Source organism: Myotis daubentonii, chromosome 2, assembly GCF_963259705.1.
Source record: "Myotis daubentonii chromosome 2, mMyoDau2.1, whole genome shotgun sequence".
NCBI lineage: Eukaryota > Metazoa > Chordata > Mammalia > Chiroptera > Vespertilionidae > Myotis > Myotis daubentonii.
In genome coordinates this window covers 102763803-102907634 of record NC_081841.1, presented here as the reverse complement: position 1 = coordinate 102907634, position 143832 = coordinate 102763803, and the positions used below count along the sequence as shown (strand labels likewise).

Below are 143832 nucleotides of genomic sequence, written 5' to 3'. Positions count from 1 at the left end.
TACTTTGAACCTTCCACGAGGCACTAGTACCAGTGCACCCAGAGGACAGCTTCAGACGATAGCAGATTACAACTCTCCACGTCCATAAGAGACACACTCAAGGGGCAGACTCAATGATCACCAAAGCCCCACTGAAGAAAGTCTTGCTCCATAGGGGTATTTCCTGTACAGAAGCTCTCCCACTGTAGTCACAGCTGGTCCTCACAGCCAATTAGCCTGGAGGTCAATTCCTTCCAGTGATGCCAACAGCAATCAAGGCTCAACTACAAGACTGTGCACACAACCCACACAGTGTGCCTAGAGTGCCCAGCTTAGGGGGCTGGGGAGGCTGAGCCACTGGGCCCTACAGGACATCTACTACTCAAGGCCACTCTACCAATTCCAGAAGACATAGAAGCTCTACCTAATACATAGAAATAAACACAGAGAAGCAGCCAAAATGTGGAGACAAAGAAACATGTCACAAATGAAAGAAATTGAAGTAAGCAAATTACTGGATACAGAGTTCAAGACCATAGTTAAAAGGTTACTCAAGGATCTTCATGAGACTTTAAAGCAGCAGTTCTCAACCTGTGGGTCGCGACCCTTTTGGCAGTCGAACGACCCTTTCACAGGGTTCACCTAAGACCATCCTGCATATCAGGTATTTACATTACGATTCATAACAGTAGCAACATTACAGTTATGAAGTAACAACGAAAATAATTTTATGGTTGGGTCACAACATGAGGAACTATATTTAAAGAGCCAGAAGGTTGAGAACCACTGCTTTAAAAGATCTTAGTGAGAATGTCAAAGACATGAAAAAGGACCAGTCAGAGATTAAGCACACACTAACTGAAACAAAGAATAATTTACAAGGATTCAATAGTAAAGTAGAGGATTCCAAGAATCAAATCAGTGATTTGAAATACGAAGAAGCAAAAAACACCCCATCAGAAGAACAAAAAGAAGAAAGATTCCAAAAATATGATGATTGTGTAGGGAGCCTCTGGGACAACTTCAAGTGTACCAACATTCGCATTATGGGGGTGCCAGAGGAGAAGAGAGAGAGCAAGATATTGAAAACCTATTTGAAGAAATAATGACAGGAAACTTTCCCTGCCTGGTGAAAGAAATAGACTTACACATCCAGGAAGCACAGAGAGTCTCAAACAAGAGGAACCCAAAGAGGCCCACACCAAGATACACCACAAGTAAAATGCCAAAGGTAAAGACAAAGACAGAATCTTAAAAGAGAAAAGCAGTTAGTTACCTACAAAGGAGCATACATATGACTGTCTGATTTCTCAACAGAAACTTTTCAGGCCAGAGGGGAATGGAAAGAAATATTCAGTGATAAATAGTAAGGACCTACAACCAAGATTACTCTACCCAGCAAAGCTCTCATTTGGAATTGAAGGTCAGATAAAGAGCTTCACAAACAAGAAAAAGCTAAAGGAGTTCATCACCACCAAACCAGTATCACATGAAATGTTGAAAGGTATTCTTTAATAAGAGAAAGAAGAAGGGGAAGAAGAAGGAGAAGGAGAAGGAGAAGGAGGAGGAGGAGGAGGAGGAGGAGGAGGAGGAGGAGGAGGAGGAGGAGGAGGAGGAGAAGGAGAAGAAGAAGAGATAAAAATAAGAACAATAAATACATACCTATCAAGAAGTGAATCTAAAGATCAAAATAAATGAACAAGAAATCTAATAAACAAAATGAACTGGTGAATAAAATAGAATCAGAAGCATGGAATCATAGAACAGACTGATGAACCTCAGAGGGAAGGGAAGGGGGACTGAAAGAGATTAACCAAAGATCTTACCTATGGACATAGACAGTAGGGTGGTGAAGGTCTGAACCGGTTGGAGGGGGAGAGTGGGGAGGGAGAAGGAGGACACCTGTAATACTCTCAACAATAAAGATTAAAAATAAAAGACTTGAATGTCAACTTGAAACCATAAAACTCCTAGAAGAAAATATAAGCAGTAAAATTTCATACATTTCGTGTAGTAATATTTTTTTTCCTGACATATAGCCTTGGGTAAGGGAAACAAAAGAAAAAATAAACAAATGGGACTACATAAAGTTAAAATTTTGTGCACAGCAAAGGAAACCATCAACAAAATGAAAAGGCAACCTACTGAATGGAGAATATATTCATCAATGAAATATCTGCTAAGGGGTTAATACCCAAAATTTATAAAGACCTCAGACAATTTAATACCAGAAAAACAACCCAATTAAAAAGTGGGCAGAAGACCTAAATAAACACTTCTCCGAGGAAGACAGATAGATGGGCAATAGACATATGAAAAGTTGTTCAACATCAGTAAACATCAGAGAAATGCACTTTAAGACCACAATAAGATACCACCTTACACCTGTCAGAATAGCTATCACCAATAAATCAACAAACAAGTGTTGGTGAAGATGTGGAGAAAAGGGAACCCTTTTGGTGGGATGCAGATTGGTGCAACTACTGTAGAGAACAGTGCACATGTTTCTCAAAAAATTAAAAATGGAATTGAGTCAGCAATTCCACTTCTGGGAATATATCCTAAGAAACCTGAAACAGTAATTTGAAAGAATATATGCACCCCTGTGTTCATTGCAGCATTATTTACAATAGGCAAGATATGGAAGCAGCTCAAGTATCCATCAATAGATGAGTAGATAAAAAAAAACTGTTGTACATTTACACAATGGAATACTACTCTGCCATTAAAAAAAAGAAAATTTTACTTTTTGTGTGATAGCATGGATGGACCTGGAGAGTATTATGTTAAGTGAAATAAGTCACTCAGAAAAAGATAAATAACATATGATTTCATTTATATGTGGAATCTAATGAACAAAATAAACTGATGAACAAAATAGAACCAGAGGCATGGATACAGAGAATAGACTGACAGTTGTCAGAGGGGAGAGGGATTAAGGATCTGGGAAAAAAGGGTGAAGGGATTAAGCAAAAGTAAAAGAAAAAAGTCACAGATACAGCAGTATGGTGATTACCAGAGGGAAGGGGGGAAAGATGGGAGGAGGTAGAAGATAAAGGGGGTATAAATGGTAATGGAAGGAGACTTGACTTTGGCAGGTGAACACACAATACAATATACAGATGATGTATTATAGAACTGTATACTTGAAACCTATATAATTTAATTAACTGATCTCACCCCAATAAATTCAATAAAAATTTAAAAATAAATAAATGAAAATAAAAACAAACAAACAAAAAGGAATTGCCTTATGATCCAGTAATTCCAATTCTGGCGATATATCTGAAGAAACCTAAAACACTAAATTGAAAGATTATATTCACCCCTATGTTCATTGCAGCACTATTTACAATAGCCAAGATATGGAAGCTAGATAAGATATGGAAACAACACAAGTGCCCATCAGTAGATGAGTGGTTAAAAAAAGCTGTGGTACATTTATACATGGATTACTACTCAGGTGTTAAAAAAAATGAATGAAATCTTACCTTTTGTGGCAGCATGGATGGACCTAGAGGAGGGTATTATGCTAAGTTAAATAAGTCAAAAAGAGAAAGACAAATACTATATGATTTCACTTACACGTGACATCTAATGAACAAAATAAAAAGTAGAAACAGACTCATAGATACAGAGAACAGACTGACAGCAGTCAGAGGGGAGGGGGGCTGGATAAAAAGGTGAAGGGATTAAGCAGTATGAATTGGTAGTTACAGAATAGTCGCAAAGATATAGATTGCAGCATTGGGAATGTAGTCAATAATGTGAAGATAAATATGTATGGGGCTGGGTGGGTAACTTGAAGCAGTGGAGGTGGGGGGGGGTCACTCTATAAAAGTACATAATTCTCTAACCATTTTGCTGTGTATCTGAAACTAATACAGAATAATATTGAATATAAACTGTAATAGAAAAAACATAAATAAAAAATAAAAAAGAGACTAAAAAAAAAGAAAAGAAAAGAAAAACTGGTTATTCAGACCTTAGTATGTTGCAAATTTTTTCTAATGAATTAAGTAGTCCATCACTGCAAGGAAAACAATTGACAGTATTTTTTTTTTTTTTTTTGCCAAAGATAAAATTCAAGCTTTCAAGCAAAAATTGGAATTTTAGAAAAGTTGTATTCACTATCATGAACGTGACAACTTTTAAAGACTTCTGATAAGATCAATGGTAATTTTAATTAATATGATGTTTTATAAAATGAAATGTGTTAATATTTAGAATATCTGTATAATTCAATAAATCAATATTTTTCACATTAAAAAATTAAAGCTTTAATCTGTTGGTAATAGTCTCTTATCAGAATAATATATTTATGGGAAATTAAATATCTGTTAAACATTTTTAAAAAGCAAAATTAATTGGCTAATTTGTCTTAAATTTTTTCACTTTTAAGAGCCCAGCTTTTCTGAATCACTTTCTGTCTCAGAGTTGTGGATGTCTGTGTCTTTTCCACATAGCAATTTTAAAAAATTCTGGGAACTTATGTTTAGATTTTTTAAAGGAATTTTTTTCTCTGTCTTTTTAACAAATCAACAATTTTTTTTTCCAAAAAGTATATAAATTACCTGCTAAAAACTAAGAAAATGTATCTGTCTAAACAAAATTTAAAAGTAAAAAACGAAAACTGCATAATTATCAGTGGGAGGATAGGGAGTTTCTATCATTGAGGGAAAAGTGTTTGGTGCTAGTAATGATACCATGACATTTATATATCCTCAACTCTCAGGGCCAGCTTAGCTTTAAATGTTTGTTTTTAAAATTTATAGATAGGAAGAAAAGAAGAAATACGAAGAAAGATAAAAGAAAGAAATGAAGAAAGAAAAAAGGGGAAGAAAGATCCACTACTTCTTTTATCTGACTCCTCCACTGAACTCTCACTATAGGGCTATCACATAGAAGTCATCTTGATTAATAATAGAACCTTTATGTTTCTATCAATCCATATTTGACCTCCTCCTTCCTATAAAAGTCTGCTGAGGTTCAGCTTCCAGACTAACCAGCACATTGTTAACCACACAAATCTAATTAGACTTGAATTAAGGTGCAGACCCAAGGAAAGGTTGAAATTTGCTGTTAGGTTGGTGTATGAAATTTAAGATTTCATAGGTAAAAGATTTTCAAGATGTAACCATAGAAATGAACTGATAAACTGTGTAAAAAGTTGGGCAGTGGCTAAGAGGAATACATAATGTACTGGATTTTAATTTTTGTTAATCCTTGCCTGAGGATATTTTTTCCACTGATTTTTAGAGAGAGTGGAAGGGAAGGGGAGAGACACAGAGAAGGAAATATCAATGTGAGAGAGACACGCTGACTGGCTGCCTCCCGCACATACCCCTATCAGGGATTGAGTCTGCAACCAAGGTACGAGCCCTTGACCAGAATCAAACCTGGGACCCTTTGGTCCAAGGGCCAATACTCTATCCACTGAGCCAAACCAGCTAGGGACTGGATTTTAATTTTTTTTTTTTAATGGTTTGAAAAACTGGTTGGCCTGTGTGAGTTATTCTGGGACATGTACCAGATTCTCATCTCCTGATGCCAAAATTATAATCTATGATCTTAAATACATATCACAGCCAGTTTGAGCTCTCCTTAGATAAGTAAACTTGCAAATCTGGGAAGGTGCAAAAATAAGTTGTTAGATGATAAAACATTGATGTCGGATGTGAGGGCGATCTGCCTGCGACATCTGTCACTCCAGGGTTGATTCTGCTGATCTGGCTGGCTAGGCGGGTGTCCCCCTCCTCCCTCACCGATCCATGTGCGTCCCTCCCGAAGCTGCGCGCTCGGTCGAAGAGGACGACCTACCCCCCCCCAACCCCCCCAGGAGAGGACCGGTCTTCGGTCAAGGGTATACGAGTAGCTGCGCTCCCCTGCTAGAACCTCCAAACAAACATTGATGTCAAATTACAATGTTAATGTTTTTACACAGGTTTTGTGTACATTTTGTAATCATTATTACAGTTTTATGTTTTATTCATGATTTGAAATATTTTATGTGTAAGAGAATCTTACATATTAAACGTATATTTTTAAATAAATACTTAATCATATTTAACTAATAAAATTTATTAGTTATTTATAAATTTAGTTGTTTTTTATTTTTTTTTTACTTTTTAAAAAAATTAATAAATCTTTATTGTTCAGATTATTACAAATGTTCCTCTTTTTTCCCTCCCATAGCTCCCCTCCACCTGGTTCCCAGCCCACCCCATGCCCTTACCCCTGCCACTGTCCTCATCCATAGGTGTATGATTTTTGTTCAATCTTTTCCCACACCCCCCACACCTCCTTCCCCCCAAGAATTGTCAGTCCACTCCCTTTCTATGCCCCTGCTTCTATTATATTCACCAGTTTATTCTGACTTAATTTTTAGGTTCACTTGTTGATAGATATTTATTTGTTGTCACTTTGTTGTTCATAATTTTTATCTTTACCTTTTTCTTCTTCTTCCTCTTCTTAAAGAATATCCTTCAGCATTTCATATAATCCTGGATGGGTGGTGATGAACTCCTTTAGCTTTTTCTTGTCTGGGAAGCTCTTTATCTGACCTTCAATTCTACATGATAGCTTTGCTGGGTAGAGTAATCTTGGTTGTAGGTTCTAGCTATTCATCACTTTGAATATTTCTTGCCACTCCCTTCTGGCCTGCATGGTTTCTGTTGAGAAATCAGCTGATAGTCGTATGGGTACTCCCTTGTAGGTAACTGATTTTCTTTCTCTTGCTGCTTTTAAGATTCTCTCTTTGTCTTTAGCCCTTGGCATTTTTTTATTTATTTTTTTACTGTTCATCAGATTATTTATTCCCTTGATTTTTAGATTCACTTGTTAATAGATGTGTATTTGTTGTTCATAATTTGTATCTTTACCTTTTTCTTCTTCCTCTTCTTAAAGGATACCTTTCAGCATTTCATATAATACTGGTTTGGTGGTGATGAACTCCTTTAGCTTTTTCTTATCTGTGAAGCTCTTTATCTGGCCTTCACTTCTGAATGACAGTTTTGCTGGATAAAGTAGTCTTGGTTGTAGGTTCTTGGTATTCATCACTTTGAATATTTCTTGCCACTCCCTTCTGGCCTGCAAAGTTTCTGTTGAGAAATCAGCTGACAGTCGTATGGGTATTCCCTTGTAGGTAACTGATTTTCTTTCTCTTGCTGCTTTTAGGATTCTCTCTTTGTCTTTTGCTCTTGGCATTTTAATTATGATGTGTCTTGGTGTGGTCCTCTTTGGATTCCTTTTGTTTGGGGTTCTCTGCGCTTCCTGAACTTGTAAGTCTATTTCTTTGACCAGGTAGGGGAAGTTTTCTGTCATTATTTCTTCAAATAGGTTTTCAATATCTTGCTCTCTCTCTTCTTCTGGCACCCCTATAATTCTGATGTTGGTACGCTTGAAGCTGTCCCAGAGGCTCCTTACACTATCTTCGTATTTTTGGATTCTTTTTTCATTTTGCTTTTCCGGTTGGGTGTTTTTTGTTTCTTCGTATTTCAAATCTTTGACTTGATTCTTGCGATCCTCTGGTCTGTTGTTGGGAGTCTGTATAATGTTCTTTATTTCAGTCAGTGTATGCTTAATTTCTAGTTGGTCCTTTATCACAACATCAAGGGTCTCATTAGATTTCTTGAGGATCTCACTACATTTATCGGCGGTCTCACCAGTCTTTTTGAGGGCCTTATTAAGTTTATCGGCGGCTTCTAGACAGTTCTTTAAAGACCTTAAAAGTGTGGTTTTGAACTCTATATCCAGCAGTTTGCTTTCCTCCAATTCTGTCGTTTGTGTCCTGTTTCTTTGTCTCGGCATTTTTTATGCTTTGCTGTGTCGATAGAGTTCCTTTCTGTGCTAAGTGTCCCAATTACCTGAGGTAGACACTCTTGGTGCACCCCCTTGTGGGCTTTGTGCACAGTCTTGTTGTAATTAAGCCTTGATTGTTGTAGTTATCACTGTGAGGAATTGACCTCCAGGCCAATTGGCTGTGAGAATCAGCTGTGTCTGCAGTGGGAGAACTTCTGTGCTGGAGACACCCCTCTGGGGCTAGACTTGCTTCAATGGGGCTTTGGTGCTCACTGAGTCTTCCCCCTGAGTGTGTCTTTTATGGTTCCACAGAGCTGCAAGCTGGATGGTCCCACTCTGACCTCTGGGCTTCCTGGCTCCTGGATTTCTAGGGAGGTGCTAATCTAGCCTTTGCCTGAGGCTATCCAGCAAAAGTCTCCCTGCAGGGCTTAGGCAGAGCAGGTCCCACGAGATCAACAGGGCGGGGTTAGCAATTATGGCTACTCTCAGTCTTGCCCTCAGAGGCTCTGCTTCTCAGTGTCCCAGTAATTGCTGCAAGCCCCACGGAGAGAAAGCTGCCCTAGGTTTCTGAGCGATGCCAGACAGTCCCGCTTCTCCCTTATGAGTCTGGGTCCCTAGAGACTCGCCCGGAGCTGGAGCTCAGAGTCTGAGACTCCCTCCCGATTGAAAACAACAACCACGCCCTCAGCCGCCAGCCCACTCCACATGCACTCCGCACCTTAGTATTTTACTTCAGCACTGCGCCTCCTCGGAGTCTCGGTATGTTTTACTCTTTCCTCCTAGTTGTAGAACTTCCACTCAGCCAGCCTTCCTGTGGTTCTGGATGATGTCCGTTCCGTCTTTTAGTTGTATTTTTGAAGTGGTTGTTCAAGGCAGCAAACTCCAGTGTTTACCTATGCCGCCATCTTGGTTTCTCTCAAAATGCTCTTGAAAGGCGCCACGGGAACTTGAAAATCGCTCGGCCAGGCAAATGTACTTCTTCAAAAGCCTAGCCCTTGGCATTTTAATTAGATGTGTCTTGGTGTGGTCCTCTTTGGATTCCTTTTGTTTGGGGTTCTCTGAGCTTCCTGAACTTGTAAGTCTATTTCTTTGACCAGGTAGGGGAAGTTTTCTGTCATTATTTCTTCAAATAGGTTTTCAATATCTTGCTCTCTCTCTTCTTCTGGCACCCCTATAATTCTGATGTTGGTACGCTTGAAGCTGTCCCAGAGGCTCCTTACACTATCTTCGTATTTTTGGATTCTTTTTTCGTTTTGCTTTTCCAGATGGGTATTTTTTGCTTCTTTGTATTTCAAATCTTTGACTTGATTCTTGGGATCCTCTAGTCTGTTGTTGGATCTCTGTATATTATTTTTAATTTCAGTCAGTGTATGTTTAATTTCTGACTGGTCCTTTTCCATTTTTTTGGCATTCTCATTAAGATCCTTGAAGGTCTCACTAAGTTCCTCAGAGGTTCATAGAAGATTCTTGAGTAACCTTATAACTGTGGTTTTGAACTCTATGTCCTCCATTAGTTTGCTTTCCTCCATTTCTTTCATTTGTGACATGTTTCTTTGTCTCCGCATTTTTGGCTGACTGCAAGGACCCGCTGTGTCTACAGTGAAAGAACTGCTGCTGTGCTGGAGACACCCTTATGGGGTAGGACTTGCTTCAGTGGGGATTTGGTGCTCACTGAGTCTGCTTCTTGAGTGCATCCCTTATGGATGTGAGGAGTTGAAATCTGGTAGCTGACCTGGCGTACCCTGGCTCCTGGATCTCCAAGTCAACCACTGTGTGAGTCCACCCAGCAGGAGCTACAGCGATATCAGCAGATTTCTCCTCTTTGTTTGGGGTTTGGAAGTTTTGGAGCTCTCTGACCCAGCTGCAGTTTGTTAGGTTAGGCTGCAAAAGCTCAGGTGATTCCTTTGTGCCGCTGCGCACATCTTGGATGGGGATGTAAATTCAGTGGGGTGGGGTCTCAGAGAATCACTAGGGCGAGCAAACAGCAATGGCTGTCGTCAGCCGTCTCCACGACTCTCCATGTCTGCGTCCCTGAGTCCCTCTGCTTCCCTGAGTCCCTGAGTCCCGCGCCCCCACAGCAACAATGATACCTGTGAGCAGCTCTGTGAGAAAGCCACCCTCCCTTTCCGACCCGCTGCAAGACAGTCCAGTTTCTCCCCGTAGGAGTCTGGGACCCCAGAGTCTTGCCGTAAATGAGTTCAGTGCATTTGAGAACTTGTATCACCTTCCGATTGAAAAAAACTGCGCACCCAGGTGCAGCTGCCTCGCATGCGCCTTTGTACCTCTGTTCTTGGCGCCTCTGCACCTCCTACCCGGTCTCAATGTGCTTTTTTCTTTCCTTCTAGTTGTAGAACTTCCACTTGGCCAGCTTTCCTGTGGTTCTGGATGATAGCTGTTTTGTCTTATAGTTGTAGTTTTAATGTTGTTGTGGGGGGCAGCATGTACAGGTTTATACCTTATGCCGCTATCTTGGTTCTCCCTAGTTGTTTTTTTTTTTAAGGGAATCTGATCATTAAATCTACATGTTTTGCCTTATTATGCATGCAAATACTCCTTAAATGCTGAGGAAGTTTGATTACACTTTACTAGGTATTTGAAGTGCTATAGAGTAATACATTTATTAAATGTGTGACTTATAGTTTGAAATGTCTAAGAGAATTTGGTAAAATTTAGTTTAGTGAGATTTAATAATAAATTTTAAATTAATAATTTAAACTTATAAGATGATTGAATATTAATCAAGCACAAGTAAAAATGAGTCTTAAATTTCAGGACAAACTATATTAGTTTTATAAATAAAATAAGATTTGTAAATTGAGCTCAAAAACTTCAAAAAAAACTAAATTCTAATATATAGCAGCTATGTCCCTGATGGAAGGGTGTCTCAACAGTTGTGGGTTTTACTCCAATCCCTGGACTCTTTTATAATTAAAGTTTGATTACTCTGTAGTTATTTGAACACCATGAGTCTCAACTCAGTTTGTCAACATTATTAAATTGCAATGGATAGGTATGTTTTATGATCTCAATACATTGCTTCACACGGGGGGAGGGGGGGAACCATCTCAGGAAGATCTAGTCTGTTCCAAATATATGAGGAAGTTGAATATTTATTTTTGGTACTTTCTCACCTCCACTACCAACATCCCCCTCTCTACCAAATACCATTCCTTCTTTGCCCTATCTTCACATCTCCTACCCTATTAAAAATAGGCAATTCTCAGCCTGTTTTCCATTAGTCCTTGCTAAAACAAGGGCTGATAATGGTTTAAGTTAAGGTATCAGTTCTCATGAGGTTATTTGCATTTTAATAAAAATCCTTGAAGATCAAATATTCAAGTACTGAATCTCTAGGGTTAAATTTAAGCAGTGGGGAGAATATTTCAGATGGAGATGAAGGGGGTTGGGTAATTACACAGGACACGGGATGAGCAGGACTTTCAGTGGTTCAGGTCATGGGTGTGGAGTCAGGTCTGATGTAATGTAGAGCTGGCATTTCTGTGCTGGCATGGGGAAAATGAACGAGGCACCTGGTCAGGACATTGTTTGGCCTAGGCAGAAAGAAGTTCCATTACTTTGGTAATTTATTTATTTCAGGTTTGTGGCGGGGAAGGTTAGAGGAGCAAGTTGGGGAGCTCATACTAAGTGCAAGTGGAAAATTAGATACAAGGAATCAGGCCTCTACTTTCAAGGTTTGTACTCTGTGTTTGGGGAAATCAGACAAATTCCTTAATAGACTAGCCCGAACATAGAATATGAAAAGAGGCAAAAAAAATCAAGCAAAATATTAAATTTAACAATGTGTAACCATAACTGAATACTAACTAAAATAAAAAGACCAATAAAATGACCAACAACATGGATTGGTTACATAAATTGTAATTTATCCATATGATAAATTTTTTTAAAAGTTTTTATTGATTTTTAGAGAGAGGAAGGAAGAGGGAAAGAGAGATAGAAACATTCATGAGAGAGAAACATCATCATCATCGATTGATTAGCTGCCTCCTGCACAACCTCTACTGGGGAGTGAGCCCGCAACCCGGACATGTGCCCTGCCTGGGAGTTGAACCAGTGACCTCTTAGTTCATGGGTTGATGTTCAACCATTAAGCAATACCAGCCTGACCCATATGATGAAATTTTTTAACTATCCTATCTAATAAAAGACAAAAAGGCTAATTAACCATACCTCTGCTATGCTCTCCATTGGCTAATCAGCAAGATATGCAAATTAACTGCCAACCAAGATGGCGGCCAGCAGCCATGCAGCTGAAGCAAGCAGGAGGCTTGCTTGCTCCAGTAATGGAGGAAGCCAAGGTTTCCCGCCTGCCGCGGCCCGGCTCTGAGCTCCGAAAGCAACAGCTCCAAAAGCAACAAAGTTTCAATTATAGAAGCCAAACAAATCCCAGCTACCTGCTTTCAGCCAGCCGCGGCCTCAGAGCTGGGAGCGCCAGTGAAGGCAACAGAGTTTCAATTATAGAAGGTAAATAAATCCCAGAATTAAAAAAAGAAAAAAGAAAGAAAAAAAGGAGAGGCTGGGAGCTTCAGTCGCAGGCCAGACTGAAAATGGCCCTCAGCCCCTCACCCAGACTGGCCAGGCACCCCAATGGGGACCCCCACCCTGAAAGGGGTGTGGCCAGCCTGAAAACAGCCATCAGCCCCTCATCCAGGCTGGCCAGGCACCCCAGTGGGGACCCCGACCCTGAAGGGGGTGCGACCAGCCTGAAAACAGCCATCAGCCCCTCGCCCAGGCTGGCCAGGCACCCAAGCGGAACCCCCACCCTGATCTGGGACATCCTTCAGGGCAAACCAGCAAGCCCCCACCCGTGCACCAGACCTCTATCCTATATAGTAAAAGGGTAATATGCAAACTGACCCTAACAGCAGAAAGACTGGGAATGACTGGTCACTATGACACACACTGACCACCAGGGGGCAGATGCTCAATGCAGGAGCTGCCCTCTGGTGGTCAGTGCGCTCCCACATGGGGGAGCTCTGCTCAGCCACAAGCCAGGCTGATGGCTGCCAGTACAGCAGTGGTGGTGGGAGCCTCTCCTGCCTCCTCAGCAGCGCTAAGGATATCCAACTGCAGCTTAGGACTGCTCCCCGTTGGCAAGTGGACATCCCCCGAGGGCTCCCGGGCTGCCAGAGTGATGTCTGGCTACCAGCTTAGGCCCAATTCCCCAAGGAGCGGGACTAAACCAGCAGGTGGTCATCCCCCGAGGGGTCTCAGACTGCAAGAGGGCACAGGCCAGGCTGAGGGATGCCCCCCCCCCCGCAAGTGCACAAATTTTTGTGCACTGGGCCTCTAGTCCTATATAATAAAGAGGGAATATGCAAATTGACTGTCACTTTGCCACAAAGATAGAGCTGCCCACAGCGGAGGCGGTGTTTCCATAACACAAGATGGCTGTACCCACAGCAGAGGCCGAGTTCCAGTAATGAGCCTTAATGAGCAATCAGCAGGGACCTGAGGCTGCGCTCCCCCCTGCTCCCATGGGGCTTGACAGGGTACCTCAGGCCGCACCCTCCACCAGGCAAGGCTTGACGGGAGACCTCAGACCATGCCCCCCACCCTGGCACCAGGCCGGGTGCCAGGCTGGGGGACCTCAGGCTGCACCTCCTGCCCAGCAGGGCTTGACAGGGGACCTGAGGCCATGCTTCTTGCCCTGGCGGCAGGCCGGGGGACCTGAGGCTGTGTCCCCCACCCGGCAGGGCTTGATGGGGGATCTCAGGCCATGCCTTCCGCCCCAGCACCCGGCCGGGGGACCTCCTGCCCAGCAGGGCTTGACAAAAGGACCTGAGGCTGCGCCCCCCTGCCCGGCAGGGCTTGACGGGAGACCTCATGCAATGCCCCTTGCCCGGTGGGGCTTGACAGGGGATCTCAGGCTGCATCCTCCACCTGGCAGGGCTTGACAGAGGACCTCAAGACACTCCCCAGCCCATGCCCGGGCTGGGGGTCCTGAGGTTGCATCCCCCACCCAGTGGGGCTTGACAAGGGTGGGACCAGCTGGGTCTGGATCCAGCCCAATGGGGGGGGGGGCAGCCAGGTCTGGGTCTCATGCAATTTTGAGGCACTCGTGGGTGGGTGGGGACTTGACTCTGGGTCCTGTGATGTGCCCCAGAATCTGACAGGTGGAAGATTTTCATATACATTTTACTAATTTTCTTTCATCTCTGACACTTCTATCATAGAGAAAGGGCAAATAGAAATATTAAAATATTTCCTCTAATTAATCCCCTTTTAATGTGCATGAATTTCATGCACCAGGCCACTAGTTAAGAATAACTTTGTAGAAAAGTCAATATGGACATTTGATTTTTCTTGAAAAGCAAGCTATAAGAGAGCATGTATTGCCCTGGCCAGTTTAGGTCAGTGGTTAGAGCATTGGCCTGCACACTGAACCATCAGTTTGATTCCAGGTCAAGGATGCATACTTCGGTTGCAGGCTCCATCCCTGGCTCCCATCAGACATGTACAAGGAGGCAACCAGTCTATGTGTCCTTCTGACATCAATGTTTCTCTCTCTCTTCCTCCCTCCCTTATGCTCTATCTAAAAGCAATGGAAAAAATATCCTTGGGTGAGGATTTTAAAAATATATATGTCGGGAGCCATGGCACAAGCAACTCCATCTTAGAAACTAGAAGTCTCTAGTTCCCAGTTGCTAGAAACTAAACGTTAGAAGTCTCTAGTTCCCAGTTGCTAGAAACTAAAAGTTCCAGTTCCCAGTTGCTAGAAGCCACGCGTGTCCTGTAGCTAACAATAAAGAATAACTGTCACACACCATTTGTCACATCACAAGCAAATAGCTGCCACTTGCTGATAGGCTATTACTATAAGCTTTGCTACCCACCCCTGCTACCCACCCCCGTCCCTGGAACAATATATATTCTGCCGCTGTAAAATTAAAATTTTGAGGCTTGATCAGATTCTTGTCTTGCCTCCATTCTCTCGTGTCCCTTGTTTGTCTCATTCTCCTAGGGTGTCTCTTCATTCCCACGTTGTTGTCCCGCGGGTCGGGACATATATATTTTAAAGAACATGTATAATATAGACCTATTTTTAATACTGTCTTAAATTTTTTTGAATATATGTGTACATACATATATAAAGAAAAATCTGAATGGACTAACATGGAATTGGTAACAATTACTAGTTGGTACTTATAGGTATTTGTATATGACTGTGTACTTCCCATTTTTTTTGTATTAAACATGTGGACTTCTTTTTTTAAAAGCAGAAAAAGGAGGTAATGGTGTATAAGTAGCAATGAAGAGCTAAGAGGATGGCCACAGTCCAGACTCCACCATATATGGAATTGGAAGAAATAAAGTAGAATTTGAGATGGGTTCAGAGTGGTAAAGCCAGGGCTCTAAAGGCCCAGGATAGAGAGAATGTTTTGTAGAGACTTGACTATGCTGTCCATCAGTACCTGGCACATGTTTCCATCTAAGTTTTTATAACACTTTGGTGTAAGTATTTGTTACGTTACTGTCAAACCATATTCCACTGCATACCTCTTTGAATATAGGAATTATCTTTCTCATCTATGTAATGACAGTGTCTAGGATAGGGGTGGGCAACCTTTTTGTGAGTGCGTGCCAAAACCAGCAAAATCTCTGACTCAAAATTCTTCTGCGTGCCAACCCTAATTTTTTGAGAACATGTCACGCCTACTTGATATCTCTTAAGGTGTACGTATGTGAAGAACCTTGAAGAAATAATAAAATTCATTCGAGAGACAAAAACACAGTATATGATGAAAAATACATTTATATTTTAATGTATACATGTACACTGATAGTCCGACAGAAAACTTTATGACTCCGTTTGATATTATCAGTGGGACTTTTGTTGCTGCATCACTGATGACAGAGATTTTACATCAGGTTTATATTTCGTGACCTTCAGAGATATGCACAAGCTACTACTTTCATCCGTCAGGCTACTCCTATTACAAGACTTAACAAAATTTATCACTGAGAACAAAGATTCACAAGCATATGTGGATGAAACCAAAACACTGGTCGGATCTAGGAAGGCAGGGAGAGTTAAGGCAGAGGCATAGAAATTGCACTTCCCCTCTCTCGTCAATCCATGTCTATGGTCTTTTAGATAACTTGTTATGTAAAATTATTTATTTAAGATGCACCTACACTGAATTTATCTGAAAAATAAAGAAGTCGATATTAAGAAAAAAGTTGTAAATGGAAGATTATAAGAGAGGGTTTCGCGTGCCTGCAAAAGTTACTGGGGTGCCATGTTTGGCACGCGTGCCAGGGGTTGCCCACCCATGGTCTAGGACATAGGAGGCATTTAATATGTGTTGGTTGAAAAAGGGAATGAAGAATGTAAATTTGAAAACTGTATTTCTTTTATTGACTCTCCATTTGAAAATGCCTGCTCTGATTTGAAGACCACCTCCCAAAAAACCCCAACTTGTTCCAAAGTATCTCCTAACCAAATTGCCACAGTGATTGAAATTCTCCTCATTGAAGCAAGCTTTTTTAATTATAATCACTATTTCCAAACACTCTGCTCTTGAATTCTGTCCATCCCTCTGAATGGCAAAATGATCATGAGTGATAGAAACAGGTGTCATTGTATTGTTCCCTCTATTTTTGTGTATGTTTGAAATTTTCTGTATTATTAATAAGAGTTTTAGAAACCTGTCAAAAAAAATCCAGTAAGTCATGCAACAAATATTTAATGACTTATGAGAGTATACCTTGTGCTATTCATTGTGTTAAGGTCTAGGAATACAAATGTGAGTAAAAGTTATATGTGTGGGTGGGGTGTGGGTCAGAGTGGGGCAAGCATACAAGTACAATATATAGACATGGGAAATAAGAGGACTGTTTCTGGTTAAGATGGCAGTATAGGTAAACGTGGTACTCAAATCCTCCCACAACCACATCAAAATTACAACTAGCCTTGGTTAGGTGGTTCAGTTGGTTGGAGTGTTGTCCCATACACCAAAAGGTTGCAGATTTGATTTCTGCAGGGCACATACCTCGGTTTCGAGTTCGACTCCTCCACCCTCCCACTCCAGGTCAGGGTATGTAGGGGTGGCAACCAATCGATGTTTCTCTCTCACATCAATGTTTTTCTCTCTACTTTCCTCTCTCTCTAAAAATCAATAAAAACATATCCTTGGGTGAGGATTTTAAAAAATGATTGGTTTGAGAGCTCTGATATAAAAATTCCTATGGAATAAAATACTGATTTATTTTAACCACACACTTACCGAAGCAAGGAAAGGTTTCTGACCTTTGAATCATTATGATGAACCATTTAGGTGTATTTGATAACTTAGGGGCAGGAATTAAAAAAAAAAAAGATTCAAAACAAAACAAAAAAATACCACAGGTTAGTGAGTGTAAGTGACAACTATTAGTCAGTTTCACATCTTTGGAAATGTTTTTCCTTTCTAAGTCTGTGCTATTGGCACTTAACATTAGTGCCTGTATACTTTAGGAGGGAATTCTAGTCTCAGCTTAAATATTGTCTGAATACATACATACATACCCTTTTTTTGGTTTGTTAGTCTCAAACTGTGAAGTGACATATCAAAACAGTCTCTGCTGGTAAGGACATTAATGGCTTCACTTGAATTTAAACCAGCTCTAGATAGAAAAAAAATCTAAGTTCCCTCATTTGCTTTTTCAGTAGGGTAGCACATCTCATATTTTAGAACAAGTAGGGGTGCCTTGTTTAAATAAAAATAGCATTTAATTTATAATTGTGTGAAGGGTTTATGGATAAAGCTGTACTTATATTACATTGTGGCAGTATCTTCTATTTTAATAGTAAACAGCTTATTTAAATATTAAATCAAAATGGCTGACTTCAAAATATAGTCATTGATAAACTAATTTTATGTGCACCTATGTAGGAGAATCCAAGTCGTGTATATTTTCTTTGCCTTGTTCCTCTTCTCAGGGTGATGACTGCTATATAGGAGATGCAATTCTAGATTTTAAATTGAATTAGCTCAGATTTCTGAGAGATGATATCTGGAAGAGAGATTTTATCTGTCTTCTCTCACTCAATACATAACCATTTTGATTATCAGCTAAGATACAAAATCACTGTACTGTAAGTAGTCAATAAGTGAGGGATTGGTTAAAAAAAAGAAAAGCCACATGGAGACTGATAGGAGGGGCTGAGAAGCAGAAGAGGCTCATCCCACACCATGTGTGGTGGATAAAATTGGGAGAGATTTCTTGGCTATGATGGTTCCCCTCCCCCAGGAGTGAGGACCCAGCTCCACATCAAGCCCCGCAGTCCAGGGTTCCAGCGCCAGGAAAAGAATTCCTCAAAACTTCTGACTGTAAAAACCTGTGGGGATTGTGGCTGAGTGAGACAGAGGACTGCTGGAATCCCAGGTGTTTCTCTTAAAGGGCTCATGCAGGGACTACTCGGACTCCCTCACTCTGAGCTCCAGCACAGGAACAGCAGTTCAAAAGGTACCAGGGACATACAGGGAGAAACTGAATTGTCTGGCATCAGGGCGAGAGCTGGAGGGGCAGCTTTCTTCCAGACAGAAGTGCTGGCAGAGGCCACTGTTACTTTCATGGATTCTTCTCCCTCTTCCCCCCCAGAGCTGTCAGGCGGGTGCTATATATGAGCCTCCATCAACCAGGCTCAAACTGTTCACCTAGCCTTCGTGACTCCCTAAGATATCACCCACTCAATTTGTGGGCCCACCAAGCTGTTTCCAGTGGCTTTTCCATACAAATGGCCTACATTGGCTGATGCTTCAGACTTTCCTAAAATCTCTAAAACAAGCAGCATCTGCCCTTAGTGTGTCCTGTACCTCTTGCTAAGTGGCCCCAGGCCTGGCACTAGTGACAACTGGCCTTGGTTCACAGCTTAGCCTCTTACAGGCATCCCCAAGCCCAGCACAAGTAGCAGCCATCTGCAGATTGCTTTGTAGTTCATGCTGGGTGGCCCCAGGTAGGCACAGGTGGTGGCTGACCTCAGTCTGCACCTTCCGGGAGGCCCCAGAGCCAGTGCACCTGGTGTACAGCTTCAGACCCAACATCGAAGCACCACCCAACCATCATACACAAGTGACACATTCAATGGGAGACTCATGGGTCACCAGAATCCTGCTGAAGTAAGCCCTGCTCCATAGAGTAGGCCCCTGCACAGCTGATCCTCCATGGTAGTCACAGCCAGTCCTTTCAGCCAATTGGCCTGGGGGTAAACCCCTCCCATTTATGTGTCAACAGCAATCAAGGCTCAACTACAACAGGAGGTGTACACTGCCCACATGAGGAAGGTGGGTGAGGGAGAAGGGCGTAGCCCACTGCTGTGCCCAGCTTGGGTGATTGGGGGGATATGTCTTAGGACCCTATAGAACACCTACTTACATAAAGCCACTCTACCAAATCCAAGAGATGTAGTAGCTCTACCTAGTACATAGAAGCAAACACAGGGAGGCAGCCAAAATGAGGAGACAAAGAAACATGTCACAAATGAAAGAACAGAACAAAACTCCAGAAAAATAACCAAACAAAATGGAGATAAGCAATCTACTAGATGTACAGTTCAAAACACTGGTAATAAGGATGCTCAGTGAAGTTAGGGTAAGAGTAGATGAACTTAGTGAGCACTTCAACAAAGAGATAGGAAACATAAAAACAGAACTAGATGGCATAAAAAAGAACCAGTCAGAAATGAAGAATATAATAACTAAAATGAAAAATACATTATAGGGAATCAATAGTGGAGTAGATGAAACAGAGGATCAAATCAGAGATTTGGAAAATTAAGAAGCAGAAAACACCCAGTCAGAACAGCAAAAAGAAAAAAGAACACCCCCCCCCCCAAAAAAAAAAAACACCCCAAAAAAGAATAGCATAAGAAGCCTCTGGAACAACTTAAAGTGTACCAACATTCCCATCATGGGGATGTCAGAAGGAGAAGAAAGATAGCAAGACATCGAAAGCTTATTTGAAAAAATAATGACAGAAAACTTCTCAAACCTGGTGAAGGAAACAGACATACAAATCCAGGAACCATAGAGAGTCCCAAACAAGCTGAACCCAAAGAGGCCCACACCAAGACACATCATAATCAAAATACCAAGGGTTTAAAGACCAAGAAAGAATCTTAAAAGCAGCAAGAGAGAAGCAGTTAGTTACCTACAAGGGAGTTCCCAAAAAACTGTCAGCTGATTTCTCAACAGAAACTTTACAGGCCATAGGGATTGGCAAGAAATATTCAAAATAATGAAAAGCAAGGATCTACAACCAAGATTATTCTACCCAGCAAAACTATCATTTAGAATCAAAGGACATAAAAAGAGCTTCCCAGACAATAAAAAGCTAAAGGAGCCCATCACCACTAAACCAGCATTACATAAAATTTTAAAGAGTCTTCTTTAAGAAGAATAAGAAGAAAAAAAAAAAGGATAAAAGATATGAACAAGCCCTAGCTGGTTTGGCTCAGTGGATAGAGCATTGGCCTTAGGACTGAAAGGTCCCAGGTTTGACTTCAGTCAAGGGCACATGCCTGGGTTGCAGGCTCGATCCCCAGTGTGGGGCGTGCAGGAGGCAGCCAATCAATAATTCTCTTTCATCATTGATGTTTCTATCTCTCTCTCTCTCCCTTCCTCTCTGAAATCAATAAAAATATATTTTAAAAAAATGAACAATAAAATGGCAATAAATACATATCTATCAACAATTGAATCTAAAAAACAAAATGAACAAGCAGAACAGAAACAGACTGATAGACACAGAGTACATTTTTTTGGTTGCCAGATGGGAGGGGGATTATGGGGATTGGTGAAAAAGGCAAAGGGAATAAGAAGCACAAATTAGTTGTTACAGAATAGTCATGGGGATGTAAAGTACAGCTTAGGGAATATAGTCAATAATACTAGTATTGTAATAATTATATATAGTGTCTGATGGGTACTAGATTTTTGGGGATGACCACTTAGTAAATTATATAATAACTGGATTGGACACCTGAAACTAATATAATATTGGATGTCAACTGTAATTAAAAAATAAAAATTATTTTAAAAAAAGAAATGAGATGCCCTGGCTCATGTGCTCAGTGGTTAGAGTGCTAGCCTGTGAACCAAAGGGTCACAGGTTTGATTACCAGTCAAAGGCACATGCCTGGGTTGCAGGTTTGTTCCCCAGACCTGGTCCAGGTGTGTGAAGGAGGCAACTAATCAAAGTGTCTCTCACATCAATGTTTCTCTCTCTCTCCCACTCCTCTCTCTCCCTTCCACTCTCTTTCAATGGAAAAAATATCCTCATGTGAAGATTAACAAAACAAAAAAAAAGAAAAGAAAAGAAAGAAGGAAAGAAAGGAAGGAAGGAAGGAAGGAAGGAAGGAAGGAAGGAAGGAAGGAAGGAAGGAAGAAATGAGATGATCTACCTAACTCACAGTTGAGGTGGCGTGGGGACATAGAGTAATCCTGAATGAATCTAAGGTGAATACAAGTTAGATAGACTGAAAGGAGCAAGGGAAATGGTGAAAAGGCAGAATGGGTCATTCTAAACAGAAATGACATGGAGTATCAAGACATGGGAACCAGGTAGAACATAATGAGTTTGGAGTTCTAGTTCACTATAATTCTAACTTCAGGATATATATGGAAGAATTGTGGAAATAAAAATAGGGTACAGGCTAAGCTGTTGCTACAAAGAGACCTTAAGATCCAGTGGGTAGAATCCAGTCAAAGTTTATTTCTCTCAAAGTATTTCTCTCATTCACACATGGTCCATTTTGATTCCTCCACTCAAGCTCCCAAAATCAAATTATTTTGAAGAAAATCTCAGGCTTTAAATCATTTTTAACAGAATCTAATTGACATACCATGTAGTGCACCTATGTAGTGTACAACTCAATGTTTTTAGTATATTTACAGGGTTATGCAACCATCATCATAATCTAATTTTAAACCATTTTCATCAACCCCCAAAAAAGCCTTGTATCCATTAGTTACCTTTCCCTATTCTCCCCCCTCAACCTTCTCATTTCTTATCATTATATTTGTAAAAATTTCATATGCTCTTCTAGAAAGATAGAAACTACTTTAAAATACATAACAATAGCATCATTGTCACACATAAAAATGATGAAACAATTTAATGTCAAAGATAAAATCAGTGGTCTCACACACAAAAAATCAGTGGTCACGTTTTTATAATTATATATTTTTTCCAGTCTGCTTAAATCAGAATCCACGTAAAATCCTTTTGCACATTGCAATTGCTTGATATATCTGTTATGTTTCTTTTGATCTATAGGCTATCCCTCCATTGCTTTCTTTATTTCTTACAAAAAAATTGTTAAAGAAATTAGATTATTTATTATATGAAGTTTCCTGGGGTCTGGAATTTCTGATTCTATTATTGTGTCATTGTTGACAATGCTCCACTGCTTCATATGTTTCCTATAAATCAGTAGTTGGGTCTGAGATCTTAATCAGATTCAAATATTGTTTGTTTAGATAAGACTACCTCAGAAGTAGAAGTATTATGTCAAACTTCTGCTTAAGTTTTCTCTTATTGTAAAATATATCATACTCACAGAAGTATAGAAAACTAATTATATAGTTTAAAGACTAATAATAAAATGAACATCCAGTCCCCATCACAGAAGTTAAAAAACAATGGAGTATTGCTAGTGCTTTAGAAATCCCTTTTGACTTCTCTAACTAAATCTCCTTCTGTTCCTAACCCATTCTAGAGGTAAAAACTATACTCAGTCTTGTGACAATTATTCCTTCACTTTCTTTATGTCTCTTATGAATAGCTTCCTAAAGCAGCGGTTCTCAACCTGTGGGTTTCAACCCCTTTGGGGGTCGAACGACCCTTTCACATGGGTCTCCTAAGACCATCGGAAAACACATATATAATTACATATTGTTTTTGTGATTAATCACTATGCTTTAATTATGTTCAATTTGTAACAATGAAATTGGGGGTCACCACAACATAAGGAACTGTATTAAAGGGTCGCGGCATTAGGAAGGTTGAGAACCACTGCCCTAAAGAGAATATTGTTTGGTTTTGCCTTTACCTCTATTATTCTATGATTTGCCTTTTTCCCCCTCTACATTATGTTTTTGATATTCACCCATGTTGTTTCAGTTAACTGTAGCCTATTCATTTTCATGGTTATATAGGATTTCATTATCTATAATAATAAAAGTGTAATATGCTAATTAGACCGGATGTCCTTCCAGATGACCTTCTGGTTGAAGCTGGGGCTGCGAGAGAAGCCCAGGTTCTGGGTGCCGGAGGGAAGCCGGTGCTGGCAGCCAGGGGAAGGAAGGCCTACTCTTGCACGAATTTCATGCATCAGGCCTCTAGTATGAATATACTACAGTTCATGCTAGTGGACATTTATTATCCTCTATTTTTTTAAAAAAAATATTTTTGAGAAGGGAGAGGGAGAGAAACATCAATGATGAAAGAATCATTGAATCAGCTGCCTCCTACACGCCCTCTACTGGGGATCAAGCCAGCAACCCAGGCATGTGCCCTGACCTGGAATTGAACCATGACCTCCTGGTTCATAGCTTGACACTCAACCACTAGCCACACTGGTCAGGCTTTCCTTGATTTTTTGATATTATAAATAATAATGCTATGAACTTTCTGGTGCATGTCTCCTCATGCATAGGAATTTCAGGTGCATACACACACACACACACACACACATACACACACATGTATATATACTAGAGGTCTGGTGCATGAAATTCATGCACAAGGAGGGGGTGTCCCTCAGCCCAGCCTGCACCCTCTCCAATCTGGGATCACTCTTGCAATCTGGGACCGCTGGCTCCTAACTGCTTGCCTGCCTGATCACCCCTAGTTGCTTCTGCCTTGGAACCTGCCACTGTGGCTTTGTCTGGAAGGATGTCTAGATACGGCTGGTCTACTTAGCATATTACCCTTTTATTAGTATACTAGAGGCCTGGTGCACAAAATTCATGCACTGGAGGGTGGGGTTCCCTCAGCCCAGCCTGCCCCTCTCACAGTTGGGGAGCCCTCAGTGAATGTCCTACTGATGGCCACAGTCTGGCAGCAGAGACTCGGAGCAGGCGTCCCGTGTGTGTTTGTGTGAGTGTGTGTCTGTCTGCTAGGGCCTGTCCCCAGCTGTGCCACATAGGCTCCGAGCAGTTGCCGTGTGTGTGTGTGTGTGTGTGTGTGTGTGTCTGCTGGGGGCCTGTCCCCAGCCACACCATGGAGGCTTGGAGCAGGAGCCCCTCTGTGTTGATCTCTCAGGCTCCTGGCCTCCACTGCATGTTGTACTCTCCCTTGAGCTATGGCCAGGATGGGGGTGCTGCTTGCAAGCCGGGCTTTCCCGCTCCCAGGTCTCCATGGCAACCGGGGAGCAGGCCCAGCTTGGAGCTGCCCACAGGCTGGGCTTTCCTGCTCCCATTTCAGGCCCAGCTTGGGGCTGCCCGCAGGCCAGGCTTGCTTTCCTGCTCCCGGATCAGGCGCAGCTGGGGGTTGCCTACAGTCCACACTTTTCTACTTACCGCTGGCCGGATCACCACAGCGACCCAGGGCCCAGCAGCACTTTCCTGCTCTCCAATAATCATAGGGCCCCGGCTGGGGGTGGGGCTTAGCTGTGCGGGGCTTAGGTGGCACACAGGGGTCCCGACTGGGGGGCGGGGCTTATGCCCCGCTGCCCAAGGCTGCACATGGGGCCCAGATGGCAGCTTGCGCTGTCCCGCCCTGCCTGTAGTATAGGATAGAGGCCTGGTGCATGGGTGGGGGCTGGCTGGTTTGCCCTGAAGGGTGTCCTGGATCAGGGTGGGGTCCCGCTTGGGTGCCTGGCCAGCCTGGATGAGGGGATGATGGCTGTTTGCAGCTGGTCACACCCCCTTCAGGGTGGGGGTCCCCACTGGGGTGCCTGGCCAGTCTGGGTGAGGGGCTGAGAGCCGTTTTCAGGCTGGCGGGCGACTGAAGTTCCCAACCTCTCCTTTTTTTCTTTATTCTGGGATTTATTTACCTTCTATGGCTGTCACTGGAGCTGAGAGCCGGCTTTAGCTCTGAGGCTCGGCTCCAGCTCTGAGACCTTGGCTGCTGAAAGCAGAGATCTGGTTTGTTTGGGTTCTATAATTGAAACTCTGTTGCAACTCCAGCTCGGCCGGCTGGCTGAAAGCATGGGGATTGTTTAGCTTCTATATTTGCAACATTGTTTCTTAGAGAGCAGCTCAGAGGCCGGCAGCGGCAGGCGGGGAACCTTGGCTTCCTCCGTCACTGGAGCAAGCAAGCCTCCTGTTCACTTCAGCTGCCTGGCTGCCGGCCGCCATCTTGGTTGGCAGTTAATTTGCATATCTCGCTGATTATCCAATGGGAAGGGTAGCAAAGTTATGGTTAATTACCATATTTCTCTTTTATTATATAGGAGGATATATATAAAACTTCTGGGTGTAAAGTATGCACATGTTTCAATTTTTTAAAATATGTTTTTATTGAGGCTGCCTCCTGTACCACCCCTACTTGGGATTGAGTCCACAACCTGGGCATGTGCCCAGACCCCCAACTGGGAATCAAACCATGACTCATAGGTCGACACTCAACCACTAAACCAAACTGGGTGGGCACATGTTTAATTTTGAAGTAAGGTCAAATTATTTGTCATCGTGCTCATACCAATTTAGAGCTCCACTAGCAGTGAATGAAAGTTACCCATTGCTCTGAATCCTTGCTAACACTTGGTATTGTCAGATCTTACCAATTGGTGGGTTCAAACTATTAGTAAAAGATGTGTGAAACTGTACTATATAGTTGATATTTCAACTGAATTCACAGAACTCTTATTCAAATATTACTTTTCCTTGCCCCTTATTATAAGAAAAATATAAAGCTTTGTATTTTAAAAAATGACATGAAGACATTTCACCTATGGATTGCCATTGAAAATGTCACAATTTTTGAAGGGAGAAAGGAGATATTTGTGTAATTTAAAGCCTAGAAAGATGTTCATAAGATGAATGGCCATGTTACTCATGGCTATGTAGCCCCTAAACTTCATGTAAGAATTTAGATAAAATGTGCCATTTGTAAGGCTAACGCAAGACATTCCAATCCAGAAACAAACTTACTCTACTCTCTTCTGATTTCTTCTTTCATCTTATTCCTTCTGGTTGCTTCTTGCCCCTGTAGCAGCTTTTACAATAGTCTTCATCCATATCATGAGCTCTGGAAACAAAATTTTATACTTGGGTGTTCATAGCTACCTATGCAATCTAGGGCTCTAGATAATGTAAAGCTACCTTCCTCAGAGTGTTATCAAGGGGAATCAATTAGGTACCATAATAGGCATGACTCTTGGCACACTTCAAAGAATGATGGGCACTATTTCACCTTCTAAATTGTAGCCTATACCTCATACTCCAAAACTTTTCAATCCATAAAATGTTTTTTCTAAAATTATTTCCCCCCACCAATTTCCAGAGAAAATCAGGTGTGCTTAGAAACCATTCCTAATTTCTCCACTCTTACTATCGCTTCTCAGAGACTTCTGCCTTGGATCTAAGATTCTTTGAAAAAGCAGCAATAGCTTCATGATTTTGTGACCTTGAATAGTGCCTCATCCAAACTGCTATTTTGCAAACTTGACATCATCAGACTTACTTTTTTTAAGCGTGCAGTAGTCAAGCTCTGAATGAAAGGTAATACCTTAGATCTGGACAATTGGAAGGCTCACTAGCTCACTTTTCTACCTATCACCAGCCTGCTTCCTGTCTCACTTAACTCAGGTCTCTTCCTCTAGTTCTGACTTAAGATAGACTCTTAAAATCTTTTTTCTTGTTGTAAAATACGAATAGAATTTACCATCTTAACCATTTTTAAGTATACAGTTCAGTAGTGTTAAGTACATGCACCTTGTTGTGTAGCCATCACACCATCCTCTCCAGAACACTTTTCGTCTTGCAAAACTGAAACTCTGTACCCATTAAACAACTCTCTAGCCTCTGAAAATCAGTATTCTACTTTCTATCTCTACAAATTTGACTACCCTAGGCGACTCATAGAAGTAGAATCATATGGTTTTTGTGATTGCCTCACTTCATTAGCAAAATGTCCTCAAGGTTCATCCATGTTGTAGCATGTGTCAGGATTTCCTTTCTTTTTAAAAATAGTTTATTGATTTGAGATGTGAGAAACATTTTTGGTTGCCTCCTGTATGCACCCTAAGAATCAAACCCACAACCTGGGTAGTGCCTGAGTGGGAATCCAACCAGTGACCTTTCAATGCACAGCATGATACTCAATCAACTGAGCCACAAATCTCAGGGCAGAATTTCCTCATCTTTAAGGCTGAATACTCTCTCTCTCTCTCTCTCTCTCTCTCTCTCTCTCTCTCTCTATATATATATATATATATATATATATATATATATATATATACATTTTGTTTATCCATTCATTCAATTTTCTTTATCCATTTATCTGTGGGTGGACATTTGGATTGCTTGCACCTTTTGGCTATTGTGAATAATGTTGCTATGAATATGGGTGCACAAATATCTCTTCATGACCTTGCTTTTAATTCTTTTGGGTATATTCCTGGAAGTGTAACTGCTGGATCATAGGCAGTTTTAGTTTTAATTTTTTGAGAAACTGCCATGCTGTTTTCCATAGTGGCTGCACCATAGTAGACACTTTTAAAGTTTCTGTCATGCCCTGCGAGGGGGGATTATTTTACTATCAACTACAGCCAAGGAAAAGGATTGTATGTCCAAGAATGAACATTGTCAATGATCATGTTTTATTAGCAAATTATTAAAAGCATGGAATTCCTAGACTTTGGAAGCATTTCGGCCCACTCCCCTCATTTGAAGGTAAGTAAAATAAGACTTGGAAAAGAAAAATGCCTTGTGAAGGTCAATGGCTTGTGAAGGTCAAAGGGCTAGTTAACTGAGGAGTCATAACTGGCACCCAGGGCTTACCAACCTTCAACTTACTGCACATAAAATAATTTTCAACTTGAAATATTATGCAGTGAATAACAAGAATTATGGAGTGGATAATTCAAGACATCCTCTAGGATGCACTGTCTGTGTTTTGCTTTTGTATCTTTGGCTGGTTCTCAGCCTCCTGAATTGCCTGGGTTGACATTGAAACCGAGCCTGTTTTTCTTGCTGCCACTGCTGACTGGGTTCTGGGCATCCTACCTAGAAGATGGAGGGGAAGACCGAAGACCAGTGGTCAGTCAGGATCCACCGAGCGTGGACCGCGGCCCTCTGCTGGCCTGAGCGCTGGCCAGGGCCGCAGGTGCAGCGCGGATTTACTAGTAGCACCCATTCTGGGGCCTCAAAGACCCCGCGCGCGGAGGGCGCTTCTGGCTCTCGGATGTCCCCACGCTCTGACATCCAAACGAAGGTGTTCAGGGACTCCCGGGAACAAGGCAGCTCTTGCCGTGCCTTCTCCCCAGCCAGAGCCGCCGAACCCAAGCGACTGCTCCAGCGGCGCGGCAACCAATCCCCCCGCCCCCGCCGGGGAGCCCCGGCGCCGCAGAGTGCAGGCTGCGGACACGGCAGGCACGTGGGCTCGCCCGCTGCGCTGCGCCAGGAACCGCTCCCGGCTCGGCCCAGCCTCTGCGCGCCCGCCGCGGCCCCAGCCGGTGCGGAGAGAGATCCTCCCCCTATCACTTTGCACCAGTCGGAGGGAATTTGCGGTCGGTGACGCCAATCCTTAAGCGAGCCACCTGCAGCGCGGGGCTCGCCGCTCCGGGAGGTACCGCAGGGCTGGGCCGGCGCGGCATGGGGACCTGGGCTCCGGAGGCCATGCAGGCGTTGGCGCGCGTCGGCGGCCGGCTGCCGCTGCTCGGTAAGGCCCCGCTCGCCCGCCCGCAGACCCCGGCGCGGCCTCAGCCCCCAGCCCGCACTGTGGTCGGCGCGCGCCTCCCCGTCCCCGCCGCCGCGCTCCTGCCCGCGCCTTCCCTGGCTCCCGCGCCCCTCCCCTCTGTCGCGCCCTCCGGACTCGCCCCTGACTGGCCCGGGGACCCCGCCCTGCCCACCCCGCGTTCTCCTGCCTCTTCTCTAAATTCACTGCCCGGCTCGGGCCGCGATCCGACCGGCGGCCCGGACTCCCGCGGGCGGGCTCGCCGAGGCTCTGCCGGGGGCCGGGCCGCCCCGCCGCTGGCGCTCCCTCTCGCCGCCCGCTGGGCCCGCGCGCCCGGTGCTGGGCCTCTGCCCGCGTCTGCTGCCCCGAGGGTAGTGCCAGGTGGCTCCGGACCTACTCGGGACCGACCCTGGATACTGTAGGCTCCTGGGTGGCGTCTTCCACTCTTTTGGGGTTTTATGTATGGAGTGAACTCTGGCAAGTGCGCCCGCGTTCTCCCCCAAAGCGAGTCATTGCGAATAATGACCCGCAACCCCGCCGAGTTTCGGTTGGATTAACGAAAAAATTACTTTGGGAATATTATGCAAATAGGATTTACACATTAAAACACTAGCTACCCTTTCCTTCTCTACTGTTTTTATCCCGACATTAAACCCTAACGGAGTTTTCAAGGTGTCACGCACGGTTCCCAAATAATCTCCTGGGTAGCATAGTTGTTAATTCAAAAAATTATATATATATATATATGAATTTTTAAAAATCCCCCTTTAATACACTTTATCTGTTTGGAAAGATGAGAGGGTTGACTCAAATTTCTGGTGAAGGAGACAGAATTCTGGGAGCCCAGGAGCCTCAGGTCCCAGTCCTGGTTCTGCAATCTTGGAACAGCACTCACTGCTCCCAAATTCTAGGATTCCAACATGAAGTCTCTGTGGTATATAGAGAAAAGATTTCCAATACAGAGGTGCAGGAATTATGTCCAAGAGTTTTTGTTACAAGTCATTCAGAATGACAGAGTAAGAAATGTAACACAAGGGAGAAAAGCTTGGGAAAACAAAGACAATTGCAAACATTTTTACTAGTTGGTAACTATCGATACTGCAGATATACAGTACAATATGTTTTTCGGTCTATGAATACAAAAAGTTCACTTTCTCTTAAGCATGACACTGGTGAGTGTTTCAGTGGCATATAAAGGCTTTCAAAAAGTATAAAAACAGTATTTGCAGCTTATTTAAGCTGTATTGAGTTCTTTAAGAAAGAGCCCCCAGATTTCTATAACTCTGCAGATTGTTGTAAATGAGATATAATTTGCACATAGCAAATATGCACAAGTCTTAAGAGTGCAACTCCATTAACTTTTGTATATGGATGTACCCATATAATCATTATTGGGTCAAGATATAGACCAAGTCTACCTCAGCCCTGTTTCAGTCACTACCCCACAAAAGTAGCCACTATTTTGATTTCTAATATCATTGGTTCACTTATTTTTAACTTCATGTAAACCAGACCATCATTATGTGTTCTTTTATGTCCAGCTTCTTTCACTCAACATTGTGATTATGGAATTCAACCTTGTTCTCAGGTTGAATAGCAGTGGTCATTTTTCTTAAATTGTTGGGTGCTATTTCTTAGTATGAATATACAGTAATTTGTTTATTCTATCGTTGAAGAACATGGAGGTTGTTTTCAATCTTGTGTAATATGAATAAAACTGCTGTGAACATTTTTTTTACATGATTTTGGTGTACACAACACCCATTTTTCCTAGGAGTAGAATTTCTGGATTATAGAGAAAGACATTCAGTTTTGCTAGATACGATCCAACAGTTTTCCTCAGTGGTCATACCAATTTACATTCCTACTACCAGCATATGGGAGTTCCAGTTCCTTACATCTTTGCCAACACTCTGTGTTACAGGTTTTCTTGAATAAAAAGGCACAAAGTGAGAAGCTGAAAAATGAGGGCTTTAAAATATTTAAAACCTTTAAATTCCTTGGATTATAAATTGCAATCCCCATTTCCCTTATATTCTAAACTCTACTTTTTATGAATAATGATGACTTTTTAAAGTAATGTGTAAAGAATGGGACCATACTCACCATGGCCTCAACTGTTTTGTGTTCTGATACTGGATAAGAAGGGGAGAAATTCAATATTTTAATAACTATGATGTGATTTCTTTCACTAGTGTCAGAAAATTCATATGCAGAGCATTGAATTACACATTTTAGTTGCCATCCTTTGTTCTTATTGCTTATCTTTCTTCATTTGCCTTCTTGTGAACTGCTAGCCTAAGAGAGGTTTAAAGTCATTAGGAGGGAGACTGGGTAGAGGGAAGAGGTGCTAGTCAAAGATTGGTTTGGATTGGATGAGATCCCAGACCTGGTGACCTGATACAAAAGCCCCTTCAATTCTAAAAGTCTAGTTTGAATTTTTGCCATCATACAAGTTCATATGGCTATGCATTTCTTCCTAGTTACTTTACATCTGTCTATAGTAAATTATCCTCTTACATTTAATTGTGAACTCTTGCCTTCCATTAGGGAATGACTTTAATTTTTACAACTAAAACTTACTTCCAGTAACTGTTAGGTATCAGTAAAGATTTTGTTATTGTTCTCAAATTTTCCAGTTGTTTAACTGAAAAACAGCGAGGTAATGAGATATTAATAAATGTGAAGAAGGACCACCTACTTATATTCCAGGGAAGACTTCAGATAAGACAGGAGAGAGCTTGCATAAGAAAGAATTTTTTTCTTTGACAAGTTTTCATTGAATACCTATTTCTGTGCTTGGCACAAAGGGGTACAGAGATGAAAGGGATAGGGGTGGGGCAACTTACATAGAAATAACAAAATCCATTCTATTTAAGTAAATTCATGGAGGTTGCTTCTCCCTAGGAAAAGCATTGGAGCCCAAAGCTTGCTTTTAGTGAGTTCAACCTTCCAACACAGACTTTGTGATCATTCCGTACCTATGGATGAAAAATGTCATGCTTCGGTGAAGGAAGCTTCAACCAGGTCAGATTAGGGATCCAGGTGTTTTGTGCCCTAAAACCACACATAACCATACCCTGTTTCAGTGGAGACTGTATTTGATGGTTGCAGGAAAGAAGCTGCTCTTCCACTCTTAATGAAACAAAGGGACTATTCCAGAGTTAAGAATGACCATGTTTTTAGGTTTTGGGAAGAAGTTTCTGAGTGGTTCTTTGAACAAATTTGTTGACTACATTTTACTCCCAGAGGCATGTCTGCTCATTGAGAAGCCCACAGGATGGCTTGGTCTTATCATTTTCTGCACAGTTCTTCTTGCTCCTCTTATCTTCCCATTCGCTAATGAAACACAGAAGGCATGCGACAAAAGCCCTTACAGTCAGTGTTGAAGATTACAATCTTGCTGACTGACTCCTCAAATACCCACCAGATATTGTCCTAACCTTTGGGTCAAGATTCTGATTTGACAAAAAGCAAATAACCTCAAAAGTATTGTAATTTATCATTTTTCTTGATGTTGAAAGGGAACATGCAGAGAATTGAAGTAAGAGGAGTAAGAAATTGGAGAAGGGAAATTGAAGAAGGGAAATTGAAGGGTTTAAAATTAGCCTTGCCTGTTTTATCATTTGGTTTTGCCTCTATGCTGTATTTTTCATTCACTCTGAAATAGCAAACTCTTGTGAATCTCACAGTGGGTGGTTTGTTTGAGGAGAGCTTTTGGTTTTATCAGGTGACTTTGTGATCTTCAGATTTTTACCCTGACTTCCAAAGAAGCTTTCACCACTTCTCAGTTAGGTAGCCACAGTGTGTGGCTGAAGGTCTTTCTGGCTTTTGGGGGGTTTATGAGCTTTACACATAGGTGATTTCATTACCTTTGGTTGATACCTTCTAAAACTATATCATTAGTGGTCCTCAAGGGATGAAAATGTTGGTTGCACTTGCTGATGGTTGTTAATTTGAATCATGGAGTTCTGTTCTATGGGTACCAACACATGTGGAGGAAATTTAAAAATAATATAAAGTACACACACACTGTTCTTTTGTGGCTAGAGGAATTGCATAAGACCCCAAAAGAGGAACTATTGTTATTTTTTTTAGGTTAAACAGTAAAAATATTTTTTCACTGCTGTCATTATGTCAATTGGTAGCCAAGAATCCTCCATAAAATTATTTACAGCCTCCACTAAAATAGGATACTGTTATTATTTTTTTAACTATTGTGTTTTGCTTATAAGATATCCACTAAATTCAATTTGTCAAATGCCTTGCCATTTGAGTTCAGAAATTCCCAATGTGAGGGATTCTGTTTTTGGAGGGCTGCAGGCAGGACTAACAACATGGGAAACGTGTTCTTTCCTCTGGCAGGGGATTTCTCTGCACCCAGTTTCCTCATTTGTAAAGAGGAGATAAGCAGTACCTTAGTCCTTCATCAGATAATATCTATAAGGTATAGCTTCATTCCTCATCAGATAGGTGCTTTGCAGAAAGAGAAATGCACGAAGTCTGGAGAAATCATTAGGATTGAGAGCCACAGGATTTTCCTCCTTCCCTTCTTAGACACTTTTTGAGCACCAACTATGTCCAGAACTTGTGTTAAGTGCCACATAGGACTGGTTCCTTCCCTCCAAGAACTCACAGCCTAATGGGGGTGTCAGCGGGAAAGGGTCAGGACTATAAAAAGAGAATGGCAGTGCACTTTTAAATGCATACACAAAAGTGGAATCTCTGACCCAGACTAGGAAAATAAGGCAAGGCTTCCAAGAGGAGGGTGATGCCAGAACCAGCACTAGAAAGGTAAGTAAGAGTTGGCAGGGGAAAGGAAGGAAGAGGACATTCCAGGAAAATAGGACAGAAAATAGGAAAAGAAGGAAGAGGACATTCCAGGAAAATAGGAGCCAGGTGGGGTCAGACCAGACCTGGGTTCAGCAACCTCGGTACTTGAGTTCTGGCTAGGAAAGAATTCAGAGCCAGGACTCAAATGATAATTCTAGGAAAATCAGCCGAGAGACGGCTCATATCTTGAAAAACTCGTTAGTCGGGACACTTGTAAGTCAAGGCCCCACTGTAATTATATACACCATAGGTATGAATCAGAAACTCATGAGCAAGTAGACAGTAGTTAACAAGGAATAGGACAGCAGTAACAAGGAAGCGTGGAGTAGAAAGAAAACTGTAATTCCCTTCTGGTTGCTGGGACACAATGTATAAGGCCTCCAGAATAGAGTAACTATAATTTACAAACTTGTAACACAGAAATCTCTGAAGTTGTTCAGTGGTTAGTTTTTTAAAGAGGTCCGGGTTGCCGGAGAGTTTCAATGTGTCATGTGTAAGAATTGTAGGGATGTAATAAGGGACTTGGCCTTTATCATGTAGACCTAGAGTCTCTGGATGGAATTCAGGGTCCATTGTATCCCTCAGGGTGTGTGTGTGTGTGTGTGTGTGTGTGTGGGTGTGTGTGTGTGTACATGGTATTTTTTTGGAAAGAGAGTTAATTGCTTTCATCAGATTTTCAAAGAGGTCTGTGACTCAAGAAAGGGTAAGGATCATTGCTGTAGGTTGTGGAGTGGTTTTAAGCAGAGGAGTGACACTCCCTGATGTATTTTAGAAAGACAGTTCTGGCATCTGCATGGAGGATGGATGCCAGGCAGACTGAGGAGTTGTTGGCAGTATCCAGGCCAGAGAAGACGAGGGCAGAATTGAGGCCATGTGACAGTGAGGCAGGGCTGCATATAGATTTGGGAATCAGCAAGAGGTTCAATGTCCAGGTTGGCAGCTGACTGGATAATGAAAAGTGAGGAAGAGGGAGGAGTCAAAATGACATGGGTTTCTGGCTTTGGTGACAGTGGATGTGTTGCCACTGAGAGGAAGAGTAGATGGAGGAGGGAGGAAAAAGGAAAGTTTAATCCAAGTTTCTGAGGGCCACTCAGATATGTACAGTGGGGCCTTGACTTATGAGTTTAATTCGTTCCGTGATGGAGCTCGTAACTCACATTACTCGTATGTCAAATGAAAAAGTGAACGAGTGAGACATGTGATGCTGGGCTGATGTTGTGGCGTTCACTGTGACGTTTGCTGCGCCAAGTAGCGGTGGGGTATCTGAAACTGGCTCGTAACCCGCATTTTAGCTCGCAACTCAAAGCAACAAATCGGCCAAGAGACAGCTCGTACCTCGAAAAACTCGTTAGTCGGGACACTTGTAAGTCAAGGCCCCACTGTAATTATATACACCACAGGTATGAATCAGAAACTCATGAGCAAGTAGACAGTAGTTAACATCATGAGAATATATAGGGAATGAGACCTTAGGGCTACCCAGTTCTAAGGCAAAACACTCGTGTGTCTCCTCTCTACACACATCACTACTAACACTGAATACTCCTAGCACTCTGGCCACCAATGCATGTGGGGGGTGATTTCCCCACACCAAGCAATTCTGCAACACCAGCTGAGTATTCTGTGATTTAACTCTATTCAGAAACTATCCAACTGGAGATAGTGTCAGATCCCACATGTTAAGGATTCAGGGACGCCCCTCCCCTTCTGATGCCAATGGCAAGTCCAGGTGTCACCTGCGCCATGACTGTTGCAGGCTGTGGGAAGGCACCAGGTGTTAGCCAGGTGGGGTCAGACCAGACCTGGGTTCAGCAACCTCGGTACTTGAGTTCTGGCTAGGAAAGAATTCAGAGCCAGGACTCAAATGATAAGGAAACATTTATTTAGAAAATCATAGGGTAGAAAAAGTAATTTGTAGAAAAATGGGCTTAGAGAACAAATCATAGAGGCCAAGGAAGGGCCCTTGGAGCTTGGGAGTGACAAAGGTAATGGTAATGCGCCTGGGGGCAGGAGGAGGAGGACCTCATGCTCCCAGGTCCTTGGTCCCAAAGGTTTTAAGGGTGGAGATTTTAGGGGAGGTCCCAGGGAAAGATCTCAATAGAATATTCAGCAGCTTTCCAGTTGTGTCCTTTCAGGGTTGTGGTCTCCACTGATTGATTGGCCAGTGCCAGGGCAGGGGGTCATTATTCGATGCAGCTGATCCTAGATCAGCCAGTGGGGCCACTTGTCTGGTTTTGCTGCTTTTCTGGGCCTGGAGCTGAAATTCAACTGAGGCCTAGATGTCATCTCTAGGGAGGAAAGGTCAGGGCGCACAAACCACATGACCAGCGATATGCTAGGGGAGGGAAGGTCATCCTGGGGATGAAGTCCCACCCTATAATTGTCCGTTGCTAGGCACCCAGGGCTTTCTGCCCTGGTGACCTTCTGCACCTGGCCCGTCATCCTTGCTCTGCTCACGTCTGCCTAACTGCTTACGACATCACGACAGGCTGTAACCAGAGGTTCCCTTGACCTACTCCTAAGATTTGATTAATTTGCTAGAGCAGCTCACAGAACGCAGGGAAACATTTTATTTACTAAATTAGCAGTTTATTATAAAAGGACATACCTCAGGAACGACCGGATGGAAGAGATGCGTGAGGCGAGGTTTGTGGGACGGGGCGTGGAGTCTCCCTGCCCTCAAGGCAGCCACTCTCTCAGCACCTCTACATGTTCACCAACCCAGAAACTCATCACCCCTTTCAGTTGAAGAATTCTTGTAGAGCTTAATCTGCAGCACCCTGCTCCTTTCCCGTGGTCAGTGGTTGGGGCTGAAAACTCCCACTTTCTAATCACCTGGTCTTTCTGGTGACCAGCCCCATCTTAAGGCTTTCTAGGGGCTCCACCCTATGTCACTTCATTAGCATAAACTCCATTGTGTTAAAAGGAGCCTCTTATGAATAACAAAAGATACTCCTGTCACTCAGGAAGTTCCAAGGGTTTCTGAGCTTTGTGCCAGGAACCAGGACTAAGACCAAATGTACCAAACCAGTGTACTGCTCTCTTTTACCAGAAGAGGAAAATGGGTCCCAAAGAGGTGAAATGACTTGCTGAAATTCAAAGTTATCAAAACAGGTAACCCTCAGCGAGAGGACTGAGACACAGGTCTTCACATCGTCTGCAGTTATTTCTGCCTCAGGGAAGACTGGGCTGGGAGGATTTGTAAAGGAGGTGCTGTGACTTTCTGTGATTTGCTTTGTACTGTCTAAATCCATCACTCTTTTTAGTGGAGTAGATTTTACTTTTACCCGAAATTTTATTTTAAGTTCATGCCAAGTATTTTTCTCCATCTACTATCCCCCAACCTCAATCCTGTCCCTTCAAAGTAGACAACTTGGGGAGTTCTTTTCCAGTTCTACCATTGTCCTCTTGTTCAGAATGGGTTTAGAACTGGACTCTGGGAAGTGTCATTAGGGGTTGGGATTGAATTCTCGGAACTTTACTATCAATGGTGGCAAATTCTTCCTTGGCTTTTTTAAAAGGCAGGTTTATTGAGGTGCAATTTTCACATAGCAAGTCTTGCATAGCAAGTGTATGGTTACATGTGTTTAACTAACACATCCACCACTAACAAGGTACAGAACATTTCCATTCTCCCCCAAACTTCCCTCATGCCCCTTTCTAGTCAACCCCAATGCTCACCCCCAACCTGTGGCTTGTCTTTTCAATTTTTAAGCAGTATTTTTTGAAGAGCATAAATTATTAACTTTGATAAAGCCCACTAGAGGGAAAACATTAGCTTTACATACTGCTCTGGTCCCACCTAACCAAGCTTAAAAGCAAGGAATAAAGTATTTACAATGAACTTAACTTGTAGGGTGGCTCAGGAGGCGGCGTAGGAAACAAAGAGAGTCGAGTCAACCAGAAAGAAAGAAAGTAAAGGTTTAATCTGTGTCCCCGGGCAACCCACGAACCCCAAAGGCAGGGCCAGTGGATTCATGCCAACTGGGAAGGGGGGTTTCTTTTTATACAGGTGTTTAATGAGGGGTGGGGGCATGAGCTGAGGAAGTTCCACCGCAGGGTTCGGCATAGTATTCAGGAAGGAGTCAGTATCTGTGTGGAGGTTGTTATGGATTCCAGGCAGGAGCTGGTATCTATGTGGCCATTTGTCTGGCACGCTGACCTGTTAGGCATTCCAGGGAGGGTCCATTATCTCCTCACATATCTGCATGCATCTGATCCTGGGCTCCCTCCGACCTAACATAACTGAATCTCAGAAAAAAGGTTCAAGAATATTTAACAATACAAAAATGCCTTTACACCAGGTAAACTCACAATGTGATGTACAACATGCTGACTATAATTATGAATACTCTATTATATATTTGAAAGTTGCTAAGAGTAGTTCTTAAAAGTTCTCATAAGAAAAAAATGTAATTATGTGAGGTGATAGATATTAATTAAACTTATTGTATAACCATGTTGCAAATAAACATATCAAGTCATTATGTTTTACATGTTGATAATATCTCAGTAAAACGGGGACGGGGGCGGGGGGGGGACTATCAAAACTCAATAATAAGAAAATAAACAACAGAATTTAAAAGGACTTGATTTGGGCAAAACATGTGAACAGGCACACTACCAAAGGATACATAGGATGTCATGTAAGCATCTGAAAGGATGCTTAACATCATTAGTAGAAAAATGCAAATTAAAACCACAAGGAGAAATAATACACAGATTAGAATTGCTAAAATTAAAAATTCTCATAGTACCAAGTGTTGGTGAGGATGTGGCACCCCTGGAATTCTAAGAAGTTGCCAAGAGAAATAGAAAATCATACAACTTCATTGGAGGACTGTTTGGTACTTTCTTAGAAAGTTACAGACACCTTACATATGATTTACATATTTTACTCCTTAGTATTTACTCAAAAAAATGAAAGCATATGTCCATACCAAGCAGCTTTATTTGTAAAAGCCCCCAAATAGAAACAATCCAAATTCTACCCACAGGTTAATGAATTAAAATATTGTGTTAGGGCGGTATAATAATAGACTACTATTCAGCAATTGAAAGAATGAACTACAGACCCAAGCCATTATGCTCAATTAATATTTGACAAAGCTATAAGCATAACCAATGGACATAAGACACTGGGGGGTAAGGGAGGTCAGGGGAATGTCAAGGGGGGGGGAAGGAGACATATGTAATACTCTTTGTAATACTTTAAGCAATAAAACAAAATTTAAAAAAAAGAAAAAAATATTTGACAAAGGAGGCAAGAGCACACAATGGAGTCAAGACAGTTTCTTCAATAAAGGGTATTGGGGAAATTGGACAGATACATGTAAAAAAATGAAACTAGACCACCGACTTACACCATACACAAAAATAAACTCAAAATGAATAAGGACTTAAATTTAAGACAGGAAACCATAAAAATCTTAGAAGAGTCTATAGGCAGCAAAATATCAGACATATGTCATAGCAATATCTTTACCAATACAGCTCCTAGGGCAATGGAAACTAAGGAGAAAATAAACAAATTCAACTACATCAAAATAAAAAGTTTCTGCACAGCAAAAGAAACCATCAACAAGATAACAAGAAAGCCCACTGCATGGGAGAACATATTTGCCAATGTTATATCCAGTCAAGGCCTAATCTCCAAAATTTATTGGGAACTCATACAACTGAACAAAAGGAAGATAAACAATCCAATCAAAAAATGGGCAAAGGACTTAAATAGACACTTTTTGAAAGTGGACATACAGAAGGCCAAGAGACATATGAAAACATGCTTAAAGTCACTAATCATCTGAGAGATGCAAATCAAAACAACAATGAGGTACCATCTCATACCTGTCAGAATGGCTATCATCAACAAATCGACAAATGACAAGTGCTATAGGTTTGTCATATAAGGCTTTCATTATGTTGAGATATGATCTATTCCTTTTGCTGAGAGTTTTTATCAAGAAAGGGTGTTGGATTATGTCAAACGCTTGTTCTGCATCAATTGATATGATTATGTGATTTTTGTCTCTCACTTTATGTTATGCATTATGTTTATTGATTTGCAGATATTGTACCAGCCTTGCATCTCTGGAATAAATCCCATTTGGTCTTGGTGTATGATCTTTCGAATGTAATGCTGGATCCGATTTGCTAGAATTTTGTTGAGGATTTTAGCATCTATGTTCATCAGGGATAATGGTCTGTAATTCTCATTCTTTGTAGTGTCTTTGTCTGGTTTTGGGATTAGGGTAATGCTGGCTTCATAGAAAGAGCTTGGAAGTGTTCCTTCCTCTTGAATTTTTTTTTGAATAGTGTGAGGAGGATATGTTTTAGTTCTTATCTGAATGTTTGGTAAAACTCCCCTGTAAAGCCATCTGGTCCAGGGCTTTTGTTTGCTGGCAGTTTTTTGATTGCTGCTTCAGTTTCATTGGTAGTTATCAGCCTATTCAGGTTTTTTTATTCTTCCTGATTGAGTTTTGGAAAATTTTATTTTTCTAGGAATAGTTCCATTTCATCTAAGTTGTCCAGTTTGTTGGAGTTGAGTTGTTCGTAGTATTTTTTTTTCAATCCTTTGTATGTCTGTGGGGTCGGTTGTTACTTCATCTTTTTCGTTTCTGATTTTGTTTATTTGGGTCCTCTCTCTTTGCTTCTTGGTGAGCCTGGTGAGGTTCATCAATCTTGTTTATCCTTTCAAAGAACCAGCTCTTGGTTTTATTTATCTTTTGTATTATTTTTTTGGTCTCTGTGTTGTTTATTTCTGCTCTAATCTTTATGATTTCCTTCCTTGTGATTACTCTGGGTTTTTCTTGTTGCTCTCTTTCTAATTCTTTAAGTTACAGGGTTGGATAATTAATTACCATTTTTTGTTTTTGTTTTTTGAGGTAGGCCTGTAGAGCTATGAACTTCCCTCTCAGGACTGCTTTCACTGTGTCCCATAGATTTTGGATTGTTGTATTTTCATTGTCATTTGTTGCCATGATGCTTTTTATTTCTTCTTTGATCTCTTTAACCCAATCATTGTTTAATAGCATGCTATTTAGCCTCCAAGTGCTTGATTTTTTTTCCCCATTGTTTTTCTTGCAGTCGATTTCTAGTTTTATGCCATTGTGATCTGAGAAGATGCTTGATATGATTTCTCTCTTCTTGAATTTGAGGAGACTTTGCCTGTGTCCCAATATGTGGTCTATCTTTGAAAATGACGCCTGTGCACTTGAAAAGAATGTATATTCTGTGTCTTTGGGGTGAAATGTTCTGAAAGTATCAATTAATTCCATCTGATCTAGTGAGTCATTTAGGATTGATGTTTCTTTGCTGATTTTTTGTTTAGAGGATTTGTCCAGTGCTGTTAGTGGGGTATTACAGTTCCCTACCATGACTATATTGCTGTCAATTTCTCCCTTGATATCCTACAGAAGTTTTTTTGTTTTTTTTTTATGTATTTGGGTACTCCTGTATTGGGTGCATATATGTTTACCAGAGTTATATCTTCTTGTTGAATTGCCCCTTTTAGTATTATGAAGTGGCCTTCCTTATCTCTTGTTATGGCCTTCACTTTAAGGTCTAAGTTGTTAGATATAAGTATTGCTACCCCAGCTTTTTTTTTTTCATTTCCATTTACCTGAAAAACCTTTTTCCATCCCTTCACCATCAGTCTGTGTGAATCCTTTGTTCTGAGGTGGGTCTCCTGTAGATAGCATATATATGGGTTATGTTTTCTTATCCACTCAGCTACCTTATGTCTTTTTATTGAGGCATTTAATCCATCTACATGTAAAGTTATTATTGATAGGTACTTGTTTGTCACCATTTTTATTCTTTATGCCTTTGTTTTTTCTTCCCTTCCTATTTCTTTTTATTATTTTTTAAATAAATCTTTATTGTTCAGATTATTACAGTTGTTCCTCTTTTTCCCCCCATAGCTCCCCTCTACCCAGTACCCACCCCACGCCCTGCCCTTACCCCCCCACTGTCTTCATCCATAGGTGTATGATTTTTGTCCAGTCTCTTCCTGCACCCGCCTCACCCCATTCCCCCCGAGAATTGTCAGTCCACTCCCTTTCTATGCCCCTGATTCAATTTTCTTCACCAGTTTGTATTCTTTTTTTCTTTTGCTTTTCCAGTTGGGTGTTTTTTGCTTCTTCGTATTTCAAGTCTTTGACTTGATTCTTGGGATCCTCTAGTCCGCTGTTGGATCTCTGTATATTATTCTTTATTTCAGTCAGTGTATGCTTAATTTCTAATTGGTCCTTTTTCATATCCTTGAGGGTCTCACTATATTTCTCAGAGGTTTCTAGAAGATTCTTGAGTAACCTTATTACCGTGGTTTTGAACTCTATATCCAGTAGTTTGCTTTACTCCATTTCTTTCATTTGTGACCTGTTTCTTTGTCTCCGCATTTTGGCTGCTTCCCTGTGTTGATAGAGTGGCTTTGTGTGCTAGGTGTCCTATAGGGCCCAGTGGCTCAGCTTCCCTAATTACCTGAGGTGGACACTCTTGGTGCACCCCTTTGTGGGCTGTGTGCACAGTCTTGTTGTAGGTAAGCCGTGATTGCTGTTGGTATCACTGAGTGGAATGGACCTCCAGGCCAATTGGCTGTGACTACCAGTTGTGTCTGCAATGGGAGAACTTCTGTGCTGGAGACACCCTTCTGGGGCAGGACTTGCTTCAGTGGGGGCTTTGGCGCTCACTGAGTCTGCCCAAGTTTTTAGGCAGAGAAAGGCCAGGCCATTCATATGCAAAAGCCTCTGCACACAGCTTGGGTGGGGTTGTAAATTGGGTGGGGCGGGGTCTCAGGGAATCACCAGGGTGGAGCAAACTGCAATGGCTGCCAGTCTGCTCTGCCTCAGAGAGGTCCTGGGGTTTGTGTCCTGCGGCCCCATGCAGGAACAATGACTGCTGCAAGCATCTCTGCGAGAAAGCCGCCCTCACATTCCAGCCTGATGCCAGACAGTCCAGTTTCTCTCTGTATGAGTCTAGGTCCCCAAATTCCCACCTGGAACTGGAGTTCAGAGCAGTCAGAAGCTTGTATCTGAAAAAGACAACCTCATACCCAGCTGGCAGCCCCTTTCGCGCGCTCCTTTGTACCTCCGCACTTCCACCCTCTGCACTCAATGCGCTTTTCTCTTTCCTTCTAGTGGTAGAATTTCCACTCAGCCAGCCTTCCCATTGTTCTGGATGATATTTGTTATGTCTTTTAGTTGTAGTTTTAATGTGGTTGTGCACGGCAGCAAGTTCAGGTGTTTACCTCTGCCGCCATCTTGGTTATCCCCTATTTCTTCTTTTTACAGCAGACCCTTTAGCATTTCTTGCATTGCTGGTTTAGTGGTAATAAACTCCCTTCGTCCTTTTTTGTCTGTGAAGCTCCTGATTTCACCCTCAATTTTGATTGATAGCCTTGCTGGGTACAGTATTCTTGAATTCAGACCCTTCCTTTGCATGACTTTGTATATTTCATTTCATTTCCTCCTGGCATGATGTGTTTCTGATGAGAAATCAGTCATTACTCTGATGGGGGGATCCTTTGTAGGTAACTTTCTGCTCCCTCTGGCAGCTTTTAAGATTCTTACTTTGTTGTTGGTGTTTGCCAATTTAATTATAATGTGTCTTGGTGTTGGTCTTTTGGGGTTCATCTTGTTTGGGACTCTGTGAGCTTCTTGGACTTGTGTGAGTTTTTTTTTCCCTATATCAGGGAAGTTTTCTGTCATTTTTTCAAACAGGCTTTCTATTCCTTGTTCAGTTTCCTCTCCTCTGGGACCCCTATTATGGGGATGTTGTTTCCTTTCATGTTGTCCCAAAGTTCCCTTAGGCCAGGGGTGAGCAAACTTTTTGACTTGAGGGCCACAATGGGTTCTTAAACTGGACCGGAGGGCCGGAACAAAAGCATGGGTGGAGTGTTTGTGTGAACTAATATAAATTCAAAGTAAACATCATTACATAAAAGGATACAGTCTTTTTGTTTTTTAGTTTTATTCATTTCAAACGGGCCAGATCCTGCCCACGGACCGTAGTTTGCCCACGGCTGCCTTAGGCTCTCCTCCTGTTTTTTAAGTTTTTTTTCTACATGCTGCTCTACTTGGGTATTTTTTCCTACCTTGTCTTCTAGCTCACTGATGCACTTCTCTGCTTCTTCTAGTCTACTGTTGATGCTTTCTATTGTATTCTTTATTACAGCAATGTCATTTTTCATTTCTTCTTGGTTCTTCTTCATTTCCTCTTGGTTCTTACACATATTGTTGAATTTGTATTCTATTCTTTTTTTAAAAAAAATATATCTTATTGATTTTTTTACAGAGAGGAAGGGAAATTGATAGAGAGTTAGAAACATCAATCAGCTGCCTGCTGCACGCCCCTCCATTGGGGATGTGCCCACAACCAAGGTACATGCCCTTGACCGGAATCGAACTTGGGTCTCTTCAGTCCGCAGGCCGACGCTCTATCCACTGAGCCAAACCGGTTAGGGCTGTCTTCCATTCTTTTCAGTGACCTTATGACCATTGTGCTGAAAATTTTCTCTGACATATTGCTTGCCTCCATTTCATTTACTTCCTTTTCTGGTGAGTCCTCGTTTTCTTTCGTATGTGGGCTGTTTCTTTTTCTCCCCATGATCTCTCCTCTCAGGGTGTCTGGTTATGTAGCTCTCTCCCTCCTGTGTTGACTTAAAGGCACAAAATACAACACAACAAGACACAATGCACAGGGCACCAAACACAAATGTATTCACGATACTAATAACTCCAAATAAAGATGACCACCAGAGAAAAGAGAATTAGGGGATAGAAAAGAGTGCAAAAATTATGTTGAGAAAAGGAAAAAATGTAAGAGAGAAAAGCAAGCGAAGAAAAAAGAAAAAGGAAATATATATATATATATATATATATATATATATATATATATATATACACACACACACACTAATAAAAGAGAAAAATGGTAATTGGCGTACGACGCTACCCTTTTCATTGGCTAATCAGGGCTATATGCAAATTAACTGCCAACTAAGATGGCATATGTAGGCACAATGCAGGGAGGTGAAAGGGAAAGCAGGAAGAACCCCCCTGCCACTGACAGTGATCGGAAACCCAGGGGGGAGCTAAGAGCTGGGGGGCAGGGCAAAGGCGGCGCTGGGGCCGCCTTTGCCCTGCCCCCCAGCCATGATCGGAGAATCAGGCGCCTTTGACGCCCTGGCCAGTGATAGCAGGAAGTAGGGGTGGAGCCAGCGATGGGAGCTGGGCACGGTCGAAGCTGGCAGTCCTGGGAGCTAGGGGTCCCTTGCCTGGGCCTAAAGCGGAGCCCACGATCGCGGGGCCGCTGCAGCTGCGGGTCCCCGCTGCCCAGGCTGGACGCCTCAGCCAGAGGCGTCCTGCAGGGGCAGGGGCGGAGCCTGCGCGATCGCGGTGCCCCCCGCTGCCACTGCGGGTCCCCGCTGCCTGGGCCGGACGCCTAGGCCAGAGGCGTTAGGCCTGGGCAGGGGCGGAGCCTGCAACCGCGGGGAGCTGGGGGTCCCCTGCCCAGGCCTGACACCTCTGCCGGAGGCCTCAGGCCTGGTCAAGGGGCTGATCTGGTGAGTGGTGATTGGAGGGTGATGAGGGTCAACTCCTCTGGCCGAGGCATCAGGCCTGGGCGGGGGGCTGGGGGTCCCCTGCCCAGGCCTGATGCCTGGGCCAGAGGCATCAGGCCTGGGTGGGGGGCGGAGCCAGGGATTGGGGGGATATGATGGTCCCCTTGCCCAGGCCTGAAGCCTGGGTCAGAGGCGTCAGGCTTGGGCGGGGGGTGGAGCAAGTGATCAGAGGGAGATGGGGGTCCCCTGCCCAGGCATGATTCCTGGGCCAGAGGCCTCAGGCCTGGGCAGGGGTCAGAGCCAGTGATCGGGGAAAGATGGGGGTCCCCTGTCCAAGCCTGACACCTCTGGTGGAGGCGTCAGTCCAGGGCAAGGGGTTGATCAGGCAATCAGAGGGTGATGGGGGGTCTACGCCTCTGGCCGAGGCATCAGGCCTGGGCAAGGGGCAGAGCCAGCAATCGGAGGGGTCTGGGGGTCCCCTGCCCAGGACTGACGCCTGGGCCAGAGGCATCAGGCCTGGGCTGGGGGCAGAACCAGTGATGGGGGGAAATGAGGGTCCCCTGCCCAGGCCTGACGCCTCTGTCAGAGGCGTCAGGCCTGGGCAAGGGGCCTATCCTGTGATTGGAGGGTGATGGGGGTCAACGCCTGAGGGCTCCCAGTATGTGAGAGGGGGCAGGCTGGGCTGAGGGACACTCCCCCCCTCCACACACACACACACACACCCAGTGCACGAATTTCGTGCACTGGGCCCCTAGTGTGTATGCATATATATATATATATATATATATATATATATATATATATGGAGAATACTCCAATAAAACAACAACTAATTCAAAATAGGCAGACAACAAACACCCAAAGATGAATGCAAATTACAAAAAACAACTAGTCCAAAATATGTAAACTACCAACACCCAAACAACAAACACCCAGATGAATCTGAGGAAGCAAAGCTTTCTCGAGGCCAGTGGTTGTCAACCTTGGCTGCACATTAGAATCACCTGGAAATCTTTTTTAAATCCTGATTTCTGGGCCTCATCCTCTGGAAATTCTGTTTCTTTGTTATGGGGTGGGGCCACAACATTAGTAACAAAGAAACAGAATTTCCGGAGGATGAGGCTCAGAAATCAGGATTTAAAAAAGATTCCCAGGTGATTCTAATGTGCAGCCAAGGTTGAGAACCACTGCTCTGGGCGATATCTGACCTTGCCATCCACAGATTGCCTCACCAGCTGTGTTTAATTTTCCAATTCTGGGTGGGTGTTATTCGATTCAGCTGTTCCCTCTATCTGCTCTGTGAGAAGGTGCAGGGTTTTTTCTCCCCCTGGACAGACCCTTTAGGTGCCCACGGTCGAGAAGGCTGTAGTCCTAGTGTTCTTGGGTTCGCAGCTGAGGCAGTTGGTCTCTGGGCATGTGGTTGTAGGGTCCTGGGAGGTGTCTGAGGTCTCCCCGGTTGAAGGTAAGGCTAGGCTTCCCTTTCAAGATGGCATGGTCTCTGCGGCAGAGCCGGCTGCTCCAGGAGAGATTTCAGTAGCAGTAGATGCTGCCCGGCCAGGGGAGCCTGTCAGCCAGTCCTCAGCAGGCCTTCACGCTCTCCATGATAAGCCTTCTGGCATTTACTGCACGCCTCCACAGAAATCAACCTTCCATTGTGTTCTTTATTGAAGCTATGTCATTCTTCATTTCCTTTTGATTCCTTATCATGCTGGTCAAATTCTCATTCAGCTCCTTATAATTCTCATTGATTTGTATGCATTTGTCATCCAGACATATGAGCATCCTTATAACTATTACTCTGAATTCTTTCTCTGACAAATTATTTGCCTTCATTTCATTTAATTCCTTTTCTGGTGATTCCTATTTTTCTTTCCTTTGGGGATTGTTTCTTTGTCTCCCCACTTTTCTGTAATGTTTTAATTATTTCTATGTCTTAGATCCAACTGCTTTGTTAGCCAGGTTCTTTTGGGGGTTGGCCTATGTAGTTGGTGATTTTTGGGACCCAGTGGTATAGTCTCTCAGATCTCCTGAGCTTGGTGTTCTAGTGGAGCCCACTACTTGAGTTATTTGGGTTCTCCTGATGTAGTTGGGTCTTGAATGTTATTTTCTCATTTGTGGTTGAAGTCTGATCATAGGCTGTCTGACAATGTGACTCACCCCGGGCCTTGTCGTGCAAGCTGTTGTAGATGTGCTTGTGGTTCCAGCTCTTGTGGAAAGGGTTGCCTGAGGTCTCACTGGAGTGCGCTCACTGTGAGATCCTGGAGTTCATAGCCTGGGAGAAAGTGGTCTCAGGGCCTGAGGCTCAGGTAGTGCGACTCTGGCTAGTGTTGGGTGACTTTTGCTGGGGTAGCATCACTCTGCAAATCACTGTGAAGGTCCTGGAGCCCATGACAGTAGGAGGCAGCTATCCTGTAGTCTGCGGATGAGGCAGTGGGTTTCTGGCCAGGGTGACTTCACTCTGCCAATCATGAGGGGGTCCAGGAGCCAACAGCTGGGGATGCAAGAATCTCAGAGTCTGTGGCTAAAATAGCGTGACCTTGTCCGGATATGTGAACCCTTAGTAGCTCACTGCAGTGTCTAGACGCCAGCCACCAGGGAGTGGGAAGTCGTAGTTTCTGTTGGGGGAGTTGTGTGCCCTTGGTTGGAGAGACACACGCCCACTGGCGGCTCACAGAGTCCCAGGAGCTGCCTGCTGGGGAGGTGGGCTCGTGGGGCCGCGCCGAAGCTGCGCAACTGCGGTGTCCAGAAGCTGGCTGCCGGGGAGTGGGGAGTTGTGGTTTCTGCTGAGGGAGCCATGAGCCCTTGGAGGTGGACGTCCTGGGGTCTGCAGGTCTGTGGGCGAGGCTGTATGACTGGCTGGAGTGGCTTCAGGGTCCCGGGCAGTGTCGAAGGCCAGTCTTGGTGGAGGCAAGGCTGGGTTCCTTGTGGAGGCCACTCTCCCCTTCAAGATGGCGTGGGCTCCGTGCCAAGCCCTGCAGCCCGGGGAGTGCCCGCAGCAGTGGCAGGGGCTCCTCATCCAGGAGAGCCTGGTCTGCCAGCCCCTGACACTCCCGCAGGATCTAACTGTCCCTCACTTACACAGGCACACACACACCCCTTTCACTCCCTCCGCCCCTCACAACCTCTGCCTCACTGCTGTCCTGCCAGCCGCCATCTTGCGAATCTCTTAGTGAAGTATTTTAAAAGACAAGGGGAAATGGTGAAATGTGTAATAAGTAAGGGAATGGCTGGATCATTTTACTAGTATATCCACTAAAAGAATGCAAATCAATTCTATGTAGCATCCTAAGAAATGCTTATATTGTGTTCAAATGGTTATATAAAATGATTTCTACCTATCAATACAATTAATTGAAGGCTATATATATATATACAGATGGCAAAAGTTCTAGAGAAATGAAAATGGTTTATTTGTTAGAATATAGGGATTTAGAGTGAATTTTCACTTCTAGTTCCATTAGCATTGGTATAATGTGACTTCTTTAGCAAATAATGAAATAATAAAGACAGAATAAAACAAACCAGTGAATGTGTCTTAATATGTACTTCCCATAGCTGCAATACTGACATTTTAAAGCAGATCACTAGGCATGAAGGTGGCTGAACACATACATTTGCCTCCTGTCTACCAATGGTCCGCTAAATGACAGTAAACAAAATTAAGACATAACGTATAAGGACAAAGATAATAGGGAAGCAGAAAATAAAATTTTGAGAGCTTTAACGCACGTGAAGAAAGCTGAGTCTAAGGTGGGGAGGAGAAAGCTGAGAAGCAACCTGATTTCCACTTCAGGACCCCTGATGTGGGCACCAGCTCCAGTCCCACAATATGAGCAGCAGACAAGAGAGAGAAAAGTCTCTCTGGGGAATCTGACCAGCCCATGGGAAAACCTAAAGATAACCATACAGAGGAAATCAGGCAGCAGGTCAAACCATGTGCACAGAGCTTACACGATCATTTTGTGCTTCATTCTTATATTATATGTGAGCAAACTATCAAGGATTATCACTCATTTGGGAAAAACATCTCAATAATAGGAGAATAGAATGTGAAAGAGAGAGAGAAGGAATCAAAGAAATAATTCAAGAAAACTCCTCCAGAGAAAACTATGAATTTCTAGATTGAAAAGGCTCACTGAGTATCTAACACCATGGATGGAAATAGATGATCAAAAAAATCACCTAATTTTGAAAGTCTTGATGCACAAAGAGAAGATTCTACAACCATCCATATAGAAGAAGAAATGGCTTGTATACCAATAATCACCTCTGTAGTTGCATTAGCCTCATTTCAAATGCTTAATAGTCACATGTAGCTAATGACTACCATGTGGAACAGCACAGGGAAGAATATCTCCATCACTGCAGAGCATTCTGGTGAACAGCACTGCTCTAAGTAACACTGCTCCTGATTTCTAGTAAGACTCACCCTTTATGAAGTTATGCTTCCTGCTGGCCACTTTTCCATGATGACATTGGTTTTGTAGTTTTGTTGCAAGATGAATATGTGCTTTCTTTTAAAGATGTGCATGTATCAATATCACTGTTTTTATTTTGTTTTACAGTTGTTTTTTCAGCAATGATATTTGAGGCTATTACAAATCAAGATTTGCCTGTGATCAAGTGTGTTTTAATCCATCATAAGAGCAATGATTCATCAGTGGGGATACCTTCATCATATCCCACGGTAAAGTAATATTAATAGTATACGTTTAGCTATATTTTCTATTGAGACCTACCATGGCTATATGGGCCTTTCTTTTTATGTTTTTACGTATATTATGTACTCATAGATGGTGCATATGAGCATCTACACTCATTGCTACCTGGCACTCCGCTCCATTAAGAGTCGTGTTCTCTTTGAGTTCAGTTTCAAGGAAGAAGTAAGGGAATCTCACTTTCTTCTTAGAGAGCAACCAGACTTCTCCCTCAAGCCTGAGTCCCCAATTTCTAACTACCTTTTGGATATAGATAGATGTTTTCCATTTTCTCATTAATATTTTATCCACAATTAATTCCAGTTCTGTTTCCTCAAACCTGTTCCCATTCTTGTATTAATTGATTTCTGTTTATGGCCCTGTCTTGTTCCCAGGCTTGAAAGCTCAGTGTCACTTTGGAGTACTTACTCTCCTTTGCCTTCACATGTGCTCAGTGCCAAGTCTCATCAATTTCCTTTCTTAACTAGTTCTCATATAATCACTTCAGATTCTCTATTCTCACTCTCACTTCCCTAATTCAAGCCCTCATTAACTCCATCAAAATCAACAATAATATCTTATGTAGCTTCTTCCTTCTGCAGTTCATCTCACATGGGCTGTCAGACTATTCTTCCAGAAGCACAGCTCTAGCCTTTACTGCCTGCCTTGAGACCTTCAGTGACCTTAGTTAAGCTGACATGCAAACTGCTCCATAATCTAGCTCTGACTCCTTCAGGTTTCAACCTTGGTTTTCATTACTCTTCTCCTTCTTGCTGTTTATCTGACATAGCCTGGGTATTTACATAAACAAAGGAAGCTTAAACAATAGTGAACTGAGAATATTGGAAGTTTGTGTACAATAAAGAGCAAACCTAAATTAGCCAACTTCATGGACATTTTTAGTTAGGATTTATACCAATATATAGTCACTATTTTCTTTGCATAGGTATAACACATAAACACATGACATGATAACCTATGTGTCCCCCCAAATCAAAGATATTAGAAATATTCTCAAATCTTAAAATCAGTATGAAATAAGTTTTAATGACAACATTCTACATGAATGATAACACCTAACTTAATGCATAATTTTTTAATGCCAGAAGCATGTTTGGTTTGAATTTGTTAATCGCTATTGGTATAGTAACAAATTGGCTTATTAATAATATATTTGCATACATAGTATTTCAGTGAAGATGAAAAACTATTATTTCTATAATGTTTTGAACTTTTAGTGTCTTTAAATTTTTAAAAATTGATTTTAGAGAAAGAGAAGGTGGGGAGAGAGAAAGAGAGAGAGAGAGAAAGAGAGAGAGAAACATTGGTTTGTTGTTCCACTTAATTATGCATTCATTGATTGATTCCCATATGTGACCTGACCAGGGATTGACCCCATAACCTTGGCATATTGGGACAATGCTCTAACCCAGTGGTCGGAAAACTGCGGCTCGCGAACCACATGCGGCTCTTTGGCCCCTTGAGTGTGGCTCTTCCACAAAATACCACGTGTAAGCGCGCACGTACAGTGCGATTGAAACTTCGTGGCCCATGGGCAGAAGTCGGTATTTTGTGGAAGACCCACACTCAAGGGGCCAAAGGGCCGCATGTGGCTCGCGAGCCGCAGTTTGCAGACCACTGCTCTAACCAACTGAGCTACCCAGGCAGGGCTTAGTGTCTTTTCAACGTAAGAAAATAATTGTACACATTTAAGTGTTTTCTTATAAAACACAATCTTTAAAAAATTGATGATTAGTCCTAACCGGTTTGGCTCAGTGGATAGAGCGTCAGCCTGCAGACTGAAGGGTCCCAGGTTCAATTCCAGTCAAGGGCATGTACCCTGGTTGCGGGCACATCCCCAGTAGGAGGTGTGCAGGAGGCAGCTGATCGATGTTTCTCTCTCATTGATGTTTCTAACTTTCTATCCCTCTCCCTTCCTCTCTGTAAAAAATCAATGAAATATATTTTTTAAAAAATTGATGATTAGTTTTGTTTCCTAGTATTAAGTCCTGCATTATTATTTTTTCATGTAGTATAAATTGTATTTTTAATTAATAATCAGGATTATATTAAGATCCAGTAGTTCTTAAAAAGCATTAAATTAATAACCATAGGACTTCTAATTGTGGCAAAGGTGAGCATTCCTCATCATGCATTTTCATCTCCTTGAAGTTGAAGCTGCTGCATTTGGGTATTTTCCCACTTCAATGAGAAGTGGATTATCAAGGTGTCTGTGGCTTTTTTTTTAAGTTTAAAAAAAAATATATTTTTATTGATTTCAGAGGAGAGAGAGCTAGAAACATCAGTGATGAGAATCATTGATTGGCTGCCTCCTGTACAGCCCACACTGGGGATCAAGCCTGCAACCTGGGCATGTGCCCTAACCAGGAATCAAACCGTGACCTCCTGGTTCATAGGTTGATGCTCAAACACTGAGCTACACCAGCCAGGCTAAAAAAGGTTTTGAAAAAGATTTTTTAAATTTCTTCCACAGTTCACAGTTTTCAGATGAGATATCTTTCTGGAAATTTTATACTCAGGGGTGTTTTGAATAACCATGCATTCATTAGTAAAGAAAATTTGTCCATGAAAACCTAATAAATAAGCTTCTACAGCCCTTACCTATATTAACAGTGTATCCTGGACCAAAATAAGATGATTTTACTGTGCCCACAGTCTACTTAATTGTTGTTTAAAATCAGAATATTTTCATCATTCTTCTTTCTGTTTGAAGATTAAGTTGCTGTGTGCTGGCTTATCCACTGCAAGTTACTATTTTTTCCTTTGTAATTAACAGATATTTTGGAGGAGATGCAAATATCCCTTTTCTCCTCCAATTCTCACCTGCTGATTTTAGCTTCCATTAGCGGACTTTGTCTACAACAGTTATTACTGTGATGTTTGCCTAATGGTGATTGTTCCTTTTCCCTCACTCCCTCTACATTTATTTATTGGCATTCTTCTGTGAGGAAGAGCTGGCCCTTCTCTCTGTTTTATTTATTCAATTATTTATCAGTATGGCCTCATCTCATAGACATTTATTTGATTCTATGGGTTATAACCCAGAACTATCATTTTTATTTTGTTGTACAAATGGTTCCAGCATTGGGAGCTACTTCACATTGGCTCCTGTGTCCCTTCAACATGTCCCTATCTTTTTTCAAACACTTACTTTTTGGTATTATAATGTAGTTCATGCTCATCTTGTATTTTTCTCACCTCAGCCCTGGAATTAATCACTTCTCCAATGCGCACTGATTTCTTGGAGAATAGTATTTAGAAACCAAGATCTGAGAGCTGGATGTGCTCATTGCTACTGGATGTCATTGCTTCTAGGCCCTCTCAGCAGGCAAAGCTATGAAATGTATGCATGTATATTAACCACCCCCCCAACACACACACACACACACACACACACACACACACACACACACACACACACACTATATTTATTGCTCTCTATCATCTCTGCATCTGTCTGTCATCTATCTATCTATCTATCTATCTATCTATCTATCTATCTATCTATCATCTATTTGTCTATCTATCTATCATCTCCATCCATCACAGTAAGTTCAATATGATAACTCTGATTTTAATTTGGCACCAAAGATTTCATTCTAACTTTCCCTCTTATTAGTATTTCTCTCTCTGACAGTAAGAAACCTGGCTCTCATTATCTATAACAATTTACTTATGTATTCCATTCTAGCACATACTTAAAGTAGTTTCAGAATTGTTAGCCCACATCCCAGTGAGAAATAGGACAAATAAGTAGAATGCTGTTGTTGTGTTATAATTATTTTTGTCTTTAACCTTATTGTATCCAAAGTATTATTTTTCTGAATCCTTTACTTTCCTACCACCTTCACTATGGTTATGTTATTATTAGACATTAAGTTCATTTGGTTTGCATTCCATTTTGAGTTTCTCCCATATCCCAGTTGGTTTTAATTATTTATTTTTGAGTATATGAAACATGATATGGTCCTAAAAGCCAAAGCAATATAAAAAGGTATACTCAGTCCTGGCTAGGTAGCTTGGTGGTTAGAGCATCGTTCCAATACACCAAGGTTGTGGGTTCAATCCCCAGTTAGGGTACATATAAGAAATACCAATGAATGCATAAAAAGTGGAACAACAAATCAATGTTTCTCTCCTTCCCTCTCTCTCTCTCTCTCTCTCTCCCTCTCCCCCTTCCTCTCTCTCTAAAGTCAATCAATAAAATTTTTTAAAAAGTATTCTCAGAGAAGTATCACTTCCTTCTCATCAATATTACCAAGTTTCCATCCTTTTCCTACTTACCTCCTGAACTTAACCAATTCATTTAGATTTTGGATACTATTCCTATATTTCTTGTGTACAAATGAGCAGATACATGTGCATTTTCTTTTTTGTTGTTGTTGTTAATCCTCACCCAAGGATATTTTTCCATTGATTTTTAGAGAGAGTGGAAGGGAGGGGAGAGACAGAGAGAGAAATATCAATATGAGAGAGACGCATCAATTGGTTGCCTCCTGCATGCATTCTGACCAGGGCTGAGGATCAAGCCTGCAACCAAGGTACATGCCCTTGACCAGAATTGAATCTGGGACCCTTTAGTCTGTGGGCCAATGCTCTATCCACTGAGCAAAAATATAGTTGTTGTTAATATATATGTTGCTGCTGTTGTTAATCCTCACCTGAGGATATATTTTAAAAAATATATTTTTATTGATTTCAGAGAGGAAGGGAGAGGGAGAGAGAGATAGGAACACCAATGATGAGAGAAACATTGATTGGCTGCCTCCATACCCTACACTGGGCATGGAACCTACAACCCAGGCATGTACCCTGACTGGTAATTGAACTGTTACCTCCTGGTTCATAGGTTGACACTCAGCCAGTGAGCCACTCCTGCCAGGCCTATGCCCATCTTTTCAGATCCAACTCCACTGACTCAGTGAGGCATGCCCACCACCCCAGCTTGGAAGTCGCCTGTTTCTCCTCTGAATTTCCAGAGCACTTAAATTTTCCTGTCAAAGTAATTGGTGCCTTTTTATGGGTCACATTTTATTTCAGTTTTACTTACTTCTTAATACTAGACTAAAAACTTTAAGGATACGATCAGTTGAATCTTTCTAGATTCAACGTGCCTAGCAGATGGTCTAGCACTTATCAGATACTGATTAAATGAACTTATCTGATACTAACTGAATAAGTGAACAAATAAAATCAGAAATATGACTTATGATCAATAACAGAAGAGCTACCTTGCTTCTCACCTTAAGAAGCTTTTGTGTGTGTGTTTGCACACGTGTGTGTGCACTAACTATATACTACATGTTAGGAGATAGGAGGTGAAGGTTCTTACCTTAGAATTTGCTACCACACCCTCCTCTCAATATATTTCCATTTTTTGAAGCAGGCCAGGTATGTGGTGGTGGCAATGAGCCTATGGGGAATATCTGCCCAGAAAATATTTTGGTTTTTAAATTCCCTCTAACACAAATACCAATTTACTATGTAGATTTGTATCTGCATACCAAGTCACAAAAACATTTACCTATATATTGCAAATTTTGTGATTATTGTCTGTATATTAATTTGCTAGAGCTGTCATAAGTATCACAGGCTGGGTGACTTAAACAACAGAAATTTATTGTTTCATAGTTCTGGAGGCTAGAAGTCTGAAATCTAAATGTCAGTGGGTTGGTTCTTTCTGAGGCTATGAGGGAAGAACTGTTCCAGGCCTCTCTCCCTGGCCTGTAGGTGACCCTCTTCCTGTTAGCATGGCATTCTCCCTGTATGTATGTCTTCTCCAAATTTCCTCTTCTTATCAGGATACCAATCATATTGGATTAGAGACCACCTAATGGCTTCATTTTAACTTGATCACTTCTGTAAAGACTATTAAAAATAAAGTCACATTCGGAGGTACTGGGGGTTAGGACTTCATTATATGAATTCAGGGGTCAGGGGATGGCACAATTCAACCCATAACAGCTTGTAAAATATTTTAGAAATGCAGTCTAAAGTTATCTACCTTTTTAAAAGAGAATTATAATTAATGTGATTTTTCAGTCAGTGATACGTTCTCAATGGGTGCAGTACATTAACATGTATGTATTTGGAAAATGTTTCAACTAAGAGGCAGCATTACATATACACTTGTAGAAAGTTCACATTGTTTTGTATGTTTCACAGGCATCAGAATCCCCAGAGGACCTTGGCTGTGCCTTGAGGCCTGAGAGTGCAGAGGCCGTCTACGAGGCGGCCAGGGTCGAAGTTGACGTATCTGCATCCATCACACTGCAAGTGCTACTCACAACCCCGGGGAACATTTCCTGTCTCTGGGTCTTTAAACACAGCGCCCTGAATTGCCAGCCACACTTTGATTTACAAAACAGGTAAGGGAGGGAGGTGGACGTGCAACCATGAGGACATTTGGAGGAATGCGTTTTTTTTTTTCTATAAAAATATATTTTGCTTCATTTAGAGTTTATTTTCAATTTCTGTACATGTCCATTGTAACTCTTATCTCCAGTGAAAAAGTGAACTAAAAATCTACTTAGGGCATAGATACATGACATTATATATTTGCCAAAACTCATAGGATGTACAACACAAAAAGTGAAGCCTAATGTAGACTATAAACTTTAGTTAATATAAATACTGGTTCATCAGTTGTAGCAAACTGTGGTTGGGAGGAAGGATGTATGCAGAATTTCTCTTTACTTCTCAGTTTTTCTGTAAACATAACATTGGTCTAAAAAGTCTGTTATTTTAAAAAATTATAAATAGATATATAAGTATAGTTAGGGCCTAAGAAAGCAGTGAGTAGCTGGTAAAATATAAAACATGCTAGAGGCCCGGTGCATGAAATTTGTGCATGGGTAGGGTCCCTAGGCCTGGACAGTGATCAGGGCCAATCGGGGCCTTCCTGCTGCTGGCCAGGGCCTTCCTTTGTTCCATACCACCCCCTGGTTGTTAGTGCATGTCATAGCGAGCGTTCGAACTCCTGTTCTCCTGGTCGAACTCCCGAGGGGACACTTTGCATATTAGCCTTTTATATAATATATAGATATCAAAAAGACTATTTGTCTTGTTCCTTAACTGTCTTAAAGATAAAAAGTTACAAAGTTTTAATTACATTCTAGTTACAGTGTCAAGAAGCTTACTAGTTAAAGTAGTAAGAAGCTTCTTTCTGAGAAACACTTGGGGAAAGTGCCGGGGTCCAGCCCCAGCGGGTCCAGGGGTCCCCAAAGGTGTGGACGGAGTCGGCGAAGAAGGAAAGACTCAGTAACAGCATTCAGTTGATCAGCAGCCTAGCCAGGATCTCCAGCCAAGTTCTGGTCTGGATCTCCAGAGAGGTTCTGCTTCGGATCTCCAGAGAGGTTCTGTCCAGGTTCGCCAGTCAGGTTCAGTCACCAGGTTCTAGTCAGGCTCTCCTGCCAATCTCCGCAGTCAGGTTCAGTCCAGGATCCCCTGCCATGCTCTCTCGCCAGGCTCCGCCTCCAGGCTCCGAGGCCAGTCCCTGTCCAGGATCCTCCGGCATGCTCTCGCCAGCGAAGTTCTTCTGTCTCTAGAGAACGTTCTGTGTAGGTTCTGTGCCTAGGCTCTGTCTCTCTTGGTCCTGTCTTCCAAGCCCTGTGTCTTGCTGTCTAGTTACATCTGTATTTATACCAGTTGATTCAATCCTATCAATCTCTATTACAAAGGTTAGGGTGTTTCTTATCTCCATTCCAGGGAGTAAAGATTATGTAGCTTAAGCATGATTGTTTGTAGTTAAATTGATTAACTACCCGCCTGGCACTTAGTTAAGGAGTTTCATCCCCTCCCTAACTTCAGGGGAAAATCCCTACCTGGGGAAACAACCTTTCTCGGAGAGGTGACCTTGGTTAAAACACAGCGCCAAGAAGGTGAGCAAACATATTAAGAACCGTATGCCATATATGCCAGGTCCCTTGAAACAGCAAGGATGGACCGGCTCCCGGCAAATTCCCCCTTTTTTATTTTTTAAAAGCAGGCATTAAAAAGAAAAACCTGAAATGCTCTCTTATATCCATTTTAAGAGTAGGATTGGCGCTTTCCGCTATTACCTGAGTCCTGATCTATCATCCCAGGGAGAGCTTGCCAATCCTGCACTTTCCCAGGGTAGAAAGGCTGCAGTGGGGTTAAGGATAAGGCTCCTTGGGCCTACCTTCTCCCATGCCATTACATTTACCTTTCCGGCACCTTTCCTTCCTCAGAAAAGCATGGACATACTTCTTGTATAAAACGTTCTGTCTGACTGGGAGTAACCTTAATTCCTCTGCTAGCAAGCATATGTGTTAAAAGATCAATACAGAGTCTTATTTCTTTAGACTCAGTATGGCACATCTTCTTAATCTAAAGATCAATACAGAGTCTTTTTTCTTTGGACTCAGTATGGCACATCTTCTCAATCTAAGGATCAATACAGAGTCTTCTTTCTTTGGACTCAGTATGGCACATCTTCTCAATCTAAGTTCTGTACTATCCACCTTCTTACCCTAATTATCCTCTATAGGGGGGTCTGTAGCACCCTGGTGGAGTCCTATCCGTCCCGAGTGTGGGGGTTCTCAATGGGGGGAGGGCTTACCTAGGGGAATCCTGTTCCAGGGGTTCCCAAAGGTGTGGACGGAGTCGGCGAAGACTATCCACCCTCTTCCTACGGTGGAGTCCTATCCGTCCCGAGTGCGGGGCCCTTACCTAGGGGTCCCTGTTCGGGCGCCATATGCCGGGGTCCGACCCCAACAGGTCCAGGGGTCCCCAAAGGCGTGGACGGAGTCGGCGAAGAAGGAATGACACGGAGACAGCGTTCAGTTGATCAGCAGCCTAGCCAGGATCTCCAGCCAAGTTCTGGTCTGGATCTCCAGAGAGGTTCTGCTGTTTATTGTCTTGTTACATCCGTATTTATACCAGTTGATTTTAATCCTGTCAATTTCTATTACAAAGGTTAGGGCGTTTCTTATCTCCATTCCAGGGAGTAAAGTTTATGTAGTTTAAGCATGATTGTTTGTAGTGATTAACTACCCGCCTGGCACTTAGTTAAGGAGTTTCATCCCCTCCCTGACTTCAGGGAAAAATTCCTACCTGGGGAAACAACCTTTCTAGGAGAGGCATCCCCTCCCTGACTTCAGGGAAAAATTCCTACCTGGGGAAACAACCTTTCTCGGAGAGGTGACCTTGGTTAAAACACACAGCGCTAAGGGGAGCAAACATATTAAGAACAGTATGCTATATACGCCAGGTCCCTTGAAACATATGCTGTGCAGATGTTTCTTTCCTGCAGCGACTGTGTCAAGCAGCAAGGATGGACCGGCTTCTGGCAGGAAAGAACATTTGGTTTTATCTATTTTGTTTTACAGTATAAGCATAATTGAAATGTGATATCCATAAAATATTTTAGTAAGAAATTGATCTGTGTGTGAGGAACACTGGTCTCATGATACAGAAAAATACCTTAGCCAATATTTGTGGATTGACATCCAAGCCTGTATCTAACTCTGTCCTGATTGCTGTCACCTGTTGTCCCTGTCCTCTTGTTGAGACCTGATGGGGTCAGGAAGCAAGGGGTACAGGCCATTTAAATGCCCACTTAATAATTCCAAGGCTGCCTTTCTCTCTAATTCTTGGGGGTGTTCTGGAGCCCAAGAGCTGTAGAAGAGGTATTATCTTTCCAGAACAGAAAGACAGCAAATGGCACCCAAATGACCTAACGGCAGGGGTGGGGGTGGGGGGGTGGGGGTAATCAGGCCACTTGACTGAGGTATGGGAACATCTCTGTGATGGACTTGTACCAAGTATTTCTATTTGTTTCTTTAAGTTCAAGCAGACTCTTACGTAATTTTCAGGACAGTGGCTATAATTCTGAAGTTTGGTTCTAAATCTTGGAACACATTCATTTTCTTTTCCTCTTTTGAGACTGTATTACTCACTTCTGTTTTTCAGTTACCTTTATCTTTGGCTTAAACTAAGACACTCTCATATGAAGAATTTTGGCTTCAAGAAATGTTCTGGAAATCTTATTAAAATTTGATGCCACAACAGTTCCCGCTGGATTGAGACCAAAAGACAAGTAAAAGAAGTAGGGTCCTTTTCCCTCCATGAGAGTAGCATTTTCCGGTTTGTAATAAATAGGCAGCTCTGTTTGTTAGCCAAAGTCATCGATAGGTCTTGTGGATTAGTTAACTTAGCACCAAAACATTAGTTAACCAAAACTTTTTCACAAGTTACATGAGAAGAGGGAATGATTCAGAGAAAGAAGGCCCATCACCAAAATGTCTCCAGAAACCAATCCAATGTATACTAACCCAGTGATTTTCTGTCTATGTGAGTGCAGCGCAAATACTCCTGAACTCTGCTGCTTGGAGCTCTTGCATTGGATGGCCTGGGGGTCTTGTTAAAATTCGGATTCTGGTTCAAGAGGTCTAGGTGGTGCCTGAGATTCTGCACCTCCATCAACTCCCAGCTGATGCAAACACTGTCAGGGAAAGACCACACTTTGAGTAGTAAAGATCTCAATGTCAGGAAGTGTACATTTAAAGCCAACATGACTCAACAAACTGCTAGAGAATATTTTAAGCTTTAATGAGAATGGGCATCACCAAACACACACCAAAACTGTTTCTTTAAAGAGAATGCCCCTAGCCAAATTAATCTTTATTGAATATCTGAAAAGTTAAAAATGCAAACATTGAGACATCTTCTTTACATCTATGTGATATGTCAGTGTCATTATTACTTCATAGGAAAATGCCTTGTGTCAGATTTTGCTTGAATTCTCTCGTTCAGAGAGGCACAAAAAGATTTATTTATTTATTTTTAATCTCAGTATATCTTGCTTGTACAGTGATCTAGTTCTGGAAATGGGAATTGAGGCTGGCAGCCAGATGACTGGGCCAATATGACTGTGGGAATTGTTTGGTCAAAGGGAATGGTACCCTATTGCCGACGGGAGCTCACCACTTCACCTGTGTGTTTGGGATGGAAGAACCTGTGTGTTTGGGGGTTGGGAAGCATGCAGGGAATGTGTTGGAAAGGAGTTCCTTCACTTGAGAGTGAGAGACTGGTTAAAAGTCAAGGTTAAACTAACAAGTGCTGGGCACGTGACAGAAGCTGTGCTCTCCATAGAGCAGCCGTTGGTGCCGCAGTCACAGACGGAATATGGAAGACACCGAAGCGCCTTCTGACTCAGTATGAAATTATATGTTTTTAGTTTCACACGTTTTTCAAAATAACTAGTTCTCTTTCTTCTTTTTCAGAGGAGTTGTTTCCATGTTCATTTTGAAAATGACAGAAACCCAAGCTGGAGAATACCTACTTTTTATTCAAAGTGAAGCGACCAATTACACGATATTGTTCACAGTGAGTATAAGAAGTAAGTGCCGCTTGCTACAAGGTCCTCACAGTAGGCCATGCCCTTGTTGAGAACCCAGGATCTTTCCCAGCTGCTCCGCACACAACATACAGGTTTCCTTCAACATGGAGTGGAATTGATTGAATTCACTTCAACCATCCATACAACGGGTTGAGACTCTCTGACATGACCCCGGGGACTATCAGAATTAGCGCACTGGGCCAGCACCGGTTTGGCTCAGTGGATAGAGCGTCAGCCTGTGGACTGAAGGGTCCCAGGTTCGATTCCAGCCAAGGGCACATCCCCAGTAGGACATGTGCAGGAGGCAGCTGATCGATGTTTCTCTCTCATCGATGTTTCTGGCTCTCTGTCCCTCTCCCTTCCTCTCTGTAAAAAATCAATAAAATATATTAAAAAAAAAAAAAAAAAAAGAATTAGCGCTCTGAAAAACCCAGGTAGCTTCAATTGAGGTCCCTCATTTTTTTCAGTGACAGATAGCTGACATGAAGAAATGGAAAACATTTTAGTCTTGGATTCAGAAGACCTGGATTCTTATTCTGGATCTGATATTACCACCTCTGGCAGGTCGCTTAATCACTCTGAGCCTCAATTTCTCTATCTGTAAAAAAGAGATAAAAACACAGACCTCCTGGATTGTAAAATCTTAGCCCTATTCATGGTCTCTGAGGCTATGAAAATGTCTGTGTCTGCTCTTTCCAATATGGTAGCCACCAGCCATGTGTGGCTGTTAAACACTTGAAATGACCAGTGTGACTGAGGAACCAAAGTTGTCATTTTAGTTAATTTTAATAACTTAAAAATTGAGTTTACATTGCCACATATAGCTAGTGGCTACTGTGGTTATACAAATGCCAGGTCACTGTGCAAACTGTAGGGAACAGCCATGTGTTCTTAACCAGGGAGACGAGACAACTGTGTGGTTGGCAGGATCATCCCGGCATGTGTCTTCTGGATTCTTATTTCCTCACTTGTGCACAGGCTTAGGGACTGCACAGGTTCACACTGTGTGCACTGAGCGCTTTACCTCCCATGTCAGACTAGACCAGAGGTAGGGCATTCACATAGGTCCTACTGCCCTAGGGGCCAGGGCAGGCCTCCCAAAACCCTGGGTTTGTGCCATGTAAGTTAGGTCCCTGGCTACACACGATAGGACTTGCTAGGCTCCCTTCTTCCTTGTCAGTGACTGTGGTGTGTGTGAGTCCAGCCCACAGAGACGCTCTGGCCAAGGACTGCCCTTGGTGAGGGTGTTCTGCACGTAACGTCTCCATCCCCACAGCAACCCCGCCTGCGTGTAGGTGAGAAAACGGGCACACCATGAGGTGTGGTAAAGGGCGCAGATAGTGTTGAGTTTAGCCAGGCCTGCACTTCCTGCACCACACTGCACAGGGGCTTGCAGTCAGAGTTGCTAATAGAAAAAACGCTGTGGCCATGTAGGTTCCCAGAGGTGTCATTTTACTGGGGTGGGGTGGTGTGTCAGGTTCTAAAATCAGCTTGTAAGGCAAAAATTAGGTAAGATCAAAATTTGTTCTGAAAAACTGTTTTATTACTCTGAAATTTATTGAATCAGACCTTAGAATCTCAAAAGACAAGAGCTGCGCTTCTTTGCTCTTTGATTTTGGTCCTGTTCTCTGTCCTCTCCCCCACCCCTGACTCCCCTCTGTGGGACAGTAAGTCTGTGTGCTTCAGGTTGGAAGAGATTAATAGATTTCTTCCCTTTTTTGTTTTTTTTGTTTTGTTATTCTCACCTGAGGATATTTTTCCCATTGATTTTCCAAGAGAGTGGAAGGGATGGGGAGAGACAGAGAAATAAACATCGATGTGAGAGAGACACATCTATTGATTGCCTCCTGTTGAGGGCCAGGAATCGAACCCTTAACCCTTTAGTCCTCAGCCTGTGGCTCTACCCACTGAGCTAAACTGGCTAGGATGTCCACTGATTTTTAGAGAGAGTGTAAGGAAGGGAGTGAGGAGAGAGAGAGAGAGAGAGAGAGAGAGAGAGAGAGAGAGAGAGATTGGTTGATTGGTTGTCTTCTTCACCTGCCCTGACTGGGACAGGGGGCAGGGGATCGAACCTGCAAGCCAGGTATGTGCCTTTGACTGGGAATGGAACCCTACCCTTCGGTGAGCAGGCCAGTGCTCTGTCCACTGAAACACACTGGCCAGGGCAGGGATTTCTTGCTTGTTCTCTCTCTCTCTCTCTCTCTCTTTCTCTCTCTCTCTCTCTCTCTCTCTCTTCCCAAGTGTTAATATTTGAATTTTTTTAAGGTAAGTGGGCATCTGCTGTGTCTCTATTATATTTAAAATATCTCCTTTCCACTTACGATTTACAACGTAAAAATTTTTTAACAACAATCATTCAAGTAAATTGAAACTTGTTTTTAGCAGGTGAAGTTTAAAAAAGTCCGGTGGGGGAGACTTGGCAACAGTCAATGTGAAAAAAAGAGAAATCGTTAAGTGAACCACAGGCTCTGTGTTCACTGGCAGTGTGGCATGGCTCCTAAAACAGGGAATCTGGACCTTGGCCGTGTTCATGAAAATATGATGTCTAGGTTAAGGAAATCAGTAGATCTCCATTTGTTTTCAGATGAATATTGACAAGATAGGACAATCAGCATGGTGATGAATTTGGAATTCCTTAAGTGAGGAACAGTAGAAGGAGTTGAGAATGGTTAGCATAGAGAAGGGAATATTTTGAGGAGAGGAGAAGATTGAGGGCAGTGTGATGTACAGGAAATTCTTCTGGCATCTGAGTCAGGAAACCTGGTCTAACTAGTTAGAGTAATTATCTCCCTTAACCTGTGTTTCTGATTTTTTTTCTTTTAGTAGCAAATATTTTCATTTTTCAATTACAGTTGACAATATAACATAACTAGAGGCCCGGTGCATGAAATTGGTGCACAGGAGTGGGGGAAGGGGGTCGTCTCTCAGCCCAGCCTGCACCCTCTCCACTCCGGGACCCCTTGGGGGATGTCCAACTGCCTCTTTCAATCATGGACCGCTGGCTCCTAACCACTTGCCTGCCTGCCTGCCTAATTGCCCCATCCCCTCTGCCTGTCTGCCTGATCTCCCCTAACCACCTCCACCTGCCTAATTGCCCCTAACCACTTCTGCCTGCCTGCCTGATTGCCCCTAACTGCTCCCCTACCTGCCTGATCACCCCTAACTGCTCCCCTGCCAGCCTGATCGCCCTAAACTGCCTCTGCCTTGCCCCACACCCAGGACCCAGGATTCCCTCCTCTGGCCAGTTGCAGGCATCTGGGACCCGGGCTTCTCTCCCTCTGGCCAGCCACAGGCACCCAGGACCTGGGCCAGCTTCGCCCGGGCTGGTCGCAGCCACAGGGGACTGTGGGTGGGTGGCTTCGCCCGGGCTGCAGGCGCTGGTGCCCGGGACCGTGGGGTGGGTGGCTTGTCCCTCTCCTGAGCCACAGGTGCAGGTGCTGGCACCCGGGACTGCGGGGCGGGCGGCTTGTCCCTCTCCCGGGCTGGGCCGCAGGTGCAGGTGCAGCCACTGGCTCCTGGGACCGCAGGGTGTGTGGCTTGTCCCTCTCCTGGACCACAGCCCCAGCCGCTGGTGCTGTGACCACGGGGTGGGTGGCTTGTCCCTCTCTTGGGCCGCAGGCTCAGGCACAGCCGCTGACACCCGGGACCGTGGGGCGTGCAGCTTGTTCCTCTCCTGGGCCGCAGCCTGGTTGGTCCCCATTCCTCTCTCACGAGCTCATTTGTGCCTGGCTGGTCCCCATTCCTCTCTCACGAGCTCATTTGTGCCTGGCTGGCCCCCATTCCTCTCTCCCCAGCGTTGAGTGTCTGAGCCGTTATGGCGTGAGGGCATGACGACATTTGCATATTAGCTCTTTATTATATAGGATATCCTTTTGTGTATATATGTAAACACATACACATATACGTATTATATAGTAATATATATCCTATGTAATACTTTAAGATAAATTTATTATAAGATGGGAGAGTAGAATTTAGCGTAGGGAAATTTTCTTTTTAAAAAAGGTTTGTTGAAAAATGGAAGGATCTGCTCAGGGAAGTAGTGAACTCCTGTCCATAGAGAGGTCCAAGCAGAAGTGGAAAGTAAGTTTATGTATTAGGCATTGTGGGAGTGGCACAGCGGGGAGGGAGAGGTGTGATGGTCCAGTGTAAGCGGCAGGCTAAACTGAACCTCTCGATTCTGTTCCAGTTCTTTTTAAAAGCTTTATTTTTTAAATTACAGTTGACATTCACTATTATTCAGTTCCAGTCCTACCCCTGTCTTATTATACTTCTGCATTCTAAATTTGTGTATTTCTGCCTACATAAAATTATGGGAAGAAAGTTGGGTCTTAAACTATATAAGAATGGGTTTTAAACGTCGATATTTCCAGTTTTCTTTTTTCTATCTGTATCAATATTTGTATTTTCACATGGCCTCACTCCACTCATCTTTATTTGTCTGTGGACTTATGAAACACCCAAGAAAACTGGCTAAGAGCGTAAATGCTAAAGTTGGTGTTTCTACTAGAGTTGAATTTAATATGTTGGTGAGGGTTATATTGTTATATATATATATTTGGACTGGAGCAGATGACACTGCTATGTTATAAAATACTAGCCTTTTTAAAAAATATATGTTTTTATTGATTTTTTTTTTAGAAAGAGAGAGAAAGGGAGAGGGATAGAAGACAGAAACATCGATGATAGAGAAACATTGATCTGCTGCCTCCTTCATGCTCCCTACTGGGGATCGAGCCTGCAACCTGGGCATATGCCCTGACCAGAAATTGAACCAGCAACTTCTTGGTGCATGGGCAATGATCAATCCACTGAACCACACTGGCCATGCAATATTAGCCTTTCTTAATGATACAGACTTTTTTTGAGGGGACTGCTAATACAATTTTTAAAATGTTAAAATATTAATAATTTGTGATGCTTTAGATACACTGCTTTACACATTAAGGAGACCATACTTCAGAAAAATGGAAAATGAGGACGCCCTGGTCTGCATATCTGAGAGCATTCCAGAACCAACTGTGGAATGGGTGTTTCGTGATTCACAGAGTGAAAGGTACGATGTGCATATAGAGGTAACTGTGATGATTCCTATACTTCTTTGGTCTTTTTCTAACGCGGTTGATGTGATACTGGATGTACAGTTGAACTTGACACCGTGTTAACAGGAAACTTTGGTGTTTGGAGTGATTAGCTTGGACTTTAACAGGGGGCCAGGGGGTGTCTGTTTTAGTAAGGAGGCCTTTTGGAACTCTCCTATGTTGCCTCACTAAACTGCAGGGTCCTCCCTGGACATGACACAACACGAATAAACGCCCTTTAAGTTACAGGGTTGTTAGCTCCCTGAGTATCTGGTTGGGGAAAAAGAAAGGTATGGACTGCAGTGCTTTGTTTCCTATAAGTAAGAAATTCCCTGGAAATAAATGCTTAATTTGTGGTTATTCTGTTTATTTTGGAAGAGAGCAGTTTAAATTGATTGTTTAAGGACATAGAATCTGGCCTGAGTTCGAACCTTGGCTTGCTTACTAACTGTGTGGCCTTGAGCATGTTACTTAATCTCCTTTCTCATCAGAAGAATGGGGATGGTAACCGTACTTATCTCATAAGATTGCTATGGTGATTAAATGATTTGCAAATTTTGAAACACAAAGAACTATGCCTGGAGATGGTAAGTACCACATAACTGTTTACTTTCGTTTTTTAAATGTGCAATCGCTAAATTTTCACAAAGTAAAAATTTATGCAATTTTAGCTAATTAAAATTTATTTAACAACTTTTGTCGTAAAATGGGACTAAAGCGAAGAAAAAGAAATATTAATGTGATCCCAAATTTTAGATGGGAAAGAAAAAGAGATTACCTGTAGATAGGTATGTAATGTATGCATAGACAGCAAGAAAATTAGAAAGCTACACACAAAAATCTGGGTAATTTAAAACCCTTTTCTTTGTTTTTTTCCCCCCTAAATTTTCCAAAATTCCTACAATGAACCCAAACTATCGTTGTCTTATTTTCACTGGAAAGGTCCTGGGCCCAGAGTGGGTCTGCCTAGGCTGGCAGTGGTGTGTGGGTTCTTGACTTTGTACAGGAAAGATTTTACAACACGAGTCCCGATGATTTTGAGGTACGTTTATTAAAGCTGGGACAGTGAAACAATAAAGGGGTTAGGATAGAAGAGGCAACAGGAGAGAAACAGACGCAGCTGCTTTGGCCTCTAGAAATGTTACAGGAAAGAAGTGAGTCAAGGCGGGGCTGCTGCTAGCTCACTGGGAAGTCTGAGGAAAGGGGGCCTTAGGGACAGGGTCAGGGGGTTAGCTCGGGACACCTGCTGCTGCCCATTGCTCCCGTGGTTGCAGGTTTCGTGGGGACCCTTGGAGTTTAGGAGAAAGGCAGCAAAAGTATACAACCGAGAGATGGAGGGGCATGGGCATACTCCAACGAGAGCACACACAGGCTTCCTTTATCTTGAGGGTTTTTATGTGTTTTCTAAAGGCAGAAAATTTAGGGGGGATCTCAACAGAATATTTATCAGCTCTCCAGGTCTGTCCTTCAGAATGCTGATTCATTGAAATGAACGTATAGAGGGGTCTGGGTCATTCTCTGGTCAGTTTCACCTTGAAAGAATGCCGTTGGAAGAGGGACCTGAAGGAGGCAGGTGTCCCCCGCACCCAGTCTGGAATGTGTAAACCATTTGCTCCTAGGCATGCTTGGTTAGGAAAGATAAGACCTTGCAATTTACTATTTGGCTGTAAATTGCTTGGCCAGTTTGTTTAGCTTTGTTTCCGTTTCTCCATTACACTTGCCAAGGCTTTTCCCTAGCTTTTGCTATCCTGCCTCATTATAATAAGAAAGGAAAAAAGCTCTCATGGGATGATGCATAAACAAAGAAAAAAACACACCTGCCTAAAATGATAAAGAGGAGAAAAGTGACTGTACACAGACTTCAAAAGCATCTCTGCTTTGGCAAAGGTCATGATTAGGGGGGCTCTCCGGAGGACCCAGGAACGGAGGGCCAACGTCCATCCTCCTCTGAGGGAGGAGAGGAAAGGGAGCTCCATCAAATCCCGAGAAGTGGCTGATGTCCCTCAGGAGGGACACCCCAACTCTCCCCTGTTAGCTCTGGGAACTGATGATGACTCCCTCTCAACTGGTTGTGTCTTCTGTGCTTCAAAGGAAAGCTCTGTTAAGCTGTATTACAAAACTTAATCATGCTTTTCCTTCTTTTCCTCCCCTAACTTCTGTCTTCTTTCTCAATTCTTTTTCTCTCTAAACAACAACAAAGGAGTCACCAAATACAAAACATTTAAAACTGTTCTATTATGTAATTCTCTCGAGTGTTCTCCTCATTGTTGAGATAGAGTGTAACTAGTCCCCTATGAACTCGGCTGAAATGACAGATGTGGGTTTTTATCTAATGCCCCTTGACCTGCTCCCTCTTTGCACTCTTAAATAGACTCTTAATAAAACAGGCTCTGCAACCCGTAACTTCGTTCTTCTCCTGAACATTCATTTGTAATTTTAAAATATGTTTAGTCAAATGACATTTATTTTCTAATTATAGCTATAAAGGAGAAAGTCCACCCATTGTTACAAAGGAGCAAAGTGTACTGCATGAGTTGTTTGGAGCAGACATAAGGTGCTGTGCAAGAAATGAGCTGGGCAGGGAATGCACCAAGCTGTTCACTATAGGTAAGACCATAATGTTTCAGTGACTATTCCTTAGAAACGATCTGGGACTACTGCGACCGTTTAGGTCAGTGATGGTGAACCTTTTGAGCTCGGCGTGTCAAAATTTTGAAAAACCCTAACTTAACTCTGGTACTGTGTCACATATAGAAATATTCATAATTTTTTTTTGATATTTGCAACCATAGTAAAAAAAAGATTTATATTTTTGATATTTATTTTATATATTTAAATGCCATTTAACAAAGAGAAATCAACCAAAAAATATGTATAAAATGAACAAAAACAGAAAAACAATGTACATTTAGGAAAAAATAATAATAAAAACAATGATAATCAAATGGTACGAAAACTAGAAATTAGTGACTTTTGATGCTGAAGTTTGTCTGCTAATTCTTCGATTGCAGGTTCATACTTGGTGCACTTCAAGGCCAAGCAAGCGCCACTAACTTCATCTGTTAGCCGGTTTCTTTTGTTCGTTTTAATATTATTTAATGCTGAGAACAAAGTCTCAAAAAAATAAGTTGATGAAAAAATTGTTAGCAAAGCCATCGCTAGATTTTTTATGTCGCTAAAAGTGTCAGGTACTCTGTTCCAAGCACTCAAAATTTCTTGTTCGTAGTTGCACTATTCTTTGTTATTCAAATGATTTTGTTCCAGATTTTCAAGTTTCGACCTTAAGTCGACAAACACATGAGTCCAAATGCTGCCTTGAAAATCTGCAAGTTGCATCTCTAAATCGTCAATTTGCATCCACTGGAAATCCTTTAATTCCAAAGTACTGTAAACAACTACATCCGGATACTTAATTATTTTAATGGTCTGTTCTAGGCTTCTAAATTGGTCGAATCTTTCGCTGAACTGTTCAAATAACGAGTTTACTATATTCTGGTACATAAATATGGACTCCATTACACTCGTTGTAGTGGTCTTCTCAAAATACTTTTTTATCCGAGGAAAATACTTATAAGTTTTAGTTTCAATATCTCCCTTGAAAATTTTAAGTTTACTTTCAAAAGATTTTATGTATCCAAACATAACATCAATACTTTTGCCAAAACCTTGTAATTTTAAGTTCAGTTCATTCATATGAACAGAGAGATCTGTAAAAAACATCAAATTGCTGAACCACTTATGATCATTGATCTGAGGAAAGTTTGCCAGATCCTTCTTCTCAATAAATACCGTAATTTCTTCAAAGCACTCCACAAATCACTCAAGTACTTTACCTCGACTCAGCCATCTCACATTATTGAATATCAGTAGTCCACTGTAGGTTGAATCAACTTCCTGTAAAAGTGCAGAAAATTCTCGCTTGTGAAGGGGTCGAGAAGCTATAAAATTCACAATTTTTGTTACAACTGACATTAAATCATTCAATTCTGAGAATCCTGATTTGACACACAACACCTCCTGATGGATAATGCAATGAAAAGGTACAAGTGGATGTCTATTAGCTTCCATAAACAATTTCAGGAATCCCACATTTTTTCCCACCATACTTGGTACCCCATCTGTCATGACTGACACAATTTTAGAGATGTCAACATTTAGGTCACTGAATGTTCTTATAACAACCTTACATATTTCGTTTCCTGATGTACTTATTGGCACTGATTCTAACTTTATCAACTCTTCTCTCATTGTGAGACCATCAGAATATCTAGCAATAATGGCCAACTGAGCATTTGATGTGACATCAGTAGTTTCATCAAGAGAAATCAAAAACATTTACAACTATTTAAGTCTTGTTTAAATTGATGTTGTACGTTTTTGTTAAGATCTATTATTCTGTCTTTGATAGTATTTCTACTGAGTGGTAACTCAGAAATTATTTTAATAATATCATCTTTATTTTTCATATTGTGAAATAGAGCTGCTGCATATCTTAGAAATGTTTCCTTAATAAATTCTCCGTCACTGAGGGCTTTTCCATGCTGAGCTATGGAGTGAGCAATACAGTAACTTGCTGATGTTAAATTTGTAGAGCATCTTACAAATTTAATGATGGAATTTGATTGACTTTTATAGAGGTGTAGCTGCCTAGAAATGTATTCCTTCCTTTCATCGATACTTTTTATCAAGAGCTGACGATGATTAATTTCAAAATGTCTCTTTACATTCCACGTTCTGCTTACTACCGTTTCATTACACAGTATGCACAATGATCTGTTGTTTCTGTCAACAATCCCATACATCTCGGTCCATATGTCTTGAAAGGGCTGGCTACTGCTACTTCCACTTCCTTTATCATTCAATCTTGCTTTTTTATTTTTTTGATTCTCCATCACAAAGCTGCAAAAATAAATAAATATAAATTATGGTGTTTTTTATAAAAGGTTGATAGGTTTCTTACCTATTAACTTTTTGCAGTGTTGTTGCACTGACTCCTGGTGCAAAACAATTCAAAGATAGTATGTATAACCAACAAATATATGGTGCTGTAATCAACTATCCAACACGCAGAATGTCTCGTCGAGCACTGTTGCACTGTATATCTTTTTCTTCTAACCCTCCCACTCCCGTCTCCTAACGAACATGGCGATCAAGTGCGTCCGTTTGCCGAATGCACCCGAACGCACGGGAAGCTTACCTGAGGCACATGTTGACAATAACGAGGCCGTTTCCAGAATTGGGCATTTTGTCACTCGAGTAAAAATAAAATGTCATGAGTAAAGATTAATCTCTTTATAGTGCAATCCTTAACCTTTTTATATTAATGTCAATATTGGAACAATGTATCTTGGATGTTTTCACTATGTATCTTTGCTATGCAACACCGATGTACATGTTTACATCCGGTTTTAGAATTGCATTATTGATCATGAGTAATGTGAGTAATAATATTACGCGAGTGATGTCCAACTCTGGCCATTGCGAGAGACAAATACTTGAATTATGCAATTTTTTGTTTCTGTCGATGTGTGTCACCCAAAATGAGTTCGCGTGTCACCTCTGACACGCGTGTCATAGGTTCACCGTCACTGGTTTAGGTAGTCATTCAACTTCAGAAATTTTATGTGCTCTTTATACCACTTTAAATGTAATATTATGGATTCTGTAAATGCTACAAGATTTAACAAAAACTAAATATTTTAAATTATTAGTTTTTAAAGATTAATAATATAATAAAAGATTCATGACATTTGCGATGATGTTAAAGCTTTATTCTTCAGAACATTCGGCATATACTTTGCGATGAGTAAAAATCACTTTTTTCTTACTTGGGATGTTTTCTTCTTCTAGATCTAAACCAGACTCCTCGGAACACACTGCCACAATTATTTCTTAAAGTGGGGGAACCCTTGTGGCTCAGGTGCAAAGCTGTTCATGTAAACCATGGATTTGGGCTCACCTGGGAGTTAGAAAATCAAGCACTGGAGGAGGTAATATGACGCGTTTGCATTCTGAAAATGCTGAAACAGCCGACTGATAGTCCAGGTTAAAATCATTAAATCCATTTTGTTTTATTAAAACCTAGGGCAACTACTTTGAGATGAGTACCTATTCCACAAACAGAACTATGATACGGATTCTATTTGCTTTTGTATCATCAGTGGGAAGAAACGACACTGGATATTACACTTGTTCCTCTTCCAAGCATCCCAGTCAGTCAGCTTTGGTTACCATCGTAGGTAATACAGGCTGCGCTTGCAACCTTTATTCATATTTTTAGTTGCTTTGGTGTGGACTGTGAGGAATGTGCTGTGAATTCTGATTTCAATATAATGTTAGTGTCAAAAGCTGAGAAAGACACTGAGTCAGAATAACTTTGCAAACATGAGCTTCCTTTTCCAGTCAAACCTGATTGAATGTCACTGCCTTCGTAATTGCTTCATTGTACTATGACCATCTGTTTGTGGAATTTTGTTTTCCAGTAGAAGTTCCTTAAGGACAGGAGTAACTCCTCCTATCCTTGTAGTCCCAGGACTGGAAGAGAGCCTGACACAGAACAGGCAGTTGATAAATGCTTGTTCTAACAACTGAGAGGGCAATGAACAATGAGGGATCTGGACACGCACCTACCTGCGTTGAAATTTGGGTGAAAGATGGAGGATTTGAAAATAATCATGCTTTTTAAGTAATTTCAGATTAGGTGACAGCCTTCAACTGTAACGAACAGGCTAAGAAATGAAATGATTCTCTCATCACACTGATAAGGAAGTATTCTACAGGGAAGCCTTATGAATATTGGTGGCTAGACTGTTCTTTCACTTGTGCCCTGTGGTTACTTTTTGTAGTATGTGTCACTGAGAGAGCCGTCTGACTGAGGACCCCTACTCTGTACATGGTTGGCTTTTGACCTTTTGAAATTGTCTGCAAAAATCTATAGGTTTATTAATACATTTGGGGAGGGAGAGACTCAATTATTTACATTCAATTCTTAGAGGAATCTTAATTCTGGAAGGGGATGAGCTCAGGCTTATAACTGGATAGGTCTCCTGTATTTCTTAGATTAGCGAATCTAACCTGCAGCATGAATTTTCTTGCATTAAACTGATGAATAAAAATGTATTTATCTTCTCCATATATTTCCATAAATGTTTGGTTGTTGTTGTTTTTTTTTACAGAAAAGGGATTTATACACGCTTCCAAAACAAATGAAGAGTATGAAATTGACCAGTATGAAGAGTTCTGTTTTTCTGTCAGGTTTAAAGCATACCCACAAATCAGGTGTACGTGGACCTTCTCTAGAAAATCATTTCCTTGTGAACAAAGTGGCCTTGATGATGGGTACAGGTGAGATGACACAGCTCCAGGTCTCGGCATCATCTTCACACAACTCTTTTGTTGCCCCAGCAGAAGAGTGGTTTTGTGTCGTGAATTGGTATATTATCGAGTTGACACTGAAGACAGCACATGTGCAGACACAGTAACAGAGAAGTTTATAGTCAGTTCAGATAGTGTAACCCACTGCATGAAAAATGGAATGATTCTGGCTGGTGTGGTTCAGTGGTTGAGCATCGACCCATGCACCAAGAGGTTGCCAGTTCGATTCCTGGTCAGGGCACATGCCCAGGTTGCAGGCCGATCCACAGTGGGAAGTGCGCAGGAGGCAGCCAATGGATGATGCTTTCTCTCATCATTGAGGTTTCTATCTCTCTCTCTCCCTCTCCTTCCCCCCTTTCTCTCTAAAATCAATAAAAACATTTTTTTAAAAGAAAAATGGAAAGAATCCTATTTGCGCAAGGTTCCGTGGCATTTTCTGAGTCACCAGATTGTTACTTCCTATTTGAGAGCGCATGCTGCAGTGAGCACACCAACGCTCCCTCCACACATTTGCAGAAGATTGAGGAAGTAAAGCCCTTCAAAACAAGAAAACATTACCTATCACTGTATTGGTTTGTCTTCAAAAAATTGGTGCAGAAATTGCCCAATAATCAATGCTAAAGGATTTTTACAACTGTACTTGGGGTTCTCTTATGGGAGAAATTCTTCATTCCTTTTTTGGAAAACAAAGATCTTTTTTTCCCTTTGTCTTTTCTATAGCTATGACACCTTTTATCTCTTGAAAGGAATCCTATGCAACTTGGTTTCAGACTAGACCGTGACTGAGAGGCACTCTGTTCTGAGGTCTGTGCCCTGACTGATGAACAGTCCCCTAACTCAGGGCCTCTCACCAGCAGTGCTGTTGACATCTTGGGCTGGTAATCATTACTCTGGGGGCCTCTCCTGTGCATTGTAGGGTGTTTAACAGCATCCCTGGCCTCCACCCACTGGATGTCCGGAGCACCACCACCCCCAATTGTGGCAACCAAAATTATCTCCAGACATTGCCACACATCCCTAGTGAGGAAAACATTGCCAGGGTTAAGAAACACTGCCTTAGAGGGATCACCTCATTGTCATAAGCCCTTATTCTGAATCATCAAACATGAAAGTAGGAGGTCGGGAGTCAGCCCCTCTCCTAGTTGAACTGACGACCACAGGCCTGTGTTCAAAGGCTCTCAGAGCTTTACTCTCCCCTCCCTCTGTGCTGTGGCCCAGTGTCAGGAGCACTTGACACTATGGGATTCTCTTTTAACCCAATTCAAAGAGATAAAAATACCAGTTCCGTTTAGTTCAACGAATATTTCCTTATTATCCTCTTGATGGGCTTGATTCTGTGTGGGGCTGCAAGGGTGAATAAGGTAATGCTTCCCTCCCCCTCCCCCTCAGTCTTACACAGGTACTTGTAAGTGCCAGAGGCCACCTGGGAGGTCACTGCTACTGTGCTGGAGGACATCAGGTACAACCTCTTAAGATTTTACAGATTCATTCATTAGAGGACCATGTTTCTGATATATGGGTCACGGGCCAATTAGTAGGCTAGTTAATTTGATTTCATTCCATGATCACAGTCTGCATTCCTGACCCCAAGTAATTATCTTATAACTACCCAGCCAAGTGAATGAGTCAGCGCTCGTCCTGATTCCCATAGTGTGTTGTACCTCTCATTTGTCATGACCTGGTGATGTAGTCAAGCTGTCTGTGTATTGAATCTCACCAGTGAGTATATAAGCCCCATAAGGGATAGGTTCTCTGTCATTTCTCTATCCTTGTATAATGCCTCCTTCAGTCAAGGGGGGTTTAATAAATGAATGAATTGTTGTCACCCCTGGAAAGCAACTCAAAGTGCATAACCTGGGCCAAAGATGTATCAGTGCATCCTTTTTGCATGGCAAGGACCACATACATGCACTTACCACAACAGTGTTCAATTTATTTTAAAAAGTTATTGAAGAACTATAGTGTTTGTTGGTGACAATGATGCACCAGGGATGATGGGCTACTTAATACAAATACATAGGGAAGATGGCGCCTCCTTCTTCCTGAAAAAGGTGGTCAAAATATTGCATAGAAATGAACAACAAAAATGTCACTACTAGTGCTCTAAATGTCTTTTGCTGTTCACATGAGTCTCTGTTTTGAGATAAGCCATGAGATAAGACTAAAGTGTAATGAGTTCTTTTCAACTTTTTATCATAAAATGTTTCAAATTTGCCAGTAAACTCAAAGAATAGTACAGTACGCATCCTTTTCCCACCACCTAGATTCAACAGTTTAGTCAAACTGAATTTTGTTGTGAAGTACAGTGTTTAGTGTTGTAAGAGATGATACAAGTGCTTATATGTAACTGAAAGGTCTATGTAAAAACTTCACTCCTGAAAAAGCTTTGATGTGGTCATAGTGTGTGTGCCAGAAGCCTCTCAGCTTCCCTACCTTCATAGCTTCGTTTCTCCAATTTCCTTCCTCAAATATTACCCGCGGCTGATGAGGGCTTGCCTGGATGTGTTTACACTTCACTAAGTTGTAACTTTCCAGTGGTCCTGATAGCCTGGTCTTGAGAAAAGGTTCTAGGAGATTTCATCTGTTTGTTTGCATAATTTCTTATCTCTATAGACTGAATTATAAACAAATCTACCTTAGCTGTTCTTACTTTCATGATTAAAAAAACCAACAACCCCATATTATTAGAATTTTACAATTATTTAATAAATTCCTCTGAAAGACTCTTCTTAGACCTCCGCAGAAACTTCCGTTGGAGGAAGACAGGATCGCCCACTTCCTGACCCATGTCTCTCTGCGCTGGTCAAGCCACCTCAGTGCTGCCACCTCAGTCCTGCCAGCTCTCCGCTCTCCAGTTTCAGAAGTGTGCAGCTTCCCTAGTGCCCTTTTTATTAGTCTCTGCATTCTGATTTGACTTTGATCATCTCTTGTTCTTTGAGTAAAACACTTTTTACTTTATTGTCAAATGACTCCCTGAGCCACTAGAAAGAGCCTGCCCTTTCTCAACTCCCTCAAGGTGCTAAATGGAAAATAAAAATGACCTGCATGTTGGCTGTACAGAGGGAAAAACCCTTTTCATAGCCGTAATGAGAATACATCTCCTTAGTCACCAACATATGATGTCAGTGTAAATTCCAATTCACTCAACTCCCGTCTCAGGCCAGCTGACCATTTTAGAAAAACACCAGGGGAAAGAGGAAGCCGTGACTATCCCTCCATCACCTAGTCGGTTAGTCCCTTTGGAATTTCCAGGAAGGTTCAGTGACGCAGCTGTTTCAGTTGCTAGGATATTGGCTGTCTTAAACAGAAGCACAGGCAGCTTGAAATGACCTGATATTCAGGCTGTTTAGATCACTTTCCGACCTGGAAGCGTGAGAACATTTGAGATGATATGTGCTTGACACCATGGCCAGTGATACTCAATAAAGGCAGCACAAAAGCCTTAGGAGGGAAAGAGTTCACAAAACATTTTGCTGTGGGCAGCATGACAATCAGTAGTTGTGTCGGTAATTTCTTTTTCTGTCACATTGATGGGTGCTTTTGGCATGGTCCCTGGCTAACCACATGGCTTCTTTTTTTTTTTAATCTCTTCTTATTCCTTTTCAGGGCCTTGGCTATTGTCCAGTGAGAATTACATTTCCCCTTATAGAGGCTCACATCTTTCTCTTCTTGGACCACATAACTCTGTCTCCCTAAAGGCTGGAAATCACACATTTACTTTTCTCCCTGGTTTTATAGTTTGGCTTTTCTCCAATCTTTTTACCACTTCCGCTTCATCAGTCATGCCCTTCTTGTTGTCCAGAAGTAGGCCAGGAAAAGAAATTCCCTTTTTACTTCTTTTAAAAAATTTATTGTTAAATTACAGTTGATATACAATATTATATTGGTTTCAGGTGTACATTAGTGATTCGACATTTATAAGCCTTACGAAGGGATCACCACAATAAGTCTAAGTACCCATCTGATACCATACATAGTTAGTACTTATCATTGATTCTATTTCTTGTGCTGTACTTTACATACCTGTGATTTATTTTGTAACTAGTAATTTGTACTTCTTAATCTCCTTCCCCCTTTTCACCTGTCCTCCCACCCTCTTTTTTAAAAAATTGAATTTTAGAGAATAGAAGGGAAAGGGAGAGAGAGAAAAACATTGTTGTTCCACTTACTTATGCATTCATTGGTTGGTTTTTGTACGTGCCCTGCCTGGATATTGAAGCCTATACCTTATATCAGGATGACGCTCTAACCAATGAGCCACGTGGCCAGGGCTATTCCTACTCCATTTTTACTTCTTCAGCCTTCTTGTTACCAAGGCAGACAAAAAACTTGTTAAATGCTCATAGAGCAATGAATTCTATCATCGCTATACACAGTCAGAATTACCTTTTAGTTGCGGAGTTAAGGATGCACAACATTGAAGTCATGGGCTCATAGCCGCTCAAAAGTTGCCAACTGTGCAATTTGAATCTTGCATCAATTGGTGTTCCAGTCCCTCCTTCATCTCCATATCCAATCAAACACCTGCTTTCTCTTTTTTTCCGGGTGCATCTTGGATTTGCTCTTTCCTCTCCTTTCCCATTTTCCCTACCTTAGGCAACACTCATCTTTTCATGCTCTGTTCAAGTCTGAACTTTTAGTTCTCTCCTAGGACTTCCCACATTATACTAGTACTGTAACTGCTTATTGACTTACCTGCCTTCACCACCAAACTGCAAATTCTGTGAGAACAGAAATCTATTTTTTCTAACTCACTGTTGTATTTCTGATTCCTCCCACAAATAGGCTCTACCAATGATGGTAGAATGAATGAATAAATGCATGAATGAATGAATGAACGAATGAATGAATTCCTGGGTTACAACACTGCCTCCAGATTTCATTCCAATAAAATTTTCCGACTGCCATCAGTCTAAATTAAGGTACTGTCCCTGATAATTCTCCCCTGCTCAGGATCCATAGCATCTTCTGCTTTCTCTATCAGATCTAAATAATTCAGCTGGGTTTTCAAGTCCTTCATCACTGGCTTTCCCCTACCCATTTAGCCTTCTTTCACCCCCTCTCCCCTCACATTTCAACAAGCACCCCTGCTCAGTCCATTGGCCTCCCCATTACTCTCCTTTAATAAGGCCGTATGAATTCCCATCTTATCTCTAAGTCCTGCCCTTTCCTCCTCATTGGATGTCTGTGCTTCTGCCCTCTCGTTAAAACGAACTCATCTGGCCCTAGCTGGTTTGGCTCAGTGGATAGAGCTTCAGCCTGCAGACAAACGGGTCCCGGGTTCAATTTTGGTCAGGGGCAAGTACCTTGGTTGTAGGCTCCTGGGCCTGGTCAGGGGCATGCAGGAGGCAACCAATCGATGTGTCTCTCTCACATCGGTGTTGCTCTCTGTCTCTCTCTTTCCCTTCCTCTCTCTCTAAAAATCAATGGAAGAAATATTCTCGGGTGAGGATTAAAAACAAACAAACAAAAAACCACCTAATTTATCTTTGAAGACCTAGCTCAAGTCCCACTTCTATAAAGCCATTGGAACTTGGCTTATCTATACTGTCCTCTGATCAGTTCATCTTCTCTTGGCCTTATTTTATTGTTTAATGTTATAACTATTCTGTTTATGTAGGTTTTGTCCATCTACCTGTATATGATATATTTGAGGACAAGAGCCATATTTTATATGTTTTTTTGCATCCTATAGGTCTTCTAGTTTATGGCTGGCCTCCACTCCGGGTCTTCCTGTTTACATTTCTACCCTACCCATATGTAGTCTTTTAAAAAAAGACAAACAACAAAAACTTCAAGTAGTCTGTATAGAGGAAGCCTCATTAAATAACTTCTGAGAAAGCCTTGGATTTTTTTAATCTAAGGAAAACTTTATTTCTGTGATCAAACCTTCATTTTATTAATTTTTAAAATTGATTTTAGGGAGAGGGGAAGAGAGAGAGAGAGAGAGAGAGAGAGAGAGAGAGAGAGAGAGAGAGATGTTGATTTGTTGTTCCACCTATTTATGCATTCATTGGTTGTTTCTTGTATGTGCCTTGACCAGAGATTGAACATGCCACCTTGGTGATACAGAAGATGCTCTAAGCAACTGAGCTACCTGGCCAGGGCCTGAACTTTCTTTTATCTTGTCAATGCATGAAGGCATATTCAACACTATCCCTACCTTTCCTACACTATCCTACATCCCACTACAATAGCCAGCATTCTATACACATGGTAGACGTGGTGGATAACCCCCAGATCAAGTTATCCATGTCAAAATGTGTTGAGTGGTGGATGAGCACTCCAAGTGGATACTAGAGCCTGCTGAAACTGCCCAAAGATTTTGTACAAATGCAGTTGATGTGAGCCTTCATCACTGTTAATTACTATTTAAGTTAAGGGTTCTTCATAGGTCTTGCTTTGGACCAATGCTAGAGAGCCATTCTTTTAGGAAGTAAGGGAGTTACAAGCTGCTCTACCTACAGAGGTTTTCCATATTTCTGGGAAGTTGGACTAGTCCAGAATGTGTGGAACAGTAGGGTTGGGAACCTTCTTGTCTCTCTGAGGAGCCCAGTCTAGATCAGTGTGTCTCAACTTTTAATTTGCATATGAACCACATTAAAATGCAGACTCTGAGTCAGTAGGTTCCGTTGGGGCCTGAGATTTTGTATTTCTAACAAGCTCCCAGGTAATACAGGTGCTGATGCTGCCTGTCCACGGACCCCACTGTGAGTAGCAATAGCCTAGTATACAGACACCTCCTTGTCCATTGAACTTTAGAGTGTCTCAAGGGAGTTCCCTCCCATGCACACACCATCATTCGTTTCAGCATCTCCTGTAAGAATTGGGCTAAGTCTGTTTTTAATTCTTTTCCAAACAGCATATCTAAGTTTTGCAACCACAAACACCAGCCAGGAGAATACACCTTCCACGCAGAAAATGACGATGCCCAGTTCACAAAAATGTTCACGCTAAATATAAGAAGTAAGTTAAATTATTAAGAAATTTAATTTAAGACTTATAACTCCTTAACTACTTATTAACTATGACCAGAAAGAGCTAAGTAATGGTTTAGAAACAATGCTGTAAGACTTTTTATATACTGAAGCGTTTTGAAATTTTACTTTCGTGCCTACTGGCTTCATTTATACATATTTCTCTTTCTGTGTTCATCCTTTGAAGCTAAGAGACTTATTCCATGTCTGTAAATGTGTTTAATGTTGTGACTATTGACTTTAGTACTTTGAAAGATCATGTTAAGGAAAGGCTGAAAGTCATATTACCTGCCATTTCCTTGTTTTAATAATTTTTGTTTCTCTGATGTATGAAAAGACGGGAATACATTTTATTGGAATTTTTGCAGATGCTTCTGAAGCTAAAAATCGTTTTGAGGTGTTCACGTATTTAAAAGTATACACCTTAGCTCTGTATGGAGCCTAGCAATGGGGAAGTGGTGTTCTGCAGGTCAGCATAGGGCTGCCTCTGCAGAAGGTTACATGCCTGGGAAAGAGGGAACAAGCAGAGGTCTTGCGTCATTCTGCATGAGACCCCTCCCAGAAGCACAAACTGCTCAGAGTAAGTGGGCAGCCTATATGGAACTGACTTTGAAACCATTTGGAAAGTACTATACTACATGAGCCTATTTTTCTTGTTATTCTCTATAGGGAAACCTCATGTGCTGGCCAATGCATCAGGAAGTCAGGCCTCTTGTTCCTCAGATGGATATCCATTACCATCTTGGACCTGGAAGAAGTGTTCAGACAAGTCTCCCAAGTAATAAAGACTCTGGTATCTCTTACATTGGAAGAACATGAAACACACTCTTCCTGACATATTGGTTCTCTCTCATGAATACAGTTCAAGAAGAAATGGCTAAGTGTTTAAAATGCTTACCTTCTGAGTCCACCATAATTCTACATGGTCATAGATTATGTCTGATAACTTATGATAGAGGAATCTCTTTTTGAGCTCACTAGAGAAACCATGACTTCCAGTCTGAGGACAGCCCCACCTATCTAACCTACTTCTCTGTCTGCCGTTCCTTTTTAGCTGCACAGAAGAAATCACGGAAGGAATTTGGAATAGAAAGGCTAACAGAAAAGTATTTGGACAGTGGGTATCGAGCAGTACACTGAACATGAGTGAGGCCATCAAAGGGTCCCTGGTGAAGTGCTGTGCGTACAATTCCCTGGGCACATCTTGTGAAACAATCCACTTAGGCTCGCCAGGTACACAGCAGCCGCTTTTGTAACAAACCACCTCCAGGAATTCCCCACTAGGAGTTAGTGCCAGTTCATTTTTATTGGGGGAATTTTTCAAGAACCTATAGGCTCAGCATGTGATGCAAGGCGGCTTTCTGAGTCAGGCAGGAATCCCCAGTGAGCGCACACTGCTGCGCAGTTCAGGGGCAGAGTGACTGTTGTGTCAGGTTATTAAGACCAGGAGTGATGTAGGTAGAACCATCAATTCCCAGAACAGTGAATATCTCCTGAAAGACCCAATTTCAGAAAAATAGATTTAGTAATTTGGAGCGGCTACCATTTTCCCTTTTGCTTAATCTCCTTATTTGCCCTTAGCTTGCTGTTTTATAATTTTTAGTTTTGTTTTTTAAAGCCATCCTCAGTTAATCTTGAAATCCGGCTGCCTACACTTACCATGCAGAATCGCCAGCATCCTTTAACGAAGTTTTCCATATTCATTCAATAGAATGTCTTCAATATCTTTTTTTAATCTGACTTGTCTATTCCGTGGGTTTAAATAGATGTAATTCTTACAATCCTAAGAATGGGTTCAGGATCATGTACAATTTTCTAGGAAGGAAACTGTTCCTTTATACTACCGTCGCCTGATTTTCCATGGGGAGTGGAATATTTGCAGGAGCGTGTAAGCTAGCAACTCCTGGTAACTCAAGCAGGATGCGTGAGATCACGATGAGCGTTCACTGTCATGTCAATCAGGAATCCTAAACTTTTTTGTTGCAGGACCCTTCCCTCTCTTCCAGGACAACATCTCATTCTATGCCACCATTGGACTCTGTGTCCCCTTCATGGCCGTTTTAACCATGCTCATTTGTCACAAGTACAAAAAGGTAAAAAATCCTACCCCGAACCCCCAACTCAAAGGGAAACGTTTATCATGGTTTCCTAGTTCTGAAGACCTGCCTGTTACTAACAGACTCATTTCATCTCTGAAGCAATATAGGTATGAAAGCCAACTGCAGATGGTACAGGTGACTGGTTCTTTGGATAATGAGTACTTCTACATTGATTTCAGAGAATATGAATATGATCTCAAATGGGAGTTTCCAAGAGAAAATTTAGAATTTGGTAAGAATCAAATGTTCCAGATGTTTCCATAGCATTTCATTTCTGTGGGAAAATCTTGAACTTGTACTCATTCACCATTTCTCTTGCAGGGAAGGTGCTAGGATCAGGTGCTTTTGGGAAAGTGATGAACGCAACAGCTTATGGAATTAGTAAAACAGAAGTCTCCATCCAGGTTGCTGTCAAAATGCTGAAAGGTACAGTGGAATGATAGTCACAGAGATGGGTGGTACAGGCTCCACCTCCTCTTCTCTTTCCCATCTTTTTTTGTGGGTACTGCTCACCATTCTTCAAAGCTGAAAAGGAAGTGAGTCGGGGTTAATATCAACCAAATCATGAATATAAAATGCAAGCCAGATCCAAAACTCCACCTCTTCTTCCTCTTCACTTTGTTTAGTTTTGTTTGTTTTTTTTCGGGGGTGGGGGGATGGGAGGGGTGGGAAAGCTTCAGTATTTGGGAATACTGTTGCTACAGGCATATGTCATTTCTGCCATTTTGACATAGACTCTGGGGAGAAGAGCAAAGTGGAGCGCTCTGTATCGTTTCTCACTCCTTACTCTATCTACTCTCATCTGGCTCACACCTTCACCCCTCCCCTTAGTCTTGCTCACTTGGCAAGATCCCTTGCCCACCCCCCCTGGCTTTCGCTAAGGTGGTCAGTGACCTCCAATGAACTAAAGTCTATTGGGCGTTTTTCAGTCCTCATGTGACTTGAATTTCTAATAAACAGGCAGGATTGACTTTTCTCCATCTTTAAATGCCTTTTTCCTTTGGTTTCCATGTCACCATTTTTTCTGGTTTCCTCCTACTTGCGGACTGCTTCACAGTCCTTTGCTGGCTGTCTTCTGCCCAGTTCTTTATGCGGTGTTCTGGAAGGCTCGCTCCTGAGTCCCCTTCCATTTTCCCTCCACATGCTCACCACAGGCCGTCTCAACCACACCTGGGACTTTACCCTTACACCAGTGTTCTCATGGCTGCATCTTTCTTCTAAGCTTCAGGATCATGTGTCCAAATGCTTGGCTGTCTCAAAAGTCCCTTTAATTCAGCTCATCCAAACTGAACTCCTCCAACCCTTTCCACACAATTGGGCAAACCAGAAACCTAGGCCTCATCCTTGAAACTATCCCCATTCTAACACCCAGCAGCTATTCCCACCAGGTTTCTGCTTAGTGTCTTTCAGCCCATCCTCTCTCTTATCTTTATCACCACCATCCTAGTCCAGCTTCATCTCTTCTGAATAACCGCCATGGCTTTCCAAGCAGCGACCCTATATGCACTCCTGCTTCCTTTCAGATTCTCCATGCCGAAGCCCAGGTGATGGTTATGAAACGCAAAGCAGACCTTGTCATTTTCCTACCTCACATTTCCAGTTGCTTTCAATTACTCTTAAAATACACTACACAGTCCTGCATGGTTTGGCATCTGTTCACCGCTCCACCCTGAACTCTCGGCCTTCTTTCAGTTCCTCCAGAGCCCAGTGCCCCCTCCCATCCCAGAGCCTTGCCCAGGCTGAGCCTCTCTGCTCACCCTTCCCCTTCCACATTGTGCTTGCCCACTCCTCCTTCAGATCTCGGCTTAAATATCACTTCCTCAGGAAACTTTCTCTTACACCAAAGATGAGATCAAGTTTCTTGCTAGATGCTGTCCTAGATCTCTGTAGACACCCCCCCACACACACACACATAGAATTTATCACAATATGTAATGATGTCTATGTTTAATTACACAATTAATGTCTCATGTGCCACATTAGTCTGTATGCCTTACGAGGGCCGGGTCTGCATCTGTTTGCTATGGTCTTTTCTTCCTTGGTTTTTGCCCTTTTTATTCTTTCAATATAAAATGTTCTCTCTACTTCCTCACTGTGCATTCACCTGATTAATTCCTATTTTTCCTCAGTCTCAACATAGACATTTGGTGTCCCTTCCCTCTCCCTTCGAAGGCTAGGTTCAGTGTCCCTCTGGTGTGACCCCACAGCACCCTTACATTCATTTGCTGTATTGTATTTATCATACTACTAGAGGCCCGGTGCATGAAATTTGTGTACGGGTAGGGTTCCTTGGCCTGGCCAGTGATCAGGGTCGATCAGGTTCCCTGCCTCCCAGCCTCCCTGCCTCCTCCTTGCCCCCCTCCCTCAGCATCCTGCCACTGGTCGCCTGCCATGTTTTGCGCCGCCCCCCTGGTGGTCAGTGCACATCATAGTGAGCGATCAAACTACCAGTCTCTTGATCGAACTCCCGAGGGGACAATTTGCATGTTAGCCTTTTATTATATAGGATATTGTAATTGTTTGTTCATGTCTTCCTTTTCCAGGAGACTCTAAGCTCCAGGAAGGCAGGGGCTGTGTCTTGTCTATCATTTATTCCCCCAGTGCTTGACACATGCTTCATACACAGTAGGCACTCAATAAATATTTGTTCAATGAATGAATGAATGTTAAGTAATAGTTATGAAAGTGCTTTGAAAAAGTTAAGCATGCCATAAAATGTATTATTTTGGTTATGAGGAATAAGACACAAACATTCAAAAGCCACACATCCCTGTACAACCTGAAGCAGAAGAAAACATGAGGTTCTAGTGGGCCACAATGCACAAGTGAAGGATTTCATGCCCCAGACAAGATGTTGGAAATAAGACTGCCCTGGCAGCATCGATGCTCTGGAAAAGACATCATAAAGGCTAGGATGTCCTCCAGGATAAAATAGTATCTAATAAAATAGACCCGGAACTATCTAATACAACCTTCATTGAATGTAAAGAAAAGTAACTATGTTTGTAAGAAATAATAAATTAATAGAGGGATGAGTGCCTGGTGCCTAGAACTTGGAGAGGGAAGTCCAAAGATCCTGTCGTTGCCTCTAAGGCTCCAGCACCCACCTAGGCCAGGGTGCCCTGACCAGCTGGCATTTCAGCCTCAGTGAGATAAGACCTTTGAGTTCCTCAATAACTACCCTCATGCTATGCATCTAAGCAAAATTATGAGTACAAACTATCTAGACTTTTTTCCAGGGAGAGAATACATAGACCAGTGGTTACATTGTAGCCTATTCACCAGTTATATTTCTCATTATTAATTAACTAGAGGCCCGGTGCAAAAAAATTTGTGCACTCTGGGGGGAGGGGGGTCCCTCAGCCCGGCCTGTGCCCTCTCGCAGTCTGGGACCCCTCTGGAGATAACAACCTGCTGGCTTAGGCCTGCTCCCGGGTGGCAGAGGGCAGGCCTAATCCCTAGGTGCAGCCCCTGGTCGGGCTCAGAGCAGGGCCGATTGGGGAATTGGGGCGCCACCCCCTGTCATGCACAGAGCAGGGCGGATTGGGAGGTTGTGATGCCACCCTCAGTCACGCTCAGGGTAGGGCCGATTGGGGGGTTGGGGCACCGCCCCCTGTCACACTCAAGGCAGGGTTGATGGGGAGGTTGCGGCGCCACCCCCTGTCACGCACAGAGCAGGGCCAATCAGGGGGTTGGGGCGCTGCCCCCTGTCACGCACAGAGCAGGGCCCATCAGGGGGTTGGGGAGCTCCCCCCTGTCACGCACAGAGCAGGGCCCATCAGGGGGGTTGGGGCTCTGTACACTGTCATGCACAGAGCAGGGCCCATCAGGGGGTTGGGGAGCTCCCCCCTGTCACGCACAGAGCAGGGCCCATCAGGGGGTTGGGAAGCTCCCCCCTGCCACTCACAGAGTAGGGCCGATAGGGGAGTTGGGGCACCGCCCCCTGTCACACACAGAGCAGGGCCCTTGGTGGTGGTGGAGGGGGGTTGGGGCGCCGCACCCTGTCACACACAGAGCCGCAGGGCGATCAGGGGGTTGGGGAGCTCCCCCCTATCAGGCACAGAGCAGGACTGATCAGGGGGTTGGGGCGCCTTCCCCTGTCACGAACAGAGCAGGGCGGATAGGGAGGTTGTGGCCCCTGTCACACACAGAGCCGCAGGGCTATCAGGGGGTTTGGGCGCTGCCCCCGTCACGCTGATCCCGGTGCCGGGAGGCCTCTTGGCTCCGCTGATCCCAGTGCTGGGAGGCCTCGCGGCTCCGCTGATCCTGGTGCTGGGAGGCATATTACCCTTTTACTGTATAGGATAGAGGCCTGGTGCATGGGTGGGGCTGGCTGGTTTGCCCTGAAGGGTGTCCTGGATCAGGGTGGGGGTCCCCACTGGGGTGCCTGGCCAGCCTGGGTAAGGGGATGATGGCTGTTTGCAGCTGGTCACACACCCTTCAGGGTGGGGGTCCCCACTGGGGTGCCTGGCCAGTCTGGGTGAGGGGCTGAGGGCTGTTTTCAGGCTGACTGAAGCTCCCAACTGCTCCTTTTTTTCTTTTTCTTTTTTATTCTGGGCCAGCTTTAGCTCTGGCTCCAGCTCTGAGGCCTCTGCTGCTGAAAGAAGGTATCTGGTTTGTTTCGGTTCTATGATCGAAACAATGTATAACTACAGCTCTGAGATCCCGGGCTCGCTGAAAGCAGGTTTCTGGGGTTTTGTTTAGCTTCTATATTTGTTACAGTGTTTCTTAAACTGCAAGCTCAGAGGCCAGCAAGGCAGGCGGGGAACATTGGAGTCCTCCGTCACTGAAGCAAGCAAGCCTCATGTTAGTTTCAAGCTGCCTGGCTGCCAGCCGCCATCTTGGCTGGCAGTTAATTTGCATATCTCACTGATTAGCCAATGGGAAGGGTAGCAGTTGTATGCCAATTACCATGTTTCTCTTTTATTAGATAGGATGAGTCTCTTGAGAACTTGGTTAGTGGGAATTGGTCCTTTTGACGTTCTCAACATTGGGTCCACTTACAAATTTAAGGTTGTAGACCTGGGTGCCAACAACTAGAGCCAGCCACCTTCGCTGACATTCCTAGGTTGTTTCTCTATGAATTCAACAAATTTAGGAGGCAGCCGAGACCGGTTTGGCTCAGTGGATAGAGCGTCGGCCTGCGGACTGAAGGGTCCCGGGTTCGATTCCGGTCGGGGGCATGTGCCTTGGTTGCGGGCACATCCCCAGTGGGGAGTGTGCAGGAGGCGGCTGATCGATGTTTCTCTCTCATCGATGTTTCTGGCTCTCTATCTCTCTCCTTTCCTCTCTGTAAAAACTCAATAAAATATATAAAAAAAAAAAAAAAAAAAAAAACAACAAATTTAGGAGGCAAAAAAAGGGAAAAGTTTTTCCCTTTAGCCTATGTATTAACTTCTGTGAAGGAAAAGCTGTTTATTATTATTTTGTTTTATTTTGATTTTTGAGAGTCAATATTAAGGATTTTTATTTTGGTAGAGGAACATCCAATAGAAAGGCACATTATTAAATTCAACTTTTAAGTTATTGTAATTTTTGAACTTGTCGTAAAACACAGGAATTATTCAAAATTTATGTAGTAGTTTACATATTTAAAAATTTTTATGCAAATCTACTCTGAACTGAGGAGAGTTTTAACTTATTAAATGACCTAAAATTCCTGTTTTACATTGATGTTCTTCCATTGGCAGAGAAAGCAGACAGCTCTGAAAGAGAAGCTCTCATGTCTGAACTCAAAATGATGACTCAGCTGGGGAACCACGAAAATATTGTGAATCTGCTGGGGGCGTGCACACAGTCAGGTAATCAATTTCCCCTCAAAACTCCTAATCAAACACAGGTTAGCGTGAGGACAAAGAGGAAATTCCTTCTCACGTTTCCTCTTTTCTCAGTCACAGGGGGGTCCTCAAACCCAGGTGGAGTGAGACATGAGTAAGCAGATGGGTCAGTAGAGGATGCCTCTCGTTCTTGAGATATGCCCAAGATTCTAACCCACTTAAAAACACTCACCACACCGCAGGTACATTCTGTGGGTTCTCCCTCTACCTTTTCTCCCGCTGTGAAGGACTGCCGCGCTTGACCACTGCCCCAGTGGGCTGCTTCAAAGAAGCACAGCCAAGATGGGATTTCAAACTTTATTTTCCTAGAATTCAATGGAACACGCACTCCTGATTCTTTCACTTCTGCCTAGCAATACCCAAACCATGTGTCCCAGGGTCATTTTTTCTGGGACAGCTGGCATGGGACTGGGTCAAAAAGAAGAGCAAAAGAGAAAATGGAACTCGGAGAGGATTAGGGATAGTTCCCCTCTTCAGGAAAACCATCGGTCAGCATATTAGTATATTTACCAAGTGCTCATCATGCAGCGGACATATTTGCAATTGCAAACTGGAGAATCTAGGTGGACAGTGGTTATTGGTGAGGGTGCATGTACAAGGGCCCAAGTGGAAGGCAAGAAGGCACTATTTTACAAAGGAGTTTGAGTGAAAGCTGAAATTGATTTTAAAGTATAAGAAGAGATAGGCTCAGAAAAAGTTGTACTCTCCCAAAATCAGGGGAGAAGTGAGCTCTCACAGAGTATAATATGTTCCCTGCTACACAGACATTTGGAAAAATTCCTGGGTGTTTGTCTACCTACAATTAAAACTGTCACTATTTCAGGGCCAGTTTACTTGATTTTTGAATACTGTTGCTATGGTGATCTTCTCAACTATCTAAGAAGTAAAAGAGAAAAATTTCACAGAACATGGACGGAGATTTTCAAGGAACACAATTTCAGTTTTTACCCCCCTTTCCAGTCACATCCAAATTCCAGGTAAGAGAATAGGTCAAGGTTTCCTGGTTATGCATTCTAGGATGCATACAAAGTATGATGGTTAAATACCTTCCCCTCCCCCCCCCCCCCCCCCCCCACACACACACACAGACTCAGCTGGCTTCTACAGGCTACACTCCAGCATTGTGGAGTCTGTGGGTCCTAAGACCTAGAAAAGTCACTTATCTGTGATAGAGTTTCCCTGTTGATTTGAAACAATGGAGCCTTTCCTTCATTACAGCCACTGTAGCTGAGCCAGTCTCTGTCCACCTGTGCCTAAATCACACCTGATACACATATTTAGTTTTGGGAACGGTGAGTTATTCAATCCTCCTTGCCCTCTGGTTAACTTGTAAGTATTGGTAAAAGAATGAACACATTTCCAAAGTCCTGGGCATGTTTGAAGAGGTCCCAGGAGTATTGCACAAAAGAGCTCTAACTTCATAAATTGGATTTAAAAAAATAGGCTAGATCCATTGACATAATGTGATGGGGACAGAGTAAAGCTGTGGTAACATTTGTCTCAGTGCTCTGCGTTGTGTATTCCTCCATCCGTGGGAATCCTGACTCCCGGCACTGGCACAGTCCTTGTTTTGGAGTGCATGGACGAGGGCTGCAGAAGTGTGGTGGGATGCTTGCCCTTATTCTTGGAAATGTCTTGCTGATTGCTTGAACATCGTAGCTCTATAACACCGTTCTCTGAATGAGTTCACAGGCATTGTGATGGAATCATTCCTGGATCCACAGTGCTTTCCTACTTCCCTGCGTATGTGAAAGCTCTCCATTATCCGAAAGACACATTTGTCAGAGGCTTTTAACATTACTGGGGGACTTTTGGAGGGTGCTTTTGAGATCAAGCTTTGTTTTCTTAGCAGATGTTTCAGTGCAGGCCTTTGGCTTTCTAAGGTCTGAGACAACCCAGCGTCAAAAGCTGTAAGGCCCCACAGAGATCCCCACGTACGTCTTTAACCCTTTACCGATTTATACCGGTCACACTAGTCCTCCCTTTTATACTCACTTCTCAGATCATATTCTAAAACTGAGACAATTCTCATGTCATCCGCATTCTAGAACAGAGTCGGTCCTACTGAGTCAGATGTGTGTGACCAGCAGTCCCTGGTTAGTAATAACCAAGGCTGGTGAACTCAGTGCCTTTGATTCAGTTTGTTACTAGGTTATGAAATGCACTGAAACAGTTACTTTTGGAATATTTGTGGCCTGAACACTTTAAGCCATTTTCAAAGATATGGAAACTATAAGTTGGGGTAAACTTGTATGCTGGAATAAATTGAATCATTGTCTGTATATAATACATAGAAAGTTCCTCAGTGAAGAGTTCTATATACCATAAAAGAGATCTGCATTATTACTATTTATTAATTTCACAAGAAAAGGAAACAAGCTTTGCAAAGGTCACCTGGAAAAAAGGAGGATGGTAGAAAATGTAGCATTCCCTGAAGAAGATCTGTGTTAGTTGAGCTGTCACAGGGAGGGGGAGCCAAGTTTAGAAACAGAAGACTAAGGTGCAGGCGCACCCTTTACTAGCTCCATGATTTCAGCAAATCATCTTCATCTCACCAAGGTTAAGTTTTTTTGGTTAATCCTCACCTGAGGATACTTTTTCCAATGCTTTTCAGAGAGAGTGGGTGGGAGGGAAGGAGGAAGGAAAAGAGGGAGGGGAGTTGGAAGGAGAGGCGGGGGTGGGGGAGGGGGGGAGGTGAGAGAGACACATTGACTGGTTGCCTCCTGCACACGACCCGACTGGGAATCAAACCCACGACCCTTCAGTATGTGGACCAATGCTCTACACACTGAGCAACACCGGCAAGGGAAAACCTAAGTGTTCTTTTATAAAATGTGACTTTGACGCCAGCTTGTAGACTTGTGGTAAGGATCGAGTGAAGTCATCTTTGAACTGTGACTCCATACAGATACCAAACCCACTCTTCCCCCAGTTAGACCAGCTCAATTACACAGATGTTTTTAGTTTTTAATTCCATAAAAAGTGGACAAGTTGATGCTGTGCTTTTAATTTAAAAGCCCGTTTATAATTGGAATTAATTTCTTTGATGAATTGTATTTTTAAAAAGTGTCTACTCGGAAGAACATAAATAATGAAATAACAATTTTTTTAAATAGTATGCCTGGTTCACAAGAAGTTCACATACACCAGGACACAGACCATATCTCAGGGTTCAATGGGAATTCCTTTCAACCCAAAGGTAATATTTTATTCTGATTAGTAGCACTTAAAAATAGAAATGGATAAATGAGTTCTGTTATCTTTTTTTTTTAAATGTGTAGATGCAAAAGCATATTTTACATTGCTACTGTTATCTACAGGCTCTATGAATGTATATTTGCTTTAAAAGTAGTTAAAAAACAGTTTGTGTATTGTGAATTTTATGTCAATATTTAACAAATAAACACTGGGAGCTATTTATTTGGTCAGATTATTCTTTTTAAAGACATAAATTAATTAAAGTCATGCCATTACCTGGTAAGTGGAAAAGATGCCGAGTTCTGGAGTCAGACAGAGTTGGGTTAATCTCTGGTTCCTTTATTTTCTGGCTGGATGACTTTGAATAATTCATTTAACCATCCAAGTCACAATTTTCTCATTTGTAAAATGGGCCAAATGATACTTCCCTCATCAGACTATTAAAAGGATCAAATGGAAAACATTAAGTATACAATATGGCTCCTAAAATGGGCTGCCTTGCTAGTCTTGGCACCTCACCTAACTGTGGCCTTAATAACCTCCTCATAAAGATTTACTAAGGCAACTTCTTAGAGTTTTGGCAAAAATGAGAACCAGTTCTATTTTACAGATGAAGTTGAATATGAGAACCAAAAAAGGTTGGAGGAAGAAGAGGACCTGAATGTACTTACATTTGAAGATCTTCTTTGTTTTGCTTATCAAGTTGCCAAAGGAATGGAATTTCTGGAATTTAAGTCGGTAAGCTTGTTAAAGAAGAAATTAACAATAACAAAAGATAATTTTGAAAAAGATGTACTTTTTTTTTCTTGTTTAACTTTTATCCCTTAGTCTTGTCACCTGTTGAAATCATCTAGAATGTTATCTGGCTCTTGGCTAATCTATATATATAAAAGGCTAATATGCTAAGTGTCCCTCCCACCATCCGACCAGTCGCTATGATGTGCACTGACCAACAGGGGGCAGACACTCAACGCAGAAGCTGCCTTGACATGCATTTGCCATTTACAGAGAAACGGCACCGCGGACCTGGCACTGACAAAGCAACGCTTGGCTTCCCCCAAGTGGGACACAGGCCCCGCCACGACCCCAGAGTGACAGCCCACCAAATCACAGCCAATGCTGCCGAGACCCCGTGGCGCAAAATGCAGCCCACAGCCCACAGCCCAGCCCAGCCCAGAAATGGTGGTTGTGGGCACTGAGTAATGATATCACATACCAATACCCAGCTTCCTCTCCCTAGCTACTAACCTCCTTTCAGTTTCTTCTGCCCAGTTTCTTCTATAACTTGCTTTATAGCCAGGTGGAAACATTTACACTTTAACCAAATGTCTGTGAAGCGTTCTCCCATGCCTCATCTCATTTGATCCTCACAGAAGTCCTGGAGTAGGTATATAGGAGACTTGGTGGAATCCTATTTTCTTTTTATTATCCAGAAAATGGAGATTTAGAAAGCTTAGAAACTTGACCTAACTGAAAAGAAGTAAGAAATGGTGTACCTTGAAAATGACTTCAGGTTTTCTCACTGTGCAGAATATAGTCAAACACTGCTGCAGTTAAATATTTTACCCTTTGTTCTCCCTGCATGATCTACAATAATAATCTGCTTCATGTTGATATTTACTGCTGTGTTGCTGACAGTTTCCTGAAAGGGAAGTTGGGGTGCTTCACTGGGCTGGAAAAAGTTTAGCTACATTAGAAAGCAAGTCTAATTAAACAAGTTTATTCTATATCTATAAAAGGTTAAGTTGACTCGTGCATGCACGATACATATAAAGCTCTCGCTGGCGCCAATTGCATATGTGTGTTTCCATTTGTCATTGTCGATCATGAATTTGGTTGACACTTCTATTATAGAGAAAGGGCGAATAGTGATATTAAAATATTTCTTCTAATTACTTTCCTTTCAATGTGCACGAATTCATGCACCGGGCCACTAGTTATAGTATAAAGGCTCAGGAGCCCTTCTTAGATAATGGTTATTATAACTCTCCCAGGCTACCCTGACATGTCCAGACAGGAAGTCCTCACGAATCCCTCCTCACAACAAGGTGTAGCAGTGTTGGTCCTTTCTTACACACTTCAGGTTATCAGGCTGTGCCTTACACATGGGCCCCTGACCCAGGGGGAGGGAGGCTCAAACACAGAGTTCCCTGCTCTCTAAGCCAGCCACCCTGGGTGCCTTTGTCCATTTTGCAGCATCCTGCTGTGGGCAGCAGCCCCGGAGACCTACCTACTGCCTCCTTCGCTACTAATCCATGATCCTTCAGGGCTGTGAGGAGAAGACCCTGGAGCCTGCCTCCAACCATGGCCTCTACCTCAATTTTGTGATCTTTCTATAACTGCCTTTCAAGCCTGCTGTTCCCTGACAATTCAAGTGTCTCCTGCCTACAAGCAGATTTAAGCCATTTCTTCAGCTACTTTCTGTCCTCATTTGCTTGCCTTCCATTATCTTCTCTTTATTTCCCAAACTTTTTTCCTCTTTTTTTTTTGAGTCTTTTATTTTCTTCCTCCCTCTCTCCTCCACTTTCCTCCCTTTGACTCCTTTCTCCTCTTTCTCCCTGAGTTTGGAGAGAATAATTTCAGCTATATTTTTCCTTTAAAAAAAAAAGTAGTCTCTAATACAATGTTACATGTCTGTTACATCTCAGTTTTTAAAAAGAGTAACATGAAATAAACCAATAGCTTGGAAGACTAGAAAAAATTCTATTCATAATAGCAACTAAACCTATAAAACATCTTAAGATAAACATAAGAAACATCCTATGTAATAAAAGCCTAATATGCTAAGTGTCCGGTCCACGGTTTGGCCATTCAACCAATCAAAGCGTAATATGCTAATGATATGCTAAGGCTACTCAACCGCTTGCTATGACATGCACTGACCACCAGGAGGCAGACAGTTGACTGGTCAACCAGTCACTATGACGCATTGACCACCAGGGGGCAGACAGTCCACCAGTTGACCAGTCACTATGATGTGCAATGACCACCAGAGGGCAGATGCTCCAACTGGTAGGTTAGCTTGCTGCTGGGCTCTGGCCAATCAGGACCGAGTGAGATGGGCCGGACACACCCTGGAGTCCTCCTGCAGTTCCTCCCCAGCTGGCCAACCTCCTGCATTTCTCCCCGGCCCCAATGGTGCACTGGTGGGGTTCCTCGGCCTGGCCTGTGCCCTCTCACAATCCAGGACCCCTCAGGGGATTTGGAGAGCCGGTTTCAGCCCCAATTCCACAGAGGGAGTGCTGCTCAGCCAGAACCCGGGCTCACAGCTGGCAAGCGCAGCGATGGTGGCCAGAGCCTCTTTTGCCTCCATGGCAGTCGGACATCCTCCGAGGGCTCCTGGACTGCAAGAGGGTGCAGGTGGGCTGAGGGACCCCCTCCAAGTGCACGAATGTCGTGCACCAGGCCTCTAGTCTTTATATGAAAGAAACCTGTGAAACTTTACTAAAGGGCAAAAAACAAACTCCAGATGAATTAGTTCTGCTATATTCATAGGAGACAATTAATGTTCAAAGGGAAAGTCAATTTTCTCCAAATTAATCTGTATATAGGGGTGGGCAAAAGTAGGTTTACAGTTGTTCATATGTAAAGCGACATGCACGTTATGATTATTACAATAGCCTCATTAACTATGTGTTATAAGTACTCACAACTGTAGACCTACTTTTGCCCACCCTGTATTTAGCACAACCTCAATTAGAAGTGCAAGGATTTTTCCCCCCTCGGGGATATTAAAAGTACTTATTACCTTCTTTGCTCTTCTTTTCCAAATTTGGACATCCTTGCTCAATAGTTTTTAAAAATTACTTTTGCACCGTATTTTCTTGCCCTTCATCTCTGAGGTACATTCTTCTCTTCATCTTCCTTCCTGCTGTTGGATTCCCTTTGTCCGAGTTTTGTTATCTGTGTAGTTCACCTGCACGTCGACAGCTTTCACAGGGATCTTTGTAGATGTTGGAGGGTTATCCACCTGGATCGTCTGGCCTGGAAGTCAAGGAGCACTGCTTTTTCCCTCTGGGCTTGTAGTAAGAATGTTTTGAAGAATATTCAGTATCTTAGGCCCTCTTCCCTCATTTTCCCTGTAGGCCTTCCCCTGAACCACGATGGCACTGTCTCCTGTTTTTGTCCCTCTCCATTCTCTGTGACGCCCTCAAACATTGCGTGAGCACTGGCTAGTGCTAAGCACTCTGCTAAGTGCTGAGATACAATCAGAGCTCATCATTGTTAGGGGTGAAAGAGACCGGGAGTCAGGCAAATCAGTGATTATGTTGGAGCATGATAAATACTGTGTTCTAGTAAAATCCGGGAACCCAGGGCAGGGACAGGGTCAGTCAGGCCTGAGGGAGGGAAGGCGGTGCAGAAAAGCCTTTCTGAATGAAGACCAGCAGGGAACATGGGATGAGGTCAGAATATGGAATCAGAGGGAGTTTGTTGAGAAAGATTGTGGGTTTAAACATGTTGAATGTGAGATTCTTTGGGCAAAAAAGTAGACACTTGGCTATGCCTCTCTAGAGCTCAAGGGAACTGTTTGGGTTGGAGCTAGAGATCTGGGGGCTGGTGGTTGCATCCCTGGGTTTGGACGAAGTGGCTCAGGGGAGAATGTGGAACCACCGGAGCAGTGGGAAGGAAACAGGGGTGAGTGACCTGCAGAGCTCACAGAAGGAAGGCCCCGGAGGAGGGCCGGACAGCAGTACCACATTCCCCGGGAAGGTCAGATCAACTCTCGGCTGGATTGGCGCTGTGCAGGTCGTCTCTGGGCTTAGCTAGAGCAGCCTGGGCAGACCACTGGGAGGTGGGAGGTGGGAGGTAGGAGGTGGGAGGTGGACTGCAGGGGTTTGGTGGGGAAGTGGGTGAAATGTAAATGGAGCCTGCAAGTGGACAGCACTCCCAGAAAACTGGGTAGGAAGGAAGGAGAGCTACAGGAATTTGAGTCTTTATGGCTTTTGCTTTTATTTTTTAAGTTATTGAAGACAGACCTTTGGACCTTTGCTACTAGTGCCCTGTTCCTTTAAAAATTTTCCTTCTTAATTTTCTTGACAAACCATTTGGATTAAAGTTATATCATATTTTAATTCAGGGATTTTTTTTTTCTAATTCCACTACAATCAACCTTCCCAAGCTTATTTTTAGTATTGTTTTCTGAATGTTTTCTTTGAGGTTACTCCATTTTATTGCCAAAGCCATTTCCAGTCAGAAAAGTGATTGTTTCTCCATCACTGCAATAAGAGTGCTGGAAGACAGCTCTGAAAATCCCTTTGGGAGCTCAGCAGAGGGCTGCGTTGTGTCTCTTATTTATAGCAAGATACGACATCGACTACGTTTGATCTCCTTTCTAAGAACCCATCTCCTTTGGCCTCTGAGAATGTTCCATAAGCAGCACAATGTCTGCAGCCACAGTAGCTGGAGATTCGGGCCCTGGGTTCACCAGCTGACTTGGTTACACTTCATGGTGACTGCTCATGACCCAGCAAAGATAAGACACCGCGTGAACTATGCATGCTTTCATCTGTAACTCCTGCTGAACTCAAAGCCAGAAGAAAGGTTGCCGCTGTGAGACTGCACCATGGCAAATAACTCCCATGTCATTCCTTACAGTGTGTCCACAGAGACCTGGCAGCCAGGAACGTGCTGGTGACCCGTGGGAAAGTGGTGAAGATATGCGATTTTGGATTGGCTCGAGATATTATGAGTGATTCCAACTACGTTATCAGGGGCAACGTGAGACTGCTTTTCTTACACGTTTTTCTTCCGTTATTTTGTGTTTTGTCATTGTCATGGTGAACATGTACACTCACTGCAGTGTTGATTAATATCCAAATGTGTCCTGAGAGCAGTTTGCTTTCTTATGCTGAACAAATTTTCTGCAGCTTCAGGGAATATTTCATCTGTAATAAAGTTGGAGCAAAACAGCAACACATCTATCCTGGGGCTTGTCAGAATAGGTCAGTTAGGGACCTTTGAGTGCAAGCCACACTGAACAACAAATCTCATTACTTGCATTTATTTCAGTTCCCTTAACTATAAAGTGACTGTTGAGTTATGTCTCCAATAATGGGAATAACTAATAGTTACAATAAAGTACTTAATGTAAATCAAATATAAATTTCTATAAGGCACAATATGTAAATTAAATATTAGTTAATGAATACTTTTCATCCTATTACTATTACACAGGGAAACCTAGAATATGACTAAATCTACTTGTTTAAAAAACTGAGGATAGGTGTGTTATTTATAAGAAAAGTATTAGAAATACTAGATGAAAACATTGAGTAGTTGAAAGAGTATGATTGTTAAGAATTACACCTGGATTCAAGCCCCTGTTCTTCTTCATTGGGGCTCTTCATTTTTGGGGTTTCTAGCTGCTTTATTGTCCCTCCTTGTAAAATAGTAACAAATGCCGGTATCATGCTTACTGTGTGCTAAGTGCTGGGGGCTTCACATATATTAATTCAGTTAGGTCAAAAGTACCCGTTTGTGGGTGAGGAAACTGTGTCACAGACACGTAACTAGCCCGTGACCACGCAGCCCAAAGATCAGAGTGTGAAGGGCCTGAGCCTGAGTCTCTGTATAGCCAGGCTGGATGGTGCAGTGCCTCCCATGGGGAATATACACTGACCTCAGCATCGTTGTGGGAATGAACCAGTAAAATCCTCATGAAAGCTCCTGTCCAGGGTAAACATCCAATAAATGCTAAAAATCAAATTCAACTATCTCTCCACCAGACTCAAATGATCACCTGAGCTGATGTTAGATCTGTGCCTCATTGTAGCTGAAGTCACAAATCTGATGAATGCTCACCTATGGCTTACATTTCTTCTGTAGCACAAAATGGCTGGTCCATTTTAAATCCACTCTGAATGGGTTTATAGAAGTTTCTACCCTACTAGTTGGTGGTCTCTTCTGTAAGAAGCTGAAACACATTTGCAACTACAAGTAATTCATTCAGTTGATCAAATTAGCCAGACTAGCCTGCTTGGTTCTATCAGTTCATCAGTTTATGGAGGATGTAAGATAGGGTTTCTATCTTGAGTTTTGATTTTTCTTGACAGAATAAATGTGCACCGCAAAGGTTTCCCTAACCCATGAAGAAAAACTACTACACAATGCTCTTCGTCCCCATCTTGATTCTAATCTGAGGCTGTGCTCATTTAAAACCTCCGTTTCATGCTACTGGAAATTATTAAAGCCACAGAAGCCAGCCTGCTATCATTTCTGGAAGCGATGACATATGCTTCCTTCACCACATTCTTGTGGAGAGCATTTTCACGGACATTCTTCCAAGAAATGCTTTAACAAAATAATGCACTGATTCATTAGTATCCATTCACCTCCACGGAACTGACTGGCTACCCCTTAATGCAGTGGTTCTCAACCTTCCTAATGCCGCGACCCTTTAATACAGTTCCTCATGTTGTGGTGACCCCCAATTTCATTGTTACACATTGAACGTAATTAAAACAGTGATTAACCACAAAAACAATATGTAATTATATATGTGTTTTCCGATGGTCTTAGGCGACCCCTGTGAAAGGGTCGTTCGACCCCCCAAAGGGGTCGCGATCCACAGGTTGAGAACCACTGCCTTAATGGAAAGTATCTACTGTTAAGCTTTTCAATTGCAAGCACACGTTTTTGTTCGAGATAAGTTTTAAAGAAATACAGGCGGGGTTTTTCTTAAGGCTACTATGTTAGAATGCTAATTTGAAATGAAACACTGCCCATGAGGAATATGATTTTCTCAATACAGCATTAAGAGTGGCCTCAGGAAGATCAAATTTATCTTCTAGCTCACAAGAGACAAGAAGTATTTGTCCATGGAAAACTCACCATTGATCTCTTGGATTTTATACAGGCCCGCCTGCCTGTGAAGTGGATGGCTCCTGAAAGCTTGTTTGAAGGGATCTACACAATTAAGAGTGATGTCTGGTCATACGGAATATTACTCTGGGAGATATTCTCGCTTGGTAAGTTTTGCAGTTTGCTGCCCTCTCTGGGCACTGGGCTTCTGGACAGTCTGTCTTTCTGTGCCCTCCTCAGCTCCTAAGTCAAAGAGCGGTTGAAATGCCACCTGGAACGCCCCCAGAGCTCCCAAGTCTTACTTCTGTTGCAGCACATGCCACTTGATGTTCTATTTACTGGGGTTAATAGTTCTGTCTTCAGCCCATTACCTGCTTGACAGCTGGAACTGTGACTTGGCCCAGTAGCAGCCCAGCACAATTCAGCGTCTGGCTCATGGGAGCTCTCCATACATTTGTTAATTGAATGAATGAATGAATAAAGAAATGAAGAATGAGGATTAACAACAACAAAAAAAAGAGAGAAAGAAGGAAAGAAAGAAAGAAAGAAAAAAAGAAAGAGGAAAGGAAAGGAAAAGAAAAAGAAATGAAGAATGAATAAATGTTTCTAATCCCCAATGTTTCCCTTAGGTGTCAACCCTTACCCTGGCATTCCAGTTGATGCAAACTTCTATAAACTCATTCAGAGTGGATTTAAAATGGACCAGCCATTTTATGCTACAGAAGAAATGTAAGTTCACACAGACTGTGAAGTGGCTGTAATTAGAAATGCTTAGTCTGTCTAGTTCCCAGTTCATAACAAGAAAAGTAAAACTCCTTAATGCAAACCTCATGTGATTCCTCTTTAGAAAAGAAAACTCCCCCGTTGTGTTTGGGGGGTTTCTGAACAAAACCGAACCTTTCCTGCCCTAAGGTACTCTCACTTCTGGGTTTCAATTCCTTTGCTTGAGGGATCCTGAGTGATAAGACTCCATCTCCTGACTTCTGGTCCACATCATATTTTTTAAAATGCATTTCTGTCCATCATCAAATTTGTCCTTTCTGATATGAGTTCAAAATCCAGTCAAGAACTTGCCACAAAACAGACATGCCACAAACACGCAGCTCCCTGGCCATCAGTGGTACTTCATTACGTAAAAAATTATCCCTTTTTCTGCATTCAGATTTCCTCAGCTTGCTCCTTGTTCTGTTTCTTTTACAGATACTTTATAATGCAATCCTGCTGGGCTTTCGACTCCAGGAAACGGCCGTCCTTCTCTAATCTGACTTCATGTTTGGGATGCCAGCTGGCAGACGCGGAGGAAGCGGTATGTGGCAGCACGGCACTTTCTCAAGTGGGACTTTATATAAAAGGGCAATGAGAACACTCGCTGCCGGTTTCCTCAGAACCCACGTCACCAAGTTGCCTTCCTCACCCCAAGTTGTCGTGGTTGCCCTTTAAAAGCTGTGTGGAGTGATACAGTTGAATCTAATATAAACTGTAATTGGAAAGTTTTACAAAAAATTAAATTTAATTAAAAAAAGAAAAAGGTAGTATGGGTGAGACATGCTTATTAATAAGGGATTTTTTGGGGGGGAGGGAGTTTTTTCTGAAAATTTCAGCCATTTGATTAAGGAATTAAATGCTTTTAAGTGTCCAGTGCAGAGGACTAGACAACTAAATAAAATTTAATCCCTGACCTTCCTTTCCTAATTCAACATGGACTTTGTATAATGCAATCACCTAATATAGTAGAGTGGAAAGAACATTGACCTGAAGCTGTGAGTGTCTGATACCAGCTCTACTACTCTGCTCCCTAAGAGTTGTGTGAATTATAGCAAATCACTTTATTTCTCTGGGCCTTAGTTTTCTCACATGTAGAATGGGTTGCTAAGCTAAATGATCCTTGAACTTTGTGAACTTGGAATTACTTTGATGATTCTTTGCCTCATCAGTACCACCTGGTGTAGCAAAAAGAGCCATCCCCTAGGTGAAGTGAACATAAGATTCACCTTGAACTCCTCATACCTAGGTTCAAATCTTGGCTCCATAATTTGCTTCTTATATGACTTAAGTCACTTAGCTTTTTCTGGGGTCTGTTTCCTTATCTGAAGTATGGGATTCATAAACCTTACTTCACATAATTTTAAGGAGTAATTAAGAAGACATATGTGCCTGGCCAGTGTGGCTCAGTGGTAGAGCATTGACCTATGAACCAGGAGGTCACTGTTTGATTCCTGGTCTCAGGGCACACACCCAGGTTTCAGGCTTGATCCCCAGTAGGGGCATGTGCAGGGGGCTGCTGATCAATGATTCTCTCTATCTCTCCCTCTCCCTTTCTCTCTGAAATCAATAAAAATATTTTTAAAACTTATTTTTTTAAAAAAGATGACATATGTGAAAAGTCTTAACACATTGCAGGCACCTAATAGTTAATAAATGTTAGTTAAATATGAATCTGATTCTTGAAATGCATTATCTGTCCTCTGTTTTGAAATTATTAAGAGTCCACTTTCAATTCTGTGGTCTCTCTAGAGGCCTATGTAGACAGTGAGTGTCCTCTCCTCCTGCTATGATTTTTAAAAAATCACGTATAGAAGCGAAGTTATTGTCAGGAAATTAGGTCAAAAAGGTTGTGAGAGATAGAAAGCCCCCAAGGAACTATAGCTACTGAACAGATTACCTGTAAGCAGTTAATGACACCGTGAAATAAGTTGAAAGGAAAGTTATAGAGAGAAACAAGAAATGAGCTGTTGGAGTAAAGAAAAGGGGTTGAGTGATTTTTACTTGCTGGGAAGTTCGATGCAGGTTTACAGAGCTGGTTTTTGAGCTGTGCTGTGAAGAATGTGTAGTATTTTGGCTAATGGGGAATGGAGGGTTAGTAGTGTGTACCATGCTAGATGAGTAATAGAAAGGGTCAAAGTTGAGAAATTAGAATGGGAAATAAATGGTTGTGACTACATTATAGGGTGAGTGGGGGGAAATGGAGGAAACAAGACTGTGAAGGTGGTGAGTATAACCAGGTGGGAGGGGACGCTGCTAATGAAGAACCCCTTGGCTTTGGTCAGGATCACCTTGGTCTTGGTGTGCCTGCCCCCCCAACACCCCCCCCACACACACACACACAGGATGTCCAGATCCCCTTCCTTCTGTTCAGGGGGCATCAGGAATGGAATAGCAAGCTTTCCATAGACAGGGGTGGGGAACATCCAGCCCTCGGGCCATATAAGGCCCCCCAAATAATTTGGCCTGGCCCTGCTAAGGCATTAGGGTGAGTATATTAAATGTTTGACCAATATAGCAGGCTAATTTTTAAGTTGATAATTTTGTATGGCCCTCGAATGATGTTATAAATACCCAAATGGCCGAACCGGTTTGGCTCAGTGGATAGAGCGTCAGCCTGCGGACTGAAGGGTCCCAGGTTCGATTCCGGTCAAGGGCATGTACCTTGGTTGCGGGCACATCCCCCGTAAGGGGCGTGCAGGAGGCAGCTGATCGATTTCTCTCATTGATGTTTCTAACTCTCTATCTCTCTCCCTTCTTCTCTGTAAAAAATCAATAAAATATATTTAAAAAAAATAAAAAATAAAATAAATAAATAAATACCCAAATGGCCCGTGGCAGGAGTAAGGTTCCCCACCCTTGCTATAGATGATGCTTCAGCTGAGGGTATCCATGCTCAAGGACAGTGCTCCAACTTTCCCCCCAATTTCTTCAGCTCTCTCCCTGACCCTCTGTGATGAAAAGTTGTTTTCTTACCAATATCCGAACCTCTGGTAACAAGCAGTAGCTTCTTTAGGTAAATTAGGAAAAGGCTCCCCCTGTGGGTGAGATGAATCACCAAAAGAAGTCCCTGACTCCTGGCTGCTGTATCCAGTCTAGACTCCTGGAGAGCAGAGCACATATGGGTTTCAGTCCCCACTTGCTCACTTGGCTGGGCACCTTGGAGCAAGGTGTAATCTGCACAACCATATCAGGCAGCTCTGTCCTCTGTGAGCAAACTCTGTCCCTCCTCTGCTACCACTCCATCTTTTCACAACTAGGCACAATCACGTCCATTCTCTTGAATGGGAAAACAGACCTGGCCAGCATACTTTGCTTGGGGTCACCTCTTCTGGAACGCATGTGAATGGTTTTTGTAGAATCTCTGTTTCTGCTTTATCATGGATAGGGAAAGAAAGTGCCCTCAGAGAACAAGTGAAAAGGGAGGGAAACGCATAGAAAAAATGTAGGCTAATACTTTTAGATATAACCCAACCCCAATAGTGTAGAGTTAGGGCAGGGAGATCATTGAATAACCTACTAAAGCGTTATTTAAAGAGCGGTGAACCATTGAAGATTTTAGAGCTGACAAACATGCTTCAATATTTGTCTTAAAGACCCAGATCACTATGTATGGTGACAGATGTTAATTAGAATTATGTGATGATCATTTTGCAATATAGACAAATTTTGAATCACTTTGCTGTATGCCTGAAACTAATATAGTATTATAGTGAATTATTCCTCAATTAATATAAAAAGTGAGCCAGATCAAATATTCTCTTCTCTACAAAGATTCCCCTAACTTCTCTAGTCAATTTTCAGGCTCCTTCTTTCAGACTCTATAACACTTTTTAAAATATATATATATTTTTTATTGATTTTTTTACAGAGAGGAAGGGAGAGAGATAGAGAGTTAGAAACATCGATGAGAGAGAAACATCAATCAGTTGCCTCCTGCATACCCCCTACTGGGTGTGTGCCCGCAACCAAGGTACATGCCCTTGACCAGAATTGAACCTGGAACCCTTCAGTCTTCAGGCTGACGCTCTATCCACTGAGCCAAACCAGCTAGGGCTCTATAACACTTTCTATATGAGATGCAAATCATATTATATGATAACTTTGTTTTGTGGGCCTGTCTTTCTCATCCCTGGACTTGATGTATGAGGACAAGGCTGGTGCTGCTCATCTTTATATCACCTCATCTTTGAATCCCCTAGACAGGAGACAATAGCTGTCAATAAATAAATGAACAAATGTGGGTTGAGGCCACGTCTGTGCTGTTCACCATTGTATATCCAGCTTCTAGCATAATATTTCTAGGAGGAAAGAAAGGAATCATAAAAATAAATTAGGAAAAACAAAGGCAAAAGAGTGAGAGTAAGTATATCAGTTAAGAGGTGAGTGCAGCCCTGGCCAGTGTGGCTCAGTTGGTTGAATGTCGTCCCATGCGCCAAAAGGTTGTGGGTTTGATGCATGAGGGAGGCAGCTGGTTGATATTTCTCACTCACATCAATCTTTTTCTCTCTCCCTCTCCCTTCCTCTCTCTCTAAAATTAAAAAAAACAATAACAACACACAACATAATAAAAATGAAGAGGTGCCCGGCCAGTATGTCTCAGTGATTGAGTGTTGACCTGTGAACCAGGAGGTCACGGTTCAATTCCCTGTCAGGGCACATGCCTGGGTTGTGGGCTTGATTCCCGGTGTGGGGCATGTAGGAGACAGCCAACCAATGATTCTCTCTCATCATTGATGTTTCTCTCTCTCCCTCTTCCTTTCCTCTCTGATATCAATAGAAATATATTTAAAAAATAAAAAATAAAGAGGTGAGTGCAACAGTAGGTGAGTGAGTACAAATGAGGGAGCAAACTAGGGCAGTGGCTGTGGGGCTTGAACTCACATCATCTCTTCTCTCATATCAGCCCTCATAGATGACAAGAAATACGCAAATGTATACTTTAAAAGAAGTGAGGCATAATTGTGTTTAAAACAAGGAGATCCTTGTGGACCAGAAACTGTGGAAAATCCCTGAGACAATGCAAGCAGTTAAGATTGAATTGAAGAGGGAAAACCCACAACAGAAGGTGCTTTGAAAGAACAAGGAAAAGTGCTTTCATGAAAGGGTAGGAAGAGGTCTAACGGGATTCTGCAGAAGCTCTGCACTGGGAGCAGCCACGCTGTTAAATATATGTAAGAATAAAATGGGTGTGGAAAGTGACAATATAACCCCTGGTAAAATAGAAATCTACTGTATAGCCTCAGGTCCAATGTGGAGGAAATCAAGGACCATAGAAAACCTGATCAACCCAAAAACTGAGGGAGAAAGAACAAAGAGACTAATAGATATAGGAAAAACAAAATGGCAAGAACTAGTAAATCCACTTAAGAAAAAGAACTTTAAAATAAATAAAATTGTTATCAGACAGGCCACTAAACTCAGTGCAGTGAAATGAGAAATTACCAATAGCAACCCAAAAAGCCCCAAAGGCATATATTAGAAATTACAAATCAAGTCTTTGATTAAAAAGGAGGAGGAGAAAAGGGGAAAGAGGAAAAAGAAATAAAAATGGACACTGCATATTTAAATTTGTGGGAGTTAGCTGAAATTTTAACTTAAATTCATTTATTAGAAAATAAAAAAGGAGTTAAAATAAATGGCTGTATTTTCAACGGAAGAAGCTAACAAAAACATGAAGAATGAGGAGGAGAAAAAGAAAGAAGAGAATAAACAAAGCAGGAGGAGGGAATTAATAAAGACAGAATTAATTAAAACTGAGAACAGCATTAAAAACAAAATAATAGGTGATTAGAAAAACCAAAAGTTGTGTTTTGAACTAATGCTACTACTACTACTACTAATATAATAGCTAACATTTTTGAATGTTTACCACACACTCTACTAATATATTACCTATAATAACTCATGTAATTCTCATGTCAATCTTATGAGGTGGGTTCTAGCATTGCCTCTTTAGCAACAAGTAAAGGTACAGAGAGGTGAAGTCATTTATTCAAGGTAACACGGTACACATCAGACTTAGGATTTGAATACAGCAGTCTGGCTCTAGTTTACACTGTACACTAATAAAACATTCAAATACACCACTAAGCATGTTAAACATAAAGAAATAGTTATGGAAAAAGGGAAAACACAAATAACATTCAGAATGAAAAGGAGAACATAACTGTATAGAAAAACCATTTTTTAAAGTTTAAGAAAATCTTATGTACTTCTTTATATTGAAAACACTTGATACATTTGAAAACCTAGGGTTTAAAATTTTTATAAGGAGAATGTACTCATGTATTATTGTACAATTAAAAGTTCATTTAAAAGTCACTTAAAGAAATGGAAAGGAAGACATTAAAAGAAGTGATATAATCAGAACTAAACCCAGTAACTGGTTGGCTATAGGTATAGGGAGAGCTTGAGGAGGTAGTTCTGAAATTTCTAGATGGTGGGACTGGATGAATGGCAGTGTGTTAAGCGAAATTGTAAATGCGGGAAGAAGAGAAGGTTTCGATGTAAAACATAATGATTCAGGTTTAGAAATGTTGAATTGGAAGTATTATTGGTATTTTTGTCACCGTCTTCATTAGATGGTTAGAAATTCAGTGCCAGAGATATGCATTTGCTTCAGCAAGTCCAATAGGTCATCACCAACTGCTACGTCCACTTCACAAAAAAGATGTATTGCCCTAGCCAGCATGGCTCACTGGTTGATCATCAACCTATGAACCAGGAGGTCTTGGTTCGATTCCTGGCCAGGGCACATGCCCAGGTTGTGAGCTCAATCCCCAGTGTAGGCCGTGCAGGAGGCAGCCCATCAATGGTTCTCTCTCATCATTGATGTTTCTATTTCTCCCTCTTCCTTTCTCTCTGAAGTCAATAAAAATGTATTTTAAAAATAAAATAAATAAAAGTTTTAGAAAAGTCACTAAACTCCCAAGTGAGAAATCAAGAATCAATTCCCTATATTAATTGCATAATGAACAGTTGTCTTTTTTGTGGACTTTTTCTTTTGTGGTTTTTCTGCATGGCTTTAGGATTTCTAGATGAAGATTTTATATCTAAAAGTAGAAACAATAATGAAATAAAATATTTGACTATGACTTGATTTCTCCATTAACAGACGGCACAAAATTGCTTTATCAACTAATATGTAGAATAGCCTCTAAAGCCTATGCATAGTATAAGTAAGTAATAATTTGCAATATAGTCACATGACATGGAAGTGTTAACCAGATGATGAGTGTTCTGTCTCTTTCCCATATTCAGATGTATCAGAACATGGACGACCATGTTTCTAAACATCCTTCCGGCTACCAAAACAGGCAACCTTACAGCAGAGAGACGGGCGCAGGGCTGCCCTCTCCGCAGGATCACGCTGAAGACTCGTAGAGAAACAATTTAGTCTTAAGAACTCCTATCCCCCTCACCTTCAACCGGTTATCGATTACCAAAACAAGATTAACTTCATCACTAAAAGAAAATGTATTCTCAGCTGCTGCTTTGCTGGACTTTTCTCTAGAAGCTCTCTATATCTGCTGTTGTTTTCAAAGGAACTTTTGTAAAATGGAATTTGCACAAGGCAGGAAGAGCTGAAAATTAACTTCATTGGAGCATCTACCTACATCCAAAGGCCTTCTCAGGCTGGCTTGAGTGAAAGTTGTGTACCTAAGTATAGTATATTCTTGTAAATACATAAAACAAAAAAATTTTGCTGAGGAGAAGCTGATATCATTTTTTAAATCTATGTTTTAAGATAATATGTAACTTTTTCAGCTATTTAGTGATATATTTTATGAATGGAAATAAAATTTCTACTATAGAAATGTTTGTTATTGAATTATTTGCTCGGTATATTTAGGGCAAGACTTACCTGGAGTGCATGAACCTACGGAAATTGTGTGTGATGTTTTGTTTGTGCATGTGTGGGTTTTCTGCTACTGAGAAGGCCCATTCTTTCTTCAGATTCTTTAAAGGACCCCTGACTAGGAGAAGAAGAGCTGATGTTGGCCATCTGCTGTCTTCTCTGTAGCACTCTTGATGCAGTCCCCTTCGTCCTTGGGAGCTTAGCACCCGCCATCCTACAGGCTTATAGACTTGGACTTGTCCTCCTCCTTATATGCCCAGTGTAACCTTTTCTATCTTCTTCTTGGCCTCCCTTTAAGTATAGTGGCTCCAAATAAGAGCTCCCCACAACGTTTTAGCCATACGATGTTAGGCAAATAACTTCTTCAGGCCCCAGTTTCCTCTTCTGGAAAATGGATAATAATGGCATCTATCTTACAGGGCTGTTGTAAGAATTGAGTGAATTACATAAATCTTATATGTATGTTATAAATATATACATATATTACATAAACATATAAATCATTTAAGAAGATGCTTGGCCCATAGATATTATTTCATATTGTCATTTGTGCTTTCCTTGCTGGCTTTACTCCTTTGCTGTAGACCAGACCTCATAAACTCACTTAGATTACACTAATTTCTTTCTTGTTTATAATTGACTAGAGGCCCAGTGCACGAAACCGTGCGTGAGTAGAGTCCCTAGGCCTAGCCTGCGATCAGGGCCATGTCCCCGCCTCTCCGTGATGCTCCCTGCTCCGCGATGCTTGCCGCTGCAACCCCACGAAGCTCCGTGATGCTCACTGCCCACTGCAGCTCAACAGTCCCCAGTCCCAGCCTCCCCCCGCCCCCTCCCTGTTCACCATGCTGCGATTGGAGCCTGTGGGACTGGAGTGGTGGGGAGGGACCGAGAGGTGGTCAATGCACCTCATGGCGACTGGTCGAGCGGTTGTTCTAGTTGTTCCGCTTATGGTCCCGGCCATTTATTATATAGGATTGATTTTTGAGAGAGAGAGGAAGGGGGTTGGGGGTTGGGGGCAGGGAGAAAGAAACATCAACTTGTTGTTCCACTTATTTATGCATTCATTGGTTGATTCTTGTATGTGCCCTGACTGGGGATCGCACCCACAACCTTGGTGTATCTGGACCACGCTCTAACCAACTGAGCTACCTGGCCAGGGCTGGAGTACACTAATTCCTTCTTCACCTAACTGTTCCTATTCTCTCCACCACCCAGTGTTTTCCCTGCGCCACTGACAGGTTCATTTTCCCAAAGTATCTATCTAGCTCAGTGATGGCGAACCTGTGACACCTGAACTCATTTTTTTGGTTGATTTTTCTTTGTTAAATGGCATTTAAATATATAAAATAAATATAAAAAAATATAAATCTTTGTTTTACTATGGTTGCAAATATCAAAAAATTTCTATATGTGACACGGCACCAGAGTTAAGTTAGGGTTTTCAAAATGCTGACACGCCGAGCTCAAAAGGTTCGCCATCACTGCTCTAGATAGCATCGGCATCTATCACTTCTGGGCTGGAGAGCTTGCAGTGGCTCCGTGGCCATCTGCGGAAGTCAGATTCCCAGCATGCAGGTCCTTGCAGCTGGTTCACTGCATTTCTTGTACTAGGTAACATACGCTCTGTCTAGCCAGGACCTCCCGCCCCTGATCAGTGGATGTCTTAGGCATTCTCATCTTTTTATTTTTCTTTCCCTCACCCTCCGTCTACCTGGGGTGCCAACTCCCTTTTCCTCTCCCTGTTTAAGCTGTTGCTTCGGGACCAGCCTGGCACTGTCTTTTCCTCTCCCTGTTTAAGCTGTTGCTTCGGGACCAGCCTGGCACTGTCTTTTCCTCTCCCTGTTTAAGCTGTTGCTTCGGGACCAGCCTGGCACTGTCTCCTGCTCGGATTTTCCTCAGCTCTGTTCGCCGTTAGTGATCGCTTCCCCATTGAAATCTTGGATGGGCTTCATGTCTGTCTCATCTGGTTGGCTCTGCACATAGAGTCTACCTATCTTACGTGATGATTTATTTTCTTAAGTAAACATCCTTTCTTTTTACTTGAATTTTAAACAAGTCAGAAAGTAGATATGATTTGTGCCAAGTTGTGCGCCACTCTTCTATTCAAATGCACAGTCAGGACACAATAATATATGTACTCAATTATTTCTTACCTACTCAAAGCATAAAATATGCTTGATGTTAAAAATTCAAGTAATTTTATGTTTTTACTTATAGTAATAAGTGAAATTTCCCCTTTATGCACCCAAATCCCAAAATGCTTCTTCAGGGGAACCACTGTTAAAAAAATTTCAGGTATATTTTCTCCACCTTGTTGTTTAAAGATATTTACATTACTCAGAGGTACTTACACACAAGCACACATGCAGAGTTCTTTGATTTTTATATAAACGGAATTACGCTAGCCACACTATCAAACAGGCTTTTTGTTTTTCACAAGGGGTCAATATTTCCCCAACTACGTAGTTTATGTACTAAGCACATGGTAGGAATGTGCTCCCTATTGTAGGGACTTTAGTCAGGGGGCTTTCCCTTCCAGCCAAGGAGGCCCTTGACTCGAGGCAGGGGAATAAACACCCTCTCTTGTTGTGGATCTTTGTACCTTGATTGGATTCAGGCAAGAATGAAAACAGGGGTTGGAGCTTATCGTTCGCACAGTAGCAGTCTCTGTACTTCCCACCCCTCGACCTCTGAAGCTGCGCTGGTCCCTCTTCCTGCCCAAGCCTTGGTCTCCAGCTGTCCTCGCAGAGGCAGCCTGCCCCTGTGGCATACAACCTGAGCACCTTGGTGCAAACACCCGCGCTGGCTCGGTCTCCTTGGCGAACTGAGGGTTTCATCTGCTTTACCTCCTCTAGAAAGTCCTCTCTGTTTTGGTTGGTCTTTCTGGCGTCGAGCGCCATACTGATTTATCTTCACTGGTATATTCTTCTATCATCTTCATAGGACTTGAGAGAGTGGAATCACAGGCATTCGGTAAGCTTGTCCAAAACTGCTGGTGATTAGAGGGAGGAAAATAACAGTGAGTTAACATTTATAGGGCTCTTCTCCTTGTCCTCCTGCCAGGGTGATTTTAGTCAGGACACACACACATTCTGAACCTGGTGCACTGTGGAGGGAGCCAAATGAACACATTTATACATGGGATGGTCTACCCAGCACACCCCTTGTTGTTGCAGTGTTAAAGGCTCCAAAGAATTTGATTCTCTTGAAAATAAATATTCTCTTGTTCAGGAACTTTATAAAAATGGCACCATACTCTATGTAGACTTCCAGATCTGGTTTTATTTTAAAAAAAAAATCAACATTATGCTTCTAAGATTCACTCATGGTGTTACATGAACCTAGGGTTCTTTTTTTAAAAATATATTTTATTAATTTTTTACAGATAGGAAGGGAGAGAGATAGAGAGTTAGAAACATCGATGAGAGAGAAACATCGATGAGAGAGAAACATCGACCTGCTGCCTCCTGCACACCTCCCACTGGGGATGTGCCCACAACCAAGGTACATGCCCCTGACCAGAATCGAACCTGGGACCTTTCATTCCGCAGGCCAACACTCTATCCACTGAGCCAAACCGGTTTCAGCAAACTGAGGGTTCTTTCATCTCACTGTTGTACTATGTGAACACAAAATCACCACTATTTAGTCACTGTCACACTGATGACTTGTGAAGTGCTCTGGATTGGGTGGGGTAATGGGTTCACAGGTATTCATTATATGACATTTGTTATACCAAATAAGATATTTAAAAGGCAGCATTCTCTGAAGAAGGATGACACTTACAATGAACTTAGATTTTATTAAACCCAGCTCTTACAACAGAGTGGGTTTTAGTTTAGGACTCGCCATGTCCCTGAAAACACTACACAGTTTCAGAACACAACTTACAATCACTGATGTTAGAGACCTGTTGCTGCTACTGCTTGGACAGCCCCTTCGGCCGCCTTGGCAGTTGTCTCACCAGTAGGTGGCGCCCTAGGACTACTGGTTTTTAAGGAACCCCAGCCATCAGGCCTGACTTCATTACTACACCCTACACCTGAAAAGGCACACTTGAAGCAGAATTAAAGAAAAGTTCAGTCAGTTGATTAGAAAGGAAAACAACCCTCTATAGACATAACTTCAATCCATTTATTCCGCATTCGATTGTTTATTGACTATGGTAACAACTGTGCATTTTATGTGTGTTATTTACCGCATTCCTGACGGTTACTGAGCAGCCTAATGTCAGATTCTGTTATAGGATCTGGTTTTTACCACTCTGTTCTGGAGTGCATTCATCTACACGTGGAATTGACTTTTGAACTTCTTGGACCACCTTCTGTGCTGTGTTGTCTGGACCTGGACTGGCTTCCTATATTGAAAAAAGAAGTCTATTTCCTGGCGATATTTTTGGAGTAAGAAAAACACCCAGGGCTGTTTGGCCTGCAGCGGGAAGATGTCCTGGGTGACCTCTTATCGCAGTTCCAGCCCTTCAATTATCCGCCTTCCTTTCTGTCCGCCTCCCCCACCACTGCCGCTTGTGTTTCTTCCTGATCTTCTTCTGTCTCCTTTCATGAAGGATTTCTTAGTAACAGATTCATCTGGCCTTCTCTATCATTCCCACTATCATTTTTGTTGAAAATATATGTTTCTTCCTATGCCACAATCACCATCAGCAACAACAACCACAAAAAAAGTGAGGGGAGATTTCACCTAAAAAACGACATCTTTTTAGCTCCTAGGGGATCAAACATGTATTAAATTCCAAATTCTCTTAATGAGGCAGAAAAGGCTATGATTATTTTTTTGTGGTAAAATAGACATAAAATAAAACTTCTAATTTTAACCATTTTTAAGTGCACAGCTCTGTACACTTACGTACATTCATGTTGTTGTGCAACCAGCATGCATCCTCAGAACTTTTCCATCTTTGCAAACTGAAACTCTGCCCGCATTAAACACCAATTCCCCATTCATTCTTCCTCGGGCCCTGACACCCATCATTTTACTTTCTGCTTTTATGCACTAGACTACTTTAGGTATCTCATATAAGTGGAACATACAGCATTTGTCTTTTTGTAGCTGGCTTATTTCACCTAACATAATGTCTTCAAGGTTATATTGGCATTTATTGATACATGTATCCTAGAGCTGTGCTAATGACTTGATATGTGTTGTTTCATTTAACAAATTGTGAAGTAGGACCTTGTTCTGTAGTCATTTAACAGACAGTGAAACCAAGGCTTAGGAAGGTTAGACTCATGGAGGGACTACGTGCGGGCCTGGGTTGGAGCCCGCCCTGCCTGTCTCCTCACAGCCACACAGCCTCTGAGCTCCTTCCTGAAGCCCTTCGTCTTGCTTTGGCTCAGTCCTCAGCCAATGAAAATGGTCTGGTAACAGCAAGATTATAGGGTTTCCAGCTTCCTGTTTGCCTCAGATTATGAATGTATATGCAGGAAAGCAAGCTGCCTTTCTGGCATCATATGAGAAAACACTCCTGCATAAAGCTCCATGCACAAAAAGTTAATAGCTATAGTTGAAGGGAGCAGACACATGAATTGTTTCAACTAAGAAATGGAGAAAAATTTAACTGTCTATTTAAGAACTTTTCTCTAGCCCTGGGCAGAGAGCTCAGTTGGTTAGAGCATTGTCTCTTTGCACCAAGGTTTCTGGTTTGATCCCTGGTCAGGGAACCAACAAATGAACGAATGAATGGGTGGCACAGAAAACTGGTGATTCTCTCTCTCTCTCTTTCTAAAAGGATCAATAAATAAAATATTAAAAAAGAAATATTCTCCATGTACTGCTAAAAGTCTCTTAAAAGAAAAATTATAATAACGTCATCTATAATATTTTCAGCAATCAGAACATAAGAATCATATCTTGTATGGTTAAACACAAATTATGAGGCTAATTATATATAAGTTAACTTAAAAAAAACTAGCTTTTGATATCTAATTCATATAGCATACAAGTCAGCTATTTCTAGTGTATAATTCAATAACTTAGCTTTTTGCCTAGGTAAAAATTGCCTTACCTCTGACCACCTTACATTACTTTGATTGCTCTGATTGGTAAGAGTCAAACAGGGTAAGTTAAACCTCAGAGAGCTCTGTGGCATGAGCTGCCATATTCGTTCCATATGAATAATTTGGTTTTTGTCAGTGTTGTTTCTATATCCATGACTATTTAATTCCTTAATCTTAGTGTCTTAAAGGTTCATGTATTGTAGGTTATTTGGCATTCCATTATTACATGATAGAACAAAATAAAGGAGGTTGGGAGGGGGGAAGTTAGGGGACTGGGTGAAAAAGGTGAAGGGATTAAGCAAAAAACAAACAACAAACAAAAAACCCGCATAGTCCTGGCTGGTTTGGCTCAGTGGATAGAGTGCCGGCCTGTGGACTGAAGGGTCCCAGGTTTGATTCTGGTCAAGGGCACATGTCCCTGTTTTGGTTTTGGGCTTGACCCCCCAGTGGGAGGTGTGCAGGAGGCAGCCAATCAATGATTACCTCTCATCATTGATGTTTCTATCTCTCCCTCTCCCTTCCTCTCTGAAATCAATAAAAAAAATTTTTTAAAAAAAACCCTCATAAACACAGGATGGTGATTATTAGAGGAAAAGGTTGGTGGGGGAGGTAGAAAAGGGTAAAGGCGGGGGATGGTGATGGAAAGAGACTTGACTTGGGGTGGTGAACACACAATACAATATACAGATGATGGATTATAGAATTATAATTTTATTGACCAATGTCACCCCAATACATTCAATAAATTTATTTTAAATAAAAGGCGGTTAGCTTTCCAGTCTGCACCAGAAATGCAGTGACATCAGTAGACAGCCCTTCCCACCAGGTGTATCAGCATTTCCTGGAGCCCAAGCATATTCCTCTTGCAAATGCAGATGTCTATCTCCTGCTACGGAGGAGCTGACCAGCCCCGGGCTCCACGCCCCAGGCAGGAGTTGCTGGGAGGGTGGGGAGACCCTCAGCGTGCAGAGATAAGAGAAGGAATGGAGAGGGGCCAGGCAAAAAGGGTGGGGGCAAAAGCAATGGAGCCAGGTCCCCCTTCTTCCTCAGCTTCTGCTCCATCTTCTTTCCCAGTCACCCAGAGCCTAGAGTAAGGCTGGGGGGCCTGGACAGGCAGTAGTGGGGGCCCTAGACAGTCTCACCTTCCCTTTCCCCACAGCGTACCCTGGCATTGCAGGTGCTGCACAGGTCAGCTCTGGAATGACCGAGGCCCAGGGCGGTGGCAGCGGCAGAAGGGGACAATATGGATGCTGGGCTGTTAACTGGGTCTGAGGCACAACCTCAGGGCAAGGAGAAGACGATGTGACTCTGGAGGCAAAAGGAAAAAGAAAGAAAATTCTGAGGTTGGTCCATCAAAGAGATTGTAATAGGACATGTTGCATTAGCCAACACCTAGGTAGTGCTATGCAAAGGAGCGCTTTAAGCACCTTCGTATGCTTATTTACTTAACTTTGCAAAAATTCTATTAGGTAGATACTATTATGACCTTTATTTTACAGACAAAGAAACTAAGATTCAGAAAAGTGCAATGACTTGCCGAATGTCAGATGGTGGGGGCAGAGAAGATCAGAACTCTCCTGGGTCTATGCTGTCCCCCCAGCCACAGTCTGGCAGCAGCAGGCGCTCTGCGGGACGCCGTGTGTTCCACGCATGGTAGGATTGTGACAGGTAGTGTTAATATTCTATAGCTTCCTTCACACTGAAGGCAAGATCGGTAAATGTGGTACTTCTGGCACCAAATTTTCCCCTTTGCAAAACAAATGTCATCAGTTTCTTTTCAAGGGATGAGGTCTCTGTCCATTCTTCAGTCATGGCTTTGGCCCAGGTAGTCAGGGTGAGTCCTGGCCTGGGACACATCTACAGAGTTAGGACAAAATCTGTAGCTGCTGACAGATTGTCACAGACCACAGTAGAGGCAGGGCACTACTGTCACCTGCACCTTACAGGCCACAGGGACAAATGTGATTTATTGTTAACATGGTTGCTCTCTCTTTGAATTTGATTCAGATGGCAGCAAATGTGTAGCAGGATTGAGCCTGCAACCAAGGTACATGCCCTTGACCGGAATGGAACCCGCGACCCTTCAGTCTGCGGGCCGGTGCTCCAACCACTGAGCCAAACTGGCTAGGCTGCGTTTTAATTCTAACAGGAAATTGCAATATCTTTATTTTTAAAATCTGACTTCTCCTTTTCTTTGATTTCATCTTCCACAGTATTTTTGTTTTCAGTATCTGTGAAAGATATGAGGGTGAAAACTAATCTATGTGGTTATTTGGTCAACTGAGTCACCCCACAGGATTCATTGGCAGCCCGCCGCAGGCACGGTTCTAGGTCCCCTGTTTAATGAGCACTTACTACATACCTATTGTGTTAAGCATTTGAGATACAGAGAAACAGTAAAATATACTACCTGTCCTCCGCAGCAGCAACAATAGGCGGGAAATCAAATTCCAAGGGAGTTGACATGTGACCTGTCTTCGAGGTTCTCAGGGAAAACTTCCTTGGGATAATGTTAAAATGTTAATGACACCAAAACTGTATAGAGTGAATGCCAAGAGCGAAATACGGCCCCTCCTGCCTTTGACAGTGGAAACAGTTTGATTGAAAATGTTTGCCACACAGATCTTCACCCCCTGGATTAGAACCCTCAGCCTGTGTTTGCTCATTACACAAGCCCTCTGGGCCGGCTTCTGCCGAGGCATTGAAAACGTGCCAACCTGGTGTCACAGGAAAAACAAGCTTGTGTGTTCAGCAACTGCAACCTGGTGAGCGGAGCCGCGATCACCCACTCCGCGAGCGGGCAGCCAACGTCCCGCTGCTGCCGCAATGGACATGGAGAAGGTCAACTCCATGGGCTTTGGAGAGTTCGTGGACGTGTTTGGGAATGTCATTGAGAGATGCCCTCTGATTGCAGCTGCTGTTTGGTCCCAGCGCCCGTTCTCTGACTTGGAAGACTTGGAGAAGCACTTCTCTGCCTTTATTGATGCGCTGCCACAGTCAGGTAAGGCTTCATAGACTGGGCGATTCTCCCCAAGGGGTTTCAACTGTTCTTAGCAAAACATAGTTAGATCTGTTTAGTTGGTTATAGCTGATACACTTATTTAGCTAATTTTATTGTAAGCGTCACTAAGTTTCCTTAAAATTAGAAAATGGGAGTCACACACTTGCTAGGTGTTAGGCCAAAAGTCAAATGAAAGAATGTATGTTGGCTCAGGTAAAGTGGCTGTTAAATATTAAAGCTCTGAGGTCATGAGGAAGAGGATGGGCCTCACAGAGGCTCGGAGGCCGAAGGTCAGGCTGCGGGCCTACCCTCTCTCAGCTGAATGTGCTCACTCTGGGAATGTCCTGTATGCAGGGAAGAAGACGGGTCGATATCAGAATATCTTAGGAGCCCAGGGGAAAGAGCAAATGGCTGACATGTTTATCAGAAAGGGCCAGTTTGGACTGGATTGCTGAGGAAAGTAAACTCATTCAGATCAGCTTCTCCCGGAGGGAAGTAAAGGAGGAAAGACAAAAATCTGAATGAATTCCTCTGGAGAAAGGGAAAGAATTTGTTGATTTCTGCTGGGTAGGGAGAGAAAAGGAGGCACTTCAGGATGTAGGGTTAAATGCGAAGGTTTAGGCAAACCCCAAGTGACAGCCTCACAGGGATTTAGAAGCCAAGGGGGCCGTCTTGATACCCTTCAGAGAGGCCTGGGACTGATGAGCACAGGCGTCGGATGCCTTACCTGGGCATTCAGGTCACCCCCAGCGCCAGTTCTGCCTACCAAAGTGGCCCCCTAGGCACTCGCACTCCACGCAGGGCTCCACGCCAGCGAGCCGGGCTCTTACCCAGGTAAAGTTTGAGAATAGGTGGAGATAGTTTTGGCCCCAAGACCTCTAATCATTCGCTTTACCAGATAAAACTGCATGCCCAGGAGCTGAAGGGAGGAGAGGGGGACAAGGGCTGCCTTCACAGGGGCCCTTCCACAGAGATCTGGGCAGGGAGGCAGAACTCATGCTCTCCTCTCTTCCACCATGAGGCCAACACACAGAGTCTTGCCTGTCTGCCCAGGGCTTTGACATCTGGGTAATTTCCCATTGTCAGTTGAACAGCTCCCAAGTAAGAAACTCATTTTAATTCAGTTTAAGCACGTCCGGGAAGAGTGGAGGACAGTGTTACAAAATCCAACTGGCAGAAATGTGTGGGCCATGTTGAGACCCATTTCTCAGGGCCTCCTCAAAGCTGAGCTCTCCCCTCCGCCACTGGGCTCAGGCCTTAGGGGAGCTGATGGGCACTGGACCTTGTGACTGATGGCCCCCAGGAGCAGCCAGCCCAGAGCCTGCAGAGCAAGCTGGAAACAGCAAGGGGCCTTGGGAGCCCGTGTTCAAAATGTCTGGCAGGAAAATGGACGAGGCCAAATGCAAGTCTTCTAAACCAGAAGGGAAATGATTTTTAAAGGGTGTGAATGCCTTAGGAATGACTTTTTTTTTTTTTTTTTTCCCCTATCAGGAAAAGAAAAAGAAAAAAAAGGAGGAAAATCCCATGCCCTGTCTCAATACCCACAGAGGTGGTAGGGCTGGACAATGAGTGTATTGAGAGAGAAAGCTACGATGGCATAAATAATTGCAATCTATTATTCACTGGCTTCAACAGTTATTCGCCATTTGTTTGGATTTTGCTCTGTACCAGGAGCTTAGATAATGCAATGAAAATTCCCCCATTTCTGTCTTCTTTCCCACCAGCAGTCACCCCAACCAGCTTGACCAGAAGCTCTAGTTAAGGTTAGTTATGTCTAGTTAAGGCATCTCTCTGCTGGTGGAGCCTGCTTGTCAGCCCTAGCCTGGTGTCCACACTTCTCTGGGACAGGCAGCTGGCAGCAGAGCCTCAATGCAGTCTGGGTGGCTGCTGCATATCTAATCACCTTAATGACATCAGAGAGGTGGTATTAGCAAAGTAATAATAATAACAATAGTTAAAAGGTATTCAACCCTTACTATCAGTGTGTTTCAGGCACTTTTCCAAACACTTAGCATTTGTTAACTCATTTGACCCTCATACTAATCATATAAAACAAGTATTATCGTTATTGTCCCCATTTTAAAGAGGAAAAAACTGAAAGGAGGAGAGACTAAGTAACCTGATCAAGGATACATAGCTAGAAAGCGGCAGAACTGGGGTCCAAGCCCTGACAGTCAACCCAGCAGCCTTAGAAGGATTTTCCAGAGAATCAGAAACAAAGTCTAGAAACAGTTTCTAGGAGTTTTATTCATTTGTTTACTAACGTGTTCAACTAACATAAATGCTTGATGTCACAGATCCTGTTTTATTTAAATAATCAAATAAAATGGGATTTACTGCATACTCAAGTTTTATTCCTTGAATAGTAAGGAACGAACTAGGTGTACGTCTTTATATCCTAAAACTAAAAGGGAGTTTAATATCTTTTTCCTTACCCAAGGATATGCTTTTTATTGATTTTAGAGAGAGGAAGGGGGAGAGGGAGAGAAACATCGAGCATTTGCCTCCTACATGCCCAGCAACTGGGCATTGAACCTGCAACCTGGGTATGTGTGCCCTGACAGGGAATTGAATCCACCACCTCTTGGTGTACAGGACTACGCGCCAACCAACTGGGCCACACCGGCCAGCACTAAAAGGGACTTTAAAGAGATGTGCAGGCTATGGTGATCTTCCTGGTCAAACATTTGTTTTTAATGATCTAAGAAAATTCTACCATTAGCAGGAAACTGAAAATCCTGTTTCTTGAGTAAACAAACCAAGGTTGACAATCCATAAAGATCATTAGCCAGTAGGTGGCAGTCCAGGATTAATATTTGGCTCCAGCAATAATTGGGTAAGTATCCTTTCAAGCCAACCTCTGGATTTCCAGGAGAGGGGAATAGCAATAGTAAAGGGAAGAAGGTTGAAACACACACACACTCTCACACACATGGCCAATAATGAACCATTTCACTATTGATTTGTGCTAAAAATCAAAGAGCAATAAAACAGTATAATAGAGTTAATCGTGCTTCTCTGTGGAATTTCAGAATTGAAATTTGGTATAATTCATTATTTAATACTCACTTCAAAACATAGTTTTTGAATTAGTAGAACTACATACTAACAAATCCCTTGAATGTAGGCTATAAGGTAGATGAAACTATCAAAGAGGTGAGACTGTCAAAAAATATCTTTTAAAAACTCTTTCCCAAGAGTGAAGTATTGGTCAATAAGTACTTATAGAGTGGCCCTGGCTGGTTAGTTCAGTTGGTTAGAGTGTCATCCTGATATGACAAGGTTGTGGGTTTGATTCCCGGTCAGGGCACATATAAGAATCAACTAATGAATGCACAAATAAGAGGAACAGCGATCAATGTTTCTCTCTCCTCCCTCTCCCTTTCTTCCTCTATCGCTCTCTAAAATCAATGAATAAGGCCTAGCCAGTTTGGCTCAATGGATAGAGTGTTGGCCTGTGGACCAAAGGGTCCCAGGTTCTATTCCAGTCAAGGGCACATACCTTGGTTGCAGGCTCCTCTCTGGCACAGGGCCTGGACAGGGCTCATGCAGGAGGCAACCAATCGATGTGTTTCTTTCACACTGATGTTTCTCTCTTTCTCTCTGTCTTTCCTTCTCTCTTCTACTCTCCCTAAAAAATCAATGGAAAAATATCCTTGGGTGAGGATACACACACACACACACACACACACACACACACACACACACACACACTAAAATCAATGAATAAAAAGTAAAAAACTGGGAATAGGAACAGTGACCAAGATAAGTCCCTGCCTCAATGAGTTTACATTCTAGTAAAGAGAGACAGAATTAACATCCTATATAATAAAAGCCTAATATGCTAAGTGTCTGAACGTTCGACCAATTGCTATGATATACACTGACCATCAGGGGGAAGACACTCCTACCAGTAGGTTAGCTAGCTGCTGGGGTCCAGCCTGTTGGGACTGGGTGAGATGGGCCGGACACGCCCTGGAGCCCTCCTATGGTCCCTCCCCAGCCTCTAAAACATTTCTTCTAATTAATTTCCTTTCAATGTGCACGAATCCATGCACCAGGCCTCTAGTAAATAAATAAGATCATATCAGATTCTAAAACTTATTAGAAAATATGTACCATTGTAGAAAATACATAATAAAAGAGCTCTTTCTTAAGAAATTATATTTGAGTTTAAAACCAAAAGATGAGAAGGAAGTAGTCAAATATCTAGGAGATCACTTTAAGAAAAAGAACCTGAGACTTTTGACACTTAGCGGGTACAGAAAGACCAAGGTGATTGAAGAATAGTGAGACGTGGAGGAATATGAGGAAAGAAAGGTCAGGTGGAGGGACTGCTATAGTAGTAAAGGTGAGAGGTGATGGTTCTTTGGGTGAGGACTAAAGGAGGGGAGATGGAGATGTATGGCTGGATTCTCAAAATAGATTTTAGAATTAGAGCCAACAGGTGTTTTGAATTTGTTGGGGAAAGGCAGGTCAAAAACCAAGAGAAATTAAGGATAACTCCTAAGTTTTTATTCTGAGCAACAGGGTGGGTGGTGGCACTGTTTCCTACAATGAAGAAGACTTAAGAATTGAGAGGACGGGATGGAGAATGGGAGTTTGTTAAGGCTGAGATGCCTGATAATCACCTGGATAAAAATACAGTGTGTTGAGGTGAACCATAACAAAGGTACTAGATCTGGTTGTCATCAAAGACTTGAAGGCATTTCAAGCCATGGGACCAGATGAGAACGCTTAGTGAATCATTGTAAATATAGAAGGGAGAAGATGTGAGTCCTGGGTACTTCAGTGTTAGTAATCTGGCAGAGCAAGAACCACTGGTGAAAGTAGGCTAGTGATGGTTATCTTTCAAGAAGGAGAGAGGGCCAACCCTGGGAAATACTCCCAAAGAGGTTTCAGGAAAAGAGGACAGCACTGGTCATGGGCTTGGGCAAGATGTCCATCATCTGTGCCCTTAATGAATGCAGCCTGGTTGGTGGGTGGTAAAGTGAATCTGGAATGAGAGGTGAAGAAGTGGAGATACTACATAGAAAGCTCCTATGAGTTGTTGTAAAAAGGAGCAGAGACACAGGGAGAATCTGGAAGACATCAGGGACTCAATAAAGGGATTTAATTTTGTTTACGGGACACATGATTCTAAGGCATGTCTGTGTGTTGATGATAAGGCAGTGAGTTGAAGGAATAGAAATTGATGTTTGAAATGGCAGTCTTTGAGGTGGACAGAGGGGCTGGCTTCAAGAACACCACTGGAGAGGTTGATCTTCAACAGAAAGAACAGATGATCCATTGTACCAAGAGGGAGCACACACTAGTTGGCACAGATGTAGGAACACAGGTAGATTGGAAAGCAGTTTTAAGCCAATTGCCTGCTCTTCAGTGGCCACTATTGCCTGTCCTGTCTTCCCCTATTGGGACAAAGAGTGCCAGCTCTTTGTCCCAATAGGAATTCTTAAGATTTCATGACTTGTAGCAGCAGCAACAATAATATCCACACTGACATCTCTACATGTGACATGCCAGTCGCATAGGCAGTAGGTCTAAGATTTTGGAAAAGACTAAAGAGCAGGCAGCATTGAAATGGCCCTGAGAACCACTTTGGCATTCCAGGTGGGAGGACCTGCAGGACTGAGGCGGGGAGGTGGGAAGTACCAGCCGCGCTGGGGTTTCACGCCAGGGCTGGGTGTTCTGACAGGGTGCAGCATTGGAAAGGGTACCGAAGCTTTGGTACAAGCCAGGGGTCTGGATCAGAGCCATCTTGGGCAGCAGTAAAGGGCTCAGTGGTTTGGGGCAATAAAAACAAGACTGGACATCAGTTTCTATTTCTTGCAGCTAAGATGTTCGTGTATGTAAGTTCCAGTTTATTTTTTAGTCTCTTTTCTTCTTCCCTTTGCTCTGCCCCTTTTCTCAGCCTCCTTTCTCTCCCCCTGCAAACAGTGGAAAGAAAACACACGCTTAATTCTAGGCAAACATTAACCCCAGGCGATATTTTTGAGAGAGAAGACAAACCCAGGGGAATGAGAAGAGAGGAGCAAGGGCAGAAGGAAAGAGGCATGTGGGTGTGTGCGGGACAGTGAGGGGAGTCCCTTGGGGGAGGAGTAAGGGGACAGGCCCTGCCCCCACACCAGGGCCCCCTACTGTGCCCAAGCTTGAGCTGGGCTGGGCCTGGGAGAGTAAGAAATAGGGGGAAGGGAAGCTGAGAGACCTGGGGTCAGGTGAGAGGACTAGGGATCAGTCCCCTCTACTGGAGGCTGCTTTGAAAATCTGAATATGCAAGGAGGGAATACGGGGCGGGTCCTGCCAGGTGGGAACAGTTCCCCCCGCCCCAGCCTAGTCCTCTGAGGGTCCTGGGGCTGGGTGAATGCACAGCGGATCCAGCAGCTGCGTGGCACAGCCAGCCCTGACTCAGGGCTGGGAGGTCACCAGGTAGGGAATTTAACACGTACATTTTCACACCACCTGGATGGGTGGGATGCAGGAAGTGGGAAAGATCCACCTCCTGTTTGCAGGACCTGCGGGGCAGAGGTGGGATTATTGGTGACTTGGGTTCCGTTTTAAACTCCCCTTAACCTTGTAGAGGCAGCTAGTGCCTCCCAAATGTCCCTGATTTGGAGTTCAGGTGTGACCAGCTACTGGCTAAGTGACCGTGGGGAGGTCACCTAACCTTTCTGGGCCTGCATTGAATCCTCTCTTAAATGCAGATGGTCCCCCACAGTTCTCCCCACCACTCAGGACTGGCGTGATCTGGCGTTCAATGGCGTAATCACAATCATTCTTTAATTGGGCAGAAATTATAAAGTTTGAGTAAAGGGATGTTTACATCACAATGAAGAAGGGTTTTAAAATGTTTATTTATTGATTGACGAGAGAGAGAGAGAGAGAGAGAGAGAGAGAGAGAGAGAGAGAGATTGTTCCAGTTAGGTTTGCATTCATTGGTTGATTCTTGTATGTGCCCTGACCCGCCTCAGAGTCTGGGGATAGTGCTCTAACCAGCTGAGCTACTCGGCCAGGATGAGGAAGGGTTTCTATGACCCCCCCCCCTTTCCAAAAGAGCCCCCTGCCCGTTCCTAGCACCAGAGCCAATGCTTCCAGCTGCACCTCAGTCAGTTACAGTTTCCTGTGACCGAGAATAGTGGCAGTTGGATGTTTGCTGGCATTGGGCACTGTGTTTTAGTCGGATGAGTTGTCTCTAATCCTTACAACTACTCAGCAAATTTGATGGCATTACCTTCATGGTACAGATCACCGCTTCCTCTCATCATATTGGAAATGCACCCAGCCTTGAGGGTTCCAATTCTCTCAGGAGAGCTAAGTGGACAGACTGGCCAGGGCTCAGGAAAACCCCCATAGGAATCACACGGGGGTGGGGGTGGGGGTGGGAGGTAGGGGTGGGTGGGTTCTCATTTGAGGCCTAGGTGATTATGAGAAGCGGTCTCTCAAGAAAACCTTGTACTCTGCAGTGTATTTGGGATCCACTGTGGGAAAAGGAGAATGAACCTCAGACAGGGCGGATGGTGAGCGGGTGCTGTTTTCCTAAAAGGAGGAAAGCTGCTTTCACTCAAAGGGCTGTGGAATTCCGGCTGGAAATTTCTTATTTCCAGTTAATCATCTGCAGGGCTCCTTGGATGCCTGATTCCAGAAGGGCCACAAAATCCTGGGCATTTATTTGCCACGCCCCGTGGGTGTTACCCCTGGGGACCCTCACCGTCCTCCTTCGGAAGAGAACGAACCCCATTCCTCGGCCCTAGCAGGAAGTCCTCAGGCCCTTCGCCCCGCCCTCTTCCACATCAAAGCCCCCCTGAGAGCAAAGGACTTTGAAAAGATACGAAATGCTCGGGCTTCTTATCGCGTCCCTGCTCCCTCCCAAGCAAGTCGTAAATTCCGAGTCTCAGCGGCCTCACCTCCTCCCCTCTTCTTGCCCCAAGGTCTCAAAGGACAAATTTGTCGCTTCCCGCCCCGCTCCCGGGCCCTGGCCGAGGCTAAGGAAGCCGGGACGGAGGGGCGCCAGATTAGGGACCTGTTTGGGGGGCTAGTGCGCTGGGCGCCCCGCTCCTTCGGGACACTCCTTTTCGCCCCTCATCCCCTCCTGGGAACCTCGACTCCCTCCCGAAGCCTGTGCGGGGCGGGGCGGGGCCGGGGGTAGTCTCGTTCGCGCGGTCAGCCCTTCGGTAACGCGCCCGCCGCGGGGCTGTGCTTCTCCGCAGGCCAGGAGGGCATCCTGCGCTGCCACCCGGACCTGGCGGGACGCGAGCTGCAGCGGGGCGCGCTCACGGCCGAGTCGCAGCGAGAGCAGAGCGCCGCGGGCCTGACGAGCCTGGGCGCGGAGGAGCGGCTCCGGCTGGCGGAGCTCAACGCCCAGTACCGAGCGCGCTTCGGCTTCCCCTTCGTGCTCGCCGCGCGCCTCAGCGACCGGGAGGCGGTGCTCCGCGAGCTGGCGCGCCGGCTGCACCGCCCGCCCGCGCTGGAGCTGCGCACCGCCCTGGGCGAGGTGAAGAAGATCGGCCGCCTGCGGCTCGCCGACCTCGTCGGCGCCGACCCCTCGCGGCTGTAGCGCCCGGCAAGGGACGCGCGGGGACCGCGACCCTGCAGGGTGCGCCCCCCCCCCCCCCAGGAGGCTGACGCGGGCTCGAACCCGAGTCTACACGCGCGCACGAAGGAGAGGAGAATGGAGGCGATCACACGAATAATGAGCCCTTTTGTTCACCCCACCGCCACACTCGCACGCTTTGCCAAAATGTCTATGTAGTATCGTGCCTTGTCCCATTCATCTACCTTTGCAGCCCGTTGACACCACCAGCTTTTGTGGTTTCCAAAGCGCTATCCAGCTTTGGCTACCCACCCTCTCCTGCTAAGCGGAGTTGCCAAGCAAAACTGACGGAAAAGGAATCTTTTATTCTATAGCGGTTTGTCTGTCTGTTCTTCTCTCACTGCACTTGCTGCACAGACATTTACCTGTGGGTGGAAGCGGCATTCTCTCTCTAGGGCACCTACAGGAGCCCTGGCAGGGACAGCAAGCACTTATCTTGGTTTTCGGCGCCAGGGACGTGGCGATTGGGGACGGTGGGCAGGAGAGCCTGCGATGGGCAGCGCTGGGAAGGCGCCCGGTGGGGCAAGCGGAGTGGCGGCTGAAGTCTCGCTCGCTCGCTCGCTCGGAATAGAGGGGTGGGATTGGGGCGGCTCCAAGCTGGGCAGGCCTGTAGGTCAGGGGTGGGCGGCTTGCCATCTGTCTTGAAGGTGGGCTCCTCAGAACTTCAGACTGCCTAGGAGACACAGTCATTTTTAAAAATTAACAATAAAAAATCAATAATTTAATGACACTTATGGAACAGAGCTGGATATTGCCCCCCCCCCATGTAGATGAGACACCATAGTGCTGATAAAGCGGGTAATGGGAGAAAATTGGTGCCCACAGGCATGTTTTTGGCAGGTAGGGGAGTAGGTCCGCGTGTCAACCCTGGGGATCCAGAGCCCCAGCTGACTGGGCAGCTCCCTGCACTGGCGGCTAGAATGTCCACTCCTGCAGGCTCTCTCCCTCCCTCCCGCCTTCCCTCCCTCCCTCCCTCCTTCCCTCCCTCCCTCCCTCCCACACACACATCCGAAGGTCTAACTGACCCCAAAAAATACTACTTAGGTTTCTGTTGGCAGAGGAGAAACTAGCCATGTGTATCCTCTTGATGAGGGCAGAGTTGGCCCTTTTAAAGCCAAGAGCCCCCATTAGTGACCAACTGGTCTGGGTTAGCAGCAGCAACAGCAGCAAGAAAACCTTTTCCGTAAAAAGTGGTGTGGTTGCACCCTTGGCTGGGGCTGAATTCAACAGAAAGAAGCTACTCTGGCAGCACCGGAATTCCAATCAAAGAATTAAAATTCCCTGTTAGTGGTGAGGGTGAAGGCGTCTGTGGTCCGGATCTGCGCCGGGTGCCTTTCCTGGGTGCTGGAGGCCAGGTGCACACCACACAGGCGCTCAGTGACTCCGTTTCTGTGCTCTGGGGCCCAGGGGCAATGGAGGAGCCCTTGGGCCTAGGGCTCGCTCCAGCCAGGTAACTTGGGGGCTTTGCTGAGATGCACAAGAAACCTGCATCTCAGGAAACAAGTGCCACAGGCTGGGCCTGACACTCAGAATTTTGCACCAGATTCAAGGCACCCTGTCCAAGGCTGGCTGAGGCCAGCACTTAGATAACTCGGCCCCAAATGCAGAGTCTGGGCTCCTCCTGTAAATGCGCCCACCCTAAGATAGGGAGACCTCCCCAGAGCTGAGATGGCCAGTGGTGTTTTCAGAACGAGTGTAGATATGATCTGGGTCTCTCAGGCTCCACCATGTGTCTCCAATTTCACAGATACATTTCAACGGTTCAAAGCTTGTGGGGGGAATTGTTTATTTCTGCAGGAGGGGGATACACGTGGGGAAAGACGCTGGACCCGCCCCTTCAAAGGAGCTGGTGGTTTAGGGGAGGGAGAGCTGGCTGAGTGGTGCCTCTTTCAAAGGATGCCAGAGCCTTTACAGCCAGGAGGGCGGACACGGGTCTGGGCGCCCGGCTGGGAGGGCCCTGGCCAAGCCGCTGGTGGCTCCTGCTTTTTTCTCCGGGAGGAGCAGAGGCCGAGGCCTTTCCTTGAGCGGGCAGGTCGCCTGTGGCTGCCGAGTCTGGCAGGACAGTTTTCTCCAGCCACGGTTTGGCTCAAACCCTGGGCTTCTGCCTGGCGGGGACAGTTCCTTGTTTCCGCGCTCTTGTGCGCAGGATGCGGGGAGATTTCCGACGGCAGGGCCCAGGACTGGGACCCCAGCCTGCGCGCTAGCGGCGCGGCGTGGGTGGCCAGAACACGCTTAGTTGAGTGTTGGGGGCGCAGAAGAGGTTGGTAGATGCCAGGGTGAATAAGAATCTTCACTTACCAATTCGTTACAAAAGCATGTCGGCACCGCTGAGGCCAGGAGCTGTTTTCAGTTTCTGGAACCCTCCCACCCCTCTACATACACGCCCTTCTCAGGAGGGGCTGCTCCCCTTACCGTGTGCGGGCCCAGCCCGCGTGCTCCGAGTGCAGGGACCCCACAGGCCCCCCCCCCCCTGCTAGGAATTCCCGGGCCCAACCGAGCTTGGCTTTCACGTGAACCACGGAACCGGGAACCTGAATGCGAGCTCCTTTCATTACCGGAGCGGGGAAGCTTTTTGTGTCTAAATGCTGTCCACCCACATGGATGCGGGAAGAAGGGAAGGAGGGAAAGACAACACAATTTCTTTTCATAACCATTAACTCGTTTTACATCTGACATGTCCCAGAACAGCCACAGGTATCAGCTTTTATTACAAAATGAAGAGCTCTTCTCAGAAGTGCGACAAAAGCAGATGGAGATCTTCTTTGGCAATTGGAGAAAAATCTGGGATAGAATTTGTGGAAAATCCACCAACCAATAAACGAATAAACCGCAGCGAGCAGGTGCCTGTTGAAGGGAGAAGTAAATAGGGCGGGGGAAGTCTGAAATGTCCCCAGAGCAGAAATGGAGTGTCCTGGTGCAGCCGGGGAGTTGGGGTTCCGGGTGTCACGGGAGGCACTGTTTCCGGGCAGCGCCGGCAGCGTGAGGAATAATTAACACAGGCACAGAATTAGAAGTCATCCCACGGCGCATATAAGTTATGAAAATCCGGTGGCACACCAAAAATACGCTATCTTGTTTGCTGATCTGACAAAAAATAAGCATAATTTAGATTCATCCACACCAGGAGACTATTGTTGTGTTGGCTGTTGTCATTTTTAATTTGATAACCTAAGAGAAACATGCAGTACCCGACTAAGAGGTCTGCGGGTCCTCTTTTAGTCAGGTAGTGCATGTTTCACAAATTCTTGTGGCACACGGGTTGAAAAAACGGCTGCACGAGAGCAGCTCATTCACTCTGAGCGACTGGACTCGCTAGGTGTGCAATCCTGGCGGAGTCACCTAACCTTTCTGCGTCTCTGATTTCTCTTTGTAGAATGGAGGGGCTGCGCAGACAGTAAGCCGCCTCCTCTGTAGGGAGAGCCGTTTTCCAACGGGCCCCGCGGCTCCAGGAGAGCGGGACCTTTCCTTGCTCCCCCGCTTCAGGTCCCATAAAGCCTACTGTGTAGGGCTTCCTAGGAACATATTTTCATATGACAAACAAAGGTCACCCGAAGCGCGAGGCGCTGGGGAGTGAACGAACGGTAACTGAAGGCTCTGTGGTAGCCTCCAGCTGCTGCTGGCCTGAGAGCGGGGCTCCCAGCATCAAGGGTTTTCCTCTGGGGTGAGACCCAAGTTCCTCCCTCTTGGGGCTTTAAATCGTTCTCTTGTGCCCATCCATCATGCAGAATTAGGGTGCATTATGTAATATGCACACAGTGTCCACAGACTGATGTCAGCAGAAAGGGAGGAAATGGGCCACCCCACCATTTACTCATAACTTTCACCCAATGAGCAAAACCAGATTTCTGCCCCCAGATTCTGCCCCCTCTTCGGAGGCTCTTTATTGTCCCAGGTCTCCTGGCTTTGAGAATGGAACTTGACCAGAAGAGCAGGGGAAAGGTATTGCTTGCCTTGGTTCAGAGCGCTTGGAGAGCACTAGGCACCATTTCCCCCTCTGCCTGGCACACTGGCCCCTGAGCCCACGCCGCCTCCCACATGCTCAGGAGCTTTTGCCCAGGCAGAGAGGACCAGACGCTTAGTTTGACTCTGCTGGGCAGGGACAAACCTGCTTGGGGCAGCTTTGGACAGCTGTGGTCCCTCCTGCTTTTCAGGATGAACGCATTGGGCTCCATGTGGCCTGATGGGGCCAAGCAGGCGGTGGACGCTGGGGAGGCGCCACGGAGAGGACACTGTGATCCATTTTTTCCCAGTGAGGTTAGCTGAGTGGGCTGTAGCAGGCCAGGGTGGAGATGTTGGGATCAAATCAGCCATTATTGAGCCTTCGTGTGTGTGTGTGTGTGTGTGTGTGTGTGTGTGTGTGTGTGTGTGTGTGTTGCGGGGTGTTGCTGATTGAATGCAATGGCTGAGGAACTCCCTAAACTCCAGTGAAGTAGAGATTGAGTCATTTTCCCAACAGCAATATAGATTGCCAAGCTGAAAACTTTATCAGACATTTTCTTCTTTCTCACTCGTCCTCATTTATCCTGGAAACTCAGGCCACGGCAGGGTGAGGGTTTCCTGTGCAGGGGTGGAGAGGGAGTCAGGAAGGGTGCATTATTTGGATGATTTTCTTGATCTTAAGAGGAATTTAGAAAGTACACTTGCATGGGAAGGTGGGTAGAGAGGGCCTGCCCTGTCTGGGTTACAAGGGTCACAGCCTCCCCAGTTTCCAGGAGCCACAAATATGGGGGAAAGCAGGGTCCCCCAAGGTGGAGCAAACACCGGGGACCTTTGAGCAGGGAGGGAGCCCTGTCAATGATCTGTGGATTCAAGGAGTGTCTCATCTGCTTAGAGAAGCAATCCGCCCCTTCCGGTACCTCCTGCTTCCCATCCCCCTCTGCACCCCTGCCCTTGCCACCAGGTGGAATCCTGGAAGCCCCAACCCTCTCTGAGGAATGTGGAATGGCCTCTACACCGTCAGTGACAAAGAGAAGCCCCTTTGATAACTGAGTTGTGGCTGCCCATGTAGTCTTCCTGACACTTTATTTACCTGGGTCCCTCCTCTCACCCTCTTTTGCCTTTAAAAGCCTGATGTAGCTCTGGCTCCATGGGGCCAGCACAGCTCCAGCCCCAGTCCAAGTCCAGCTCCAAGCTTCCCAAATAAGTTGGCCTCTTCCAGAATGATTTGCTGAAGGCTTCTCTGGCGAGGCAGCTGGGGGAGACCAGAGATACTGGCTGGAAAGGAGCCTTGAGCAGCAAGGTTGGGGATGACCTTGCCAGGTGCTTCTCAGTTCAGGCCAAAAGGCTCTGAGGAAGTTGCCAAGCACCTTGGGTTTAGAACTGAGAAAGCGCTGCTTGGGGCCCTAATGCAGGTCGCACCCCCATTTTCCCAGGGCCACATACCTGCACCCAGAGGCTGGGGGAGCCACCCCATCCACAGCAGGCCTCGGAATAGCCACCTAACAATGACCTGCTAGAGGCTAAGCCATCAGGATAAAGAGATCCAGGCCCTCTTCCCATCAGCCACCTCCACCCCTCTCTGGTTGCTCCCACCGCCTTGCCACTGCAGCACCCGATGGGAGGACAGCCTTAATATGAGAGGGCACATCCACTCTGAGGAGCTTGTCCAAGGACATCCTTATTGGCTTGCCCCTCACCCAATAGCCCAGACCCCAAGCTCATGGGCAGGGCCATGCCACTACTATGGACCCTTTTTTTCCAGGAAGGAAATTAATTAGTTTTCACAAGCATTTCCTTTCTCCAGCCCTTGAACCCCAAGTGAGTCTCAGGCTTCCCTGTAGTCCGGCCAGTTCTGGGCCTGGCATGACCCCTGGTGCCAGAGCAACTCAGGCCACCCCCAAAGCATCTGGGTGGGCAGGCCAGAGCCCTTTCTCTGGTGCAGAGCACAGAGACACAGCTGGAAAACCAGGACAATTAGCCAGTGGCTTGCAGCCGGGCCATAAAAATGCAGGAAGTGGCCACCACAGGGCGGAGGGGATGGCTGTCCCCAATAAAGTGATTGTTACAAAGAATGCTCACATTCCGAAGACACAGGCTCAAGCCTGGGCCTCCGCTGACTTTCAGAGCTTGAGGCCTGGGAGGAGGTGTGGGGACGGAAGGAGGGACTGTGTCTCCAGGAAGAGGAGGAAGATGTTTACTAGATCAAAAGTTCTCAGTGCCCATCACTTAACCTCTCACATTCCTGCCCCATCAGGACTGCAGACACCCTTTCACACGCACACCCCATTCAATGATTTGAGTTTTGTCATGCGGCTTGCAATGTATTTTCTGGAGAGGTCTGATGACTCTCAGCTGTCTGGGCCAGGCTCAGGGGTTCCAGGTAGATGACCTACTCAGGTCTCCCACCTCTTGAGTGCTCAGCTTGCTTCCTTAGGAAACACAAAGGACCAGAGGGACTAGCAAGCAGGAGATCCCGAGGCCCTGGACCTCTTTGGGCCTGGCGTCTCTGCACCATGCATTTTGGTGGGTGTCATCTGTAAAATGAAGAGCATGACAACACCAGCTTTGTTCAGGATCTAGGGAGAAGTGAGGATCAGGAGAGATAAAAGACATTAGAGCAAAAACAACAACAACAACAGAAAAGACACTGGAAAGGGCTCCAGAGATGATTAGATGAAGTGACAAATACCAGAAAGCACTTGACAAGGAGCATCAAGTGCAGATCTGGAGGAGAGAGGCCAGCACCCTGCCCGTTCCAGAGCCACCCAGTCAGCCTGCCCAGCCCAGCCCAGCTGGCCCTGTGAATCCCAGCCTGGCACTGCCACCTGGATCCATAGAGAAGGCAGACAGCCACCTCAGGCCCACTCCCTATAGTTGCTAAACCGTGAGAAGTGCGCGTGCAGTAGCCAGATCACCTTGGCCTGCACCCCTCTAGGTGCAGATCCCCAGCCAGGCCTGCAGCATAGGTCGCCACAGCCCTGGCCCCTTGGACACAATGCTTCAAAAACCAAGGAAGATCCTTTTTCAACTCTTCCCCACCCAGAGCTTTTCAGAGGCAGTCATTAGTAATGGGCCAGGGTTGCCTTACCATCCCCTGGAGATGAAAAACAATTTTCTTCCAAGAACGTTTTATCCACCTTGTGAAGTGCTTTTAGGATCTAGGTACACATTACCAGACAGTCTAGGTTCCCCTTTCCTTGATTTTTAACCACATGTTTAAGTATAATAAATAAACATATAGGTGTAGCTCGTGGAGTTTTCATGAGCACACGGTGTAACCAGTACCTCACTCTAGCAACCCCCTCCTGCTCCATTACTGCCCTCCACTAGCTTGATTACTAACTTGGTTTGTAGTTAAGACTTTTGAGTCTTAAGTGTAATTTCTTAAAATTAATTGCTTTAACTTAAATCCCAAATGTTAGATGGACGGGAGATGCAGCCCACAGCTAGGGTCATAATTTATCTCATGCGGAAGGAGGAGCGGTTTCCTTGGGGGAAAAAAATAAATGATCAGCGATGACAGTTGTTAGGGGCTCACGGGGGATCTGGCCATGGCTCAAAGCCGGAAGGAACCTCCGAATCTCTACTTCCTCCGCTCTTCACCTCATGGTTAGGTTAGAAAGGCTGTCATCAAAGCAATGGCTCCCCTTTTCTCTTAGAATAGAAGGAGCATCTCGAACCCCTCTTTTCTGCAAATGATGAACACAGCCCCTTAGCCCCCAAGTTCAGATTCCCATCAAGACAGCTCTTCCCCCCCTCTCTTTTGCAAGTTTCTTGATTTCATTCTTTGAACCTGTGATTGGAGGTTAAAGTGCACCGGGTTGGAAGGAGGAAGCTCTTAACAATAAAGGTTTGAATATTTAGCTGTGATCGAGTCGCCGCCTTCTCGAGAGCTGTCCCCCACCCCTTATCTTTTAAAATGCAAATCATATTTGGGGGGTTGTGCGCAGGGTGCGCGCTGCGCCTCGAAGCCTCCAGCCATTGGTGTCTGTGTCATTACTAATAGAGTCCTGTAAACACTCGTTAATCACGTAAGGCCTTTGGCCCCAGGCTCCGTACGCCAGCCAGTGGCGAGTCTTCCCCGCCTCTGCAGCCCGGTGGAAAGGAGGTGGGAGGAAAGAAGGAAGAAAGGGAGGGAGGGAGGGTGGAGACAGGCCAGTGGGAGGGACCGCCTTAGAGGCAGAAGCGCCGCGAGGAGCCAGCGAAGCACCGCGGGCTGGGGCGCAGCCACCCGCGGCTCCTGGCGTCCCCTTGCCCTCTCCCTTTCGCTCCCTGCGGCAGCCCCCAGCGTCCGTCCCCAGGCAGCATGGTGAGGTTGGCTGTCGGGCCCTCGCCACCATGTACGTGAGCTACCTCCTGGACAAGGACGTGAGCATGTACCCCAGCTCCGTGCGCCACTCTGGCGGCCTCAACCTGGCCCCGCAGAACTTCGTCAGTGCCCCCCAGTACCCGGACTACGGCGGCTATCATGTGGCCGCGGCGGCCGCGGCGGCCGCGAACTTGGACAATGCGCAATCCCCGGGGCCGTCCTGGTCCGCAGCCTACGGCGCCCCACTCCGGGAGGACTGGAACGGTTACGCGCCGGGGGGCGCCGCGGTGGCAGCCAACGCTGTGGCGCACGGCCTCAACGGGGGCTCGCCGGCCGCCGCCATGGGCTACAGCAGCCCCACCGACTACCACCCGCACCACCATCCGCACCACCACCCGCACCACCCGCCCGCTGCGCCTTCCTGTGCTTCGGGATTGCTGCAGACTCTCAACCCTGGCCCGCCCGGGCCCGCCGCCACTGCTGCCACTGAGCAGTTGTCCCCCGGTGGCCAGAGGCGGAACCTGTGCGAGTGGATGCGGAAGCCGGCGCAGCCGTCCCTCGGAAGCCAAGGTAAGCGCGGCGCACCCCGCGCGAAGGCGCCCTGGGAGGTGCGGACCCGCACCGGCTGCTGGACGGGCCGCGTGTCCCGTGCACACCCGGGTGTCGGGGGCTGTTGGGGGCTCCGCGCCAGGAAGGAGGGTCCGGGTGACAGCATCAGGAAGCCTGGGCCCTCGGGGCTTCCCTAGCCCCAGCGCCTAGGCTGGAGGGGGTCGGGAGTATTTTGGTTGCACACCCCGGCTCAGTTTCAGGGGAGAAGCACGGCTGTACCAAGGGGATCGCGTCCTCCCCACTTGCTGCCTCCGCTCGCACTCGGTGCGCAGCTTCCAGTCACCTGGAAGAGGGAGTCTCCCACTCTGCCGGCAGGGCTCTGGACCCTCTCTCTCCACGCCCTCCTTCCGCATCCGACGGCTCAGGAGAGTGGTGGCCTGGGCGGCCAGGCGGGCGCCCTGTGGGTCCAGGTCTAGCCTTTCGGGCTAACTCAAGGGATTGGAGCTGCAGTAAGTCGGAGCGGTTCTGTTTCTGGAAAGGAGATGTTGACTCAGTCTAGGAACTAAGGGGGCGCGCCCCGGTCTTTGAACTTTTGATCTGCAAAAGGGTTGTTTCCATCTGAAGCAGGAGGGCAAGAAACCGCAGAAGGGAGGAGAAACCATGGTGCGGATTTAGTCTCTGCTCCAGACAGGAATCGTTTGTTCCGAATCGGGAGTCTCGGGGTGTGTGTGTGTGTGTGTGTGTGTGTGCGCGCGCGCGCGCGCGCACGCCAGATGCTTGCTCAAGAGCTGTTCCTGCAAAGGTTCTAGGTTTGCCGGACTGTGGGCCTCATTGGTTCCAGGGATGCCACTTACAGTGTCGGGAAGTGTGTTGGGGAGAGTCCTGTTGGCATCTCCTTTTTATTCCATGAGATCTTCCCAGCCCTCTGCACTTCCGCCTTTTTCTCTTCCCTCCTTTCTGCCTCAGCCAGGCCGCAAGCAGGTTATGGTCACTTCGCAGAAGTTTATAGCCAATTACAGCCGCATACATCAGAGCAGCCGTCGGGGCCTGTCTCTGGGCATCGGTTTCTGTGTCACTGGGCACAGGCCAGGATCGTTCGGTGGGAAATGTGGCCGCCCAGGGAGAAGCCACAAGACCGGCCCGGAGGCTTGGTTCCTTCCCCTGGAGGGGGCGCCCTGGTCGGAAAGAGTGCGCACCCAAAGGCTTTCTTTACAGAGCCTGCCAGGGACACAACAGGCGGGGACCCGACGGCCTGAGGAGGGGGGGTGGGGGGGTGTCTCTGGCGGGTCCCGAGAGAGCGTAGAGCGGAGGGAGAGGGAGGGGAGACACAGGAGCCCAGGCCGAGGGGTCAGCAGATGAGAGGCCGCTGTGAAGTCCCGCGCCAAGGTGGTAAGGCCGCCGCGGGCGCCGGGCGCCCTTGTGATGTTAATGTGGGGAGGCCGCGGCCCGCGGGCCGGAGCCCGGCTCCTCTGCTGAGCGTCATCTGTCAAGGGGCGAGGGGGAGGTACTCAGCCCGGCCCGCTTTGATATACACCTTCCCAGCCTTGCCATTGTCTCTTTTAGGGCCCGGAAAGAGGGTGGTGACTTTCGCAGTCAATAATGAATTCTGGCAAGTCCCTCTCATCTCTCCCCTCTTCCAGTGTCCTCCTTAGTTCCCAGGGGGTGCGGGGCGCCTCCAAGACCCTTGGGCGCAGGCCGCAGAGCGCCGAGGGGCCTGGTCACTGCGTTTACCGGCCCAGCCGCGGTATTCAGCACCCGAGCACCTCAAGGCGAGTGTCTCTACTGGGGGGCTGGGCTCGGAGAACTCCTTTGCGCCCCGCTACCCAGCCCTGGATGTGTGTTTCGTAGCTCCAACCTGACTTCAGTGCCTGCCGCGCCTCTACTCTCTGCCTAACCTAGTCTGTTTCTCAGTTTCCTCGTCGGTGAAACGGGGCGACTACCTGTGAGGCGGTAACGCGTGGGAATGCGCCCACCTCTTGGCAGACCCTGGAGACGTGTTAGTTCTCTTCACTTTTTTCGGTGGCGCGGGGTCGGGGCCGCTGCGCCCATTCAAATGCGCCTGCCGGGCGGTGTTTATGTTAATGCGCCTGGCGGGGTGGGGGATGAAAGCTGGGGCCGCCATTTGCTCAGTAGTGGTAATTCAAACAGAATGCGGTTGTTATTAAGGCATTGAAAGGGCTTTTCTTTGATAAGATCGCCTTGTCCGGCATTGTTTGCGACTGTGTTCCGCTTTCAGCGGCTTAGGGGAGCTCTCTCTGATCCAGCCTGTATCTTCCCAGGGAGCTTTTGTTATGGTTTGCAAAGGGTTTTACCTGAACAAAGTCGGCCTGCGGGGCATTAAACACCTCGGAGTAGCTCCCAGACCTTTTAGATCTTTCGGTCGGACTGGGCACTGGGCAGCTGAGCCAGTTCTGCTTCCAGAAGACCCCGGCCTGGCCATGGCTCTGCGAGGGTTGACCCTGGACAGGACAGGCAGGCGCGGCGGAGACACCAGGCTCTGGTCTGCTCCAGTTGTGGAGGCACCATTTGTCAAGGCTCTTCCGTAAAACAATCCATCCCAGGTTTAATATGTTGACTTACCCAGTGAGTACAGATCCCTGGTCGGGATAACTCTGCAGGGTTTGCGGCAGATAGAAATGGGGGATTGAAACACAGAGTGGAAAATGCCCAACCGGGTTTCCTTAGGTGTATATATATATATAGCCCCCAGTGGGTGGGCTTTCTGCTTGCCAGACCGCCCCCCCTTCAGGATTCCTGCAGAGGGGCCTAGTGCTGGGGGTGGTGGCTTGAGGAAACCAATGCATACTCACAATCCCAGCTGTTTTTAGGTGGGCTTTCATCTCTGGTTGGCCTGAAAATGGGAATATTCCTGGGACTCTGGGTACTCTGTCCTGTTCTCTTTCCCTTTGGGCCTAGCCAGCTCCAGTACCACATTTGGTTCACCAAAATGGTGGTTGGCTTCTGCTTTCTTCTGTGTGTAGAGGTTTTAGTTTTTTTTTTTTAATTTTTAAAAAGCACTTAACCCCAAGGTTAGTTTAGTTGCCCTGCAGAGCCCCCCCTCCCCCCCTTCTGTTGGGGAGGGTCTTGTCAGACTGGCAGGACAACCCCTGGCCCCCTGGGTGGTGAGGAAGAGAAATGGCCCTTGGGTTAGAGAGGTTTGTCATTACCCATGACTGATGGGCCTTGTAGTTCTCAGCTCTGACTTCTTTTTCCTCCAGTGAAAACCAGGACGAAAGACAAATACCGGGTGGTGTACACGGACCATCAGCGGCTGGAGCTGGAGAAGGAGTTTCACTACAGTCGTTACATCACCATCCGGAGGAAAGCCGAGCTGGCGGCCACCCTGGGGCTGTCCGAGAGGCAGGTGCGAGCTGCCCTTCTCTCTTCTGACCTGGTCACTGCCTGAGGGAAGGGGGTTTTCCTGTGGGGGGATTTAGAAGCCAGGCTGCTGCATCCACCCAGTTCTGTGAGCAGCGTAAAGTAGCAGATGGAAAGCATTTTCCTTCTGAATGCTAAAAAAATTATAAAAAAGGCTCCTTCCACCTGTGGTCTTTTTGGATGATGTTGAATATTTCTATTTGTTTGGGGGAGGGGGGTGGTGTCTGGGAGAAAAAAAAAACAGTATTAGTTTAATCCAGAATTCTATTTGGGTCAATGAATAAAGACTTGAAGACCTATTCTCTATGGGCCCAGCACTGTGCCTGGAAAAAATTAATAGGCCCCCAGTTCCTGCCCATTAAAACTAGAGGGGTGAGACTTGGCTCACAAACTCTCTATATAATCTAGAAAAAAACAGGTCACATTCACAGCCAGGAAGCTCACATTAAATCTCATTCTCCGCCCCAAGGTGAAGACGATCACTTTTTAATTTAGCTTTGAGAGGCTAAAGGTTGTCATCTGAAGTCCATCTAGCCCTGGCTTCCTGTTGCTTGTTACAGAAAGGGCCTGTGGTTTCTGTGTTTCTTGGGTCTGAGGCTCTGAGCTTTTCCAGTAAAGTTGCAGATAAAGGTTCCTTTGGAAAGAAACCTGGGGGGAAAGGTGTGTGGGGGTGAGGCGCTTCTCTCAGGATGCTGAGTTGGGCTTGAGAGGGGCCCCCTGGGCAGTTATGTAGAAATCCCAAGAAAGGCTGAGATAGGGTTTGGGGGTCCTACCTGAGAGAGGGCACTTCTTTATTGATGCTAGTGCCGATACTGGCTCTCCCCTCCCTCTCCCCCTCACATTCTCTTCTTTACCATCTTCTGTTTTCCCCACCTGTCCATTTCCAGGTTAAAATTTGGTTTCAGAACCGCAGAGCGAAGGAAAGGAAAATCAACAAGAAGAAATTGCAGCAGCAACAGCAGCCTCCACCACCTACAGCCCAGCCTCCCCAGCCGCAGCCAGGTCCTCTGAGAAGTGTCCCGGAGCCCCTGAGTCCTGTGTCTTCCCTGCAAGGCTCCGTGCCAGGCTCTGTCACTGGGGTTCTGGGGCCAACTGGGGGGGTGTTGAACCCCACTGTCACCCAGTGACCTACAGTGGCCTGCAGCAGCAGAGCGATTTCAGGCTGAGCCAGGAGGAGCATGGACTCTGCTCGAATCCTCAGGAGAGACCCCTCCCCTCCCACCCACAATGTACACCAGCTTATCCAGCTCTCAGAGGGAAATGGCGCCAGGAGCAAATACAAGTGGGGTCGAAGGCCTCAAGGAAGACACTGTCCCAGAATTTGACTTTTTTCGGCCTGACTCTTTCTGCCAGTGAGGAGACGGAAATGATGACCGCCGGGACTTCAGGTGGTACTGGCAGAAGCATTGTCTCGACTGGCTAAGCAGACCAGGCTTTCAGCCCCTCCTCTCCAGTTCTTTACCTCCAGAATCTGTAGGAGGCACCTCTGGTTGGAGTTGAGGGGGGAAAGGGACTCAGGGGAACGCCAGTGCGTAGAGCCAAGATGGCTACTGCCCACTCACTGTCATCCAAGGACCAGCTGGCCCCTCCAGCTTTAAGGGCAGGCAAAGTTTACACTGCAGAAGTCAGAGGCAGCTAAGATAGAGACCTGAACCGACTGCAGAACCCCCAGGTCTTTGTCTTTCTTCTCTTCCCTCTCCAGACCAGGAAAGGCTTGGCTGGTGTTTGTGTGGTGAATGGTGTGAGGGGTGGTTTGGGACTCCAGGCCTGATGGGGGCCGGAGCTGGGCCTTGTTTAGAAAGCCTGTCACCAGAGCTTCTCTGGGCTGAATGTATGTCGGTGCTATAAATGCCAGAGCCGACCTGGACTTCCTGTCCTTTTCACAATCTTGGGGCTGACGAAGAAAGGGGGTTGTTGCTGCTGTTTGAGTTGTTGGTCTGTGTAACATCCCAGCCAGTCTTTACAAAGCCTCTGGATCCATGGGGAGAGAAGTGACATGGTGAAGGGAAGTGGGGGTATTTGAACACAGTTGAATTTTTTCTATAAAGAAAAAAAGATAAATGAGCTTTTCAGATTTCAGATTCTGTATTTATTGTCTTCAGATTTTGTCAAGAATTATTATTTTTTTAAAGAAGAAAGGAACATCTTCTCTCCTTGCCAAGGAGAATTAGCAAAATCAGGGAGAGGGTGGGGAAGGTTATCTGGACAACCTCATTTTACCCCAGAGCGTTAGAAGCCAGACAGAGCAGGTTCTGAGACCTTCCCTGCCCCCAAGCTTGAGCCCAGCCTAGATTGTGAAACTCCTGGTTCTCCTGGGGGTGCCTCTGGGCAAAATGCACATCTGAATGGGCTGCTGCTTCCTAGCTGCGTGAGTTTTGGGGGCTGGGACTCAGAGAGCCCCTCATGGCTCTCATCAAATCCACACCAAGGCAATTGCAAACATTCCCTTCACCAGTGATTCCCTTCTTCCTAAGGAAAGCTCCACAATCCAGCCAGTTAAACCTGAGCATTAAGCTAAAAAAAAAAAAAAAAAAAAAAAGTTTGTTTTCCCAAGGAATATTTCCATGAATACAGTTTGTGAATACTCGGGCATTGATGGGAGCCCCTTCTGCCACCACCCCTTGCCCTCCCCCTCCCCTCCCCCCACCTGTCCCATAAACAAGAATTTGAGAGCCAGTATAAGAAGATCCTTTTAGTGACGGTTGCTTGTTATCCGGCTGATTCGCTGGGGACCTGGCTGCGGTTCTTGAGGTTCTTGGTCCCAGAAACGCCGAGCTGGGCACTCTGCGCATGGCTTCGCCCTCCGTTTGGGTCTTCTCATGAGTCCCTCGAGCCCTACTCAGAGCCTCCTGGAAGGAGGAGGTGCCCCGAGGGCTGGGGAGGACCAGCGGAGCTGCGAGGCATAAATCCCTCTGCAGCATCCCCCCAATTCCGCGTTCTTTCCGGGTGGCACATTCGCTCTGGGGTTGGGAAGGGGCTCTGGTGGCTGAGCCTGGAGTTGGGGGGTACAGTGCCTGGCCGCCTCGCCCACGGGAGAAGTCGAGTTGGAGTCCGCTGAGCAGGGAATCCCCGGGCCCCAGCGTGTCGCGCCGAGAGGGGAGCCCAGCGCCCGCGCGGACTGTGTCCCCCTCGCGCACCTCCCCCCCTCCCGCCTCCCCTCCTCGCCGCCGCCGCGGTTGCTATGCGTTGCCGTGAAACGCCTGTCAATAAACCCTGTTTGGAGTGGAGCGAGAGCCCAAGGGCTGTTTGTTTAGTGGTTAGAGGTTCAAAAGTCGGCATTGTCCCGCGGCTAGCGATTACAGCTCTTCCCCTGCCGGGCCCGGTCTCGGGCTCTGACGCCGGCGCTAGTCCGCCCGCGCCGGGCGCTTCCGGGCGAGGAGGGCGCTCAGCTGCTCCGAACGCCAGGACCCGCGCGGGCCGCCAGCCGCCCCGCAGTCTCCCGGGCCCGGAAAAGGCACGAAATGCGCGGCCGCGCTGGCAAAGCGGGACGCCCGCTCCGACGCCAGGACAGCGCCTCGGGAGCAAGCCCGGAGCACTGGACGTGGCGCGGGTGGGCAGAGCAGCTTGGGGAGGCTTGGCAAGATCGGTGCTGGGACGCATGGGCTTATATTTGACAGGATGACTTCCGGATGCGGGCGCCCCTGGAGCGTGGCCGGCACGGGGTCCCCGGAATCCCGCGGTCGCCTGGCACCTGCTCCTGGATCGGGCCGCCAGGGGGCGCGCGCGCTCTGGGAAGAGCGCCTCGGATCCGACCCGGTACCCAGTTCTGACCCAGCAGGACGTGCCAGCTCCAGCACCTCTCCCACCCCAACCTCTTCCAAACTGGGGCCGGGCGAGATTTCCCCACTAGGGCAACGCTCCTGCTGAAAATGAAGTTCAGCGAAGGCAGGCTCAGAGGATTCTTGGATCTGTTCGGTGCTTAAGAAAAAAACAAATTTGGCGGAGCGGAGACTGCCACCATTCTAAAAGAGTCTTTTTGCACAGGACGTTTCCTTAAAAAATTACAGTAGCCCTAGCCGGTTTGGCACAGCGGATAGAGCGTCGGCCCACGGGCTGAAGGATCTGGGTTCGATTGTCCATCCCAGGCGCATGCGGGAGGCAACCAAGGATAACCAACGTGTCTCTTTCACGTCCGAGTTTCTCTCTCTGTCTTTCCCTCCTTTCCCCTCTCTCTAAAAATCAATAGAGAAAATATCCTCGGTTGAGGAATAACAAAAAAGAAAAGAGAAAAAAGTTACAGTACTTTGGGTATGATACTAATATTTGGAAAGACTGAGAACTTAGGATAAACAAGGGGAAGAGGAAGTGCCAGCATTATGGAACTTATGTTTTTTTTTAAAAAAAGATATGTGTGGAGAGAAGACAGCCTGAGTCTTTTTTTTTTCTTCTGTGAACAATTCATGAGTTTACCATATTCGTCCAATAAAGTTAAGATGTACTGCTGATGAAAGCAGAAAACATTTCAATGAGTTTCACTTCTTTCTGATAATATATACATAGTAAGATGCCTACAATAGTCAAGGAACCAGCTTAAATAGAAATCTGAATATATAAACAACAACATTCTTGCTGTTATTTACAACACTCAGGAAAAAATAAGAGCAGGATGACATGAAGGAAATCTCAGTTGCAGAATCTTAAGAAGAGATTACATGGTTTTTAGGGGCCCTATTTTCACCTGGTTTTAGAGACAAGCTGCTGTTTACTAGTTTAATGACCTTGGGGAGACCACAAGCTCTGAGCCACCACTTCTGCATTTGTCATACGAGATAATGTAATATGAGATAATGTAATCATACTCTTAGGATTAGATCCCGATAATTGCAGGAGCTGCTGCTTCTTTTTTTTCCCCATCACAAATCATTTTCTCTGCAAATTGCTCATTTTCTTTCTCTTACAAAGAAACTGTGAACATGGATAATGTCTCAAATCATGATAGTATAACCCCTTTCCAGAATTGTTTTTAATGCATTCAATTTGCTTACTTCACAGTAGCCTCAAGTCTGTTGTCTCTTATCTCCACAGCCTCCGAGTCTGCATAAAATCTCAAGTGGCAAAGCACTAATATTCCGGATGTGAAGATGACTTACTGATCTGCACAGCTTACTTGTCCTTTCATCTACCAGGAGATGTGCCCCCCCCCCTTATAGTTGTACTTAGGAGACAGATTGGTTGAAGATGTAGTGGGAACCTCTTTAAGTTTATTTATTTTGAACAAGTTCCATCCCAGCATCTCAAAATCAATTCTGTACTCTTTAATTTAGTTTGTTATTTTAAGGTAAATATTTTCTTTTTAAAAATATATATTTTTATTGATTTTAGAGAGGGAGGGAGAGGGATAGAGAGAGATAGAAACATCAATGATGAGAGAGAATAATTGATCAGCTGCCTCCTGCACGCTCCCTACTTGGGATCTAGCCTGCAACCCAGGCATGTTCCCTTGGCAGGAATCTAACCTGGGACCCTTCAGTCCGCAGGCCCACATTCTATCCACTGAGCCAAACTGACTAGGGCTGTAAATTATTTTCTTAAATTACATTTAGACCGCCGAAACCGGTTTGGCTCAGTGGATAGAGCATCGGCTTGCGGACTGAAAGGTCCCAGGTTCGATTCGGGTCAAGGGCATGTACCTGGGTTGCGGGCACATCCCCAGTGGGAGGTGTGCAGGAGGCAGTTGATCGATGTTTCTAACTCTCTATCTCTCTCCCTTCCTCTCTGTAAAAAATCAATAAAATATATTTTAAAAAAAATTACATTTAGACCATACAAACTTCTAACCACCATAACTCTTACATTTAGCCATATTTTCCTTTCTTCTCTACTCTTGTTCTTCAAGATGATGGTTATGATTTAGGGAAACGAGCAGGTTTTATTGGTAACTGGGATGAGCTGAGTGAGAGTGGGCCAAAACAATCACTATATTTACTTAGCTACAAATCAGAGAGAATATATACTTACATCACG

The 143832-nt window shown here is 44.3% G+C and overlaps 3 protein-coding genes and 1 long non-coding RNA gene across 5 annotated transcripts; 3 read left to right on the top strand and 1 right to left on the bottom strand.

The window, feature by feature from the left end:
* Window positions 1-28402: 28402 nt before the first annotated feature.
* On the top strand, window positions 28403-107768 carry FLT3 (fms related receptor tyrosine kinase 3). The gene is made up of 24 exons (XM_059684053.1): window positions 28403-28614; window positions 49588-49709; window positions 55906-56108; window positions 60987-61102; window positions 66029-66158; window positions 68663-68790; window positions 72034-72173; window positions 72269-72422; window positions 73359-73527; window positions 80420-80523; window positions 81204-81312; window positions 81589-81767; window positions 82521-82627; window positions 82733-82865; window positions 82955-83059; window positions 88324-88434; window positions 89294-89447; window positions 91587-91669; window positions 92279-92406; window positions 97264-97386; window positions 99524-99635; window positions 100098-100197; window positions 100669-100774; window positions 107494-107768. The coding sequence occupies exons 1-24, from the start codon at window positions 28548-28550 to the stop codon at window positions 107614-107616; spliced, it is 3006 nt and encodes a 1001-aa protein (XP_059540036.1). The 5' UTR covers window positions 28403-28547; the 3' UTR covers window positions 107617-107768.
* Window positions 107769-116243: 8475 nt separating this feature from the next.
* Window positions 116244-125967, top strand: URAD (ureidoimidazoline (2-oxo-4-hydroxy-4-carboxy-5-) decarboxylase). Its single transcript, XM_059684044.1, has 2 exons — window positions 116244-117106; window positions 125311-125967. The coding sequence occupies exons 1-2, from the start codon at window positions 116932-116934 to the stop codon at window positions 125655-125657; spliced, it is 522 nt and encodes a 173-aa protein (XP_059540027.1). The 5' UTR covers window positions 116244-116931; the 3' UTR covers window positions 125658-125967.
* LOC132228122 (uncharacterized) lies at window positions 122732-128157 on the bottom strand. Its single transcript, XR_009451289.1, has 3 exons — window positions 127992-128157; window positions 126059-126366; window positions 122732-123033 (listed from the first exon to the last, which is right to left on the bottom strand). It is a non-coding gene; the product is annotated as an uncharacterized LOC132228122 (long non-coding RNA).
* Window positions 128158-133748: 5591 nt separating this feature from the next.
* On the top strand, window positions 133749-142202 carry CDX2 (caudal type homeobox 2). 2 transcript variants are annotated; one of them, XM_059684043.1, is made up of 3 exons: window positions 133749-134511; window positions 137709-137850; window positions 138756-142202. In XM_059684043.1, exons 1-3 carry the CDS (start codon window positions 133971-133973, stop codon window positions 138877-138879), a joined length of 807 nt encoding a protein of 268 aa, XP_059540026.1. In that variant the 5' UTR covers window positions 133749-133970; the 3' UTR covers window positions 138880-142202. The 2 variants fall into 2 exon arrangements, with proteins under 2 accessions (XP_059540026.1, XP_059540025.1); XM_059684042.1 differs by having other exon boundaries at window positions 133761-134511; window positions 137709-137854; window positions 138756-139999.
* The last annotated feature ends 1630 nt before the right edge of the window (window positions 142203-143832 follow it).

Excerpts from the sequence above, each read along its gene's own strand:
- FLT3 (XM_059684053.1), top strand. The coding sequence starts at position 28,548 with ATGGGGACCTGGGCTCCGGAGGCCATGCAGGCGTTGGCGCGCGTCGGC. Across the intron at positions 81,768-82,520 it reads AATCCACTTAGGCTCGCCAG|GACCCTTCCCTCTCTTCCAG; the intron begins GTACACAGCAGC and ends TTTTTGTTGCAG. Across the intron at positions 91,670-92,278 it reads GAATTCCTTTCAACCCAAAG|ATGAAGTTGAATATGAGAAC; the intron begins GTAATATTTTAT and ends TCTATTTTACAG.
- URAD (XM_059684044.1), top strand. The coding sequence starts at position 116,932 with ATGGACATGGAGAAGGTCAACTCCATGGGCTTTGGAGAGTTCGTGGAC. Across the intron at positions 117,107-125,310 it reads TGATGCGCTGCCACAGTCAG|GCCAGGAGGGCATCCTGCGC; the intron begins GTAAGGCTTCAT and ends GCTTCTCCGCAG.
- CDX2 (XM_059684042.1), top strand. The coding sequence starts at position 133,971 with ATGTACGTGAGCTACCTCCTGGACAAGGACGTGAGCATGTACCCCAGC. Across the intron at positions 134,512-137,708 it reads GCCGTCCCTCGGAAGCCAAG|TGAAAACCAGGACGAAAGAC; the intron begins GTAAGCGCGGCG and ends TTTTTCCTCCAG. Across the intron at positions 137,855-138,755 it reads TGGGGCTGTCCGAGAGGCAG|GTTAAAATTTGGTTTCAGAA; the intron begins GTGCGAGCTGCC and ends GTCCATTTCCAG.